General features: G+C 46.7%; 6 protein-coding genes across 15 annotated transcripts in view; 4 read left to right on the forward strand and 2 right to left on the reverse strand.

The window, feature by feature from the left end:
- Window positions 1–17,261: 17,261 nt before the first annotated feature.
- Window positions 17,262–75,115, forward strand: STAG3 (STAG3 cohesin complex component). Of its 9 annotated transcripts, none has more exons than XM_081946225.1 (30): window positions 17,262–17,718; window positions 17,843–17,939; window positions 18,036–18,112; window positions 18,247–18,451; window positions 18,541–18,692; window positions 29,585–29,658; window positions 29,741–29,864; window positions 31,565–31,663; window positions 36,437–36,516; window positions 36,698–36,805; window positions 36,956–37,058; window positions 37,155–37,266; window positions 45,099–45,221; window positions 45,596–45,699; window positions 45,780–45,872; window positions 46,223–46,312; window positions 46,476–46,676; window positions 55,997–56,067; window positions 56,243–56,330; window positions 56,472–56,555; window positions 56,628–56,720; window positions 64,530–64,698; window positions 64,817–64,950; window positions 67,286–67,387; window positions 67,473–67,618; window positions 67,736–67,864; window positions 67,940–68,097; window positions 68,215–68,368; window positions 70,427–70,469; window positions 74,996–75,115. In XM_081946225.1, exons 1-30 carry the CDS (start codon window positions 17,326–17,328, stop codon window positions 75,044–75,046), a joined length of 3,657 nt encoding a protein of 1,218 aa, XP_081802351.1. In that variant the 5' UTR covers window positions 17,262–17,325; the 3' UTR covers window positions 75,047–75,115. The 9 variants fall into 9 exon arrangements, with proteins under 9 accessions (XP_081802351.1, XP_081802352.1, XP_081802353.1 ...); XM_081946226.1 differs by lacking the exon at window positions 74,996–75,115 and adding an exon at window positions 73,035–73,115; XM_081946227.1 differs by lacking the exon at window positions 74,996–75,115 and adding an exon at window positions 70,929–70,960.
- AP4M1 (adaptor related protein complex 4 subunit mu 1) lies at window positions 71,137–82,797 on the reverse strand. 2 transcript variants are annotated; one of them, XM_081946237.1, is made up of 15 exons: window positions 82,653–82,796; window positions 82,476–82,561; window positions 82,282–82,391; window positions 82,117–82,213; window positions 81,912–82,022; window positions 75,094–75,174; window positions 74,438–74,500; window positions 74,273–74,339; window positions 73,627–73,680; window positions 73,133–73,239; window positions 72,038–72,129; window positions 71,900–71,944; window positions 71,767–71,817; window positions 71,542–71,659; window positions 71,137–71,380 (listed from the first exon to the last, which is right to left on the reverse strand). In XM_081946237.1, exons 1-15 carry the CDS (start codon window positions 82,708–82,710, stop codon window positions 71,180–71,182), a joined length of 1,341 nt encoding a protein of 446 aa, XP_081802363.1. In that variant the 5' UTR covers window positions 82,711–82,796; the 3' UTR covers window positions 71,137–71,179. The 2 variants fall into 2 exon arrangements, with proteins under 2 accessions (XP_081802363.1, XP_081802362.1); XM_081946236.1 differs by having other exon boundaries at window positions 82,282–82,561; window positions 82,653–82,797.
- Window positions 82,798–82,820: 23 nt separating this feature from the next.
- Window positions 82,821–89,745, forward strand: MCM7 (minichromosome maintenance complex component 7). The gene is made up of 15 exons (XM_081946235.1): window positions 82,821–82,932; window positions 83,033–83,106; window positions 83,200–83,364; window positions 83,459–83,586; window positions 83,709–83,889; window positions 83,976–84,113; window positions 84,394–84,543; window positions 84,625–84,739; window positions 85,768–85,899; window positions 86,082–86,165; window positions 86,512–86,905; window positions 86,992–87,075; window positions 87,213–87,381; window positions 89,239–89,348; window positions 89,442–89,745. Exons 1-15 carry the CDS (start codon window positions 82,896–82,898, stop codon window positions 89,647–89,649), a joined length of 2,169 nt encoding a protein of 722 aa, XP_081802361.1. The 5' UTR covers window positions 82,821–82,895; the 3' UTR covers window positions 89,650–89,745.
- A 2,228-nt stretch (window positions 89,746–91,973) lies between these two features.
- COPS6 (COP9 signalosome subunit 6) lies at window positions 91,974–94,358 on the reverse strand. The gene is made up of 10 exons (XM_081948941.1): window positions 94,198–94,358; window positions 93,970–94,095; window positions 93,747–93,878; window positions 93,585–93,673; window positions 93,420–93,482; window positions 93,272–93,319; window positions 92,950–93,064; window positions 92,640–92,732; window positions 92,444–92,544; window positions 91,974–92,152 (listed from the first exon to the last, which is right to left on the reverse strand). The coding sequence occupies exons 1-10, from the start codon at window positions 94,298–94,300 to the stop codon at window positions 92,012–92,014; spliced, it is 1,011 nt and encodes a 336-aa protein (XP_081805067.1). The 5' UTR covers window positions 94,301–94,358; the 3' UTR covers window positions 91,974–92,011.
- A 16,328-nt stretch (window positions 94,359–110,686) lies between these two features.
- On the forward strand, window positions 110,687–119,219 carry LOC309388589 (lysophosphatidic acid receptor 6-like). Its single transcript, XM_081945996.1, has 2 exons — window positions 110,687–110,745; window positions 117,133–119,219. Exons 1-2 carry the CDS (start codon window positions 110,731–110,733, stop codon window positions 118,186–118,188), a joined length of 1,071 nt encoding a protein of 356 aa, XP_081802122.1. The 5' UTR covers window positions 110,687–110,730; the 3' UTR covers window positions 118,189–119,219.
- Window positions 119,220–125,352: 6,133 nt separating this feature from the next.
- Window positions 125,353–141,655, forward strand: part of LOC309390120 (protein O-mannosyl-transferase 1-like) — a gene marked incomplete at its 5' end in the record, with an annotated part of 27,666 nt that continues 11,363 nt past the window's right edge. The window contains 8 exon segments of the mRNA XM_081949200.1: window positions 125,353–125,539; window positions 128,956–129,300; window positions 131,517–131,616; window positions 136,563–136,669; window positions 137,801–137,851; window positions 140,374–140,520; window positions 140,824–140,935; window positions 141,363–141,428. Of these exon segments, the coding sequence (XP_081805326.1) occupies window positions 125,353–125,539; window positions 128,956–129,300; window positions 131,517–131,616; window positions 136,563–136,669; window positions 137,801–137,851; window positions 140,374–140,520; window positions 140,824–140,935; window positions 141,363–141,428 (1,115 nt within the window).

Genomic DNA, 141,655 nt, shown 5'->3' on the forward strand with positions numbered 1-141,655 from the left:
CTTTTTCAAGAAGCAACGGGACTTCCTTGGTTTTTCTTTGAAGACATTTCATTTCTCATTCTAGAAGTTTCGTCAGCTCTGACTGGATGGAGAGGAAGGGAAGGATTCCACCCAGTCAGAGCTGAAGAAGATATCAATTGGAGGGTTTAAATCCAGGAAACACCCCCCCCCCCCCCGGATATCTGCACAGCAGTTTCATAAGACGAGATTTGATGTAAAGTTCCAATGGACAGAAAACTGGATCATCAAACAACCAAACTCTGGGGAAAATATGACTGACTCGAAACAAAAATTAGTGGGTTTTGATACCACCCAGCCATGCTGAAAACTTTGAATAGGATTCACACCTGTTAGATACTTGCTCTAACTACAGTGGTTTCCACCAAGGTCCTCTGTTCCAGCGGGAACAGAGGTTTAATCCTATTGGTCCCTATAAAAGGGCTGCTGTCAGACTCAACCTTCGCTGGATTGTTCTCACTTGTTGTACTTAATAAAGAGCTGTTGTTACCGTTAAGCCTGTGTGTGCCTATCCATTACCCGATCTAACAACACCTTTCACGGCTCTCTGAATAGATGGGGCAGAGGATCCTCCTTCCCCTCCAAAGGAGCATGTCTCACCCCCCACCCCAGGAGACACCAGATTACGTAGTGGCTGGCTGCTCCCTGAGAGTTTTTGCAGGAGGAAAAGCAGACGTTCCCCAGGTAACAAATGCACCGCTTGATTGGATAAGTGGCCTAGATATTAATGTTAGATCAGGCAATGGATAGGCAGACACAGGCTAACAGTAACAACAACTCTTTATTTAATGCAACAAGTGTGAACAATCCAGCAAAGACCTGAGTCTGACAGCAGCCCTTTTATAGGGAGGTGTCAGACACTTCGATCAATAGAATCAAACCTCTGTTCCCGCCGGAACAGAGGACCTTGGTAGAAACCATAGTTGCTATTGTAGATATCTAACATCCCTCCCCTCTTAGATGGAACAATCCTACTGGTGACATAGTCACGCAGGTAGGCGGGCTTTTGTGTAGCTCTGCCTGACCTGCGCAGTTCAGTAGGAGGGGTTTCCTTGGACAGGTCGGACGGACCTGTTTGCTCTGCTTGGTGGAAGCTCCTGGAACCTTCCACGGGCCGTGGCTGGAGCTTCTGGAGCTGGTTCGCTCGGAGCTTGCTGCGGGCCTGCAACACAACCAGGTAAGTACTCCGGTACCCTCGGGTTTGAGCTGACTGTAGGAGGAGTGAGCGTTTACTCCATTTGGGTAGCTCTTTGGCTAATGCGTGCAGGAGTTACCTCGCTTCGTCCGGCGATTTTCAGAGTGAGGTTTGACCTTGTCAGCAACCTCCTCTGTAAACTAATGTCCCGTACGCCGCATATTATGCGGTCCAGAATCAGCTCATCCAGGTCTTTGAACTCACAGTATGCCGCAGCCTTACGGAGTGCCGCAACATACTCGTTTATCATTTCGTCCTCTCTCTGGTCTCTGATATTGAATTCATGCCGGCAAACGTGCTTGGACGGCTTCGGCACATAGTGGGTTTTCAGCGTCTGCTGGAGCACGGACCAGGCGACCAATTGCAGCGGTATCGGCTCCGAAAGGTTCTTTGCCGTCTCGAACACTTCCTGGCCATAGTACCCGAGGAACATGTTCTTTTTTTGGCCATCAGGCAGGCCCATGAGGTCGTTCGCCTCTAGGAAACAGTCAAATCAAAGCATGTACGATTCCCAGTGCTCGGTGACTGGGTCACACGGAGTTGGTGGGGCGTGCATAGCCATTTTACGTATAGAGGGCGATTCAAGTTTGCCGCTCAAAAATGGCTGCTTGAAGCTGCGCTGAGCTCCGGGCTGGATATACTTGCTGGATTTCTGTGCTCTTTTTGGTTCGCCTAGTTGCCTTCCAATCCCATCTTCGTCGACAGTGTTAGATCGGGCAATGGATAGGCAGACACAGGCTAACAGTACAACAGCTCTTTATTCAATGCAACAAGTCTGAACAATCCAGCAAAGACCTGAGTCTGACAGCAGCCCTTTAATAGGGAGCTGTCAGACCCTTCGACCAATAGAATCAAACCACTGTTCCCGCTGGAACAGAGGACCTTGGTGGAAACCATAGTTGCTATTGTAGATATCTAACATGTAACATAACTTATTTTATTTTCATGAACCAACCTATTTAACATATAGTAGAACTTCTTGAATATCTTATACCTGACAAAATTTACCACAGATCTCCATTGTCTGTGTATCCTATCACTCTGTGTTCTTCCTATATATCTTCACTGTTGTTATCCATATATTTCCTGCCATATGCTAAATAAATAAATACACCGTGACTTGGAGGTTCATGGGTACGTACACACACATGCGCACTTGCACATGGACAGACCTTCCTGGGCACTTGAAGGCTCAGGAGCACCTGCATTTTGTCCCCCCCCTCCCCGAATCATGCCTGGGATGAGTATTTTAGGGAGCTTTATACAGATCCTGACTATGTAACCAAGGAGAGCCAAGCTAGTCTGGACCAAACTCCTTACTGGCCCCCCTGTTACACCAGAAGAGATATCCCGGTTGATCGGAGCCCTAAAGGCTAATAAGGCACCTGGGGCTGATAATGACCTGCCAGAAATAATCAAAAAGAACGCCAGTTGGTGGGCTCCACTTTTAGCATCACTGTTTATATTTATAGATAAAACAGGCCATATGCCTAGAGATTGGGGAGTAGCAATTATCATACCAATTTATAAAAAAGGTAATAGAAATGACCCAGGCAATTATAGACCCATTAATCTTCTAAGCGTTATTAGTAAACTGTATGCCAAACACCTAAATTATAAACTTCAATATAGGCTAATTTCAAGGGGGATAATCAAAGACGAACAAGCCAGCTTTAGAGAAGGAAGATCTACGGTGGATCATATCTTGGTACTCCACCATTTAGTACAAAAATACATACATACATACATACATACATACATACATACATACATACATATATATATATGTTCGAATTCCAGTAAGGGTATGGCTAGCTGATGAGAGCTAAATAGCTTGAAATAGATCTATACTTAGTCTCCCTTTATTTATTTATCAGCACAAATACAACACAAACACATACACACACACACACACACACACACACACATAAATCCTCTCTTTTTGTGGCCTTCCTTGATTTTAAGCAGGCCTTTGATTCAATATCCAGGATCACACTCTGGGAGAAATTAAAATGCACCACTATCGATAAATGCCTCCTCTTCCTCTTACAAAAATTGTATGCCAATTCCACCTTGAAAGTGAGGTGCAATCCCCAAAGGAGTTTAACCGGCTCAGTAAGGGTACAAAAAGAGGTATGGTAGAGTTGCTTCCTGTCCCCCCCCTCTTTAACTTCTGTATTAATCCCCTGATTGATCTCTTACAGAACCATGATTTCCATCCTCCTAACCTAGCACAACGCAAAGTGCCAATTCTCTTATATGCTGATGGTGCCGCTATCATTTCACAAACCCCTGTAGGACTGAAGAGAGCAATTAGGGCAACACTCGGCTATTGCAGGCAAAACAAGCTGGTCCTTAACTTTGATAAATCAAAAATTTTAGTTTTTGCTAAAAGACCAAGCCAATACTCCTGGAAAATAGAAGGACATAGTTTGGAACAGGTTAGAACATTTAGATACCTTGGGGTGGTTTTCCACTCGCAAGGGACATGGAAGGCACACCTGGATCACACATTGCAAGTAGCCAATAGGTCCTCAAATGCAATTAAACATTTCTTTTATTCAGGTGGAGGTCAGTTAGTACCTGCTGCCTTAAAACTTTTTGAGGCCAAAACATTGGCACAAATTCTATATGGGGCACAAACAGGAATCCTTGCAAAGAAAGACTTGCTAGAAACCATACAAACCAAATTCCTGTGAGTCATCTTAGCTGCACCCAATGGAACTCTAAATGCCCAGTTAAGAATTGAGACAGGCATGCCTCAAATTCAGGTTAGAGCCTGGAAGATGATGATCATTCATTGGCTTAAAATGCATTTCTTTCCAGAGGGACTGTCCCCACTAGTGTTGACTGACAACTTCCCCTCCCCCTGGAAACAGGCAATTGATCACAAACTGGGCTCTTATGGGCTCTCACCGTTATTCTTAATGTCCCTAGGCTTTGATCAAGCAAAGCAAGTAGTAATTAACAGAATGAAGGACATGGAGTTCCAAAAAGAACTAAATAGGTTGCCTCTCCGCAGTAGGGACAGAATCAAACGGGGTGTGTGGGAATCGGCAAGATATCTAAATGACCTGATCTTCCCAAAACAAAGAATAGCTTTCTTCAGAGCCAGATTTAACATTCTTCCTTCAGCACTCCTCCAGGGCAGGTATAAGAGAACACCTATAGAAGAATGGGTTTGTATATGTGGTAAAGGAGAAGTGGAAGATAATTCATATGTTCTATTACACCACGAGCTATACAGAGCTTGTAGGTCTGCACATATTCTCCCCTTATTAGAGAGATTTCCAGGGAGGGCAGACAATTTTTATCTAGGCTTTCTCCTCCAGGACACTAACCTGGCTACCACATATGCAGTGGCAAAGTTCTGGGCTGCTGCAATGTCCACAAGAAAAAAATTGGCTACAGAAGTATAGTTGTCATCTTGCACCAATTATCTGGACGTATCTCTTAACAATCTTTGGACCATTGTATTTACTCCTATACTTAACAGCGTTGCACCCAGGTAAACCAGGGAGTGACCCGAACAATCTGAGAACAGGTATGTTATTTTCCACTTTTAACGTCAATACTTTTTAATTATATTTAATGTCAGTACTTTTTAACATATTGTAAAAACTAATGTGTATTGCTGGTCTTTGACCGTAATAAATATTTACTTACTTACCTCGACAGGTGGGGAGTGTGTGCCTCGGATTCAACAAGGAAGGGGGCTTGGGGGGGGGGGCTCTGGTGGGGAGTCTCTGCCTTCTGCTCCAGGGAAGCTCTTTGCCAGCACACCTTGAGCGTTCTGTGCTGGGAGACGCTGGCGACAGGTAGACTCCCTTCTCCGGAAGCAGTGAGAAGCTGGCATGCCAGGGCTGGCTGCCCTCCATCCCATCGAGCTGCAAGATTTGCTAGCATTCTATGTTGCGGTGGATCAGGCTGGGGCCACCTCCCTCCTGTGCTGGCAGCCTGATCCCCAGAGCTCTCGTCTTACTTCAGAGTGGCTTCTTTTGTGGCAGCAGTGGGCAGGGGAGTCCAGGGCGTCTCCTTCAGGGATGGCCTTGGAGCTTCGCTGCTGTTGGCTCTGCTGCCATCCAGGGTCGGGCTATCTGTCCCTGGTCTTTCCCCCTGGGGCTCCTCTATGGGGCTTTCCAGAACTGCTGCTGAGTGCTGGGAACCAAGCGGCATTTGGGCCACCGTTAAAGGCCCACGCATGTCACAGGGCTCCCTAGGAGATCACATGCAGGCAGCGCAAACGGCTGGATGGAGCAGAGCGAACCCTGCATGGGGAAGAGAGCAAAGTCACAATCACGGGTCACTGACTGTCCAGGGGAATTCAGGGGCTGCCTCTCTGAGCCTCGACAAGCATTGGCCAATGCCTCTGGACAGGAGGGGATGGTGGCATTTGTCTCAAAGGAGGCAATGGTGCATCCCTTTCTCAAGTCCATCAGGACTGAATAATTTTATCCATTCTCCAGCCTTCCTCTTCTAGGGAAGACTGATGGGTGGGGGGAGGCAGGAACCAGCTTCAACTCAGTTCTAGCAAGACAAGAGGGGCTCTGGGTTTTTGCACTCCCCCCCTCCCCGAGCCAGGATAGTTGACATCTTTGACTCTGAATAGGGAACCTTAGAACTATCTGGAGGTCCTCGAGACTTGCGACTTCTTCTGGAAGAGCAGGTGGCACCTGTGCCCACAAATTCCTCTTGCACCCATGCCTGGACCAGGAGGCCTTAGGGTAACTCAGTCTCCTCCTGTTTGGACTTCTGCCATGGGACTTCCTGAAAGGCCCCCTGGAAGCTGCAGGGGGCACCTGTGCCATTCCCTGAGTTGTACCGCGACTGTGTGAGCTGCCCTGGTGGTTCTTAGAGTGGCTTAGAATCGCTCCGTGAGGCAGGCAGCCACAAGAGCTCTGTAAAGAAGCACATAATCTATCTGTGGGGTGGGCAAAGTCAACCCTCACAGTAGTACCTGAGCAGGAACTTACTTTAGCTCCTGTGTCCAATACCGCATTGCCAAGCACCTTCCCTGAGAACTGGCACGGATAACCCCTCTTGCCCTTTTGTGGCTTCTGTGCCTCCGTGGCCGTTTCTGCAGGGAACGTTTCCTTAGGGTCGCGTGGTCACCTGTTGCGAAAGGTTTGTTTTCTGGCCGCTCTGTTGAAATTGCCCAATGGACACACAAGCGTTGCTCTCTGTCAGAAACCGATGTTGTTAACACATGCTTACATCTCCTGGTTCGAATCTAGGGACCCAGCCTAAGCTTTCATCCAGAGACCTTGTTTCTAGGCAAGCCCCTGTATCCCAGCCACACACGTTCAATTTGCTTTGGCACAATCAGTTTGTTCAGACCGGAACACCCGTCACATCATCTGGGCCCCTCCAATTTTCAGGAATAAGCCTGAGGGAAAGGGGGAGAAAACGGTACCAGAAAGCCAGAAGGCAATACGAGAACCTGAATTGTCACCTGCAGCTCCCACCTCCAATCCCTGCAGGGACACCATTCAGAAGTGGCCTCAGGCCCTCGGTCAGGAGCCCATCTCAGCCCATGCAGAGCTGATACAGGAAGAGACCCATGCCCAAGAGCTGATCTGCCTTTGCCACCTTTGCTCTGGCAACCTGAACAACCGCATGTTTCCTCCTCATTCCCGATGGGCAGGTTGTCATCAGCTGTCAGCCCCATCTCTCTTTGCTTGGGTGTACAAGCCCAGAAGCAGCAAGTGTAAATTATACAAGATTACTATGGAAAAATTGAATGAACAAGAGAATATAGAAGAGGAGCGAAACAATATTTGCAGATAGTGAATTTATCCCAGATACCTAAAGAAACTGAAATGATGCTAGAAGGCAATATAACGATGATGGAGTTAATTGAAGCACTTAAAAAACAAAACAATGGAAAGGCTCCAGGTCTGGATGGACTGCCAGTGGAATTTTACAAGACATTGCAGCAACCGTTGTGTCTTCCATTACTTGAAGTTATGAATGTTATGTCAAAGATGAGGATACCCAGTTTGTGGTCAGAAGCATATATTACACTTGTGCTAAAAGAGAAGGCTGATCCACTTCAAATTGAGAATTATAGACCTATTTCCCTGCTAAACTCAGATTATAAATTATTTGATTCAATACTGGCAGAATGACTAAAAAAATATTTAAATAACTTTATTCACCCTGATCAAAATGGCTTCCTACCAAAGAGGCAAATTAAAGGCAATCTGATAATAATTCTGGACACTTTTGAATATTATGAGGCACATCCTGAAAAACAAATGGCTTTGATGTTTTTAGATGCACAGAAAGCCTTTGACAATGTGAACTGGCAATTTATGTTGTTACAGTTGGAACAGATGGGCTTTGGCAAGAAATTCACTCAAGCCATACAAACCATATACCACAAACAAATAGCAAAGATAATGATAAACGGAGAACTAACAGACTCCATTGAAATAAGGAAAGAGACAAGACAAGGTTGTTCACTATCACCTCTGTTGTTCGTCTTAACACTAGAAGTTCTAAATAGAAACATTAGAGAAGAAAAAGACATAAGAGGAATGAACATTAAAAAGGAAGAATATAAATTGCAAGCATTTGCAGATGACCTAGTCTTCATCCTAGAGGATCCACTAGAAACTGCACTTAAATTGATAGAAAAAATAGAGGAATATGGAAAAGTAGCAGGTCTGAAAATAAATAAAGACAAAACAAAGATTTTGACAAAGAATATGTTACTGAGACAAAAGGAAGAATTGGAGGAAGCTTTGAAGATTCAAGTTATGATCAAGGTCAAATATTTGGGGATATATTTGACTGCAAGATGTAGTACATTTAAAGAGAACAATTACCATAAACTTAAACAACAGATCGTGACAGATTTGGCAAAATGGACAAATTTACAATTATCAATAATAAGGAGAATATCAACAATCAAGATGAATATACTACCCAGGATTTTATATTTGTTCCAGATAATTCCAATTAGACTAGGGAAAGATTATTTTGACGATTTAAACAAAATAGTGTTGAAGTATATTTGGCAGGGAAAGAAAGCGAGAATAAAATTAAAATTGCTACAAGATGCTAGAACAAGAGGAGGATTTGCCTACCTAACTGGGAGTTATACTACAGGCAACAAGCTTGATGTGGGCTAAGGAGTGGATAACATTAAGAAATTCTAGATTATTGACTGTAGAAGGACATGTTTTGTTGTTGGGATGGCACACTTTCCTATGGTACAAGGGAACTAAAACGCAGTGGTATTTTAGAAGACATTACATACATGAGGCTTTGCTATTAAATTGGGAGAATTAAAAGGCAACATTATTTAAAAATTCCAGTCTGGTTATGAACTATTGAAGCATTTTCATATCCAATAACATACAAAAAGGAACAAGCAGTTAGATATGGTGAAATATTGAATGCAAAAGGTGAACTTAAATCTATGCAAGAACTGCAACAGCAAGGTATAAAGATGAACTGGTTTTCATATGCGCAAATACATTCTAGATACGATAAATATCTTAAAATGGAAGGTTTCCATGATAAAATGATTGAGTTAGATAAAATTTTGATAGGTACTGATGAAAAAGTAATTTAAAAACTATATGGATACTTATTAGGGGTTAAGCTAGAAGAAGTACAAGTTAAAGGATCTATGATTGTTTGGGGGAAAAACTTTGGATGTGGGATCGAATTAGAGAATTGGCAGAAATTGTGGTCTCAAAATTATAAAATGACAACGTCAACAGCATATAAAGAAAATTTGTATAAGATGTTTTACAGGTGGCACCTATCCCCTACGAGAATAGCAAGAATGTTCAAGAGTAAATTGGAAAAGTGTTGGGAATGTCATCAGATACCGAGTTCATGTTACTATATGTGGTGAACTTGTATAGAAGCAAAGAGATATTGGATTAAAATCCACACCTGGTTGGAAAAAATGATACAAAAACATATAGACTTTAAACCAGAGATCTTTTTATTGGGAATTATATTGGAAACGTACAATAGAGAAATGAAATATTTGATTGTAAATGTGTTAACGGCAGCTAGAATCGTATTTGCTAAAAATTGGAAAAATAAGAAAATACCAACGCAGGAGGAAGTTATTCACAAAATAATGGAATGTGCTGAAATGAGTAAATTGACATTTGAAATTAGAGAACAAGAAGATAAACAATTTTATAAGATATGGGATTTACTTTATCAGTGGTTAGATAAAGAAACATGGAAAACATGGAGAATGTTATCAATACAGGAATAATAGAATGATGCAGAATGTAACATAAAGATATATTATTACTGGATAGATTTAAGATGATGTAATGAATTGTTATAATATAAATGAACCCAATATCTAGTATATCTCGTTTAAAATGAAGGAATAATAGTGATACTCAAACAAATGAGGTATAATGATAATAATGTAAACAAACAAATTCGATTTGATAATATGTGATTTCATATAAATTGCAAGTGATGACTATGGAAAGGATGCACAAAAACCTTGTAACCAATCGACACACTGTATGTCATGGAAGATGGTTTTATGCTTTATGTCTTGTTTGCCTATGTCTGTCTAAAAATAAAAATAAAAAAACTTTATATATATATATATATGTGTGTGTGTGTGTGTGTGTGTGTGTGTGTGTGTATAGCAGCAGCAGCAAGTGTGCAACCCCTCAAGAGAAATGGGGGACCCAAAAGGTGTTCAGGAACATTCCCTATTCAGCCACAGGTGTGGACTTGAAAGCTAGAAGGCCAGCCGCTGTGCCAATATTTAATTAATGATTCTGATCTGGGATGATTTCTTCTACTCCTCCCTTCACCTTTTAGTTCTTTGCCCCTTTACAGCTTGACGTTGATACCTGGAAAATCCTAGAGAATTTGGTAAAGGAATAGCTTTGCCAGCCTTAGAAAAGCGTAAGGGGTTTACTGGGAACCAACCTGGAATGCGGTATGACAGAGAGGACATGCAACAAATTGCTTTCTTTGACACAATGAGATGATTGGTGGACCAAGGGAATGGGGGTGGAAGTAGGTTCTTTATTCTTCAATAATAGTAGTCCTTGCTTAATGATCACATCTGGGGACAGCAACTCTGTTTCTAAGCAGCATAGTTGCTAAACGAAACAGAAAATGACTGTGGCTTGTGATTTTACTTGTGCATTTTCCATGAACTCTGCTTGCCGGAAGTCAGTTGTGAAACTATCTATGGTGACCATGTGACCCTGGGACTGTGCATCGGTTGCAAATGCAGGAATTGGTCACAAAGCTTTTTTTCACACTGCCGTATCTTTGAATGGTCACTAAACAAGGTAGTTGGTCAATGAGGATTACCTGCAAGGCACTTGATAAAATAGATACACTCCCCTTCTTGATAAACTGGAGGCGTGTGAAATGGGTGGCCTCATTTCTTGATGGATTTGCCATGGCTGAAGAAGGGTAGCCACCGCCTAAACCTGGAAGGGTCTTCTGTCCCCCTCTGCCTGGAGGGAGCCCCGCGGTGGGGTTCCCCACAGTCCTGGCCTGAGCTCACTACCCTTCAGCATCTTCATACAGGACTTAGATGAGGGAATGGGAGGCACGCTTACAAAATCTGTGAGTGATACAAAGATGGGAGGAACTGCTAGTACCTCAGAAGATAGGCTCAAGGTTCAAAATAATCTTGAGAGACTGGGTCTTATCCACCAAATTCTGTTCGTTGTTGCACTTAATGGGGGGAAAAGCAAGCGCACTAAGTACAAGATAGCAATGCCTGGCTTAGCGGGCAGCACTTGTGAGAAGGATCTGGATAGGCCATAAATTAAGCATGAGCCAGCAATAAGCTGCCACTGCCAAAAGGCCAGTGTCGCCTTGGGTTGTATCAAGAGATGTTATAATGACAAGATTGAAGGGTGTGATTGTTTTGCTCTCCGCTGCTGAAATATGGCGTCCAGGTCTAGTCTCCCCAATCCGGAAAGGGGGCCAAGAACCAGAGAGAGCACAGAGAAGAGGATGGGGAGGGGTCGGAGTTTTAATCCCACGAAGGACAGGAACGTGGTGTCATGATTCCGAGTAATGATCCCAATCAATTCAGGACTCCAAGACTGTAGCTTTCCTCAAAGAGCTTATTTATTGGGTACATCATATCGGCACGTTCAAATGTGAAACCAACTCTGAATAATTTCCACACTCTAGTATGATTAAAGGAACAGATACTACCCAACCCACCCACCCCTCGTGTCACAGGTCATGTTAACCAACCAGGCAGGTGACGAGCCTCGGGGCACTCTCTCTGGCCGTTGGGAACGTGTTGTGACCCAGCAGGATCCGTTCGAGTTGCCACCAGACTCTGACAGTGAGGGTCCCTCTGAGTCAGCTCAAGAGGATGTGGAGGACCCTGGACAGGGTTCCGATTCTGAGCAGGGCACAGAGGGGCTGGTTGACCACCAGAGGCGCCTGAGCCTTGGGCCAGTGGGGAGGAGACAAGGGAGTGTTCTCCTGACATCATGCATTGGAGCAGTGGGGAGAAAACAAGGGAGTGGTTTCTGGATGCTAGGCAACGGAGAGCTGATAGACGTAGAAACCAACTACGCACTTATTTCAAGAGATAATTGGATGCAGGTGATCATAATCAGGCTCCTCTCCAGACTATAAAGGGACTGCTTGTGGACACACCCTTTGCAGAAATCAACTGATCATTGGAGTTGGAGAAGCTCTCCGATCTGTGTTGTACTTTGGCAAGCTGGATTGCTGCCAAAGGGTTTACCTGGATTGCTGCCGATCTGTTCCCTGGACCTTGGCAGGCAGGAGTGCTGCTAAGGTGGTTATCTGGGGCTTGGAAGCTGGATTGCTGCCCAGAGTGCTATCTTGACCTTGGCAGGCTGGATTGCTGCCAAGGTTGAAACTGTATGTAATAAAAACATTATGTGGAGACTTTGTTTCGGAGTGCCTTGTTTTACAAGAGGAGGGGGGGGGTCAGAACAGATTGATTCCTGCCCCAAACGAAGCTCCATTAAGTTGCAATTGACATGGGCACTGTCCTAGGATGTGACACCCCCCCCCCCCCCGGTTAGTGACCTTTTGAGCTGGCTATGGACAAATGAAGTCACTGGGGGAAGCCAGAGTCCCTTAATGCCAGCATGATTCACTAACCAACTGCAGGGATTTGCTTAATTACTGTGGCAAAAATGATTGTAAATTCGGGGGAAATTCACCTTAACAACTGCTTCAATGGAGCCACGGTAGTCATAACTAGCCATGTGAGCTTGAGGGTCATACAGTGGCATCAGCAGGACAGGGCACCATTTAAACATTGCCTTCATCGCGATTGAAAATACATTGGCTTCATTCCTTTGGTGTTATTGTATCTTCTATTTACTTCTGGTTTGTTAATTTTTATTGCAGCTGGACCTGATGGGAGGCACCTCATGAATAAGATGCCGGCATTTTGATTTGCTCCATGGTTGACCAGATCTTGTCATCGCTGTGACCCTTGCCGGCCATGCCGCTTCCCTGGCCATGCTTCCCAGAGCACGTTACACGCTGCTGCCATCTTTCAGGAAGGCTTTGGCTTCCCATCTGGGAGGGAGAGAAAGAGAGGGAGACAGTGTGTGTGGTGTGTCTGTGTGTGTGTGAGAGAGACAGATAGACAGACGGGGTGGGTGGGTGGGAGACAGACAGACCCCGGGTCACCCAGCCAGTTTCTGTTCCAGGGTGACAGATCTTCTAGCTCAGCACCTTTAACTATTAACCCGGAGCTGCCTCTTTCTTAGTGCTCCCACCTTTTGGTAAATCTCCCACCTGAGGTGATGAACACGCCCCCCCCTTCCCCTTCCTTGGAGTTATTAATATTGGTGAAAAAAGGCCATCCCTTCATTGCCTCTCCTCCTTGTGGCCGAGTGTGTGAGCCCCCCCCTCCCCTTTCTCCTCCATGAGTGGCTTCCCCTCGCCTGTTGCAAGACCTCCGGTGAGGAAAGCGGTCAGCCAGTGAGGACATGCCCCTCCTCAGCCGCCTGTCCCTGCCTTGCTTCTCTTCCCTCTCCCAGGGCCGCAGAGCGCCGGCTGTACCCCTGCCAAGTGGCTGCCAGATGCTCCTGCAGCTGCTTGTGGCTTCCTGACGGGTTGTGCAAGGAGGCCAGGTCCTTTCCCCCTCCTTCAGCAGCTCAGAAGACTTCTGGGAAGAAGGGGCCTCTCTCTCAGCCTGGCCTTTCTGTGGAATGGAAAGAAAGAAAGAAAGAAAGAAAGAAAGAAAGAAAGAAAGAAGAAAGAAAGAAAGAAAGAAAGAAAGAAAGAAAGAAAGAAAGAAAGAAAGAAAGAAAGAAAGAAAGAAAGAGGGGATGTGCAGCCTTCCTTGACCATCAGCCCGAGGGCCCCTGCAGAAACACGTGGCTCAAGGGCTGCTCCAAGATGTACTCAAGGCTTTGAGGCAAAGCTGGGTGTGTGCGGCTGGGGATGATGGGAGTGGTTGTCACACACATGGAGGAAGACACTGTGTGGGAGCAATGACCTAGGCAGTTAGCCTGCTCTTCACTTGGGGGAATGCTGCCCGGGCCGCTCACCTGCCTTCTCTCCTGGCAGGCAGGTCACACAGTCCTCCAGCGTGTCCGGGACTGGCACCTGGAGGCCACGGGCGATGCAAGAGGCTGCACCATCACAGGCCAGGAGGGCAGGGTTAGCCAGGCGTGGAAGGGCAGCCAAGCCCACAGCAGGAGTGCTGCAGAACCAGGGTGCGTCTGTCTCATGCCCAGGAGAAGAGTCTGTGGGGAAGGGAGGCAGGCTGGACCAGAAGTGGCCGACCCTCTCCAGGTGGACATGGGGAGCGGCTGCCTCCCACCTGCAGGATGGGTTGCCCCAAAAAGAGTTTGGGGGGCTTGCTAGGATTTTGAGATTCCTTCCTTGATTAAATGCCATCAGTTAAAATCCACCTATAATATATGTGAATCTTGAATTATTTTTTGTGTGCCGGTACGCATCTCTTTGCATTTAATGTAAGTCCTCCAGTTGCCTCCTCAGCCAATTGGGGAGCCCCTGAAGGAGCTCTTGCAGGGGGGCCAAGCTCTGCAGGGGGGCGCCTGGCCCCTCCATCCCCTTCAGAGCTCCTCTCTGCAGGTGACATGCTAAGCGTCTCTCCAGCTGAAAAACCACCTTTGCTCCCCTCTGTGTCATGGTTCCGGGAGCACCAGCCTCCTCTTTATCCTTTGGGGACCGAGTGGGCTCGCGTGCCTTTGTGGAGGGTGTTGGAGGAGCACCCCAGCCTGCTGCAGCGGGTCCCACCTATCCCTGTCCTATCACCAGGCTGCCAGAACCAGTGCACGAAAGGCTCCCTGGTGGGCTGGGATGCATTCTGGTTGAAGGGATGGAAGCCCCGGGGTTCTTAGGAGGCTCTCCTGGACTTGGAAAGATGGCAGAGAGATCAGAAGGGGTCACCCCGACAACAGGCTGAATTTCAGGCGGGCCTCCTTCACCGTGCCTCCGGTTGTCTGAGCCTGCCAGCCTCCTCCTCCCTTCTCCGTCAAGAGGCGAGGAATCCTTCTGGGCTGGCCATGCTGAGCCAGCCACCTCCGGGTGGGAGGCATTACCCTCACTCCCACTCCCGCTCGGTGGAGCGGTGGAGCCGCACAGGCCAGCAGGCTCAGGCTGCAGATGGAGAGGGAGGGTGTGTGTGTGCCAGGTGCCGCTTAAGCCGAGCTGACTCTGAGTAGGGCTGCATTGCGGTGGGGGAGGCAAAGGCATCCGGGGCCCTCCAGGGCTGCTGCTGGCTGGAATGCTGCCCAGTGATTGTGGCCGGTGGCCTCAGGCCACTCACCTGGCTTCTCTCCTGGCAGGCACGTCACACTCTTGCAGCTTGTCCAGGACTGGCACCTGGAGGCCACGGGCCTTAGGCAGACGGCCTCCCCAGATCTTTGCAGAGCCGACGCTCCACTGCCTGCGCTGGCAAAATTACCTGTAGGTCTTGGGTCAAGACAACCGGGGCACAAATGAATGCACGCCTTGCAAGAGGCGGGAGGGTCCCTTCCAGGTAGTGGCAACCATGTCAAAAACACCCCAGGCAAGACGTTTGCAAGGAGGCTGACTGTCCCATGCCTCAGAGCCACACAAGTCATCATTAGCGAGAAGAATACGAAGGAAATGCTGTTTCACCTGAATTTCTTGAAGGCAAAGTCTTGTATTACAGCAGCCAAAAGGTTTTGCCAGCACCAGGGATTTCCTCTCTTTCCCAAGGACTTCTCAAAAGTGACCAGACCGGTGTGGTTACAGCTCTGCTCTGTCTGGCTCAACACAGCCACCTAACATCGGGGGTGGGGTGCCTCCGCCTGGCGGCCCCCCTGCAGCAAGCTCCTTCCAGAGCTCTTCTGATGCCCGAGACTAAGGATGTTGTTTAGTCAAATCCCTCCTTGTGTTTGTTCAAGTTGTCCTGCTTTGCTCGCAGGGCCCGTGTTCCCACTGGCATTTTGGCAGCCTTCCCTGAAGTGTCAACTGTACCGAACATTTAGCTGCTTATAAACCAATCCCGGCTGTGCCAGGGAAAGAGCCGGCAAGGCCCTGTGAAGAGAAGGGGCGGCTGTTCGGGAGAGGTCCCACCTCCTCCGCGCACTCCCTGCACCCTGGAGACTCACCCTCTACCCATTCAACAAGACCGGGCATGGACAGAAGGCTAATGGGTTAGGCACCTCACTTTAGGTTATGGATTTCTGAAAGATGGGCATGCTCCCGCAATAGAAAGCCAAGGTTCTTGGTGGCTGCGGCAGAGACCCTGTGGACAGAGAGGCGGGGAGCTGACTTGTGAGTAACCAACAGCAAACCCCGGACTCTCCAAAGATGTGGAAAACCTCCTTTCCCTGTCCATTGAGCATCCAGGGCAGAGAGTGTTGATGACCAAGAGGGACTTCTTGGTGCTTCAGCAGTCCAAACCAAGAACTCAGTCCAGAGATAGCTGGACCTGGGGGCGGCAGCGGGAGGCTCGTCCTCCTGCCCTCCCACAAAGCCTCCTAAAGCCTCAGCTGTGGGCACGTGCTCTGCCTCTGCCCTCCTCCTCCTCCTCCTGTGCATAAGGCTTCCCAGGGTGAGGAGCCATTCCTCTTCTCTGCCAGGGCAGTGAGCTTACTCCTACAGGAGGGTGGGTGGGTGAGTTTGGGGGGGGGGGTTCTTGGCAAGGCCCTCTTCCCTCCAGCCCCTCCTCCAGCCCCCACCCCTGTCCATCTTCAGAGCAGCCCTTATGCTGCTTAGTAAGCGCTGAGTCTGCAGGCGCTAATCCTCCAGCTCTTACTCACAAGAAGTGGTGCTCTTTCCCCTTCAAACCAGTGGCACATACAGAACAATCAAAACACATCATTCCCAGGGGAGAAAGAGTCAAAGATGACCACAACCAGTGTGTGATCCAGTGTGTTGTGCAAATCCAGTCCTCAGCCTGGAACCTGGAGTTTCCACAACCCAAGATGAGGACTAAAGATTTTTTTGCATTTGCAACTCACAGACAGATTTAAAGCTGATAAGTATGACTTCAATCATGATAAAACCTTTGATCGCCACATTAGATCTTGAGTCTCTGGAAAAAGTGCAGAGAAGAGCAACCAAGATGATGAGGGGACTGGAGGCTAAAACACACCAAGAACGGCTGCTAGAACGGGGCATGTCTAGTTTAGTGAAGAGAAGGACCAGGGGAGACGCCATAGCTACCTTCCAGTATTTGAGGGGCTGCCACAAAGAAGGCGGGGGTGGGCATGAGGTCAGGACAGGAAGCAATGGATAGAAACTAATCAAGGAGAAAAGCAACCTAGAAATAAGGTGAAATTTCCCGACAGTGAGAACAATTAATCAGTGGAACAGAAGTTGCCTCCAGAAACTGAGACCCCGCTCAAGATGCCCCCCCCCCCCGAAACCCCCTCTGGAGATTCCGGTGACCTCCCCCTCGCCTTTGGAGGGGCCTTTGCCCAGCCCTCTGCGAGGGTCGACGGAGCCGCCCCTTACACCCCCCCCCCGCCCTTTGGCAGAAGGGAAGCGCCGCTGGAGGAGAGCCCCGCCCCGCCAGCGCATGCGCAGGTCGGGAGGGCCCGCATGCCCGGCAGGTGTCGGCCTCGCCCTCGCGCGCCGGAGTCACGTGACGCGGCCGTTGAGTTGGCGTTCCCCTCAGGCCGTTTCCCGCCATGTCCCCGCCGTCGATGGCGCTCAGGCGCCGGCCCGCCCGGTCTCGCTCTCCGGCCGCCTCCTCCTCCTCCTCCGCTGAGAGCGCGGCGGCGGAGTCGGGCGAGCTGTGGCGAAGCGCGGGCTGGGACTCGGGCAGCGACGTCGAGGCGGAGGGGGCGGTCGGACGGCGCGCTAAGCGGCCGGTCCGGCGCCGCGGCTCCCCGGTAGGCAGGCGGGTGGCAGGGCGAGGGCGGTGGCGACGAACACAACCCGGGGTGACTGACGGCGGCTCTGCCTCCTCCCGCCCGGCGCAGGTGCCGAAGCGGGCGAGGCCGCGAGCGTCAGGCGAGGCCGGATCCGCCGGCGGCTTGGGCCTCTTCGAGGCGCTGAAGGCGGGCAGGAGCGCCCTGGAGGTGAGACGTGGCCGCGCCCGCCCTCCTCTCCCTTCCCTCTCGGGGGGCGGCGGCGGCGGTCCGAGCGGCCTCCCCCGCCCTCCGTCTCGAGCCTTGTCCTCCCGTCGCCGCTTCCCCCACGCAGCCCGTGGTGGACGAATGGCTGGAGGGCTACCAGGAGGACCGGGCCCGGGGCTTCGTGGAGCTGGTGAACTTCGTGGTGCGCTCCTGCGGTTGCAGAGGTGAGGAGGAGCCGGTCCTGGGGCTGGGTGGGGGGGCTGCCTATGGGTGGTGGAGGATGAATCTGCCTTTCCCCCCTTTTTATTTTGACTGGGCAGGCGCCGTGACTCTGGAGATGCTCGGCCGCCTGCAGAACTCGGAGATCATCAAAGGCCTGACCGAAACCTTTGAGGAGGTGAGAGAGAGCCCCAGACTCAGGGTTGGAAGTGGCCGAGAGGCTCCCGGTGGAGGGAATGGGTGGCAGACACACACACCCCATTGACTCTGATAGATCTTCCTCTCCTCCCCCCCCCACGCCCCCAATGCCAGGATTCAGCCGAGTACCCGTTGTTGCTGAACACTCCCACATGGCGACGTTTCCGTGCAGGATTCTGTGAGTTCATAGCGGTGCTTGTGCACCGTACCCAGCATAACGTTGTTTATGATGAATACTTGATGGACAGTCTCATTGCCTTCCTGACTGGCCTGTCTGATTCTCAAGTGCGTGCGTTCCGTCATACCAGCACCCTGGCAGGTAGGACAGCAATTGGGGCAAAAGAGGCCACTGTGGCTTTCCTGGTGCTTGCGAATTCCTGTGCTGTGTGGTCCTTTCTTCCATTCCAGCTATGAAGCTGATGACGGCCTTGGTGCACGTGGCATTGAGTGTAAGCTTGCAGAAAGACAATGCTCAGCGACAATATGAGACTGAGCGGGCCAAAGGACTCGGCTGCTGGGCCCCGGGGAAGCTGGAAGGGCTGTTGGAGAAACATAAGGAGGTGAGTATCTGACTGGGAACCTGATAAGAAAGCAACTTTTTAGCTGTACCTTGTTCAGTCACAGACTCATAAAGTTAAGGGGTGCCTCAAAGACCATCCAGTACAGCATCCACTATAGCATTTCTGATAAATAAACATATAACAATGCCTATATTTGATGATTTTTGCCAAAGGAAGAACGCTGTCATGTGGCAGTCTGCTCAACTTTTTTACATTTTGTATAATAAAATAGTTGTACCTAATGTTTAATTTGGAATTTTTAATTCACCGGTTTTAGTCCCATCCTCTCAGGAAAAAGTGTGTGCGTTTCTTTTGAATTTCAACTTTTCAGGTATTTGAAGAGTGCTCTTACATTTTCTTTTATGTGAGGTAAAATACCCAGTTCCTTTAACAATTTATTAAAGAACTTCTTTGGCTGCATCTTGTTGCTTAGCGTCAAAAGACCTCTGCGGTCATTAATCCCTAATTATTGTGCAAGATCCACTAAATCATTTCAGATAGACGACCATCCAGCCTCTCATTGCTGCTTGCGGCAGCCTGTTCCATTGACTTGACAGCTCTTACCCTGAGGAACTACCTTCTGATATCTAACAATTTTTTTCTTCATATAGTGTTAACTCATTGGCCCTGGTCCTGCCTTCCAGGGCAATAAAGAACATGTCAGTTCTGTCATCTCTCTGAAACTTTTCAGGTGTTGGAAGACTGCTATCAGATGGTTCTCTTCAATAGGCTATGTATACCCTCAAAAGACTTGGCTCCTGGTTCATTCACAATCTTGGTAGCCCGGAACTGGACACAGGCTTGCAAACAGGGTGTGACCATTTGGGGCAAGATAGAGTAGAACAGTTCTTCCCATTGTCTCAGCTTTGTGTACCTATTAATGCGTCCCAAGGTAGATTTACCTGTTTAGAAGTTACACTGCCATCTCACGTTTGATATGCAGTAGACAAGGACGCTAAATCCCTTTCCCATGTCCTACTACCAAGCCAGGTTTTTCCCCCCATTAAATAACTACAGTGTTTAGTGCTGTTGCTCAAGTCTGTGGAGCTTTTTTTCAATCTTCCATCTAAATTATTAGCCATATTTCCCAACTTTGTGTTGGCTACAGACTTCATAAATTAGCTTCCTCCAACAAGTTACTAATAATTAGTATTCAATGCCACAGAGCCAAGAAGAGAGGTTCTCCAAAGATGATCTCCTTCATGCATCAAAGGGGCATTAAGAAGATTATTAGAGAGTTTTAATAAATTTTACAAATATATCCCCTCCACCCCGATCCCACCCTGCCTCCAACCCTCCCTCCCCCCAACCTCCCAGAGCAAAATACAGGGTATAAACATTTAACAATCATACGCTAACATAAGCTAACTAACTTTAACATCTTCCTCCTCTTGTACTTTAACTCTTCTTTTGTTAAGCTAACTTTAGATAAATTATACAAATCCTTGTTCTTATACCAATCCTTGTTCTTTCACTCATAAGCTAATTGGAATTTCTTAGTCCGATATTTATTTTGAATATATTCAATCCATCTTCTCGTTTCCAACTTGCATTTCTCATCTGAATGGTCCTTGAGATACGCTGAGATTTTGCCCATCTCTGCTAAGTTTACCACTTTTAACGTCCATTCTTGAATAGTAGGCAACTCTTCCTTCTTCCAGTACTGCGCCACCAGCAATCTTGATGCCGTTGTTAAATTCAGAATCAAATTAGTCTCTATAACTGTACAGTCTGTAATTATCCCTAACAAGAACAGCTGGGGAGTGAACTTTATCCTCTTTTTAAGAATATTTTGAGTAATCCACCATATTTTTATCCAAAATGCTTTAACTTTTTTGCAAGTCCACCATATATGGTAATACGTAGCATCAGCACAGTCACATCTCCAACATTTAGGTTGTAAATTTGGATACATAAGATGATCTTATCGACACCATCACAAAAAGACCAAAACGCCTCACTAGCGATCAACACCTAGATGAACAGAGATTAACACCAAGGTTAACTCCAAAATCAAAAAGCAAACAATACTCCAAGCCAGTGAACAGTAAACGTCCCAACCCAGGAACCACTATGACCACTCCCAGCCCCACTGACAGAGCAAGCCACCGGGATATAAATTGAGAGTAAACGGCACTCTACTAACACTGATGATGTTATGTAGTTCGGTAATGAAACATCTGCAAAGAGATCACCAAGCTTGGAGAGCATCAAGGACCTCTCTTCAACCCTGAGCTACAGGTATTCTCCATTGGTGCTACATATTGACGTCAGATGCTCCAGAATTTACGCAGATAGGAGAAATGTGCACGTAGGCATTCTTTCACGAAGGAGCAACTATTCTTGCTGCATGAATACCTACAGCAGCATGCTCTACCCACCAGTGTCAGACACAAACCTCCAATAAACTGCGCAGCTGGGTGGAAAATAGCCCAAGAAAGAGGGTGAAAAATGATGCGACTTATGATTGCAGATGCAAACCTTAGATTAAACAAATATCAGCATACCATGGCAAATCTGAAGGATAGCTGGAGCAGACCGTCACACCAGGGCACATAGAAAGGCTGGCCACCACCACCAAGACTTTTTCTCAGAGGTATGATGGAAAACGGAAAATCAAACTACAAACCAAACTACTCAAATCTCAGAATCAAAGAGGCAGCAGAGCCCGAATGGGTGGTCAAAATGTCCAGATGACCATTATCCACTGCAGTACACAATATCCTACAGAGAACCTCAAGTATAACACAGATAATGCTATTCAGCCAGAATTCTTCGCATCCTCAGAAGAAACATTTAGAACCACAGGACTTCCCACAGAGACGCAAGAAAGCATCTGACAAACTATCATGCCACAGGCCAGATGTAGAACAAAAGCAGCAGAGGCAGAGCAGCCCTCAAAAACCTAAGAAAGGACCAGAGTATCATCATCCTACCAGCAGGCAAAAGTCAAATTATGGTTATCGTGGACAGATCACAATATATACAAAAATGAAAGAATGACCAGAAGACAAACTTATATCCCAGAGAACACCAATCTAATACAGAAACATGACAACCAAATCAAGAGAACTCTCAGTGACCTCACCTTGAAAGGTTACATTATCAAAGAGGAACAGAGACAGAGGAAAAGCAGTGGACCCTCCCATCCTTTTGTGGATGCCCCAAAACACAAACTGGGCAAAGCTCTCTTTTCAATTGTATCATTAATGGGGATCCCAACAATATCACAAAAGAACAAAAAATGGGGGGCACTTCACAGGGGGAAGCGAATACTCCGTCAGCTTCCCACTCAATGTCTCAAAAGAATCAAAGATGAGGCAGTAGTTGAGAATGAAGTCGTGGTCTCATTTGATGTCACAGCCCTTTTCACATCCATCGACCCACAATTAGCCACAGAATCCATGAAAGTCCTGCTCCACAGCAACTCCAGCCCAACCAAATGCACCAAGATTGAAACAACCATAATCATGAATATTACCAACCTCTTGCTCAACCATTCATACTTTCGATGGGTAAATATATCATCAAGTAAAAGGAATTTCTGTGGGATCCCCATTTTCAGGATTCGTAGTGGAGACTGTAATGCAACATCTGGAATCGATAGCACTCTTGCATGCACAACCCAAACTGGATCTGGTTTGTGGATTTATTTATTTAGGGAATTTATATTGCCGCCTATTCGCACATGGCGACACAAAGTGGCTTACAGAATATAAAACCCCATATAAAAACAATAAAATTAATAAAAGAAGTCATATAAATTAATATACTGAAATCAGCCCCCGCCCCGGCGACAGCACCTCACACGAACCATTTAATGGGCTCCATCCCATTCTGGGTTCCCCAGGCCCGCTAGCAGAACCAGGTCTTCAGTGCCTTCCGGAAGAGTGCTAAAGTGGAGCCATTCTAATCCCTCGGGATGATGTTCAAGAGAGAGGGGGCCACCATAGAGAAGGCCCTTCTGGGTCCCACCAGGTGTATCTCCTTAGAGGATGGGACTTGCAACATTCCCTGCCTCCGTGCTCTGATGGTTCGGGTTGGGTATGACCGGCAAGAGATGGTCCCTCAGAAAAACCTGGTCCCAAGCTATGAACGGCTTTAAAGGTGAGAAACGACATCTTGAATTGCACCCGGAAGCAAATCAGCTGCTGTTACAGCTCCTGCAGGAGAGGTGATACATGTGCACACCGGGGTCTGCACAAAACCATGATGACTCCTTTGTCATAATTAAAAGAGACACTAGAGAACATACATAAAACCATCAACATCTTTAAAGGAATAAAATTCACAACAGAAGAAAACAACATGCTCCTTTTCCTGGATATCCTCATCAGCAGAGACAGCGATGCCAAATGAGGAACACAAGTTTATCGCAAAACCACCCACACCAACTGAGTGTTCCATTACCAGAGCAACAAACCACCCACCCACAAGAGAAGCTGTGTCAGAACGCTACAGATAATCCTTGAATTATGACTGCAATTGAGCCCGAAATTTCCATTGCTAAACAACACAGTTGTTAAGTGAATCACTGCAGTGGTTAAGTTAGCAACATGGTTGTTAAGTGAATTTAGCTTCCCCATTGCCTTCGCTTATTAGAAGGCTGCAAAAGGATCACATGACCCCAGGGCACTGCAACCGTTAAAAATACTTGCCAGTTGCAAAGCGTCCAAATTTTGATCATGTCAGCATGGGGCTACTGCAATAACCGTACGTGTTAAAAAAATGGTCATAAGTTACTTCAATGCTCTGTAACTTTGAATGGTCACTAAACAAATGGTTATAAATCAGGGTCTACCTCCAGTTGGATGAGCAGAAAAACACTAGCAATCTTGAACATCAGAAAAAAAACATCTATACAACATCTTACAAAATGGATATCCATGCAAGTTGATGAAAAAGTGCCGGACCACTCAACCCAGTATAGCACAATCAATATAAGCCATGAAAAGGACATGCATTATGTGGACATTAAGAAGATAAGAGTTCATCTTATCAAGATCATCAAAAAAGACCAAAAGCTCCTCACCAGCAATCAACATCCAGACGAATAGCAATTAACTCCCAAGATTAATATTAGATCAAGAAGTAAACAGCACCCTAATCCTGCTAATAGTAAACAGCCCAACCAAGGAACCACCGATGGAGCAAGCCACCAGCATATAAAAGAAGGGCAAACCTCACTTCTTACTAGCACTGGTGATGTGGTAGTGAAACTGCAAGAAAAGAAGCTTGGCACCAAGGACCTCTCATTTCAACCCTGAGCTACAAATATTCTCCACCAGAGTTCATCTTGCACAATTTGTGAGAATCCATGCTGACTGCTTTTAATTGTGGCATGGCTCTCCAAGCATTTCATCACCTGTTTTGAGAGCTTTGCTAAATATACACATCATGATGACAGGATCTGTAGCTTCCTGGGCGCTCCTCCCTATTTTGGTTTTATAAAAGGTTGGACCAATTCATGGAAATCACGAGGATCCGTTCTAGTCTTGGTAGCAGCAGGACTGGCTCTGAAGCCCATCTGCTGGGAGATTAGTAGGCTTTCTTGTGTGGTTGGTTGGCCACTTTGAGAACGGACTGCCAGACTAGGAGGTCCGGGGTTCCAATCCTGAAGGGTATAGCTTATATTCTTAAGGGAATGGTTTTGTTCTGCTCTGATCTGATCTGGGACCTCTCTGGTCCTTTAGGAATTTTTGATAATTACTGAGAATAGTTTTGTGATCACCACTGCTGGTTCCTTCTGTGCATTGGGAGGCAATCCATCTTATCCTGAAGCATAAATTGAGTGGAATTAACTAAGCCATTCCTTTTTTATATTAAATGTTTTAAATAGGTTTTACAATTATCACCCCCCTTACCCTTCCCTCTTCCCACCCTCCCTCCCCCTGACCTCCCAAAGCAAAATACAGGATATAAACATTTAACAACCATACGCTAACATAAGCTAACTAATTTTAACATGTTACTACTCTGGTGCTTTAACTGCCCCTTTATTAAACTAGCTTTGAATAAATTGTAGCATTCCTTATGCCTTCATTCATAAGCTAACAAAAATTTTTTAGTCCGCTATTTGTTTTGAATATAATAAATCCATCTTCTCCGGTCCAGCTTGTACTTCTCATCTGAGTGGTCCTTCAGATATGCTGAAATTTTGGCCATCTCTGCTAAGTTTACTACTTTTAACGTCCATTTTTGGATAGTGGGCAACTCTTCCTTCTTCCAATATTGCGCCACCAACAATCTTGCTGTCGTCGTTAGGTTCAAAATCAAATTAGTCTCTATAACAGTACAATCTGAAACTATACCTAACAAAAACAACTGGGGTGTGAACTTTATCCTCTTTTTCAGAATATTTTGAATAACCCACCATATTTTTATCCAAAATGCTTTAACTTTTTTACAAGTCCACCAAATATGGTAGTACGTGGCACCAACACAGTCACATCTCCAACATTTAGATTGTAGATTCGGATACATACAGGCTAGTCTTTTTGGATCTAAATGCCATCTGTACAACATCTTGTAAAAATTCTCTCTCAAGTTCTGAGCTTATGGAAATTTTACATTTCTTACCCAAATCTCTTCCCATGTTTCCATCATTATTGGTTCTTCAAAGTTTTGTGCCCATTTTATCATACAATCTTTTAACTAATTCTGTTTCTGAGTCTATTTCTATCAATACATTATACAACCTTTTTATGTGCATTTGACCCTGGTCCCTAATTTGTTTTATCAAGTTATCCTCATTTTGGATAATACCAGATTTCTGGTTTTTTTCCATCTAGCCTGTAACTGACCATACTGAAATCAGGTTTGAATTACCCTTTCGTCTCTTAATGCATTCAAAGATTTTAACTGTAGTACACCTCTATCCATACTAAGAAGTTCTGCATATGTAGTTAAATCTTGTTTTTGTTCTATACTTATGTTCTCGATAGCGTGTCTGGGCACCCCCCAAAGCCATTCCTATCCTTTTCTGGTCTATCCTAGGAGGAGTCTGGTAGCACATTTACAAATTAACTTGGTTAACCATGCAGGTCATTAAGTGAGGATTTCACATGACCGTGAATTCTGACTTACTGCCAGCTTCCTCATTGACTCTGCTTTGAGGAAGTTGGCAGGGAGTCTTGGAAGTCAGGACCCTGTGATTGTGGCTCATAACAACTTTGTAATTGTGAACTAACCCCAAGAACCTGGATCGCAGCCATGCGATTGCAGGGGCACTATGATAGCCAGAACTCCAAGGACCCATCACGACTTCATATTTTTCAGTGCCATCACAAGTTTGAATCGTCTCTGAAGCGTTGTAGCCTGAAGACCGCCTGTAGCCTCGGTGGAGAAGCAGTTAATGAGACTGATTAGGAGCAGGAGCAGCTCCTGCTATGCAGTGGCCGCTTGGGATCAGGACTCAGTTATGGCAACCACTTGGCTCCCTCAAATGGAGATGCAAAGTGGTGGCCTGGTGCCTGTGACCAGCCCTGACCTAGGTCTGCTCTCCAGATGCACAGGGTAGGGATCTTCCGCGGTGAAAGTGCTTGGATGTGTTTTTCCTAACTCTTCCTCAAATTACGGATTCTACTCTTGGAACCCCCATCCAGCTGCCGAGCAGCATCGCTAGGGTCCTCTGCTAGGGTCCTCTGGGCAATTACCGTATTTTTCGGAGTATAAAACACCAAGATTTTGAAGAGGTAAATTAAAAAAAAAAGTGCAGATCTCCCAAACCCTCTGCACACCTCATTTTTTGTGAAAAACAGGGCATGCAGAGAGTTTGAGAGGCCTGCAAAGTGCTCCTGGGGGCTGGGGGGGGGGGCGACAAAAACTCACGAAAATGGGCCCGGTTTTTGCCCAAAAGGCATGCGTAGCCTGTTTTTCGCTTGTTTTTGCCCTCCCTAGCCCCCAGGAGCAATTTGCAGGCCTCCCAAATCTTCTGCACGTCCATTTTTGTGAAGTGGGCGGGGTTTCTGGAGGCCAAAAATGCTGTATTCACTGTATAAAATGCATCCAGATTTTCACCCTCTTTTGGGGGAAAAAGGTGTGTCTTATACTCTGAAAAATACAGTAGTAGTGTGCCTTTGGGATGCGGTCCGTTACTCTATGCGATATCAGATTGTGGTGATAGAGAAATAACTGTAAATAAGCATATAAATGATCAGATTCCAGATGGATAACCAAAGACTAATCTGGATGGTATTGGAACAGATTACTCAGCAATAGGTTTGCAAGCACGTAGAAAAGAATATATATTACTTGACAGGAACTTGTGTAAGTGCAAAAGATTTCCTCTTTTTTTGGAGAGAGAGAGAGAATGACCATTTTATTTGAAGTGAATGAGTTCAACACTGTATCAGGAGTTTAGCAAAGCATTCAATAAAAGTTTTCCCTCAGATCCAAATAGAAGATTTAGCTTGGGAAAAATAGTTGTAATCTCTTTAGTGACAATTATGCGGCTGGGAGCATAAGCCTTCAACTTTTATTATATAATAAATATTTTTAAAGGGAAGATTAAAAAAATACAATAATATAAAATGAGGAGAAAAAGAATAGAATAGAATTCAATTCTTTAATGGCCAAGTGTGATTGGACATACAAGGAATTTGTCTTTGGTGCATATGTTCTCAGTGTACATAAAAAGACAAGATACATTCATCAAGAATCTTAAGGTACAACACTCAATGATAGTCATAGGGTACAAATAAGCAATCAGGAAACCATATCAATATAAATTGTAAGGATTCAAGCAACAAAGTTACAGTCCTGCAGTCATAAGTGGGAGGAGAATGGGTGATAGGAACGATGAGAATAGTAATAGTAATGCAGACTTAGTGAATGGATTTGACAGTGGTGAGGGAATTATTTGTTTAGCAGAGTGATAGTGTTCGGGAAAAGGCTGTTCTTGTGTCTAGTTGTCTTGGTGTGCAGTGCTCTATAGTGTCGTTTTGAGGGTAGAAGTTGAAACAACTTATGTCCAAGTGGTGTGTAAATATTTTCATGGCCTTCTTTTTGACTCGTGCAGTGTACAGGTCCTCACTGGAAGGCAGGTTGGTAGCAGTTGTTTTTTTCTGCAGTTCTAATTGTCCTCTGACGTCTGTGTCTGTCTTGTTGGGTTGCAGAACCAAACCAGATAGTTACAGAGGTGCAGAGGACAGACTTAATAATTCCTCTGTAGGAATCAGCAGCTCCTTGGGCAGTTTGAGCTTCCTGAATTGGCGCAGAAAGAACATTCTTTGTTGTGCTTTTTTGATGACGTTTTTGATGTTAAGTATCCATTTTAGGTCTTGAGATATTATAGAACCTAGAAATTTGAAGGTCTCTACTGTTGTTACTGTGTTGTCTAGTATTGTAAGAGGTGATAGTATGGGAGGGTTTCTCCTAAAGTCTACCACAATTTCTACGGGTTTGAGTGTGTTCAGTTCCAGATTGTTCCAGTCGCACCACAAGGCTAGTTGTTCAACCTCCCGTCTGTAGGCGGTCTCATCACTGTTGTATCATCCGCAAACCAGTAGTTTAAAAGATGGATCGTTTAAGATGCAGTCATTAGTATAGAGAGAAGAGAAGTGGAGAGCGCACAGCCCTGGGGGGCTCCTGTGCTAATTGTACAGGTATTTGATGTGATTTTGCCTAGGTTCACCTGCTGCTTCCTATCTGTTAGGAATCTTGTGATCCACTTACAAGTGTGTTCAGGTACCACGAAGAGAAATTTAAGATAAAAGTGCAAGAAAGGAAAAAAAGTAAAAGTAAACAAAAAGAAACAAAGAAGTAGCTTCTAATATTCTTTACAGTAGCTTTTAAGTACAATTCTAAATTTACTTCTTTCCCTAAAGTTACGTGATTCCCTTTCGCTAAACTATTTTGTCTAATCATCAAAAATATAAATCATGAATTCATGATTCTTCATGATTCATGAATTTTTTCTGTTTCGTGCAAAAAGCTCATAAAGGGTGTCCAGAGAACAACAAATACAGATACTGCCTTTTCTCGATCAAAAAAAAAGTGAATTTATCTATCTAGCAAATTATTTAGCAAATTCCATAATTTTCACCAACCATTGTGGGTTATGCCATATCTTTCCATACAATAATCTCATTGCAGTTACATACAGAAACAGTTCCATGACTTTTTTTCCAAGTGTTTGTCCAATCTCCAAATAAAAACCTCTGGTCTCAATTGTATATACATCTTTAACATCTTATAAATCAGTATCTGTATTCGCAACCAAAATTTTCTAGTTTTTTTATACATCCAGCAAACATGACAAAATGTCCCTTCACATTTCCAACCTAAATTTGAAGTGCCTTTATTCATTCTAGATAATGTATCTGGTGACATATATCAATACATCATTTTATAAAAAATATTTTTAAGATTATAGTGTAAATTTCAATTGAGCGCTGTGCTGGCCTTGTGAGGAAGAATGTATTGAGAGTTCAATCCTAGGTAGTGGCAGATGTTTCTCTCTCCTAGGGCTCAGAAAAAAAAATATCTGCCAACTCCACATAGGCTTCAGGAAGGGCATCTGACCAGTAAATGCTCAGTTCCATCCAGTTGCCCTGACTCTACCCTGAATTAAAGGATTATAGGGTCATAAAAAGGGAGTTTTTAGTGTAAATTTCAATTCTTTTAGCCACATAGTTCCCATTGTTTCATCTGTATATTAAGCAAAATGTTCAGCCCATTTTATCCTACATTTTTTCACTTGTTCCTTTTCTCTTTCAAATCCCAATATGTTTATATGTTTTAGCAATTGTATGTTCAGCATTGATACCCAATTTTCTTTTGAACTCAGTCTTACAGCATTCAAAACCATACATCTAAATCTTTCTAATAATTATAAACAAGGCAACCATTGATGGCTATTATCTCTCTGCCAGCAGTTCATCTGTTTTTAGTTCCAGGAGAAGCAAGAAGAGCTGGAGACCTTGATGAATGCTCTTTTCAAAGGAGTTTTTGTTCACCGCTATCGGTGAGTGATATCAGGGCACGGCTGAAAGGAGCAGGCTTAGGATCTGGACACTGATTGCTGTCCCGGTTCTTTGCTTTCCAAGGGACCTCATACCTGAAATCCGTGCTATTTGCATTGGAGAGATGGGTCAGTGGATACAGCATTACACCACTTCCTTCCTAACTGATGGTTACCTCAAGTACATTGGCTGGACTCTGCATGACAAGGTGGGTCTCCAGGGCATTTGCAGAAAATGCATTTGAAGGGCATTCAGGAATTAAAAGTTTATGCAAGATATTTAAGGCACCCTTGTTAACTTACTTCATGTTTCCAGGATCATGAGCCCATCTGCTTATTTGAACAGAGCTATGCAAAACATTTGAACAAGATGCTTTGTAACATACTAGAGAAGTGTCCATAGCAGTTGTTTTTAAAGTGCTAAAGCAGCCACAACTTCTTTCAACACATGCACTTCTTCAAAATATGCTCCCAGCTATCTCTGCTTTGCCAAAGACATGGCTGCCTTAATGATTTGAAAGGGTGTTTTACATGTGCTCTTTGCATATTGTGAAGGATCTTTTTCAGATGGTCTGCACAGCTACATGGTCGCCATCCTCTAAGATTGTTGGTGCTAATTCAATACAGTTGGATGTTTCGTAGTGGCATTGATGCCCACTCCTTTTTACACTGACAAGAAGAAATTCTTGGGGTTGGCAGCGATAGTTAATTCTTCCTTGTCCATTTTCCCAGACACCTGTTCAGCCCTTCAACATGAGCAGTTATGCCTTTTGCATATGGAGAGAAGTGATGTTGCCAGCTATCCTAGTTGTATTAATAACTGATGCAGGAAGGATGAGTTAGCACTGTTGTGGTCTTTAATGTGGTCTTTAATGACCATAAGTGGGAGATCTGAGATGGTGGTCACTGAGCGAAGTGATCACATGGCATCTCACTTTAACAACCACTTTGCTCTACAGGGAGCACTACCTGTACAGCATGATTTGGTTCTGTTTCTCATTCTAAAGCTGTTCATGGCTTGGTCCTGGTGGCCTTAAAGCTATCTTCCTCATCTTTGAGTCAGCAAGGAATGTTCTGTATCCCATTCCCCTCATCTGGAAGTGGAAGGGTTAGAGTCTTAGAAGTATACCTCTTGCAGTCACATTCTTAAGGAACGGTGTATCCTATTAGAGTAAGGGTGACCTCCTTCCTATTCATACTTAGAAGAAAACACAATTATATTTACCAGGATTATGGATCTTAATGTTTATTGGGTGTGTTTAGGAAAAGGCCATGTATTCATTTGTCTGAAAGGCTTTAATTTGAATTTCTGTACTAAGTAGAGGACCAGGCTTAATGGCCTATATAGGTGGTTCCAGTTTTATGGGCCTTTTTACTGTATATTAATTTATATATCGGGCTTGTTACACAACACACCCATTCTATGTATTGATTGTGATGATTAAGAATGAAGTTGAAACAGATGAGGACTTTTCCTAACATTGAAATCCCTTCAGGATTGAATGTAGAGATAAAAAATTTCATTGCCCCTGGTGGAGAGCTGTCTATCACCTTCTACCCATTATTCTCCCTTTTCCTGGTCTTGCAGTAACAGGGCTGTTACTCTGTGTAGTGCATTCTCTGGTAGTAAAGAACAACATTCCCATTTAGGTTGTTATGTTCTCTCAATCTTTGCTTCTTAAGGGTCAAATGTCTCTCGATTGGACAGTTTCCAATTTCTGACCATTTTTGTTGCCCTTGCCATTTTCTGAACCTGATGCTGGCTGGGTTACTTGTCAGAGCTGACAAATGCAAATTCAGTACAAAAGGAAAGACTTGGTGTTATTCATCATTCTTTGCGGTTTTTAGACATTATTTGATTGTGGGCTTTAAGAAATCAAATAGCCTGACAATGGGCTTTGTCTTGCAGCAGGGGGAGGTCCGACTTGGTTGCCTACTTGCACTGCAGGGCTTGTATTGCAGCCCAGAGACTGCCTCGCAGATGGAGCTTTTCACCAGTCGCTTTAAGGTAAACAGCCGTAATATGTCCCATTAGCTGTGACGAGCAGACCCAGCTTGAAAAGGTGGCAGGAGTTTTATTAATGGGATAGGTCCCTCTGTCCTTAGTTTCTCTTTGTATACTCTGGAAACATCTACTTTTCTCCTTGCTGCTCACTCATCCCAGGTTCATGAGCGAGAATCCTCTAAAAGCTGTTGGGAGTTGGGCAATATATAAATTAAGTAACTAACTAACAAAAGCTTTCAGAAATAAACCAGACAACCTGTAACCTCTTGGGTCACGCTTTCAGACATATTTCCGTACCTGAACAGGGAATCAGAATGGCCACAGGTGGGAGTGAGGAACTACTTTTGACCTTCCTTCCAGCTTCCCCATTAAGTTTCCTTATGGGAAGCTGGCATAGAACTTCACAAATCTTCCTTTCTTTCCTTCCCCCTCCCTCCTTTCTTCTTTGCCTTCTTCCTTCTCTCCCTCCATCATTCTGTCATTATTTATCCTCCCACCCTCATCTTTCTTTTCCTCCTCACCTTCCCTTTCCTTCGCTCCCTCAAATTGCTGCCGACATCCCTATTTACTTTGCTAGTGGGAAGCTTGCAGGGAGGGTCAGTGGGAAAGCCAGCAGAAAGTCCCAAGGCCAACAGGCAGGTAAGTGGCTGCAGCTGGGTGGGAGGGGGAGTGAAGGGGGTGCCATGGCTCAAGTCAGGAAAGATATCTGTGGATGCACAAGGGATGCCATATGGGGGAAGAATGCCTGGGGAGGTGCGAGAGATGCTATGTAGGACAGGTCGGGGGAACAGCTGGGGGGGGCAGCATAGGGCAAGAAGAATGCACGGGGGATGCGGAGGGGATGCGTGAATCCAGTCCCCGGAATGGGCTGCTTAGTAGTGTGTAAGAGGTGCCATGCAGGTCGGGGATGGTATGGGTTGGGAAGTGTGTGTCTGTACGCACTCCAAAGGTGCTGAATGGGTTGGGAAAGGTGCACAGATTGGGGACGGTGTGGGGTAGTGCGCAAGAGATGGATTGGGGAAGGCGTGCAGGGGGAGAAGACGTGGGGGAGCAGCACAGATGAGAGTGCGGGGGGGATTGGCAGGGGTCAGGAATGGTATGGGTTTTTTTTCTCCACTCCCTTCCCCCCCCCCCCCCCCCCCCTTCTAGTAGACAGGTAAGTGACTATTGCTGGGTGGGAGAGAGCAAGAAAGTTGTAATTGGGTTGGAGCCAACCTAATCGTGAATAAAACAGTTCTGTGATAGGAATATTTGTTATCTACAACCCAGGAATAAAGAGTGGATCAGGCTGTAAAAACTGTAAAATAAACATATACAATCACAGATGCAGTTTAAGCATAGCACTTGGGCCAGTAAGGCATTTGACAAAGCAGACTGCAACTTACTTCTTGGTAAGTTAGAAAAATGTGGGATAGATAGCATCAACTACCAGATGGATTTGTAACTGGCTGACCAGCCACACTCAACACGTGGGAGACGGATTAAGGCATACAGAAAACAATTACTTAAATGTATGGCTGCTAAAGGCGGTTCATAAGGTGAATCACCTCATGAATCATAAGGTGTACTTAGTTTTTCACACATGGCTTCTCGACATGGTATAATACGTCATATGTTGTTCATCCGAGATTGTATTTGCCTATTTTTAAGAACAAGTAAGAACCAGTTGATTTTTGCTATGTCCTGGATACATAGAACCATAGAACTCAAAGCCTGCTGTCAGGGTTCCAAATAGCATCCTCAATAAAATAAGAATTCAAGGCAAGAGATTCCTCAAAACAATTTATTAAAAGAGCCACGATGGCACATCTGGGAAAACCTGAATCTGAAAACTTGCAGGTTTTCCCCTCCAAGTTGAAAGTTCAAGATCCTGCCCAACACCCACAGGTCCATCCCATGGTCCAATCAGTCATTGCCCCGAAAGAAGATTCCTCCCATCCACATCCATCTAGGGGCAGGGACTGGGCAACCTTGACTTTCTGAGAAAGAATGTTACATTGGCTACACATCTCCCAAGCTCCATACCATTCCCCCCCTCCCCATACCATTGTTTGAAATGTGGCAGACTTGAGGCCCTATACCATGATGGCTTCCAAGCCTGACAACTGCAACATGCTCTCCATGGGGCTGCCTTGAAGACCATCCAGAAGCTGCAGCTGCTCCAGAATAAAATTCACCCTAGTTATTGTACAGTGCTACCTGAGCTGAACTGGTTGCCAGGTGTTTGTAGGTGCAGCTCTTTAAAGCCCTGTAGGAGGGTATAGGACCAATCCTCCCTGGGGACATCTGCCCACCCCCCATTAGATCACATGGGTCCCTTCCCTGAAATGTTAGTAACCTGATAGGATCTTGCAGATGTTCCTCTCAGTGACTCCTACCCCATTCCCTCCATGCCATTCCTTTGGAATCACCTGAGGGATCTCCTACCTTTTAGCTTTGTGGAAGGCTGTGAAGGCTCAGCTGTTCCCCCAAGCATTGGGCCGGATTGGGGGGGGGGGATGAGCTGAGGGACTGGACTGGCACCTAAGGTATTCTTCATCTTGGCTTTTATTGATCATTGGGTAACTCTCCTGGAATCACTATAGAAGGCAGGCAGCCACGCACTTTGGTAAAGAAAAACATGACTGTGTATAGTGTAATCTATCCTTCATGTGCTTATTTTATTACAACTAAGCATTCCATATAAATAGTTAGAACAATTAATCAGTGGAACAGCTTGCCTCCAGAAGTTGTGAATGCCCCAACACTGGAAGTCTTTAAGAAGATGTTGGATTGCCATTTGTCTGAAATCGTATAGGGTTTCCTGTCGAGGCAGGGGGTTGGACTAGAAGACCTCCAAGGTCCCTTCCAACTCTGCTATTGTATTAATACCTTTACTTGTAGGTGTATTTTTTAAAATAATACAGATACGCTCAAATCAACTGCATCATCATTTCAAAGCAGTCTGCTGTTGGTCAGCATGTTAGCACTTAGAACCATGTTTCTTAAGGTTTTTGAAAAAGTTGTAATTGGAGATAAGATTTATGATCACAATTGGAAATGAAATTTCCATTGTATGTTGGTACGGTCATAAAACAACTCATCATGTGACAATCCAATTTTACCATCATTTTTACTGTAGTAATTAAGCAAATCAGCACGATTGATCGCTCAGCTTGTCCAATTGTGATTTGTTGTCTGAAACCACCTGGGAAGGTCACAAATGATCCTGTGACCGCTGGAGGTTTTAATTGGTTGTAAAAGTGAGCAAGTTGCCAAATGCCCAAATTGCCATCATGATTGCATGGTTGCTATGATGATTGTAAGTGCAAAGACAGGTTGTAAATTTTTTTTGAGGCCGTCATAACTTTGAGCCATTGTTAAACAAACGAGCTGACGACTGCCTGTATCTTGGAGATGTCTGTAACAATGGCATAGAGGAGGAGTGTCAAACCTGCGGACCAGATGCATCATGCGCTGGCCACGCCCACCCCCAGTTTGGCAAAGGGGGAAAAAGTTGCGATACGTCATGTGACGACAACATGATGCCAGGAGTTTGTCACTTGTAGTGTAGAGCATAGCATGTACAACAGGTAATAGTAATAGAGTAGTATAGAGTACAGGTAATCCTTGACTTATTACAGGTCGTTTAGTGACTGTTCAAAGTTACAACAGCACTGAAAAAGTGATTTATGACCGTTTTTCACAGTTACAACTGTTGCAACATCCCCACAAACAAGATCAAAATTCAGACCCTTGGCAACTGGGTCATATTGATGACGGTCGCAGTGTCCAGGGTCGTGTCATTCTCTTTTGCAACCTCCTGAGAAGCAGAGTCAATGGCGAAGACAAATTCAGTTAACCAGGTTTCTTAACTAATCAACTGCAGTGATTCACTTAGCAACTGTGGCAAGAAAGATTGTAAAATGGGGCAAAGCTCAACAAATGTCTCACGTCACAACAGAAATGCTGGGCTCAGTAGTGTTTCTAAATCAAGGACTACCTGTATAGTATAAACATTGTAGTAATAGTAACTGAATAGTACTATTATGGTAGTAACTGTATAGGGATTGCAAGGGAGGGGAATGTAAGAAGCTCCCACCACTTTCATGGGTTGGTTTTTACAGCACACAACTTCTCTCCTGACTCTTACAGGGGTCTCTCTCGGGTCGGTCTTATTTGGGTGCAGTTTTAGGCGAGAAGCCTCATCTCGGCTCTCTGTCTTGGTCAGAAATTGGAATTGTTGGGGTGATGGGTCACATCTGCTGAACTTTTGTGACCCTTACTTGGAAGTTTTCTAAGTTTCCCCTTTTTCTTTTCATTGCACAAGTGTAACTTAGCAACTTTAATTTTTGTAACTTGCATATTGTGATAACCAAACCATCACACTGTTACTGCATGCTAGGGCAATATAGAGTTAGTCGGGTTGCCTTTGAAGACAACTGGCACAGAGCATTGTGGCTAAATTATTTGTGGGGAAATCCATTCTTGTAGTATAATTATTTTGAAGTTGGTATAGTGGCTTCAGAAGACTTTCAGAAATGCTCAGGACAGCCCTGTTTTTGAGATGTCAAAATGAAGTACACTCTACACTCTCAGATAGACAACTTCGCATCTTAGCTGTGTCCCAAAAGGGACAATTTTGTTGTGGGGCAAATGGCCGCTTAACTAAAGAGCCAAAACTATTGGAGATAGAAGATGCAACACATTCTTTTATATTAACCATTCCTAAAAAGTGGGTGGTATTCTAGTTGGTATCCTCCCCCCACTCCTCCAGTACCTGTTTTTTTTCTGCAGGAACGGATTGTGTCCATGGTTCTGGATAAAGAGCCCCAAGTGGCAACGGAAGCTGTGAGGCTGCTTACTCTCATCCTGCAGTAAGTGATGCCAAGGGTAATCCGAAAACCCTGTTAGCATTCAAATTGCTCCTCAAATCCAATATTCTCTGCATAGACTGGCAGAGGGTCTTTTGTGTTTTGAGTCTGCCCTTTCTACCCTGACTTGGAAGTATTGAGGATTGGCGTATTTTATGTGCACTTAAGATTGGTCCCTGTGCAGGAATATGGACGGCGCACTCACTGATGCTGACTGTGAAAGGGTTTTCCCACTGGTTTATGCTTCCAGTCGCCCTGTAGCTGCTGCTGCAGGTGGATTTTTATACAGAAAGTGAGTATAGTTCTGTCCCCACCACCCACCCAATGCATCTCAGCATCCTGAGCAAGCACTCTGTTGTGCAAACGAATGCAATTTCCTGTTTCTTCTCAAAGATTTCTGACTTGGGCTCTGTTTCCTTATGAATGGTGGCTTGGCTTGTAGGTCCTTGGCACCCAAGGTGGACACCAGGGCAAAATCAGGGGACCACCAAGAGGGCACTCGTGTCTTCCTTCAATTGCTTTTGGTGTTCTTTATTGAAAGCGAGGTGAGTGAAACGTTTGAGCCACAAGGAGAAGGTGAAGAATCCCGGCAGCCCTTAGCCAGGCTGGTTTTAGTGCAGTGCTTTGTTCTCCACCCCCAGTTCCATGACCACGCCACCTACTTGGTCGATAGCCTGTGGGACTGTGCATCTGCCCTGCTGAAGGACTGGCCGGTGCTGACAGGCCTCCTGCTGGAGGAATGCTCCATAGAAGGTGAGCAGAGGTGGGTAGGTTTTGGCTCATATCAGCTGTTGGCTGCTAAATGAATGGGAAAAATGCGCCCTGTGACTACTTTAAAACCCACCCGGAATTCCGGGGATCACTCCCTGAGGATATCTGCCCGTAGACATATCCGGAAGTCAGCTGTGAAGTGCACAAGTGGCTGTTCTGTGACCGTGGGATGCTGTGACGATTATAAACAACCAAATTTTGGTGACATTATTGTAGGGATACTGCGACAGGTGTGTGTGTGAGGACTGGTTGTAAAGTGCTGTTGTAATTTGAACAGTCGCTAAACAGGGCAGTCATTAAGCAAGGACTACCTGTAATACCTCTCAAGATATTATTGGCCTTCCCTTGTAGGGATACTGCGACAGGTGTGTGTGTGAGGACTGGTTGTAAAGTGCTGTTGTAATTTGAACAGTCGCTAAAAGGGCAGTCATTAAGCAAGGACTACCTGTAATACTTCTCAAGATATTATTGGCCTTCCTATCAACAACATCACACTGGATCCATGTTGAATGTGATTGACCGGGATACCCTGATCTTCCCATGTTATTTGCCAAGAACATTCCTCATGAAAGTAATCGCAAGACTACTTAAAGCAGACCCGCCGTCCTCTTCTCATATTCCTTCTGTACTTTCCAGTTGAATCTGCTCTATGGTGGGGGTGGGGGCTCAAGGGATTTTTCTTAGAAAGATGACCAGCTAGAGGTCCCTTTCCCTTCTGAGAGAGGACCAACACAAGGAAGTTAAAACAGTGTTTCTTCTTGTACCATTACCAGTTGACTGCTCTCTTTGGGCTGCATCTACACATGGCTTTCTGTTCATTTCTCACTTCCCAAAGAAATCCTACTTCAGCGTAAGAGACTTCCTATAGCTCAGGATTGAACTGTGGAGTCCTTGGTGCTTTCAGAACTTGGTTGTTTGCTTGCAGAGGTTACATCACAACCAACTAACATCGGTGCTGGTGAGTGTGGGGTTTGCTCCAGTTAAAGCCCTCCAAAACACTGTAACTAAACCAATGGTCCCAGTAGTCCTGCAACATACAGTGTAAGGACTGTAGCAGCCGCTATATAGACAGACAGGCAGAAAACAGGCAAATCATATCCATGAGCAAAAGCCAGCATTTGGAAGACATGATTAAAATTTCTTAATCCTAGCATGCATATGGACAGCAGCCACATTATCACCCAGGAGGGAAAGCAGCCTAGACCAAACCAAATCCAAAAGTGCCAGGGAATTCCTGGAAACTTGGCATTTAGACAAATCAGTCATCAATAGATAACATAGAGATAAACCATATTTATACATCAGAGACAATAGAAAACTGTTCTGACCCCCCCCCCCTCTTCCCACACCAACACACACTCCGAGCCACAGATAAGTTACCAGATTTATTTACAGACAGACAGGTCCTTGGCAGCAATCCAACACAAATAACCCTCATAACAACTCGGCACTGATAAGCATTGGCAGCAATCCAGCCTGCCACGCTCACAAGACTGTACTCCCACATTAGTTCATGCGTTGACTTCTGCAAAAGGGCATGTGCACAAGCAGTCCTTTTATAGTCTGGAGAGGAGTCTAATTATCATCAGCTGAGTGCAATTATGTCCTGTAACTGCGCAATTGCTCCTGACGCCTATTAGCACGCCAGTAACGAGCATCCAACAACTCACTGCTGACGTCTAACTCACTATTCCTTGTCTCCTCCCACTGCTCCAAGGCATGACATCCCTTTGGCTTTCACCACTGCTCCATGTCTCAGGCGCCTCCTGGTGGTCAACCAGCCTCTCTGTTCCCTGCTTGGAGTCAGAACCCTGTCCAGGGTCCTCCACATCCTCCAGAGCCGACTCATAGGGACCCTCGCTGTCGGAGTCTGGTGGCAGCTCCAATGGCTCCTGCTGGGCCACAACAGAAAACCTAAGAAAGAAAGAAAGGCCAGAACACATGCTTTGCGGCAGCCAGCATCCCACAAACAAGGATTAACACCAGACAAACAAGCTGAAAACAGTAATCAAGGAATCACCCAGGAGAAAGCTACATCCCCGCCAACACTGGCAGGGCGAGCTACTGTATGATGGTAGTACCTCTGGGTGATGAAATGTCTGGAAGCAAACCACTAGGCTCAGAGTACCAAGGACTCTGATGATTTTTACTTCTTATGCAAGTTCTCATTCATTCTCAGCTTTAGCTTTTCTGACATGATTGCTATAGTTACTGGAAGTACTTTATGTTCTTTAGTTACGTTCCTCTTCATGCTGGGAAGAAATTGTGCATACTGCATTTTTGCTCTTTGGGTCATTGAGAAACATGATTGTAAGTGTTTGTAATTTCTATGTTTGTAATTTTAGCAATATACAGTAGAGGTTACAAATTGATTTAAGGAATTAGATCTGATAGAGTGCCTGAAAAACTATGGACAGAGTTCACAGCATTGTACAAGAGGTAGCAACTAAAACCACCCCAAAGAAAAAGAAATGCAAGAAAGCAAAATGTCTGTCTGAGGAAGCTTTGCAAATAGCTGAGGAAAGAAAGGAAGCAAAAGGCAAGGGAGAAAGAGAAAGATACACCTAATTGAATGCAGAATTCCAGAGAATAGCTAGAAGAGAGAAGAATGCCTTCTTAAATGAACAGTGCAAAGAAATAAAAGAAAACAATAGAATAGAAAGGACCAGAGATCTCTTCCAGAAAATTGGAGATATGAAAAGAATTTCTCCTATGATCGTGGAGACAGCAGCCAGACTGGGTTGCTCTGTCCAGTAACCAATTGGACTGAGTCTACACTGATGTCATCGAGCCCTGGTGACTCCTCCCAGTTTAGACTCAGTCCAACCTGGACTAGGAGTGAGAATTAATCTCTCCTCCAAATTTGGGCTTTTTTGTACTAATTGGCAATTTTTTCCAAATTCTTTTCTACTTGAAATGTTTCCCCCCATTTTTTCTTCTGCTATTTTGAGCGGGAGATTTGAATCTGCTTTCGAGGCTTCCTTCTCAGCCGTCTGATTGCCTGTGACCACGAGAACGCTACGGGACACCCTGCAATCTCAGTGAGACCTCCGGCCCCACGAGTTATGGCTCCGGGGCTCTTTAAAGAGGCGCTCCACACTTTTGGGCATTCGGATTCATCAGATAGCTGCGCAACCAACCCTTTTGCGCATTGCAGTGTCAGATCGAAGCGGCGGCCACTCTGTGGCCATAAAGCACAGCAGCGGCCATCTTGCGGCTTACTGAAGCCCACGAAGATGTCAGCAGCCATTTGGCGGCTTGGAAAAGCCCACAAAGACAACGGCGACCTTCTTGCAACTTGGAAAAGCGCGTGAAGAGCGGCGACTGCCATTTAAGTGACCAGCGTCTGGAGGTGATTGCGGAGCTGAGGAGCTCCTGGCTGCAAGACGGGTGAAATAGTTGCCAACTTATCACCTGGTTTGGGGGCTGGCATCTGGCAGCATGGCTGAGCAACCTATGGTGATAACTATACTGGAGAAAAGCCTAGAAGAGGGAGGGCCATCGGGAGTAAGGAGCAGCCAAAAAAGGGCAGCTAAGGAGGCTCCTGATTCAGGGAAAACTCCCAAAACTTCCAAATCCTCTACCAGGGATGAGGAAAGGAGACAAAGGCCCTAGAAAAAGAATCTCAGAGGGCCCAAAAACAACAGGTGAGCCAGAACACCCAGGCCTCTCCCTCCCATCCTTAGGGGGTGGATCAAGCTACCTCCCCCCCCCCCCCCAAGTTGCCACCCATGGGTCCTTGTACATCCTTGGGTGATTCAGATGGGGAGTTGCCCTCTTCAGCCTCTTCTTTCTCCATAGAAACTGATACCAGGGGCAATTTCTTTGATGTCCCTCTCAATAGGGATCACACCTTTGAACAGGCCAGCCCGCCTACAGCTCAGTACTCAGGCCTCGCTCTCCTCTGCTACAGAAATGGCAGTCATAATTTCAGAAGCCATAAAACAAGGCATTGCTGCTGGGCTCCAGCATCCTCCTCCTCCGGCACCATCTCACAGACACAGGCAGAGATCACCTGGTGATTCCCAGCAACACCTTCCTTCTGCTTCTGCCACTCAGGCTTCAATTTTCAGGGAGCAAGACACCCTCAGGGATTCTGACTTATTTGATGAGGAGGGAATCATACCCAATGCCGGATTGTTCAAAACTGATTGCTTTAAATCTCTCCTGTTCAAAGCAATCCGGTGGACGCGCCGGTTGCGGCCTTGTCTTCATCCACAGTGGTCTTTGGAGCACCTGAAGAAGTCCTCAAGCCTGAGGAGAAAAGATCAGATCAAACGTTAGTTAAAGATTATCAGGCTAGTGCCTGGGCAGTTCGGGCTTCCACTGCCACTTCCTTTTTCTCCAGGGCTGCGCTAGTCTGGATTGAGCAACTCCAGGAGCACATTGCATCCACTGATACCAGGTCACAGAGGGATCTGAACAAGATTAGGGCTGCTATTGAATATTCAGCTGATGCTTCCTTAAACGCTGCCAGGTTCACTTATAAAGCCATGGCCACTTTGGTCACCGCCAGGCGCCTGCTATGGCTCAAACTATGGCAGGCAGATGTTCGCACCAAGTGGCGCCTCACAGCTTCTCCTTTCAGTGGCACTCAACTCTTTGGTGCTCCCTTGGACCCCTACCTCACGGAATCTAAAGATAAATGCAAGGTCCTCTCCTCTGTATACAAAAACAGGACAGTTGTCCCTCCACTTTCTATAGAAGGTCGCCCATTCGGCCAACGGACAGGAAATCTTCTATCTCCTGTCCACACGTCAGTCCTTCACCCCCAGACAGGGATCCAATCAGGATAGGTCCAAATGAAATGCCCAACGTTTCCCCCCAAAGAAGTCTTACCGGGGAGGAGGTAACCGCCATTTCTCTAAGGGAAAGTGACTATCTGGACTCTCTTCCAATAGGGGGTTGCCTAGCGTTTTTCACTCACCGCTGGAAAGAGACCACAGCAATCAATTGTGTAATCAAACAGTCAAATTCAGCCTCCTGGAATTCCTCTCCACCCCCATCCCCCCGGAACACTTTGTGCCATGCCTGATATCCCACTGCCCTCGCAAGAGGCTACTAATGGATCAGGCCATAGAACATCTGCTAGAGATTCGGTCCATCCAACCGGTCCCTCCTCATCAGAGGGGTCAAGGTTTTTATTCCCGTCTCTTTGTGATACTGAGGCGGAAGGGGCAAAGCCACCAGATTCTAGAAGTAGCCACCCACATCAGTCTCCCATGGTTTTCATACGCCACTACAAACTAGACAAGTATGCGGCGGCTGATGCATCCTTTGGCTGCAGAGTACTGCAGCAAGTACATGTTCCTTAACGATCCTTTTTTTCTGTTGTTCCCACCCTGTGGACAGCCCATTCTATGTAAGTCCCAGTCTGGCTGCTATCTCCATGATCATAGGAGAATGGGCATTGGTCCTTACCTGATACGCTCATTCTCTGTGACATGGAGACAGCAGCCAGCCCCATCCTAATGTACATTATTTTGAGTTTAACCTTTTGTGCAGAGGAGAGAGAGAGTGTGCATGCACAGATATATTTTTGTTTCACTATTCTCACTTGAGTCTACAGTCTACTTCGTCTAAACTGGGAGGAGTCACCAGGGCTCGATGACATCACAAGTGTAGACTCAGTCCAATTGGTTACTAGACAGAGCAACCCAGTCTGGCTGCTGTCTCCACATCACAGAGAATGAGCGTATCAAGTAAGGACCAACGCCCAGTTTCATGCAAAGGGACCTAACAGAGGCAGAAGAGATTAAGAAGAGGTGGCGAAATTACACAGAAGAACTATACAAGAACAAGCTTAACATCCCTGATAAATACGATGGGGTGGTCACTGTCCTAGAGCCAAACATCCTAGAATGGGCTTTAGAAAATCTGACCAACAGCAAAGCTAGTGGAGGAGTAGTATTCCAACTGGGCTATTCAAAATCTTAAAAGACAATGCAGTAAAAGTGCTGCACTCAATTTGCCAGCAAATTTGGAAAACTCAACAGTGGCCACAGGATTGGAAAAGGTCAGTTTACATTCCAATTCCAAAGAAGGGCAATGCCAAAGAATGTTCAAACTACCACATCATTGCACTCATTTCACATGCTAGTAAAGTTATACTCAAAATCCTACAAGCCAGGCTCCAGCAGTATGCGAATCGAGAACTACCAGAGTACAGGCAGGATTTTGAAAAGGCAGAGGAACTAGAGATCAAATTGCCAACATACACTGGATCATGGAGAAAGCTAGGGAGTTCCAGAAAAACATCTTCTTCATTGATTATGCTAAAGCCTTTGATTGTGTGGATCACAACAAATTGTGGCAAGTTCTTAAAGAGATGGGAGTACCAGACCATCTTATTTGTTTCTTGAGAAACCTATATGCGAGTCAAGAAGCAATAGTGAGAACTGGACACAGAACCACTGATTGGTTCAAAATTGGGAAAGAAGTCCAGCAGAGCTGTATACTGTTGCCGTGCCTATTTAACTTATATGCAGAGCATATCATTAGAAATGCGGGGCTGGATGAATCAAAAATTGGAATTAAAATTGCTGGGAGAAATATCAACTACCTTATCAGAATATTCATGAACCGGCAGAGACATGGTAACAAGGCCAGCCAATGAATAGGCATAGCAACTAAATCAGCCAATGAGGGCTGTTTAGAAACTGAAACAGTATTTGCTGGAGACAGCTAGGTACCTGTGCGTGGCTTAGGCTTAGTTTAACTGCCCTGCATAGATGGGGTTCTCTTTGTTTATATTGAACTCTACTCTAAATTGAAACTGGAAACCAATCTTTTCTCTGCCTGTGTTTTGCTTGTAACTACTATCATGTTGGAGAATCCACTATTGGTATTGTACACGTATTCATGTATTATTATGTATATAAAGAAATTAATGAATCCTGCTGAATCAGTTATCTGTGTGTGCTTTCTGGATTTGATTTTTGCAACAAATTCTGACAAACCTCAGATGTGCAGATGATACCACATCATGGCATCCAGATCATGGCATCCAGCCCTCTCAATTCCTGGCAAATAGATGAGGAAGAAATGGGGATAGTGACAGATTTTATTTTCCTGGGCTCCAAGATCACCGCAGATGGGACTGCAGCCAAGAAATTAAAAGACGCTTGCTCCTGGGGAGGAAAGCTGTGGCAAATCTAGGCAGCATACTAAGAAGCAGAGACATCACCCTGCCAATAAAAGTGTGGCTATGGTTTTTTCAATTGCAATGGATGGCTATGAAAGTTGGACCATAAGAAAGGCTGAGTGCCAAAGAATGGAGGCCTTTGAACTATGGTACTGGAGAAGACTCCTGCAAGTACCTTGGACTGCAAGGCGATCCAACTGGTCAGTCCTAGAGGAGATCAACCCTGACTGCTCTTTAGATGGCCAGATCCTGAAGAAGAAACTCAAATACTTTGGTCACCTAATGAGAATGAAGGACTCACTGGAGAAGAGCCTAATGCTGGGAAAGATGGAGGGCAAAGGAAGGGAATGACAGAGAATGAGGTGGCTGGATGGAGTCACTGAAGCAGAGGATGATAGAGGACAGGAAGACCTGAAGGAACATTGTGCATGGGATCGTGATGGGTCAGACACAACTTCGCAACAACAACAACAATTTTAGCAGAAGCATATCATGAAAGTAAATAGGAAACTGAATTATGGAATGTTTGATATAAATGTGAAAATAGTAATAAATCATGCATGAGAATAAGCAGAGTGCTTGGCAAGTGGATCATCCCTGAAAGCAAGGATATTCAAGGTAAAGGTAAAGTTTCCCCTCGAACATATGTGCTACTTGTTCCCGACTCTAGTGGGTGGTGCTCATCTCCATTTCAAATCTGAAGAGCAAGTGCTGTCCGAAGAAGTCTCTGGTCATGTGGCTGGCATGATTAAACGCCGAAGGTGCACAGGACGCTGTTACTTTCCCACCAAAGGTGATTCCTATTTTTCTATTTGGATTTGTTCATGTTTTTGAATTGCTAGCTTGGCAGAAGCTGGGGCAGGTAATGGGAGCTCACTCCATTATGCGGCACTAGGGATTCGAACCACTGAACTGCTGACCCTTCTGATTGACAAGCTCAGTGCCTTAGCCCCTGCGCCACTCCGTCCCTCATACGCGAGGGATACATACATAAGGGATATGTAATGATCCTTTATTTGTTAAACGTATTTAACAGAAGTCTTTGAGGGAATTATCCAGGGCTTTTCAAGAAGGCTTGGCAGTTTATATTTTAAAAATCTGCTTATTGCATCCAATTAGAAATAAGTTAAATTGATGCTTAAATTAAAGTGCTGTGTTGCTCAGCAGGTTTGGGTGATCTAAAGGAGAGCAGCCTCATCTTGATCTTGGTGGCCAGCATGCGGCAAGCCACAGAAGGGCACCCACCAATCGGCAGGTTCTCTGGAAAGAAGGTAACTTTCTTGGTTCTTCCTCTCCTTTCACAAGGACTGTTTCCTGCCATTTCCTTCTCTTCTTCTTTCTGCTTTGTCAGGTGTTTTCTGCTCGGGAACGCAAAGTGCAGTCCGAAGAGCGTTTAAGGCTCACGCAGCATTTCGTCCCTCTACTGCCCCAGCTGTTAGCTAAGGTGAGTGCATTCATCTCTTACTAAATAGGAGGAAAAACCAAAGCATTGTGTTCTTGGGATGTGGCCCTGCCTGTTGGTTCTAGGTGGGCTGTTCCAAAGTTGCTTTTCAACTTTTTCCCCCCTTGGAAATGTTTTGCTTCAGTTTTTCTTCAGTTCTGACTGAATGGTGGGAAATGGAAGGATTTGTATTCTTTGCAGTCATCTGGTTGCTAGCACTCTTTGAAAGTCATGGAGGCCAGTTGGAGGTTTATCCTTCACCTCAAAGTCCTGGATGGTTGATCCACTTGGCTTTCCTTGCAAAGAGCAGCATGTTCTATTAGTACCCTCACTTCTCTGCTCTGTCCTGGCAGTTCTCTGCTGATGCCGAGAAAGTAGGACCTCTGCTGGAGGCATTGCGTTATTTTGACCTAACTCATTACAGCTCAGGACGCCTGGAGAAGGTAGGAGACCCTTGTCATTATTCTGCCTCTCTCCCCCTGTACCTGGTTTCTCCTAAGGAGGCTCTTCCTCCTGCTTCCCCCACAAGTCCCAAATACCCCCCCTACCCCCCACGGCTTGCCCATGGACGCTGCTGGGGTGACTCTCTCTGTCTCCTCCTCCCAGTACTTAGACTTGCTGCTGAGCCAGCTAAAGGAAGTGGTGGAAAAGCACACCAGCAGTGAAGTGCTGGAGCTGGCTTCTCAGACTCTCCAGCTGCTCTGCCGCACAGAATTTGCTTTCTACAGCCGTGTGGATTTTGCTCGTAGCTGCATTATGGACTATCTGGCGGATAAATTCCAACATGAGGCTACTGAACTCCTCCAGGTAGAAAAACTGCACCCCATGACAGGTGTTTAGGCACGAATGAATTTTCAAAGTGGGAGCAGTTGGATGGAGTACATGAAGAGCTGCTTTGAAATGTCGACCTAGGCAGAAGGATTCCGGTGCCTTCCAGAAGTTTTAAGCTCCCATTTATTAGTCACAATTGACATGATCGTAGTAAAGGAGCAATAGATCTTGGCCTACTTTGTCAAATGCCTTACTAAAGTCCCAAGTATTTCATTGGTCCCACTGATTTAGTCACTACATGGACTTGCATACTGGAACCTATTTAATAAAATGTAATTCATTGTCAAGAAAAACGTAGGTTCTCCTGTGTGCTGCTTGGGGAATCCAAGCATGGGTTAACTTTGTCCATTAGCCTAGAGACTGAGTTATGCAAATTGTTGACCACGCCTCCTCTGACTGGATGGGTCAGTTTTTTAACTCAGTCCAGCCTGAAGAGACGTATATCTGATTATCTCTAGACTAATTGATCCACCCCAGAACTGGAAAATATCCTCCAATTCCCCACTGTAGACACACCTATTGCAGCTCTAGCTTCTCCAGCCTTGATCCCATCGGAGATTTCTGAGGGGTTGAAAGCGGAAGACTGCAAGGCCGAGTTAGTCATTCGAAAAACTCACCAGGCTGCGGCCTGGGCCTTACGCGCTGCTACTGCGACGTCCTTTTTTAATAGGATATCTTTGGTCTGGCTCAGACAATTGCAAGGTAGGCTTGCCCCTGATGACATGCGCCTCCACCAGGATGTTAACAAGCTGATGGCGGCCCTGGAATTTTCAGCGGATGCTACACTTAACACAGCTAAATTTGCATCCCGAGCTGTAGTCTCCAACGTAGCTTTTCGCCGCCTGCTGTGGCCATTGGCAAGCGGACGTACGCTCCAAATGGCGTCTTGCTTCCACGCCATTCAAAGGAGGGGCCTTGTTTGGACCAGCTCTCGACCCAATCCTCATTGAGACAAGGGATAAGCGTAAGGTGCTTCCATCCATCAGCAGGCGCACTGACAGGAGGCAGCAGCCTTATAATAGACTCCAGCCATTTCGCGCGGGGGACTCGGGCTTCAACACCACCCCTTATGTCCCTCAGTATAACAGGAATTTCACTCAATCGCAAGACCGGAGCCAGGACCGCTTTGGGGCCAGGGATAGGGGTCGCCTGCAAAACCAGTCGCAATCCCAGACAAGGCGGCCATTTCGTGGCACCGGCAACCGGTCCTTTTGGAGGTACCAGTGACTCTCACGAGGAGGAGGCCATCGGCGGACGGCTTCTGGCCTTCACTCATCAATGGGCGGAGACCACATCCGACGCCTGGGCCCTTCAAATCGTGAGGCAGGGCCTCACTCTAGAGTTCCTCTCCATCCCCCCGAGTCGGTTGGTCAGGTGCCCTGTCCCCAGGTGCCAGGAGAAAAGGCGTCTCATGGATGCAGAGATACAACATCTCTTATCCATCGAAGCCATAGAAATGGTCCCAAAGGGACAGGAGGGGCTAGGATATAATTCCATCTTGTTCCTAGTGCCCAAAAGCTCGGGAGGATGGCGGGCCATCCTAGATCTGAAACGGCTCAATCTATTCATAAAGTACCAAAAGTTCAAGATGCAATCCCTCAAGAGCATCTTAGCATCTATCTGCCAGGGCGACTTGATGACTTCAGTCAATATCAAGGAGGCATACCTCCATGTGCCAATCCACCAGGCACATCAGAGGTTCCTACGCTTTCACTTCGCCGGCCGCCACTTCCAGTATCGGGCCTTGCCCTTCGGCCTATCATCGGCCCCTCAAACATTCACCAAACTCCTAGCGGTCGTGGCGGCCTCGCTTCGCTCAGTTCCCATCCGGGTCAACTGTTATCTGGACGATATTCTTCTTCTATCACCAACTCATGCCCAGGCGGTCCAGGATCTGCGGGTCACAATGGACACATTGCAAAGCCACGGGTTTATCCTGAACCTAACCAAGAGTCACCTGCAGCCGACCACCTCATTGCTTCATCTGGGAACTAACATTAACTCAGTGACATGCGAGGTGTCGCTATATCAAGAACGACGATGCAGCATACAAACCCTGGTGAGTCGCATACTATCACAGAGACTTGTACCGCTGGCTACCCTCTCCCAGTTACTCGGGAAGATGATATCCTGTATCGACATGGTTCTCTGGGCCCGGTTCCATGCTCGCCCGCTCCAATGGTTTCTGCTTCCCTTCCAGAGGGCCCACACCAGCCACTCCCAGGTCAAAGTTCATTTACCACCCAAGCCACTCAGATCTCTCCGGTGGTGGACTTCCTCCAAACGTCTCAGGGGGAGCCCATTCAAGGAACCGGACCGCATCCAAATCACAACGGATGCCAGCTTCTTTGGGTGGGGAGCCCATGCCCTGGACCGGGTCGCTCAGGGCCGTTGGTCGAACCAAGAGCTAAAGAACAGCATCAATTGGCTGGAGCTTTGGGCCATACGGCTAGCCCTCCTCGAGTTCAGGGACATAGTATCGAACTGCCACATACTGGTCTTAACCGACAATGTAGTCCCCAAGGCCCATATCAATCGCCAGGGAGGCACACGATCCAAATCTCTCATGTTGGAGGCAGAAAGACTGCACCACTGGGCGGAAGCCAGACTGTCGTCAATTCGAGCAGAGCACATCTCGGGGGCTTCCAACACACAAATGGATTGGCTGAGCAGAGCCACCGTGGATCAAACAGAGTGGCATCTTCACCCCGCCCTCTTCCAGGAACTCTCTCGCCGATTCGGCAAGCCCGAGGTGGACCTCTTTGCGCAACCCCACAATGCTCAGACACCACGATTTTACACCAGGTTTCGGACCCCAGGGGCGGAAGGCACGGATGCTCTCCGCAGCCCTTGGCCGGACGGTCTTCTTTACGCCTTCCCGCCGCTACCAATCCTTCCGTTAGTCATTCTAGCGGAACGGGCGGAAGTACTTCTCGTGGCTCCAATGTGGCCTCGACGACCCTGGTACGCCGATCTCGTACACCTGTCGATCGGCCGCCCCTGGAGGATCCCGGACAAGATTCAGCTCAACCAAGGGGCCCTCATCCACCCAAACCCCCAGCTACTGCAATTAGCTGTGTGGAACGTGAGCGGGCTATTCTAACCGGACTACACTTCTCCGGCAAGGTAATAGACACAATCCAAGCGGCACGTCGTCCATCCACGACTCGTATCTACGAGGCCACCTGGCAGGCCTTCTGCAGGTGGTGCCGCCGTAACACTGTAGACCCAGTCAAGGCATCTGTACCACAGGTGCTCGAATTCCTGCAAATGGGACTTGACAAGGGCTTGGCACTCAACACCCTTCGTCGCCAGGTCGCGACCCTGTCCACAGTGATTAGTGGCGGCCATGCCCGCCCACTGACTCAACACGCGTGAGTCAAGTCCTTCCTGAAGGGTGCAGCTAACATCAGGCCTCAAACTGTTCACTGCTACCCTACTTGGGACCTTCCTCTGGTGCTCAAAGCTCTCGCATCTACACCCTTTGAGCCTATCCACACCATCAGCCTCCGGTTACTAACTCTTAAGACTGCCTTTCTGGTAGCTATAACTTCAGCCAGGAGGGTGTCCGAGCTGGCAGCTCTGTCAATACGAGCTGATCTGTGCATATTTCATCCCAACAGAGTTGTTCTTCGTCTGGATCCGGCCTTCTTGCCAAAGGTCAACACCTGGTTTCACAGGGCGCAGAAGCTCGTTCTCCCGGACTTCTGCCCGCACCCCTCTCATCCGCAGGAGCGCCAATGGCATCACCTGGATGTCCGTAGAACTCTCCGACGCTACGTGAAGCGCACAGCTGCCTTCAGGAAGGCAGAGGCACTTTTCGTTTCGTTCCAACCCTCTTCCATGGGACAGAAGGTGTCATCTCACACCATTGGACGTTGGCTAAAGGCATGCATTGTGCTCGCTTATGACACCCAGTCCGACTGGTCCCCAGGCGCATCACTCGCCACTCCACCAGGAGTGCAGCCACAACAGCAGCCTGGGCTTCCCAAGCCTCAGTGGAGGACATTTGCAGGGCGGCTACCTGGTCGTCGCCATCACCATTCATTAGACATTACAAAGTCGACCCGTATGCCTCGGCCGAAGCATCCTTTGGGCGGCGAGTGTTACAGCAAGTGATCACTCCCTCAGCGGGCCCCGACCAGCCTAGCTCCCGCCCTTAGTCTTCATTGCTCTGGCATGTTCCATGCTTGGATTCCCCAAGCAGCGCACAGGAGAACGACCGTTGACTTACCTGAATGGTCCTTCTATGTGCGCTGCGAGGGGAATCCAAACCCACCCGCAGCTTCGGCTGGTCCGGGCGTTCTTCTGGACTCTGACTCATTGACTGACACTACTCTGGACATGACTTATTGATACGTTTTCTGACTAGGGTCATGACTGGCAATTGATAAACATCTTCATACGGCTGATCTTCATACAAAGCTGACCCATCCAGTCAGAGGAGACGTGGTCAACAATTTGCATAACTCAGTCTCTAGGCTAATGGACAAAGTTAACCCATGCTTGGATTCCCCTCGCAGCGCACATAGAAGGACCGTTCAGGTAAGTCAACGGTCGTTTTACACTTAGGCAACAAAACCTAAACTACACAAGTATAGAATGCAGTAAATGACACCTGGCTTGACAACAGTAACTATGAGAGGGATCTTGGAGACCTAGTGAACAACCACTTAAGAATGATCCAGCAGTGTGCTGCAGCTGCCAAAAAGGCCAGTGCAGTCCTAGGCTGCCTTATTAGAGGGACAGAATCAAGATCACGTGAAGTCTTAGTACCACTATATACCGCTTTAGCAAGACCACGCCTGGAGTACTGCATTCACTTGTGGTCACCACAATATAAAAAAGATGCAGAGCGTCTAGAAAGAGTACAAAGAAGAGGAAAAAGATGATTAAGGCACTAAGGGCTAAAACATGATGAAAGATTGCAAGAACTGGATATATCTAGCCTAATAAAGGGAAGGACTAGAGGTGACCTGGTAGCAGTTGGGATGGCTGACAAGGATTATGCAGAGCTCCGAGGGTATGTGGAAAGCTCTGTGGCAGGACAGAATGATCATGATGGAGCTGTGTTAGGAACATTTTAGAAATCCGAGACAGTCGGCTGTGCAGGCAGGAGGAGAAGCGCAGCTACAATCAACCAGCGGAGGAGAGGAGCAGTTGCTGCCCCTGCTCAATCAAAGATCATGTATAGCTGAGCAGAGAGAGGCGCAATGGAGATCGGTGAGGCTGGTTGTGAGGAAGCAGCCCTCCTCCTAATTAGGCACACCAATCAGTGCCTCTTTACTTTGGCGTTTGGAGCCTGGAGGTTGTTGGACACAATGCTACATAACCCGCCATCTGTGAATTGTCTGGACCGTTGCCTTGAAGTCATTGAGTTGAACACAACCATGTTCCCATCGTTGTATTTTGAACCCATTGATGCTTCCATTGTGCCCTGAATCTGCTGGTTTTGTGTGGTCGTTGTTGGGTCTTGAACCCTTTGAAGTCAATTTGCCTTCTGTCATGGCCTTGTTGGAGCCTGAGTTCGTGGAGGCGGATGAGCCGGAGCTGGACTGACGGAGGTCAAGGGTGCAGAGAGGAGCAGGACAAGGCAGCCCCAGGTCCCTCAGGCCTGGGACAGCTTGCCAGCAAGGAAGAACGGGGGCAGGGTGATCGAGAGAGGGGGGAAGAGGGGGCAGGCAGTGAAGAGGAGGAGCGATGGAGTTCAGGCAATGAACAAGGACTGCCCCCTCTTGATTCCCGAGCACAGAGAGTGGTGAGGAGGCGGAAGCAGCTGGCTGTGTTGCCTCCATGCCTTGCCCCTGGTCATCACACCTTCCTTGTGCCTTGAACTCATTGGAGACTGTGTTGCTTTCATTGTGCCTTGAACCCATTGATGCCAGGTTGCCACTGTCTGGAACCAGCTGGAGTTGTGTTGCCTCTGTTGCACCTTGAACCCGTGTTTGCCTTGGCTACACCTTGAACTCTGAGCGCCGTGAGGACAGTTGTTCCACCAGTGTTGTTCCCATGCCTTAGGCCCAAAAGAGACTCTGGCCTGGCTTCTTCCATTGCCTTTGCTACATCCAGGTTGTATAGAACGGACTTTAAAAATACTTCTCTCAGAGTTGGGACTGGGGAAGGACTACGGAGTTGGTTGTATGAAATAAACACACTTGCTCCACTTGTGCTGTGTGTGTGAGGACTGGGACAGGACAGCAGTCTTCCAGTATTTTTTGGGGGGGGGGGTTCTGTCACAAAGAAGGCAATCGATTCTCCAAAGCACCTGAGCACAGAACAAAAAGTGATGGAAGCTTACCAAAGACAGATCCAACCTAGAACTAAGGAGGAATTTCCCAACAGTGAAAACAATTAACCAGTGGAACTGCTTGCCTCCAGAAGTTGTTGGTGGTTTTTAAGAAGAGATTGGACAGCCATTTGACCGGAATGGTATAAGGACACCTGGCATGCACATGGGCTTGGACTAGAAGACCTTGAGGTTCCCTTCCAACTTTATTTTTCTGACTACACCTGTACGGGAATCCACGACACCAAGAATGAAAACCCTGTTGAAAGTGTTTAGATAAATATTAAGGGAAAAGAAGCAATCATGACGTGTCTGTAGGCATGTACTTTAGGCCAATTCAGTTCTCCTGTACTAGATGGGTCACACAAACATGCACACATCCAGTTAAATAGAACAGCTGAGCAAGGGACTGAACTCCTCATAGAGAAGCACAGAAGAGACAACCTTGCTCCCATATTCCAAGAAAGGGGGGGGGGGGAGAGAAGCAGGAAAGGAAGGCCAATCAGCTTAACAATCAGCACCCAGGAAAATCCTAGAAAATATAATGAAGCAGTTGGTTTCTAGGCATTTGGAAAGGGATGAGGTGATTTCTAGATCCGCCAGCACAGGTCATGCTGACAAATCTTGCTACTTTCTTTTAATTAATTTGCCGTATTTTTCGGAATATAAGACACACCTTTCCCCACCCCCCCAAAAGAGGGTGAAAATCTGGGTGCGTCTTATACACTGAATGTAACCCCACTCACCCACCAGCCCCCATCCTTTGGCCTCTGCATCTCAGCAATTTACCTCCTTGCAGCAAAGGGCAATAGCCTATGGCAACGATGGCAAACCTTTTTTTCCTCAGGTGCCAAAATCGTGTACGCGCACGCTGTCACATGCACTTGCGTGCCCACACCCATAATGCAATGCTCTTCCCACGCACCCCCTGCACATGCGCACGAGACATCCCTCTCCCAGCACTCACCCTGTGGATGCCTGCAACATCCCTCCCCCCCACTTTTGACCTCGCATCTTAAAACAGCTCTGAGAGGGGGGGGAGCCTCCCATCGAAAACAGCGCTGAGTGGGGTGGGGAATCCTCCCTTTCCTCCTCTCAGCCATCTTTTGAGAAGGGAGCCTTCTCAAAATGGGACGCCCCCATCTCTTTGCTCCCCTCAATCCGTCTCTCTCTCCCTCCCTCTGTCCTCCCCCAATGGCTCAGCGTGAAAAACTGGGGTGAACCGTGCAGAGGAAAAGGAGGAGGAAGGAAAGGGGGGAGAGAAATGGGGAGAGAGAGAGAGAGAAAGAGTGACACACAAAGGGGGGAAGTTGGGAGATGCTCCCTTTTCTCCCTCCGGAGAAAAATGACCCAATGTGCTCGGAAGTCTGTTCCGAACTTCCGGTTTGCGTGTTAGGTTGTTTTTTGCCCTCTGAAGGAAAGGGGGGGAAATGGCCAAAAATGAAGGCCAAAAATCAGCTGGCCAGCGCAGGCATGCGCAGTGGAGCTAACAGGGCAACGCCCCGCGTGCCCTAGGAAATGGCCCCGCATGCCACCTGTGGCACACGTGCCATAGGTTCGCCATCACGGGGCTATGGTAATCTCTGCAGCCTGAAACAGCTGATCATCGGGAGCCCCCTGCTTAAACTGAACTTGAAAGTGAAACTTGCTGTTTGCTGCAACGACAAATTGCTAGGAGGCAGAGGCAGACTTTTTTTTCTTCTAATCAGGCTAAACTGAAACAGGCTGTTTGCTGCAAGGAGGTAAGTCAATAACTATAAATGCCTATAGTATGTTCAAATTATTAGACTTATTTTTTAAAGGCTGCTTTATTGTGTACATCTCTACAAGTATAGTCTGAAATGTAACACCACAAACAGTTTATATCTTCTGCACTGTTTGCTGTTTGGGGCAAGGAGGCAAATTGCTGGGAGGCAGAGGCAGATTTTTTCCCCTCTTGTTTTCCTCCCCAAAAGCTAGGTGTGTCTTATACTTCAGAGCATCTTATACTCTGAAAAAATACGGTAAATGAAATTAACTTCTTTGACAATGTGACTTGATTGGTGGACTGATAAGGAAACGAAGCCCCGTGCTTAGACTTCATTGAGGCATTTGATAAAGTAGAGTCTCCCTGATAAACCGGAACAGCGACGGATGGACAGCTTCATTTCCAGTTGGATTTGCAGTTGACTGAATGACTGGGAACAACATTCAGACCTTAGTGGTCTACATGAAAAGAGGGATACGTAGCAGGGCACCTCAGGGTTCCTTTCTTGGACCCCACAGTGGCCTTCATCAAAGACTGAGATGAGGGGACTGAAGAGAAGTTGTGGGACACACAAAGCCGGGGGTGGGGGTGGGGGTGTTTGCTAGCGTTTGCAGAAGACTTTCTGGAGGTCCAAAAGGACCTCAAGGGGCTTCTAACTCTGGCCCTTAGGCAGCAACATGCTCATTGATGAGAAATGCAAAAATCAAGCACACAGACAGAAGATGGGGATCCTTGGCTCTACCCTAGTATTTGTGAGAAGAATCTGGGTGTTGTGGTAGATCTCAGACTAAGCCTGAGCCAGCAAGGTGCCACTGCTGCCAAAAGAGCCAATGCAATTTTGGGCTGTGTAACTGAAAAGAGTGCAAAGAGTGACGAGGATAGTAAAAGGCTTGGCGTCTAAATCCTACCAAGAGCAATTGAACTCGGCACGTTTAGTCTAAAGAAGGGAAAGCTGAGCAGAGACAGAATAGTAGTCTTCCAATACATGAAGGGGGAAGTCACAGGACGGACAGTGTGGATTTATTCCTTGTAATGCCTTGAGGGCAAGATGAGAACCAGCAGGTAGCAGCCTTCAACGGGAGATCCAGACTTGAAATAAGAAGGATTTACCTGCCTGGGAGACTATCAAGCAGTAGGACAGGCTGAAGTGATGGGTTCCTACTCTAAGCATGTACCTTCCACATCTATGATTCTCTGTCGCTAGATATTCCTCTTGGGTGGAGGAGAAGTGCTTTTCATCGTGTTTCTCTATTTCTTTGCAAGTCCTCATTTTCTGAGAAGGAGGAGCTGTACAGCATGGCTACCACTTTGAGACGCATTGCCTTCTTCCACAGGTGAGTGGAAATGATTCAGTCTGGCCATTTCCATGTAGTTTTGTCAAGATCCCTGCTCTTGAAGAAGGTCCCTGCCTTTAGACACCTTCCTCCTCTGCACCAGTCCTAAATAGAGGTGTCCCTGGATGAATGTCCAGGAACTGGCCCTTGCTCCTTGTGCCCTTTTCACCCGCAGTGCCCATGACCTGACTCCCTGGAGGTTCTTTGAGCCCTGCGTCCGTCTCCTGCGCCACCTGCTGAACACAGGCGAGGCCTGCGAGCAGGTACTGGGCCAACTGATCTGGGCCAGAAACAGTTGGGGACCTCTCTTCTCGGGCCACATTCTTGCTTAGCTGCTCTTCCGTGTTTTTCTTGCGCCCACGGGGGTCCCATGCCTGCCTGATCCCTCCATCTTCTCCTTCCAGGTGGTGATTCCTGCCATGACTTGCGCCCACTTCTCACTGCTCTGGGAACTGTCCCGCTGCTCAGCTGGGGCCCTCCCTGACCAGGTGAGTGGATTTGGGGGAACTTTTGCCATGGCCCTTCCTGCTAGGCCTTCATGATTGCTTTTTCATCCCCAGCAGCAGCTGCTCAGCCTCAAGGACAAAGTGGCTGCCTTTTGCTCCCTCTGCCAGAGCTGCCTTGTGGACGTGGAACCCTGTGTCCAGGAGCAGGTGAGGGATGTCTGAGCCGGGGGGGGGAGGGAATGAGAAGGGCTGCCCACTTGGCCAGAAGCAGGGGCTTGCTTTCACATTTCCCACCTGCCTCCACAGCGCAACGGGTCAAATGAATACAAGGTGGACAAAAGGGGCTTGTGAGCTGCAGTGTATCTCATCATAGGTCTTAAACTAACTTTTAAGAGGGGAGTGGGTGTCTGGTCCTAAAGTGATGACCTCTCATTCAAGGACAGTTCCAAATTACAGCAGCGTAGAGGAGGGGGGGGGCATAGAGAGAACCTATGAGTGATCCTCTCGAGTTGAGGCCATTGCACCGTCACCATCACCTACCCTGCCTGCTTCCACAAACAAAGTCAATGGGGAAGCTGGTAGGAGATCTCGGGTTGCTCGTACAGCCCTGCCGAGTTTTCTCCTGAGGGGCCACAGCAGCGTGGCTCTTGATGTCCTTTAGCGCCCGCCTACAGTGCCCCCCCCCCGTGCTTTGTAATGCCTGCTCTGTAGCCCCCTTGTGTGGCACTGGTCCTCCATGGCACCTGTGTGCCTGGGCCACGGTTTCAACGCTTCTTCCCACATTGGGGTCATGTGAGGTCCTTTTAGCAACCTGCGTGTTCCTCACTGAAAAATGGCAAGCTGGACTGCCGGGATTGTTGTCGCTAAGCAATGCAATCACATGATGTCACACTTTACAACCGCCTTGCTTAGTGATGGAAATTCCAGCCCCAATCGCCGTCGTAGCCCGAGGACTACCTGCTAGACTTGTAAGAATGAACTGTGAGAGAGACTGCAGAACACTAATGCAAAAGGACATTTATCAGCAGTAGTTAAATGAGATTAATTACGTTTTGAAATGAGCAGGTCTTTTTTGAGTGTACCCCTACAAAAGTGAATACTTAAAAATATTTAGGATGCCTCTAAGTGTACCTCTGCCCTGTTCAGTTCTTTTTGCTATAAAACTCAATGGTGATGGTGCTAAAATATCCTTTATCGTTTATTGAAATAATTTGTGTGGCTGTCAATCTCACAACAGTGACTGTGGGCAGTGTGCAGGTTGGCCCATAAGCTTAGTCTCTAATCCGCCTCCCTTTGCCTCCAAGTTGGGCATTTTTAAACATGTACTTCGTTTCCGAGCTCAGCAGCAACACCCCCTTTCCCTAGTCTGGAAGAATCTCTCTGTGGGGAAACTAAGCTTTTTCTTCCTCTCTGTTTTCTGCATAACCTCATGGAGCACCATCTCCTCTCAGTTGTTTGGTGGGTCCTGTCAGCCAGGGAATATCAGATGGCCGGGACTCGGAGACCTGCCCTCTCAGCAATAGCCCCTGTGGGACCTTCTCCCGCCAGAGATTAGGATGTGTCTGGCCCTCTTGCCCTTTCCTGAAGCCGCAAAGGCCTGATTATGTGCCCTGATTTGGGTCCTGGGTGTGTGAAGGGCCCTGGCCCTGTTTCTTGGTTATATTGATATCTATAATTATATTTTTTTTTCATAAATGTGTCTGTGCATGTATGATGTTTGTAGTTGGTTTGAACTGATTTTATGATTATGATTATTTGTTGCGCAGAGTTGCTTGTTTGAGAAGGGAGGGGAATAGAAATTGAATAAATAAAAATTAAATAAGTATTTTTGGGGGGCTGGCCTTCATGCCTCTGGCAGATTCACCAAGAGGTGGGGCTTCGGTCACAATCCCCTCACCCTAATTCCCCCCAAGGTAGCTGTTGTAAACAAATAAGACGTTATATGCAGATGGTTCGAATAAAGGTGCCCTTCCAACAATCGATTCGTAGAATCCTAGAAAAATGGTAATGTAGTAAAATGGGTGGCCAAGGTCTTCTGGAAAACCTCCAGCGATGGAGCAGCTGCAGGAGGCGAGCTCTTCCACTGATTCGACACCAACGGCAGGAAAAATTCATCAAGTTCAGACTTGGAAGGTGCTGTCTGTTTCTTCTTTTTTTTCCCATTCAAGGTTTTTTATTTTTTAATACAAATTATACGTATTATAGCATTGTCTTTTCTTTTACATCCTCTCAAATTACATAGCCCTTTTTACATCATTGTTTCTGTTTTCACTTTCTGCCAAATTATTCTCTTCCATTATTTTTCATCTTTATAGGATTTTTTTCTTAATACATAAACAATATCTTCAATTGCCCCTCAAAGTTACACCAAATTTTCATGTCTTATTTTCTACATTAGTACATTTGGCTATAAACAGCATACATCCTCTAATTCAATTTAAGCATAGAGAGCATTTCTTTCAGATTTTTTCTACCATTAACAATATACCATCACTTCTTTATTTCTTAATTAGTTACGTAACAATAACAATCTTACTATTCTCATTAGTCTACTAATGTAAGTCTTTTTCCCTTTCTTCCTCTTTCAACCATTTTCTCTTGGGCTCCCAAAAATCCCAGTTTTAATTCTTTTCCTTCTTCTCCCCCTTTCCCCTAACAACTTCTTTTTCTTTTCCCTATTTTTGTGGTTATTGTATCTTTTCTTTGGAGTATTTACTTTTATTATTCTAGTAACTTTCCCCAGGGTTTTCCATGTTCCCCTTTCCTTGCCATTTGTGGTTTCATTTTGGGGAGATCTCCCCCTTTGTCTGCTTTTCTCTTTGTGACTGTAAATCCCAACGGAACCTTCTATCTGCATTTTTTTTTCAATTCTTCTTTTTTCCACCTTATCTTCCTGTATCTCATTTGTGTCCACTTTTACTCCCTCTTCTCCTATTTCTTGTTCTGTATGTTCCCTTTAATTTCCTAGCTTTCCTTTTCCAATTAACGTTTCATGTGCGTTTTTCAACATCACAAACAATTCATCATACATACAAATCTCCATTATGCAAGTTTGACTATTTTAACAGATGTTTAAATTTTTGGGTTATACCACATTTAACCGCAAATTTAGGGTCTTCCAAATTCTGTTGCTCAATTTTAAAATTAGTCCAGTCCAGTCCAGGTTTTTTTAAACAGCTGTAGATGGTTGCAGTCAAAACAATGTTGCAAAGTCACCTACAACTCCCACTCCAAGGTCACACTGTGCTGCAACTCTCACTCCCCCCACTTTTCTTTCAAAGCACTTTAAGTCCACAAAAAATAAAATTAAAATAAGGAGGAGAACTTCCCTCTGTTGTTGTTGTTATTGTTGTTATTATTATTTACTAGCCATACATACATGGCTGTCTCCAAACTGCAATACAATCCCACAGCTGTCAATAACTGTCAAAAACACTTGTAATCCACAAAGAATAGAATCCGATAAAGAGAAAAGAGACTGGGCTCTTCCTTTTAGTTGTTAATTTTTCTTCATTTCCAAATTGCAGAAGACAAAATCCTTTTAGGCTTTGGTGCTTAACCTCCTCTGCTTCCTTTTTTCAATAACATTCCCTGAAAGCCAGTTAGACGCTAATTCCACTCGTGACCTTTTTTAAGATTAAGTTCAGCTTTTTCATTTTTTCTGTGAGTTGGTCAATCACTCACCCGGTTTCAACAGTCTGTTTCCAACACCACTCCTGCACAATAACCTAGTCCAGTGGTGGGCAACCTTTTTTTTCAACTGAGCCAAATCTCGCCAAAACCACGATTGAAATTTATTTTGAGAGCCACATTTTTAAAACCAAAAATACATAGGATGGTACACTGTTTTTAGTTTCAATAAGTTTTTATTGAGAATATTCTGCATGCAAGTATCCACATAGATCGGGAGGATACAAATAACACAACTAATAAAACCAAAACTTTAGAACGATATTATTTATTGATAACGTTAAATTTCGTAAAATTTGCCTTACAATGTAGAGAAAATTACATCCTGACAATGACTGACAAAGTCACAACCACTAATGTGAACATTGGCCTTGCATTTCCTTGGATAGTTTGAGTAAGTCAGGTTTGTATGTTGTTTTTAATTTCATCTCTCTCTCCCACTTTCTTTCTTTTTTTCTTTTTCTTTCTCTCTCTCTCTCTGGCTCTTTGTCTCTCTCTCCCTCCCTCCCTCTCTGTCTCCCTCTGTCATTTTCTCTGGGTGTCTATCTGTCTGTCTCTCTCTCTGTATCTCTGTCTCTCTCTCCTCCTTCCCCCATCTCTGTCACTCTGTGTGTCTGTCTGTCTGTCTCTCACTCACTCTGTGTGTGTGTGTGTCTGTCTCTGTCTCTCCCTCTGTCCTATGACTGCAGAATGCTGCAAAATACCATAAATGCAGGCCAGTTGTTGAGTGTTTCAAATGTGATTGGAACACTCAACAAGGTGACCACAGTGTGTCTGTGTGTGTGAGTGAGACAGACAGACAGACAGAGAGAGGGAGAGAGAGAGGGAATCAGAGAGAGACTGACAGAGTCTGACAGAATCAGAGAGGTACTTTTAACTACCTGGCAGCGGCGTTTTGCCTTGGGGGGGTCCTCAGAACATCCCAAGACTTCGGAGGGAAGCTTACAGCCCGTAGCAGGAGCAAAATCCCTTTCCCAACTGGCCCTTCCTCCCTCGGAACGCTTCGGAGGGAAGCTTCTGCAAAAGCCCGGGCGAGTGACAACAAGTTCCTGCCGTTACGAAGTCTCCGAGGCTGTAATTTTCTGAGCTGTGCGTGCGTGCCTGTTTTCCATGGCGTGGAGCAGCGGCGAGATTCTGCGCGGCGAGCGATGATTCTGGGGGCCATCCGGGAAGATCAGGAACGCGAGGGGGGACCCTGCCCCCCCACTGATGGCCTCCGGAATCATCACGCGCCGCTGCTCCACGCCATGGAAAACAGGCGCGCGCGCACAGCTCAGAAAATTACAGCCTCGGAGCCTTCGTAACAGCGGGAACTTGTTGTCACTCGCCTGGGCTTTTGCAGAAGCTTCCCTCCGAAGCGTTCCGAGGGAGGAAGGGCCAGTTGGGAAAGGGGCTTTGCTCCTGCTACAGGCTGTAATTGCGCCTATGTTTTCCACGGCGTGGAGCAGCGGCGCAATTACAGAGGCTAGCTGCAGAGTCCTGACTTTTGGGGTGGCCGCCCGAGAGGAGGGAGGGGAGCGGGCGCCCGGCACACAGAAGAGCCGCATTAAAGTGTGTAAAGAGCCGCATGTGGCTTGCGAGCCGCGGCTTGCTGACCACTGACCTAGTCCAATTGCCCCAGCTTTGTAGTAGTCATTCAGTTATGGCCGCCGCCCCCACTGCCGCTTTGAAGGGTTTTTCTGCCTGTTCCTCTAGGTCATCAGAGCCGTCCTTCCTTCTCCCCTGCCCCTCCAGGACAGGTTTTCAGTTTGAAGACCTCCCAACAGCGGTTTGTCTGGCTGGGTTTCTGCAAGGCTCAGCAGAGCCTGCTTTTTTCCCAGCCGGTCTCTCTGAGACGCTTCTGGCTTCCCCAAGTCTGTTTCTCCATATGTAAAGAACTGAACCAGGATATGTGGGAGATTTTCCTTGGTTAAATTCTCTGCCGCTCTTTAAAAAATACATTAGTTCAGTTAAGGCACCATTTTCTCAGATCAACTTTGTTTCCAAGGTTGCCTCTTGGAAAATCAAAAGGGCAGCTCTTTATTGGAAGATCCTGAAAGGATTAGGATGACACCCAATTCTGTATTTCCACGCTTGGCAATCCAAGCGATGCTGTGGTCACCCTCTTGCGGTGCCTGGGGCCTGGATAGGGATCCCTGGCAAGACGCGGAGCTCCAGGATCCGGAATTTTGTCATCTTTGATGCTGGATGGGGGGGATGGCCCTGCCTCAGAAAAGATCCCGTTGCCAACTTGGGGGTTCTCCTGGACTCCTGCTCAACAATCAGGTGGCAGTCATGGCTAGGAGAGCCTTTGCACAACTTCGTGTTGTACCCCAGTTGCAGCCTTTCCTGGATCAGAGTTCCCTATGCTCATTCAGTCCCTGGTCATCTTACAATCGACCGATTGTACTGAGCTCTACATGGGGCTTCCCTTGAAAAGCATCCAGAAGCTACAGCTGGTGCAGACTGAAGCAGTGCAGGCAGTTTTGGGGGGCACCTTGAATGGCCCCAGTAACACTGCTGTTCTGCGGGCTACATTGGTTGTCAGTCTGCTTCCAGGTGCAATTCAAGGTGTTGGTGATTCCCATTAAAGCTCTCCATGGCACGAGTCCAGATTACTTGCAAGACCATCTCACCCCACTTGGGTTTGGCCTATCCCAGTCTGTGGACCTTCCCCGTCATCCAGGTCATGGTTGTCCCAAAGGTGCTTATTTTTCAAGAGGCAACTGGACTTTCTGGTTTTTCTTTGAAGATGTTTTGCTTCTCATCCAAGAAACTTCTTCTGCTCTGACTGGATGGTGGGGAAGGATTTATGCTCCTTGCAGATAGCTCATCATTTGCATCCTTTTAGAGAGTGACCGAGGCCACTTAGAGGTTTATCTGTGTTGTCAGGGTCGCCTGTGCAAATGGGTGTGGAGCCTTCTTGGAACTGGTGAAAGGATTGTGTTGTAGACTGGAGATAGATAACATGGTATCCCTCCCCCCTTTTGTTGAGAGACAGGGCTGTTCAATTTTGACATAGATGGCCCTTTTAACCCCTCTTTCAATCAATGGTCCTCTCTGCCTGAAATGTGGACTTTGCTGTCTTCAAAGAGCGACCTTTGTCTTATAAATGCAGATGGACTGCTGAGTCCTGATGCATTTGTTCCCACTCATGCCGGCAGGGGAGGCCTGCTGCAGGTCCCTTCAACCCAATTATTCTGGCTGGCAGGGTCCCAGAGGAGGAGGGCCTTCTCTGCTGTAGTTCCTGCCCTCTGGAACATTCTTGCCCAACCCCCCAATGTGAGGTTGGCCCCAACCTTCCTATCTTAAAGACCTGGATCTGCCAGTTGGCCTGGGAACAGTACAGTGTGTGTGGGGGGTGTTGATCGAGTAACAACAGATCCCACCTGCCCCCACTTCGCTCCCCGCCCTCACCACATGTCCTTGATTTTAATCTTTGGTTTTAATTTATTCAGGTTTGAATGTAGATGTATTTTTATGCCTAAAAGCAGCCCAGAATTATCTTATGGTAAGATGGGCGGCCAATACATTTTATAAATAAATAATTCTAGTCAGGGCAGAGGCGAAGTCTTTACTGTGTGGTGCTGCAGGCTGTTTTCCCCCTTCCTGCCCAAACCTCCTGCGGGGTGTCATGCATCAGCCCCACTAAGCAGCTTAGTACCCGGCTGGGCTGGTAATGTGGTGAGACCATTGGGACAGGGTGGAGCACAGGTTTTAAGGAGCATCTTTCTCAACTTGCTTTTTGGAAAATGGGTATTTGGAAGAATTAGTTGCTTGGTTTTCATTTTGTGATTCTCCAAAGTGTGTACATGATGATGAAAATGTCTTAATTTCATAGTCTCAGGGCAGATTCAACCATTATTTCAACTGGGAAACAGTGACCTTCCTAGACCAAGCCAAGTCCAAAAATGCCAGATAATTCTTGGCACTGTGACAGATTGGCCATCATAAGACACATAGACAATATTTACATACCATTACCAAAACGCCTCAGCAGCGATCAACACCCAGATGAGCAGAGATTAACACCAAGGTTAAATTATACCAAAAGCAATAAGCAAACAATACGCCAAGTAAGCAAACAGTAAACGTCCCAACCCAGGAACCATCAAGGCCACTCCCACTTACACTGACAGAGCAAACCACCCAGATATAAATTGAGAGTAAGCCCCATTCTCTACTTGCACGGATGATGTTACGTAGTTCAGTAATGAAACCTCTGCAAGGAGGCCACCAATCTCAGAGAGCAGCAAGGACCCCGTACACCCTTCTCGTTATGTCCATGTGGGGAGGAATCATTGTCTTCAGTGTGTGATTCTCTCTTGTTCCCTTTCTTCTTTGCAGGCCTTTGTGCTGTTGAGTGATTTGCTCCTGATCTTCGGTCCACAGTTGACTGACGGAGGCCACCCCGTCCTGCAGGAATTGGTGTACCACCCAGAGTCTGCTCTGCAGTCGCAACTGGCTGGCTTTCTAATGGACCACGTCTTCAACCACAGCCAAGCCCAGGATGATGGTGGGCATTCTCCTTGAAGTTGGAATTTGAGAGGTTTGGAGTAGGAGTAGAGCTTTTGAGTGAGTGTGCAAGTGCACTGATACCCCCTCCCTTCTTTTCAATTGGCTGCTGAACTCAGATAGTGAAAACGGAGAGCTTCAGGTTGAACAGCTGCACCAGCGACGTAACTTGCTGTCTGGATTCTGCAAACTGGTTGTCTATGGAGTGCTGGAACTGAGTGCTGCTTCAGATGTCTTCAAGTATTACTCCAAGGTATACGAAGATGGCTGGGAAGGCACAGGGAATTTGCCTTGGACGTATTTGACACCGATTGTCATTCCAGTTTAGCTGTTCCCCTGCCTTGCCTCAAGAGTCGCTAGGCCCATTTTCTAGAGCTTTTAGTCCCGTGTCTCCAACGTCCAAAGACGAGCCGAAGGGAGGAAGTGCTTGTTTTCCATGGCTGCAGAGAATCCGAGTTTCCTGGATAGGAAGGGTAGAATTCCAGGAGCTGTCTGAAATTTTGGAGATATCCCGGAGCTTAAAGGAAGCAGCAGAAGATTGAAGAAGAGCTCATGTTGTTCCTAACTTTAAAGGAAAAACATGGACTTGGCAGGGGGATATCAGACAGCTTGATATTGGTCCCTCAGAAGTCCCAAGGGAAAAAATAAGCGGTGGGTTTGCAGGCACTTAGAAAGGAAGCTGGCATGCGATGTGCAGTATCCTGAATCCAAAAAACTTAAGTGTAGGCTACTTTCTGTTGACCCAGAAAACATGATGTCAATGTAAAAGTCAAACCTTTTAACTAAAATGTGGGTTAGACAGCATCACCACCAGATGGATTCGTGACTGCCTGACCATCGGCACTCAACACGTAGTCCTCAATGGAACTGCATCTACACATGGAGGGAAGTATGCAGTGGAGTACCCCAAGGCTCTGTTTTAGGCCCAGTACTCTTCAGCACCTTCATCAATGATTTGGATGAGGGGGATAGATGGGGAACTCATCAAATTTGCAGATGACACCAAGCTGGCAGGAATAGCCAAAACTCCAGAAGATAGGCTAAAGATACAGAAGGATCTTGACAAACTTGAACACTGGGCACTATCTAATAAAATGAAATTCAATGGTGAAAAGAGTAAGGTTCTACATTTAGGCAACAAAAATGGAATGCACAGGTACAGTATAGGTGATGCCTTGCTCAATAGTAGTAACTGAGATGGATCTTGGAGTCCTAGTGGACAACCATTTAAATAGGAGCCAGCCGTGTGCAGCAGCTGCCAAAAAAGCCAACACAGTTCTAGGCTGCATCAACAGAGGGATAGAATCAAGATCACGTGAAGTGTTAATACCACTTTATAATGCTTTGGTAAGGCCACACTTGGAATACCGCATTCAGTTTTGGTCGCCACGATGTAGAAAAGATGTGGAGACTCTAGAAAGAGTGCAGAGAAGAGCAACAAAGATGATTAGGGGACTGGAGACTAAAACATATGAAGAACGGTTGCAGGAACTGGGTCTAGTTAATAGAAAGAATGACTAGGGGAGACATGATAGCATTGTTCCAATATCTCAGGAGTTGCCACGAAGAAGAGGGAGTCAAGCTATTCTCCAAGGCACCTGAGTGTAGAACAAGAAGCAATGGGTGGAAACTAATCAAGGAGAGAAACAACTTAGAACTGAGGAGAAATTTCTTTATAGAACAATTAATCAGTGGAACAGAATTTGCCTCCAGAAGTTGTGAATGCCCCAACACTGGAAGTCTTTAAGAAGATGTTGGATAGCCATTTGTCTGAGGTGGTGTAAGATTTCCTGCCTAGGCAGGGGGTTGGACTAGAAGACCTCCAAGGTCCCTTCCAACTCTAATTGTAATTGCAAGAAAACTTACTTTTAAAGAATTTTAACTTCAAAGTCCATATTGAATGTATCTTTTGACAAAGTGATCGGATTACAGGTAGTTCTTAATTTGCAACCATTTGTTTAGCAACCGTTCAAAGCAGCACTGAAAAAATTGACTTATAACTGGTCCTCACAGTTACAACCGTCACAGTATCACTGGAATGATGTGATCAAGTACTTGGCAGCTGGCATGGGGAGACAGTGGTTGCCGTTTGCCATCTTCCCAGCCAGCCTCCTGCATCCACAGTGGGGGGGGGGGAGTCGGGAGCGGGGGAGGAAGATGCTGGGCTTGCGGAGTGATGGCATGATTCTCGTTGAACAATTGCAGAGATGTAAGAAAAGAACAGAGCCGGAAAAGAGTTTGGAGGTCTTCCAGCCCAGCCCTGCTCTGCACCATTTCAGACAATGTGCGTAATAACTGTGGCAAGAAAGGTCACAAAATCAGGCATGACTCCCTTAACGACTGCCTTGCTTAGCAACAGTCATTCCGATCCCAATTGGGGTCAAAAGCCGAGGACCACCTCTGATAGACCCGGGAAGGTTGTTGGTGTCTGGCTGTCCTGCATGAAAGGGACAGCTGTTGCTTAGAGGAAACACAGAGGGCAGCGCAAGCCACCCATTCGACTACACGGGAGAATCATTATTTTTGCTTTAATTAATTCTTAAAAGAGCTGTAAACAGAGGAATCCAGTGCTCTGTTTTTCCTACCAGTTCTACGATGACTATGGGGACATCATCAAAGAAACACTGAATCAGACCCGCCAAATTGACCGAATCGAGTGGGCTCACACGCTGCTACTCAGCCTGCAGCAGGTAAGGAGGGCATCGCGGCGGCGGCAGTGGTGGTAGGGCTGCTGGGGAACGGGCGTCTGCCCAGCCGGTCTCTCTTTGCTCCCAGTTGCTGACCCAGCTCTTCTTGGAAGAGGGACCCAGGGCCACAGACTCGGCTGCCTTCCTGGAGATCCGGGACTTGGCACGGCGGTTCTCTCTGCTGTTTGGGCTGCACCAGCTGCAGAACCGCGCAGCCCTGGTGGCTTTGCACAAGTGAGGACGCTCTGGAGGTGGCCAGGGAAAGCAGGGCTCGGGTCCAGTGGGAAGGCTGCTTGGGGTGGAGGGAGGAGCAGAGGTAGCTGGGCCATCCTCACAGCGTTTTCGTTCTAGGGATGGCATAAAGTTTGCCTTTGAGGAGCCGGCATCCCCCAACCCCAGTCTGGGTCTCATCAACCTGCCCTTCTTGGAGCTACTGAGCGAATTCTCCCCGAGGCTGTTGCCTCCCGATAAGGCTCTGCTGTGAGTAGGTGGCTGGGGAGCCCCCCGGGAAAGCCTCCCTCCCAGCTGAAACAGCCCTTTTTCTCCCGCCCACAGCCTTACCTACTTGGAGAAGAGGAGACAGACTCATTTCTCAGGGAGCAGAGATGAACCCCGCTGGCCCTCACTCCTGCTCTATCGGCACTCCCTGAGCCCTCAGCAGGAGGCCGAGGCCCTCCAACCACGCGCTGCCTCCAAGAGGAGACATTTGAGTGGTGGGTGTGGTGGGATCTGAGGTGATGAGCGGGAGATGCTCTGTAAGGAAGGGAACCCGTTGCGCCTCTGCAGAGCCAAGGGCAGAAACCAGTCAGTCTGTCATCCTGTTTTGCCAGGATCCTCCGAGCACAGCGGTGGCACCAGCCTCACCTCCGGTAGCCGCCTGCAGACCCCCCTGCTGACTTCCACCGCCCTGAGGGCCAAGCGCCAGCTGACGGGGCCTCCCCTGGGAGAGGAGAGCTTAGGCAGCGAAGCCGAGTTTGCCCAGAGGTGAGACGCCAGTGGCCGAGTGGGACTCCTGGGGCTCCACCTCAGGGCCTGAGCTGCCTCTTGGCCAGAAGTGGGGCTGGGTCTAGCAGCCCTGCGAGGTGGGGAGGCACCTGGGCACGTCGAGGGACTGTCTTGCACACAGGACCGTGTAAGCCAGAAGTGCCGTTTGGTGCAGAGCCACGTTTTGACCCTCGTGTAGTCCAGGGATTGGGATTTTTTTCCCCTTCCCTCCAAGGGGCAACCCCAGAGATAGACACCCCCCTCCCCTCCCCAGCCAAAATTCTAGTCAGGGCAGAGGCGGAGTCTTTGCTGTGTGGTGCTGCAGGCTGTTTTCCCCCCTTCCTGCCCAAACCTCCTGCGGGGTGTCATGCATCAGCCCCACTAAGCAGCTTAGTACCCGTCTGGGCTGGTAATGTGGTGAGACCATTGGGACAGGCTGAGCAAGAAGCAAGAGAGGCCGGTGGGTGGGTACGGGCAGGATTCCCAACACAGCATGTGTGGTTGTGGAGGGAGTTTGCTTTGTCGCACTGTCCTCCTGGACTCACAAAGGCTTGAACAGCAGCCTCTGTGCCTGGCGGACCAAGTGCAGTTCTCCCTGGAAGCTGTTCTCATAGCTCCTTGAGTGGCATCTTTCCCCCCACCCCCACGATTCTTCCCTCAGAGCTCTGGCCCACTGAACCCCCACTCCCGCGAGAGCAGAGGAAGTCTCCCGGTCCCTTCCTCTCTCTGCCCGAGGCCTTGCAGTTCTCCCCACCACCTCCTTCCTTCCGGGGGAAGGCCACATCATTCAGAGCCCATACCTTCTGCTAAGTGGTGGTGGTGGTGGGTCATGTACAGGGCACTCAGAAAGTATTCAGACCCCCTTCCCTTTTGTCAATGTTGTTACATTGCAGCTGCTGCCTGATTCTACAGTCGTTGAAATTCTCCCCCCCCCCCCCCTTAATCTGCACTCAGCACCCCATAATGACTAAGGGGAAACAGAATTAGAAATGCCTATAAATTTATTAAAAAGAAAAAACTGCTGCCCAGAGGTCAGAGAGGCGCCATCTTTTCCCACCTGTTGTTGAGATGGTTTTGGGGTCCCAGCTGCAGAGGAGCATGGATGATGAGGTGGATGAACTGGACCCTTTCAGGCTGGGAGGCAGAACCGAGGTGGCCCTGGTGACTCACGGATGACCTCTGGCGGGCTTGGGGTCTCCATCCTGGCGTCTTTCCATGCCCCTGAGCTATCTTGCTGGCCCAGGTGCAGGGATTGGGAGGTGCTGCTTTTCTCCCGTTTCCGTGGCCAGTACCAGCCAGTGCTGGGGGAGGAAGAAGTCTGACCTAGCTAGCCCCCCCACCCCCACCCAATTGTGCCCAATGGAGCTTGTAGATTGACCGCAAGATAACAGCCAGCGTGGGTGCGGCCCTGAGCAGATGAGCAGTTTGTACCAATAGAAGAGACTGTTTTGTAGAAGAAACAGTTTGTAGGTGAACCCACTGAGAGCGCAACATATCCCCCCTCCCTCCCCAACGTGGTAACCAAGGAATGCCTGGTTGACTTCAGAGCTCACTTTTGCCTTCTGGCTTGCTGAAACTTCAGGGAACATTTTAAAACTCTGCAAGTGTTGGAAGATGCTTGGGAGAGTTTTTTGTATGGGCTCTTGATGAAAGTGCATTTTCAACTACACACACACACACAATTTCCCATTCACACTTAGGAAGTGACATTGTGATCTGAGGCTCTAGGGATGGCTTTTCTCCCAGCAGTGCCCCCCCTTTTTTTTTTAACAACTACACCCCCCAAAACAAGGGAGGATGCCCTCGGGGGGAGTGCCTCTGCACAGCCCTAGCCCCTGAGAAAAGAGGAAGGTCAGGCCTCTGTGGTTATGAGAGAAATAAGGGCAGGGAGCTTGCGTGGGGAAGGGCCTGGCCGCAGCAGAGGCTGCAGCACCCAAAGCACTCAGTGGTAGGGGCAACAGCCACCGAGAGGGGCAAAATTTGGGCTGGGAGGGCCAGGTCCTACCCGGCCACTGGAGGCCTGGTCTGAAAGCCTGCCTTGGTTTTTTGTCTTTGCAGGCTGGACCTGATCGAAGAGCCAGAGAACAGCCAGGACGGGGAGGTAACAGGTTTGGTTTTTCTGTGGGAAAAGGTTGCAGTAGGCTTAGCACTCCTTGGGCTGAGTGAAAAAGCAGCTTGAAGATGCATAAGCAACATGCAGAGCAGCAGCTGTGAGGAAAGGATTTTCAAACTGGCAAAAAAGCCACATTCCTTCAAATGAGTCACCATTAACCTGTGGAACTTATCGCCTGCAGGATTTTGTGGTGGCCACCAGTGTGGGTGACCCTGCATAAATCTCTCTGAAAAGTGGGTAATGGGATCCTTTTCCAAGAGTAACTTTGCTAGAGGTCAAGGCAGCGCTTCTTATCCGTGCGCAGTAGAAGGCCGGAGAGGCTGCTCTCCAGCACTGGTGGTTAAGGGGGAGTTTGGGTGCTGCCGCCCAGAGCATTCCCGAGGCCTTCTCAGAGCCTCGAATTTAGTGGCAGATAAAGGCTCTTATTGTCTCCCTCTTTCCCTGCAGATTTCCTGAAGCTCTTCTTTCTCCTTTGGGGGGGGCTGTACATTCCCAGAGAAGAAAGTTTGGGGCAGATTCCCTGCCAAGTCTCATCTTCCATGCCTCGTTTTGCTCCTGCTGTATAGAATTTGCTTTCTTCCTTGGTTTCCTTGTTTAATGGGGGTCACACAGGATGCTCCCTGGTTTCGTGGCTTTGGCTGTTTATACTTGCCAGTTAAAAAATAAAGCTGTTTAATTTGGAATAACAAGGAGGCAGCCTATCCTACATTGAGTCGGATCACATAGGACTCGCTGTGAGTCACATACCTCACCCACCGGTGAGGAAGAGTAGGCTCTGGCCCTGTGAAGCGCAGGAAGCGGATCTGCAGCCCAGAGCAGGTGTGGGCTGGCATCTCAAAAGACAGGTTGACAGGGCCGAGCTCACGTAGTCCTGCCTGGGTGAGTCCTGGAACCTCCAGCTGCCGAAGGAGAGATCGGATAGTCTCAGGACAAGGAAGGGGTGCCCCCCCCCCCCAATCTTCCTACCAAGGAAGCCTCAAAATTGTGGCATGCGCCACCTCCCCCCCCCCCCCCCCCCCCCAGGGAAGGCTTGTGCTGCAGAAACCCGACTGCTCTGTACCTTAAACATGGCAGAAAGTTGGGAACCACCTTGCATTCGGGGGACAATCCACTCAATAGACTTGGTGGTGGGCTGCAAGATGGCCGTCTGTTCAGGACTGCTCAACTCCTGGGAAAAGCTGTAAAAGAAGACCAGAAGATCCAGCAGAGACCCTGGGCTGGGCAGCAGCGAGAGGCGGCCCCTCTCCCTCACCCTTGCAGAACGACAGGCCAATGGCTAACTCACCTCAGCGTAGTTTTGGGCACAGGCAGATGGATGTGAAGGTTGACCGCATGGCTATAAAATATTAGAAGGTTGAGCTGAGGGAAAGAGGCTTAAGCCTGCTCCCCCCCACTCAGGACAATAAAGGGCTTCTCACCTTTTGGGAAATAGGTCACAGCGAAGCTTGAGATAAATTTGCACCCTGCCAAGGGAAAAAAAATGGGTATGTGTGATGAGCCCACACTAGTGTGGCATTTTGAAAAGAAGCCGTGCAGACGAGCACGCTGCCACTCACCGGCCACAGGAGCCGTGCTTAATGGTGGGAAACAGGTGGAAGGGCAGGGCTGCGGGGATGTCATCGGCCAGCTGGTATTGCATCAGAGTCAGCTGCTCAAAAAATAATTTTGCAGATTTTAAGGACAAATCCACCTAAGGTCATTTAAACAGATCCCAAGGAATGAAAAAACAAACGGGACTATTGTCTGTGGAGCTTCTCCGTCATCCAAGTCATGGTTGCCCCAAAGGTGCTTTTCCTAGAGGCAACTGGACCTTTCTGGTATTTCTCTGAAGATGTTTTGCTTCTCATCCATTGGACCTCAGGAGCACAGGAAACCTCGGCCCAGTTGGACAACAGGACGGGTTTTTGTGAAATTTCACATTTTTGCAGGAGATGTTGACACAACCCCAGTAGATACGGAGCGCTAGCTATATAGTATGTATGGTTCTGAGCACCCCACTTCCAAACGCCCATTGCTGGATGGGGGACAGCTCAGAGGACAGCAAGGAAGACAAGCCTAGAGACTTGGAGGCTGCCTGAAGGTGCCTGGGACACGCAGTCTAGGGGAAAAGGCAGGTCAAGAACTACCTTCTAGAAATTAGGGCCAGAAAGACACTAAATGAGCCCTAGCTGCTTATATTCAAACGAAATATAGGAATCCGTACAGGAGTGAGAGAGTCTTGTCTATAGAGATTTCGTTGGTTTCCCTACACCAGGGGAGTCATTTGGACCCGTTTCCCACAGAAAACAAAACACCGGGAGCCACAAAACCTGGGTGGGCGTGGCCAACTCAACGTCACTCCCACCCAATCACATGACACACACACACACACCCGCCGTGCCTACCCAGGTTTTGTGGCTTCCAGTGTTTTCTGTGGGAAATGGCTCTCTCGTTGCTCTTTTTTTTCTCCTTTCTCATTTGTTACCTTTTCTTTTCCCTCTCTTCCTTTCTCTACCCCTTCTCTCTTTTGTTTCCCTCTTCCAACATTCACACTAATTTACATCACATAAAAAGGTATTTAAAGACCAGCGCTCTGACGGAGGAACATAATTCAAAGTGCATGTTTGCAACCAAATGGCTGAGCTTGGAGCTCAGACCCTCAGTCCAATTACCTCCCCTTGGCTGGGGCTGACACGGAGGACGCGGCTGCACTCAAATTCATCCAGTTTCACAGAACTGTGGAAGGAACACTCATCCACGCGGACCGCCGTGCCATAACCTGGGGACGAAAGAGCAATCAAGGAGGTGGCCGATCATCCAGCCATCCCGTCAGCTGGGAGAGGCACTGAGGAGCAGCAGCAGGGTTATGACTGGACTACCTAGCGGGAAAGCGGCAGGTAACCTGGCTGGGTGGGAGATGGGCAATGCCACCACCACAGCTGCAAGCGAGAGCAAGGGAGAATGGGCAACAGCTCCCAGGAGAAGAGCCTCCTTTTGCAGCCCATTGCAACGGTTCATTCCAAGGAGGTGCTGCTGCTGCTGCCACCTTGGGAAGGTTAGTTTCACCTAAAATAACCAGCACAATTCGGGGTTAAGATTCACCCTGATGCTGGTAAGAGAATAACTTGCGTCATTGCAATCTGGTGACAACAAAGGGGGTACACACCTCGAAGCTCCGTCTTTCCCACGCAGAACTCCTCCGGCAGGCCAATCCGCATCTCTGCAAAGGGAAACCGTGGCCCAATGAACTCTGCCAACCTTCGGGTTCCCTCCCTGTCCCAGGCCTTCCCCCAAGCCCCTCCTTGTCAGGTGGCATAACCTGGGCAAAGCGGGGAAGGGGCTGTGTGCTGGCTACTTGTGTTCCTCCCCCATCTTTCTCAAGAATTCCCCCAGCGATTAGGAAGGGGACCTAGGTCTCTGTGCCTGCATCCTGTGATCCGCCCCCCCCCCCCTTAAAATAAATATCTGGAAGACAGACAAGCTGGGGTTTTTTCTATTTACCCTCACAAGCTGCAAAGTAACAAACTCCCTTCTCTAAGCCCAATTTCTCTCTTTTCTCTTGATTCCATTATGGAAAGTACTGGATTTTCATTATTAAATTCAAAATGTAATTATCCTGGCATCATTTCTGTGTACGCCCTCTTCAATATCCGATCCACAAATTCTGAACCTGCTGCCAATGCCATGGAATCCGCTGCTTCCTTCCGCCCTGACTGATACACCACACGGGGGACCCAAAGCAACTTATGATTTCCTTGTTTTGCGATGGGCCTCCAGAAGGCAGCACATACATACGAGCGGCCTCCACCCACCAGAGCAACCGGGAAAGAAGCTTTTGAGTCGTATTTCTCCTTGGATGTCAGTTTTCATGGGAGTGCCCTAGAAAAGGAAAAGACGAGCACCTCTACTACTCTCTCCTGAATAGGACCTCCCAACTTTAAAGGAAACCAGGTACTCTCCAGCACTTTCTGACTCACGTTGGCAGCGATGATGACCGTGAGTCGTTCCACTACATCCAGGAAAACTTCAGGCTGTGAAACCTGGGGGCAGAGAAAGGCCCAACAATTGGGCAGCAACCCTCTTGCGTTTAGGGAGCCAAGGCCAGGCTGCCACCGCCACCATTTCCAGGGGACTCGTCGCTCTGCCCACATGAGGCAAACGATGAAGCTGCCATCGCCAAAATTGCTGCTCATGGATGCCTTGACCCAACAAGTGGGTGAATCAATTTCTGGGACCTCAGGCCAGATGATTTTGGGTGGTGGGCTCTAAACCGATTGCCTAGATCACGATCTCTCGTTAAGAGATTTGATGATGGAGCAGGAGGGAGTCATCCTTTTCTGAAGAGCTTTTGATTTTGTGAAGTGTTTATAGGGCGAGGGCCACATTCGGCACTGTTGAGACATCTGAGATGAGGCAAAGATGCCTCCGAATTAGTTTTAAAACAAGTACATTCATTGAACGCCTTTCCACCCTTTTTGTGGGCCTTTGGAGACTTGGGTTCAATTTGTCCTCTTCTACCCTAACCCATCACACAGATTGGCCAGGGCTTCCTCCAATCAACCCCTTTGGAGGCTTCACGGGGCTGACCACAGACTGGGAACTGAAAGATCAAGAAGAGTGGAGCAGATCTTACCTGCTCTCCCCGCAGCGACAGGATTGGACGAGCAGCTGCACAACTGGGTGCCACCCTGCTCTGTTGCGTATCTGCCCCAAACTGCGGCCAAATAAAACAATAGAAATATGTGGTCATGAGACATAAGAAATATTAAGAATGGGGGCAGTATACAAATAATATCTAAAATTAATAGGGCCAAGCATATCGAATTTACGATGGTACTTCCCTGGATTGTTATAAAATGAAAAACAAATCTGTTTCCTTAAATGGTACTATGAAGTGAACTGGAAAAACCATACCGTATACTGTATATACCTCAAAGCCCAGCTCGGAGCACCTCAGAGATGGGCTTTGAGAGAAAAAAGAATTACAGATAGTCCTCGACGTACAACAGTTCATTTAGTGAGTGGTCAAAGTTATAACTGCACTGAGAATAGTGACTTATGACCACAACGTTCTGGCATCCCCATCCCCACGGTCACATGATCAAAATTCAGAGGCTTGGCAACTGACTCATTTATGAAGGTTGCTGAATCGCAGGGGGTCACGTGATTACCTTTTGCAACCTTCTGACAGGCAAAGCTAGAGTCACTTAACAACCATGTAACTAACTTAACAACCACAGCGGTTCATTTAACACTGTGGCAAGAAAGGTGGTAAAATGGGGCAGAATTCACTTAACAACTTGTCTCATTTGACAACAAATTTTGGGCTCAATTGTGGTTATCAGTCGAAGACTGCCTGTAACAGGAAACCTGAGAAGGCAACTTAAGAGTCCAGTGCCTGCTTTTTCTTAAAAAAAAATATATATATTTTTAGACAAACACAAACAAACAAACATAAAGCAAAACCATCTTCTAGTTACATACAGTGTGTCGGTTGGTTACAAAACTTTTGTGCATCCTCTCCATAGTCCTCACTTACAATTTATATAAAATCTCATATTATCAATCTAGTATATATGTATACGTTATTATCATTGTTAATCATTTATTTGACTATAACTATTATTACTTCATTTTATGCGAGATAAATTTTGAGTTAATTTATATTATGGTATTTCATTACATCATCCTAAATCCACCCAATAGTAATACATCTTTATATTGTATTCTATATCATTGCATTACCCTTGTATTGTAAAGTTCTCTAATATTTCATTTCCATGTTTTTTAAACTAACCATTGATAAAATAAATCCCATATCTTATAAAATTGTTTATTTTCTTGTTCTCTAATTTCAAATGTCAATTTGCTCATTTCGGCACATTCCATTATTTTCTAAATAACTTCCTCCTGCGTTGGTATTTTCTCATTTTTCCAGTTTTTTGCAAATACAATTCTAGCCACTGTTAACACATTTACAATCAAATATTTCAGTTCTCTACTATATATTTCCAGTAAAATCCCCAATAAAATATCTCTGGTTTAAAGTCTCCTAATATTCCACTCTTATCTTTTTCAATCTCGCTCAATCTGCTGTCAATGTCTCCAATTTTCTTATCTCTTTGCTCATCTTTTTCTTCATTTTTTTGGAATCTGTCCTCATATTTCATCATCATTTGGTGGATATTCTCCATTTTTTCATCTGTTTTTTTTCTGTTCAATATTCTCTTTTCAATATTCTGTTCTTACTTGTATTTTTTGAATTGCATATTGATGTTGCATATTATTTTTTGCATAATCATCTGCAATGTCACTTCCTTTTCCTGCTGCAACATCGTCTGTTTTGAACTTTGGCCTCCAGATGGTGAAGAAATTGGCATCGAAGAGCCCATGGCCGTGGTCTTTTTACTCATTTCCAAACAATTAATATACTATGTGATAGCTGAAAAATACAAGGTCTTCTGGTTCTTTTATACCTTAATCCACTTAGATGGAGGGTAAATATAATCCCAAATAACCATAAAAAGAGAGAGAAAAACGAAGAAAACTTTCAGGCTCTTATATGCCTTAATCCAATTAAGTAAAATACTATGACAAGCTCCAGCAGAAAAAAAGGAAAGAAAGTATATATCTGTTGCGTCCAAAAAAAAAGAGAGAAAAGAAATACACTTTCTTTAAAAAAGAAAAGAAAAGAGAAGAGAAGAAAAAATAAACAAACCAGGCTGCTTCTCCAAAAAGCCTCAGTCCAGCTGGAAATAGCTAAGTGAGGGGGGGGGGGGGTTCTGTCAAAAGAGAGAGAGAGAGAGAGAGAGAGAGAGAGAAAGCACTGCCACTATAGAATCCAAGACTCTTGTTAAATTCAAAGCAAAATTAACAACTCTTTCCAAGGTTGCTACTATCTTCTTTCTTTCAACTCCAAGCTTTCAACTCCAGACTCCAACCACTGATAGTATCGCGGAGGAGCACCTGTATAAACAATCTTCCATGCTCATCCCACTATCATTGTCAATAAACAGGCTCAGGGTCCTTAAAATGTTAAAAACAAGAAAAAAATAAGGAAACAATTGGTCCATTGCTAGGAGAAAGTGGCAAGAAGGTGACAAGCAACAGGGAGAAAGCAGAACTATTTAACTCATGTTTTGCATCTGTCTTTACACAAAGGGATAAAACAGTCCAACCTGTCAAAAGCAGCACCACAAAAATAAGATTAGGAACACAAATTGAAATAGGGAAGAAAATGGTAAGTGAGCACCTGTCTACCCTAGACGAGTTCAAATCACCAGGACCGGATGGATTACACCCCAGGGTTCTGAAGGAACTGGCAGACGAGATCTCAGAACCACTGAATTATATCTTTCAGAGATCCTGGAACACCGGGGAACTACCAGAGGACTGGAAAAGAGCTGATGTGGTTCCCATCTTCAAAAAAGGGAAAAAAATAGATCCAGGAAACTACAGACCTATCAGCCTGACCTCAATACCAGGAAAGATTCTGGAAAAAATAATCAAGCAACGAATTTGCGAACACCTAGAAGCAAACAAAGTAATAGCCAAAAGTCAACATGGATTTGTCAAAAATAGATCATGCCAGACTAATCTTATTGCATTCTTTGATAATGTGACAAAATTAGTGGACCAGAGGAATGTCTTCGATATAGTTTACTTGGACTTCAGTAAGGCTTTTGATAAGGTAGACCATAACCTACTACTAGATAAAGTAGAGAATGTGGGTTAGACAGCATCACCACCAGATGGATTCGTAACTGGCTGACCAACCGCACTCAACGTGTAGTCCTCAATGGAACTGCATCTACACATGGAGGGAAGTATGCAGTGGAGTACCCCAAGGCTCTGTTTTAGGCCCAGGACTCTTCAACATCTTCATCAATGATTTGGATGAGGGAATAAATGGGGAACTCATCAAATTTGCAGATGACACCAAGCTGGCAGGAATAGCCAACACTCCAGAAGATAGGCTTAAGATACAGAAGGATCTTGACAAACCTGAACATTGGGCACTATCTAATAAAATGAAATTCAATGGTGAAAAGAGTAAGGTTCTACATTTAGGCAACAAAAACGGAATGCACAGGTACAGTATAGGTGATACCTTACTCAGTAGTAGTAACTGTGAAAGGGATCTTGGAGTCCTAGTGGACAACCATTTAAATATGAGCCAGCAGTGTGCAGCAGCTGCCAAAAAAGCCAACACAGTTCTAGGCTGCATCAACAGAGGGATAGAATCAAGATCACGTGAAGTGTTAATACCACTTTATAATGCCTTGGTAAGGCCACCCTTAGAATACTGCATTCAGTTCTGGTCGCCACGATGTAGAAAATATGTGGAGACTCTAGAAAGAGTGCAGAGAAGAGCAACAAAGATGATTAGGGGACTGGAGACTAAAACATATAAAGAACGGTTGCAGGAACTAGGTATGTCTAGCTTAAGAGAAAGAAGGACTAGGGGAGACATGATAGCAGTGTTCCAATATCTCAGGGGTTGCCACAAAGAAGAGGGAGTCAAGCTATTCTCCAAGGCACCTGAGGACAGAACAAGAAGCAATGGGTGGAAACTAATCAAGGAGAGAAGCAACTTAGAACTGAGGAGAAACTTCCTGACAGTGAGAACAATTAATCAGTGGAACAGCTTGCCTCCAGAAGTTGTGAATGCCCCAACACTGGAAGTCTTTAAGATGTTGGATAGCCATTTGTCTGGAACGGTATAGGGTTTCCTGCCTAGGCAGGGGGTTGGACTAGAAGACCTCCATGGTCCCTTCCAACTCTACTATTGTATTGTATTGTAAATGTAACACCAGTTCTTACTTTTCTCAAAGTTATCAAACTCTCAAACAAGAAAAAGAAAACAATATTTCCAAGCCTCTGGGTGGCAGTGTTACTTATTTTCCTCTACTTTCACTTCCCTCCTTATATTCAAAACAAAAGAAAAAAGAGAATTTAAAAAAATACAATAAGGCATTGAAAAAAGAAAAAAGTCTTAAACAATAAGAATGAATTATGTAAGTATTTGAAAAAGAAAAAAAGCAGTCCACTTAAAAAATCAAAATCATTTATACAAGTTCCAGCAATAAAAAAGGTTTAAAAAAAGCACTAAGTTTGACACAGTCTTAATCTCGCCGCTTGACCTCTTCTGTCTCCAAATTTAACTTCACTTTGATTTTTTAGGGTGTTCTCTCAAATAATACTGAATAAAAATTTTCCTCACCAAATAGACACACTCTCTCCTCTTTTTCTTCCATTCCGGAGCTGTCCCAACTTCAGCAGCTTTAATGGCTGCCTCTCAGTTGCTGGAAAAAAAGGGCTTCTCCTGGATCTACCAGGGACTTTGCGATGTCCCTGGGATCAGCAGGATGTGCCCTTCTCTACCACTGTCTCCACAGGACGGTTTAGGTCCAAAAGGACCATCCAGCAGCAGAGATAACGACAGCGATCTTGGAGCTTCAAGATCGCGTGTCATATTGCCCCGCCTCTCCAAGAGTCCAGTGCCTTCTGAAGCAGCCACACCTTTCTTCTACCCAAAGAGCTACCAACCTAAAACTATAAACCACTCACAATAGAAGGAGCGTAATTAATTTTAATACCTCAAATGGCTTGGCTGAATAATCTGCTGGCTTCCTTACTGAGAGCAGGAAAACATGACTCTACGTAATTACTAAGGAAGTACATTTCCACAGCTTAAGATCAATGTACCAGAGCACATGGTAAGACCAGGTCCAACCTCTGCTTTCCATGGGAAAGTATGAAAACAATGCAGGTGCCTTGACTGGCATATTTACTGACAGTCTGAAAGAACTCAAGAAGGTTGGCTGATGAGGTGGGACCCTTTTCACATCTAATCACCTGAAAAAGAAAGCACCCCCCCCCCCTTCTGAGTTCTATGGTTTTACATATTGGGACATAGTAAATGTTGTGTGATATAGCAGTTCTTAGAAGTAGGTAAATACAACCTCAAATAAAGAACACATATTACCACATATCATTATTTATTTTACAAAAAAGAAAGCCAAAATGCAGAAGCCCTATGTGGAAAAACTATGTGCCCCTTATGATCCAATAGTTTGTAGAACCACCTTTACCAGCAATAATTTAAAGTAATCGTATGTTTAAAGGTTTCTGTATGACTTTTATCAATCTCCCACATTGTCGTGGGAGAATTATGGCCCCATCTTTACAACATGGCTTTGGTTCATTGAGGTTTGTGGGCATTTGTTCATACACAGCTCTTTAGGTCCCGCCACAGCATTTCAATCGGGTTGGGGTCCGGACTTTGACTGGGTCATTGCCAACACCTCGATTCTTTTTCAGTCATTCTGTTGTAGATTTGCTGGTGTGCTTGGGATCTTGTCCTTTTGCACAACCCAATGTCAGCCAGGATTTAGCTGTCGGACAGATGGCCTCACATTTGACTCTACCCTACTCAATGACTGCAAGGTGCCCAGGTTTTGTGGATGCAAAACAAGGCCCAATCAGCAGCCCTCTGCCACTCTGCTTGACAGCATGAGATGTTTCTGCTGATATGCTATGTTTGGTTTTCGCCAAATGTGGCACTGTGCACTATGGCCAAATATCTCCACTTTGGCCTCGCCTGCGGAAGGAGTGTTCCAGAAGTCTTGTGATTTCTTCATATGCAACTTTGCAAATCTAAGCCATGCTGCCATGTTCTTTCCAAAAAAGAGGCTTTCTCCTGGCAATGCTTCCAAACAAGCCATACCTGTCCAGCCTTTTTCTAATTGTACTGTCACAAACTTCAACATTTAACATGCTAATTGCAGCCTGTAAAGTAACACTTAGATTTCTTGCCATTTCTGATTGCATGGTCTGACCAGGCCTTATAGCCCTTCCCAGATTGATGGGCAGCCAGAATTGTTTTTTTGAGATTATTGCTGATGTCTTTCCTGTTTTGCACTGTGTTAATGCTGGAAATCAGCAAACTCCTAAAACTTTGGTTTTTATAGAAGTAGTCACACTGGCTGATGATGAGTTGATCAAGGCGCTTGATTAGCAGCTACTTAGCCTCTTTAATATACCTAAGGAGGAAGTATGGCCGTACTTAGTTTTTCATACATGGCTTCTCCGTTTTGGCTTTTTTTTGGGGGGGGGGCAAAATAAATGATGACATGGTGTAATGTGTCATGTGTTGTTCATCCGAGGTTCTATTTGCCTAAGGACCATGTGATTTTTGCTATGTTTTGGATAGGTAAAATCATAGAACTCAAAGAAGGCGTGCTTTCTTTTTTCACATGACCGTACCTCCGAGGATTCATGTGCACAAACTGAGGAGGGTGGCTCCAAACAAAACAAGGTCACACCGGCCAGAAGCCAAGGCTGGACTTGCCTCCCAAACGATTTGCTTCCTCCAGGGGGAAAATCCCACGGTTCGAGTGGGAAGCCTCCCTGGAGTCCCAGGCGTCCCCCCCCCCAACTCCTACTCACCAAGCCCACCGTGCTGAGGTCAAAGAGGCTGAAGGGCTGGCTGAGCACCGGGTCCATTTGGATGAAGCTCTTCAGGACGTCAGGGGCGGTGGTCTGGATATAACCGTAATCCTAGAGGGGCAGAGGGGAAATTTCGACGGGAAGAGTCAGCCGCCGGGGGTCAACGCAGCGCCTCCCCCTCCCCCCCCACGCCCCGCCGACCCACCAGCAGCTCGTCCACCACTTCAGAGATGAGGGCGAAGTTGAGGCCGACAGTCTTCTCGTCCAGGCGTCCACAGTAGTCCCGCAGGAGCGCCACCAGCCTACAAGGGCAGCAGAGGGACTCAGCCTCCGCCCGCGACCCGCCCGCCCCCCCCCCCCGCCCGCCTACCTGGCGAGGAACTCTACGGCCACGAAGGGAGAGGCGTCGGGCCGGAGGGTGCCCACGAAGTAGAGCCCCGCGTGGCGCACGTGGGCGAAGTGGAGCCCCGGGCCGGCCTCCTGCGTGGCGAGACAGGGGCGGTGAGCGGGGAGGCGCGGGCGGGTGAGGGTGGCGGACGGTCCCCCGCCCGCCCCGCCACGTACCATGAAGACCGGCGCTTGGTCGGTGGGTAACGCCGCGATCCTCCGCGCAAAGGTCTCCACCAGGTCGGCGCTCCCGTCGCCGCGGACTGCAGGGAGACGGTTAAGGGCCACCCGGTGCAGCTGGCCCCGCCCCCCCTCCACGCTTCCCGCGACACCCCCACCCCCCCCGTCGGATACGGTCCTTGTAGAGGAGCCGGTCGCCCTTGGACGAGAGCACGAACAGCTGGCGCAGCATCTCCCCAGGACGGCCCCTCGGCACTGCGCACGCGCGCGCTCCGCGCCGCCCCACCCGCCCGACCGCCTGCCTGCGTCCGGGCACCAGGGAAGGGCGGGAGAAGCGATTGGCCGGGCGGGCTCGGGGGCGGGGCGAACCGCTTTCGCGCCATTTCTGAGGCGGCTGGAAGTCGAGCGGGAGGCGCGATGGCGGGCAAAGGCCGGGACTACGCGGAGGAGCGCGGTGAGGGAGGGAGGGAGGGAAGGCCGGACGGGGAGCGGGCGACGGGGACGGCCTCCCACCCTCCGCCGGCTTGGCTAACCGCTCTCCGCTTTCTCCGCAGAGAGGGCACAGGCGTTCCTGGAGGGCTTCCGGCGGCAGGGACCGGGCAAGGCTTTCCCTTACCGGGAGCAGCTGGTGAGCGGCTGGGGGGAGTGGAGGTGGGGCGCGCCGGGTGGGGTGGGGGGGATCCTCCCTCCCTCCCTCCCCTGACGGTCTGCGTCCCCGCAGGAGCGGCTGGCGCACCGCGAGCAGGCGGCCCTCTACGTGGAGCTGGACGACGTGGCCGAGGAGGACCCGGCGCTGCTGGACGCCGCCTGCGAGAACGCCAAGCGCTACGAGCGCCTCTTCGCCGACGCCGTCTGGGAGCTCCTGCCGCGCTTCCGCCGGCGCCAGGTCGGGAGGGGGGGCCATGGGGGGGCGGGTCCTGCCTCAATAACCCCCCCCACACACGCTAACCGGTGGCCCCTCCCCCCCCCCGCTTTCGCAGGTGGCTCCGCGGGACGCGCTGGACGTCTACCTGGAGCACCGGCTGCTGATGGAGGGGCGGGCGCGGGAGGAGCCCGGGCAGCCCCGCGACCCCCAGAACCGCTTCCCGGCGGAGCTCCTGCGCCGATTGTGAGTGGCCGATTGCCCCGTAGGGGGGACGGGGAGGGGAGGGCGCGCCTCCGTTGGACTCCGATTGTGCGGGGGGGGGGATGGAAGAAGAGGGTGCGAGACTCCCCTGCTTGGTCTGGCAGCGAGCTGTACTTCAAAGCACCGTCGAGCGCCAAGCCTCGGGTGATCCGGGAGGTGAAGGCGGAGGCCATCGGGAAGCTGGTGACGGTCCGAGGCATCGTCACCCGAGTCTCAGAAGTGAAGCCTCGCATGGTGGTGGCCACCTACAGCTGCGACCAGTGTGGTGCGGAGACCTACCAGCCGGTGAGTGGGAGACCCTTGTGGGATCCTCCGGGTTCCCTCTACCTGGCCCTCCTCCTCTACTTTGCTCTCCTCCCCTTCCCCCCCAGATCCAGTCCTCCAGCTTCATGCCTCTGCTGATGTGCCCCAGTCGGGACTGCCAGACCAACAGAGCTGGTGGCCGGCTCTATCTGCAGAGCAGAGGGTCCAAGTTCATCAGATACCAGGAGCTGAAAATACAGGAGCATGTGAGTTTTGGTTGCGTGGTTTTTCTGGGTTGCTCCTTTCTTTGCTTTTCATTTGCCACCATGGCAATGGAATAGGAAACCGACATTGATGGGAGATGTCCTAATATTTCTTCCTAACATTTGTCTCACTTGGTTGCGAGTTTTTGCACCGTGTTCGCTGCAATTTGTGCATCAAAGCTGCTAGTGCCCGATACAGCGGAAGGGTTGTCCGCGAACCAGCCTGTTGCAAAGCCTTATGCCGATTAAGCCTTACGGGTTTTGTTGCCTTTATTGCTTGCAGAGTGACCAGGTGCCAGTGGGGAACTTGCCACGCTCCATCAGTGTCAGTGTGCAAGGCGAGAACACGCGTCTCGTGCAGCCAGGTGACCACGTTAGTGTGACCGGCATCTTTCTCCCTGTGCGGCAGACCGGCTTCCGGCAGCTCTTGCAGGTGGGTGTTCGGGTGGAGGTGTGGCAGGGCAGGAGAGGGGTCCAGACTTCTGAGCTGAGTGTGTCACTTGCTGTGCCCCAGGGCCTTCTCTCCGACACATACTTGGAGGCCCACCACATCATTTGCATGAGCAAGAGTGAGCAGGAGGAGTTGGGAGAGGCAGAACTCACTGAAGAAGAATTGCGGCTGATTACAGGTACGATTGTTTTCTTTTTTTCTTCCTCCCCCTGAGAAGAAAAAGAAAAGAAAAACCCTTTTTTCTCCCTAAGAAAAAAGTTGTTTGGCTCTCACTTCTTCTGTTGCTCAAACCGAACATAGTGGTTGGATGATGTTTTTTATACTTACTTGTGAGTTGTATGTTCTTCCTTTCAGGAAGAACACATTTCAGTAGCACACATACAATTTTCTGCCGCAATAACAACTAACCGTGTGAGGTTGGTGGGACTGAGAGAGTCCCGCTAGCTTCTGTGGCTGACAATGGACTTCCCGAGTCTCCCTGGTCATAGCCTAACATCTTGGCTAGCACAGCCCAATATCTAGCTGTACCGCATAGCGCCTGAGGGAACCTTGTTTCTGCTTCTGATCCTGATTGAATCGCCTGTTTAAGTATATGTACATTTTGTCTCCTGGATTCTTCTTTGTCTGCTTGGCCATACAGGTAGTCCTTGACTTATGGCCACAATTGAGCCCCAAATTTATGTTGCTAAGTGACACAGCTTTAAGTGAGTTTACAACCTTTCTTGCCACAGTTGTTAAATGAATCTGGCTTCCCCGTTGACTTTGCTGGTCAGAAGGTGGCAAGGGGGGATCACGTGACTGCAGGGATGCTGCAACGCTCCTGTGAAAAACGGTCATAAGTCCCTTTTTGCAGTGGGGCTGTCACTGTTTGATGGTCCCTGAAAGAATGGTTGTAAACCGAGCACTACCTGCACTGTGAAAGCCAGACTTCAAAAGTCGCTCAAAGGACAGGCCTGTGGCCGGCCTATTGCACTGCTAGGAATAGTCTTAGTCGCATCCTGAAGATTTCCAGCCCCTCCTGAGGGACTAGGAGTTGTGTGAGCACTTGGGACATTTGCCTTCCCTGGAGTCTGGAGGTCGGGCCCTCATTGCCCCGGCATCTGCTGAGCTTCTTTGCAAGGCCAGTCTTCTGGAAGAGGAATAAGCTGCCCGTCTCCTCCTTGTGTCAGTAGCCATGTGCCACACACAGTATTCTGCTTCTTACAGAGGAGGATTTTTACGACAAGCTGGCAGGCTCCATTGCTCCCGAGATCTATGGCCATGAGGATGTGAAAAAGGCCCTGCTGCTTCTGCTGGTGGGCGGTGTGGACCAGAGTCCACGGGGCATGAAGATCCGGGGTAAGTTCTGTGACTAGGAAGCTCACCCGGCTTCACCGCCCTCAGGCACCACCATTCCTGTCTTTCCCACCCTTGGTGACCTTTAGCTTTGTCATCCGTGTTAGCATTCCCCAAAAGTGATGGGAGGGGGAAGGCCTTCCATGGCTTGGGTCCAACAGCCTGGCCCCCTGTGCTTTACCTAGGGAACATCAACATTTGCCTCATGGGAGATCCTGGCGTGGCCAAGTCTCAGCTGCTGTCTTATATCACCCGCCTAGCACCACGCAGTGAGTCTGTAGTGAGGAGGGGGTCTGCCGGCTGATTGCCAGAGTTGACAGAGCTGATCAGCTGGCGGCTGCAGCCTCTGGATGGTTATCAGGAGCTGCTTAGCTAAGTCTGTCAGGGAGGAAGGGCTACTCTTGGGGACCAGGGAAATTTTGGAGGAAAATGAACCTGGGTCATCAAGTGCACAGGGGTGTCTAGGATCTAGATGCCTCGAGTGGCCAGCCAGGACCCTTTGGAAATCGGGGGGGGGGGGGGAGGGGGCTCAGGATCATTGCAGGAGAGGGGGGAATTGAGAGGTTCCCCTCCCTGGGCGGGGCTGTTGTGGGAATCTCTGCCTCATCCCTGCAGGTCAATATACAACAGGCCGAGGGTCCTCCGGGGTGGGACTGACCGCTGCAGTTCTGCGTGACCCGCTGACAGGGGAGCTGACCTTGGAAGGCGGAGCCTTGGTGTTGGCCGACCAGGGGGTCTGCTGCATTGATGAGTTTGATAAGATGCTGGAGTCAGACCGCACAGCTATCCACGAAGTGATGGAGCAGCAAACCCTCTCCATCGCTAAGGCAGGCATCCTGACTACGCTGAATGCCCGCTGTGCCATCTTGGCAGCTGCTAACCCTGCCTACGGGCGGTATAACCCCAAACGCAGCTTGGAGCAGAATATCCAGCTGCCTGCAGCGCTGCTCTCCCGCTTCGACTTACTTTGGCTGATCCAGGATAGGCCTGACCGGGACAACGACCTCCGGTAAGAGAAAGGAGGGAGTTGCTAGCCGCTGTGCCAACCCTCCCCTCCTCCCTCTGCTTTGCTAAGAAGGTCTGTATCTCCCACAGTCTGGCCCAGCACATCACTTACGTACACCAGCACAGCCGTCAGCCGCCTTGCCAATTCCAGCCACTTGACATGGGCCTGATGAGGTGAGCAGGGGAAGCCTTCCTTGCTTTCCAGATGTTCTTGTGGCCATATGGCTTTGGGGCTGGGGGCCGTAATGGTGAACTGTCTGCCTGGCATTTCCCCAGGCAGGTCAGGTTCGTTCCCCTTGGTCCCTCCACAGGCGATACATCGCCACCTGCAAGCGAAAGCAGCCGGCGGTGCCCGAAGCCCTGGCCGATTATATCACAGCAGCCTATGTAGAGATGCGGAAGGAGGCCCGTGCCAACAAAGATACCACGTACACCTCAGCCCGCACCTTACTGGGGATCCTCCGCCTGGCCACCGCCCTGGTGAGCAACGTGGGAGGGAGGGGGGCTCCCTGTTTCAGAAAAGAGCTTGGTGTGTGTGTGTATGGGGGTGGAAGTGATGTGGACAGACTGGGTCTCAAAGAGCACCCATAGTTGGCTAAAACGGTGGGGAGCTGCAAAATTGCTCTGCTGGGAAAAACAGCGATCCCAAGAATCTGGTGCATTAATATTGAACTGCTTTGTCAGTTTGCTTACAGATGAGGTAGTAATTGTGGGTTCCTAACCATGTTCCAGGATTGTTTGCTTTATTTTACCTATTTTAATCAACTTTAGATACTACCCATCTACCCCCTCAGAGTGGTTCTAGGTGGCTTACAAATAAAAGCCTAAAAATACAAAAACATGATATGCCCCCAGTAAAATGAGCCAAGCAAAAACAAGTGAAATGAATAAACAATTAAAAGGCAGCAAGAGCCCCTTCAGGGTGCTAGCCGCTTCCAGGACTGCCTGCTTCTCCCAGCCCCACGTGAGTTGGCAGAGCCATGTCTTCCTACTCTTCCCAAAGGCCTCACCTCAACTCTAGGGCAAAGGCTGTTTCATAGGGTGGGGGCAATGACAGAGCAGAATCTCCCCCCTGGACCCTGCCAGTTTGAAGATGGGTCCATGTGATGGGAGTAAGATGGTTCTTCAGGTAGCTTGGCTACCTGTCATGTAGGACATAACACCTTCATTTGGACCCTGGAAGGTGCAGCTGACATAGCAAAAGTGTTAGACGGGTGCCATTCTTAGGACACCCAAAATTCTTCACCACCCACAGTTCACGGGTGCCCTTCAAGGGTAGTGCCCTTCATTGCAGTAATTCATGCGTGAGTCAACGGGGGCTTCTTGATCCAGGAAGGGGTGTTGAGCCAAGGCCCTCTTACCCACAGCTGTCGTCTGCTGCTCCAGGAGGATCCTCAGATTATTCACTCTGGCAGTGCAGGGCATCCTTGCACAGCACAGTGAAATTTAGCACGCTTCACAACGTGGGAGACTGGGTCCCCTCCTCCTCCTGGAGCCCATTATGACACGGAGCCACAATGTGACCCTGCCCCATTTGCCCCTGAAAATTGGCCGCACCGCAAGGTGAGCCAGCGTCTGAGGACAGAGAGCAGGTCATGCATCCAGCACCAACAAAGGCCAAAAGTGCTGGGCAGTGAAAGAGGCAGGCAGAGAGACAGAGAGATTCAGATCCATCTGCTCCCCCCTCTCTGCCTTTGCCCAGTTTTGCAAGGATTCTGGGGGATGGCGGGGGGGTTCATCCCGTACTTTGCCTGCCAAGCATCTCCCTGGTGCTGGGGGAGTGTATTTTCTGGCCACTTTGGACCAAGTTGCATGGTGTGTATGTGTGCCTGTGTGAGTGTGCTGCTGCTTGGGATGATGCTTCTCTGAAATGCGTGCAGCAATCTAAGGTGGCAACCTCATGGCACTGTGATGTAACAGCCTGACAGCCACGCAAGGTTTATTTTTGTATCTTTCCAGAGTCAGGAAACGTGGCCGAAGTTCCTTACAATTATTCCCTGGATGTGTAGGTTGGGAAGTGGGGGAGAGAGAGAAAGAAAAAGAGAGGGGTGAACAACACACCGGAGGCCAAGAGGTGGCGGGGAGGGGTGAGGCAGGGCAAATAATTTAACCGGTTCTCTGCCCTATGACCAGCTGGGTAGGTGTGGTTGGGGGGGTGTCATGTGACAGGGGGAGAGACATTGAGTTGGCCACACCCACCCAGGTTTTGTGGCTCCTGGTGTCTTCTGTGGGAAATGGGTCTAAATGGATCTTTTGAGTGTTTTAAGGTTGCAGAGCCCTGGTCTTGGTGAAACTGGATTCTGATCGAACAGTGTTCAAATTCCTTCCCTCGTCTAGGCCCGGCTGAGGCGTGTGGACATGGTTGAGAAGGAAGATGTCAACGAAGCAATGCGCCTGATGGAGATGTCTAAAGATTCCCTGGTGGTGGACAGGGGTCAACCCAATCGGTGAGGATGGGGCTTTGCTCTCTAAAAATCCTGGTCATCTGCTGCTTGGAGAGGAGGGGAACTCAAGAGCACCTTTTTCTTTCGCTCCCACAGGATGCAACGGCCCTCCGAATTGATTTTTGCAGCCATCCGAGAACTGGTCCCTCCTGGAGGGGCTCACTCTGTCCAGCTGACGGAGGCTGAACAGCACTGTGTGTCCAAGGGTTTTACCCCCGTCCAGTTCCAGGCTGCTCTCAGCGAATACGAGGAACTCAACATCTGGCAGGTGAACCAGAAAAAGACCCGTCTCACTTTTATTTGATCAGTGGTGGTGATGGCTGTGGTTCTTCTTATATGGATCTCAATAAACACTTTATTGAATATTGCTGTTTTCAATAAATCAACTGTATTTTGGGAAGTATCTTTTTTTTTTGGTGGCGGACTAGGGAAGATAGCTGTTGCATACGCTTGGAGTGACAAGTGATAATCCGGTAACTGCACCGTGTTGTAAGTACTGTGAAGGCTGATGTTGGGAACCTGGGGAAAAAACCCTGGGGGTGGGGGAGAACAAAAAGCAAAGCAAAAGCTTTCAGACAAATGGTTATTCAATCTCTTCTTTAAAAGTTCCAGTGTTGGAGCATTCACAACCTCTAGAGGCAAGTTCCACTGATTGTTTTGTCAAGAATTAACCGTCCTGGCCTGTTAATTTTAATTTTAACTTATTTTAAATGTATTGTTTTTTTTTAAATTCGGTTTGTTTTTTGGGATATGGATTTAATCTTTTTTAACTTTTGGGATGTGTGTTTTTTAATGTTGTACGCCGCCCTGAGTCCTTTTGGAGAAGGGCGGCATATAAATCCAAATAAACCAAACCAAACCAAACCAAGAAATTTCTCCTTAGTTCTAGGTTGCTTCTCTCCTTCATTACTTTCTACCCATTGCTTCTTGTCTTGCCCTCAGGTGCTTTGGAGAATAGTTTGACTCCCTCTTCTTTGCAGCAACCCCTGAGATAGTGGAACACTGCTATCATGTCTCTCCTGGTCATTCTTTTCATCAAATGAGACATACCCAATTCCAGCAACCATTCTTGTTTTAGCCTCCAGTCCCCTTATCCTCTTTGTTGCCCTTCTCTGTACTTTTTCCAGAGTCTCCACATCTTTTTTATATCACAGCGACCAAAACTGGATGCAGTATTCCAAGTGTGGCCTTATCAAAGGCCTTATAAAGTGGTATTAACACTTCACATGATCTTGATTCTATCCCTCTGTTGATGCAGCCTAGAACTGTGCTGGCCTTTTTGGCAGCTGCTGCACACGGTTGGCTCCTATTTAAATGATTGTCCACTAGGACTCCAAGATCCCTCTCAAGTTATTACTATTGAGCAAGGTACCAGATATACTGTACCTGGGCGTTTTGTTATTTTTGCCTAAATGTAGACCCTTACTTTTTTCACCATTGAATTTCATTTTGTTAGATAGTGCCCAATGTTCAAGTCTGCCGAGATCCTTCGTTATCCTAATCCTATCTTCTGGAGTGTTGGCTATTCCTGCTAGGCTTAGTATTGCTACAAAAGAGACTGCTGGGCCTTGATAGTACATCACATCGGGTTTGCGGTGCAAATATAGTAGACCAGGGGTGTCAAACTGGCAGCCTGCTGGCCAGATGCATAGTAGACTCAAGGATGGCGCAGTGGTTAGAATGCAGTATTGCAGGCTAATTCTGCCCACTACCCGGAGTTCGACCTAGATTGTTGGGGAGGAGGCAAGATGCTTAGAGAGGGCTGTAAAGTGCTTTGAAGCGGTATGTAAGTCCAATTGCTATTACTATAGAAGTAGGTTTGGTGTCTAGGCATGCAGAGTTTATACTTTTTATATGATCTTTATAGATTAAAATCATTTTTTGCAAGATGAGTTTCCCTCCCCCAATCTTTCTGAAGGGAGAATATGCTTTCAAGTTAAATACAATTAAATTATCAAATTTGGAAAGGATTCAGAGTCAACCTTGCCTCAGCACAAATTACGCTTGCCAGATAGTTGTGTAGACTCCATTGAGTGCATCCAACGAAGGGAAGGAACACACACATATACACTCTTACTTTAGCAAGTAGGTCCACTCCTGCACACAAGATTTTCCTAATATTTAATTGGAATCTGCCACAAAGAGCACAGCTTCAGCCTTCAAACAAGGGCCAGTTTTTAATCGATTGCTTGTCGCTTCCTCTGAAGCCCTTCCAGCTTCTGATTCTTGCTATTTAAAGTATCCAGAACTAAGGTGGCCCAGCAGACTATAACAATTATATCCTGCGATTTGGAAGTCATTAGATTTTATGCAAACTAAACTTCTTTGCCTTCTTTACAAACCTTTCAATACTGCTGTCTTATTCATCTTGTGGATGAATTATCCAAAGTTCTCCCCCCCCCCCCCTAAGTAGCACATCCAGAATACGTTCTCTCATCTGGCTGTGTATTTGGTTTCTTCCTTGCTGGTAAACTGCACTGGACGCGTGCACTGAATACAAAAATCGCAAGTCAGAGCATTCTGCTCAAATCTATCCCCGATTATGCTTCAGGGGGGAACACTAGACTCGATGAGCCTTTAATGGGAAGATATAACACTTATAATTTTGTGAGCACTCCTAGGCACATCTCATTCAGCACAATCACTTTATTAGGGAGCACCCAATCTTAGAAGAAAAGTCCTCGCATGCGGCGCCCAATGCTCTGGCGGTCATAGAGGATGTTGAACTTGTTCACAAACTGGTTCATGGTGTTGCAGGTCTTGGTGATAGTGCCCAGATAGGTCATGAGGCCCACATCGTTGCATTGCTAGACAGAAGATAAAATAGGCATCAGAAAGCGGGGAGCGGTCAGGGCCTGTGCTGCCCACAGTCCTGAAACCGCTGTGGGAAATTGTGGTGCCATCTGCTTTAAGAAAACTTGGGAGTCCTTTCTGCCTCCCTCTTTTTCACTTGGGTGGCTGCCCCATGAATCATGTGTGCCTGCGCTGAGCATGGCAGCTTTTCTACGTAGACAACAGTCCCCTTTCCTCCCCTGCAACGACTTAATTCTGCATTTATTTGGCTGCAAGCTACAGCTCTTCCCCTCCTGAGAACTCACATCGTAAAAATCTGTCTTGAATTTGTCAGTGCTCAGCACAGGTAAGCAGTGGCAAAGGGCATAGGCTTCTCGCAGAATCTCATGGTTGAATGGTACCTCACCTGCATGGGAAGGAAATGCATTGGGAGATTAACACTACCCATGTGAGAGCTGGGGCATCAGGCTTCTCTGTTGCATTTCTACAGCTCCATCTCACCTGCTTCGGAAGCTTTAACATATTCCAAAATAAGTTTGACCCGACTGTGAAGCATCTTTATGGCACTGTGCTGTGCGATGAGGTGCTCAGCAACTGTCAAGGAGAAACAAGGAGAAAAGGTCAGAGCTCTGCTCCTAACAGGGCAGTCTGAAGTGTCCACAGAGCTTAAATGCAGTAAAGAAGGACAACTCATGTCCACCCCACCATACTGGTGGTAAGTTACACCCTTCCCTCCCAGCCAAACTATCCATATTCAGCAACAGCTACATGAAGCTCATCCCGCACACCAATCCTCAATGCCCTACCTCACCTGTGGAGTTTTCCCCGCTGCCTGTTGCTGTCATCCGTGCCACGTGATCGACTCCGATGCGCTCGGCCTCCTCTGTGGCCAGCGTGTATGTCAGCTCAGCAAATAACATAGTGGCCTTGAAACAAAGAGAGAGGAGAAGTGAGAAGGGTTTCCAGACAATGACACAAAAGCCGACTTACAGTACAGTCAGGCTGCGCAAGAATGCCCTCGGGATCTCCCATCTTGAAAGCAGCTCATGGAACAGAATGTGTGAACTGAGGTTTCCCAGAACTTCCCAGGAACACCGAAAGGGACAGGCAGTAGAAGTTGCAGCAAGTATTACCTCTCCGTTGATGATGTCAATCACAGATTCAAAGACACTGACAGGCAGCTAAGGAAAGAGAGAGTGCACACAGCTCACCATCGGGATCAGCACGGAGAAGCAGCTGCTGAAGGGTTCCGATGGGCAGGACAGAGGAGTAAGTACTCACGTCCGTGTGCTTGGTCATGGGGTTCAGCTTGAGGAACAGGGGGCTTTCAATGATCTCACAAACCTGGGTAGAGAACAGCATGCCTGAGAATCCTGCGCGCACAGAGGACCATCTCTCCTCAGTCACATCCCCACCGACCCCGCCGCCTCCCTCAGACCAACTCGCCTGTTTGTGCACGTGGATGTCAGATTGGTCTGGGGGGCCGCCGGTGGTGTACCAGCCCAGGAACTCCAGATCCTTGAACACTTGCTTAACTGCAGGGGAGGGAAAGGCAGCTCAGACCGGCCTTCAAAACCTCCCCATCCCTCGCCCAGCCGCCCGGCTTACACTGCTCCTCCTTGGTGTAGTAGTACTCCTTGTCGATCACTACGTTCTCCTCCACGGAGTGGGACAGCAGCTCGAAGGAGTTCATCACCTCGATGTTGCGGCCCTCCTGGCAGCCGATCAGCGCCCCGATCACTGGCGAAAGCGGGGGGGGGCGTCAGGGGGACTCCGCCCGCCCGGTTTCCTTCTCCCCTCCCCCTTACGCCCCCCTCCCAGCCCCGCTCACCTTGGACGGGGCGGCCCTCCTGCGAGCGCATCCGGATCCAGTGGTCGCTGATGTTGAGGATGACCAGCGGGTGCAGCGCCACCGACACGCTGCCCGTCACGCCCGAGGCCATCACCGCCGGAGTCGCTGCGGGGGGGGGGGGGAGGGGGGAGGGGGAGAGGGCGCGCGGTCAAAGGGGGTAGTTGCCGCGGCAGCCCCCCCCCCAGCAGGAGCCCGGCCCTTCCTTACACGCCGCGTCCACCTCCATGCCAGCCCCGTTGCTGCCGCCGCCTGTCCCGGCCAAAGAGGAGCCTCCGCCGCCGGGAGTCATAGAAGCAGCCGGCGCCGCCATCTTGGCCGCGGAGGTCCCGCCGAGGCTCCGTAGAGGCGCGCGGGGGGGGGGGGAGGGACCCAGCGGAAGCGGAAGGGGCGGGGTCGGCGACCGAGGGAAATTTGGGCCCTCCGGCGGGCGGGGAGCACGAGGCGAGCGTCGATTTTCCAGGCTTCCTCAAGGGCGAGTGGCCGCAGGGGGGTGCTGCAGCGGCCGTACCTTTGGGGCTCCCTTTTGCAGGGGTCTACCATAACTTCTTTCCAGTCGTAAGTCAAGGTCTACCTTTAGTTTGGCGAGAGCCGTAAAGGAAGCTGTTCAGAAGCGTCTCGGCACGTGCCTCACGAGACCCGGGAAGGATGGGGTTGGCCAGCAACTCGCTTGGCTTCTCCGAAGAGCTTTACAGGAATCCCAAGCATAAACTCCCAAGACAACGAGTCAAACAATGAGGAGAAGGAAGGGGAACTCAGACATAAAACAGGAGAGGTAGTGTAGGAAGTTAGCACCCACCCCTCTCCTAGGGAAATGAAATATTTTAGGAAATATTAAAAGGGCAGAATATTTCCCGTAAAAGGGAGGCAGAAACTTACCCACCCACCCCGCCACCTGTGTCAATGGGCCATTCAGGCAGAGCCATAGTAGGAGTTGCCCAAAGCCCTTTCATGACATCACTCAGCAAGGCAACCAAGCCTGGGACTCAAAAGACAACTTACAAAGTTGCCCCTGCATGGCCCCATGGGAGTCTGACAGCCAATCAGAACACAAGCTCAAAATTCAAAGCCCAACAGAGGGCTTAAAACCCAGATACTCTCCGCATCTCTTCTCTTTTTTGTCCAGGAACTCAAGCCATGTGATCCTGTTCATCAATAAACCTTCTTCCCAAGCAACTTCCATGAATCCAGTGTCTTTTTCCCCACTTGTAACTGAACCTAGAAGGACATTCTTCCAATAGTAGGAAGCAAACAGTCATAAAGGTCTGAGATGCCTGTACACACATTCAAAGTATGAGGAAGAAACTGGGCGAACCTGAAGTCTCAGTAAGTGAGGGCAAGTAGGACATTACTGAATTATTGGACTTAATTCTTACTAACAGATGAAAAGATGGGGGAGAGGGTAGAATTTGTGGAAATGTTGGGGGAAAGTGATCATGTCATATTCAACATAATGCAGACACAGGTAGTTCAACAAAATCAAACTAGTGTCTTAGACGAGCTGATTTCTAACAAACTAGTAAGAGTTTAGGAAGGATTCCATGGATGAAAATCCTAAAGGGGGGAGGGGGACAACTGAAGATGCTTGGGAACCTGCAAAATCAGGCTCTAAAAGCCCAGATTTAACACAGTACCACAGAGGGGGGAAAAGGCCCCCATTTATAAATCGAGAGACAAAAAGGATAAGTATAAAAAATGGAAAGTGGGACAAAACTAACACCAGCAATTAGCCTGAATCAGAAAGGATGGAGTCAGGAATGCTAAGGATCAGAATGACCTTGCAACAAATGCCAGGAATAACAACAGAATTACAGAATTGGAGATCGTCTGGTGACGTCTAGTCCAATCCCCTGCTCAAGGAGGAGATACCATTATATCGTTTCAGACAAATTGCTGTCCAATCTCTTCTCAAAAACTTCCAGGGTTGGAGCATTTACCATTTCTGGAGGCAAGCCGGTCCACTGATTGTCCTAACTGTCAGGAAGTTTCTCCTTAGTTCTAGGTTGCTTCTCTCCTTGATTAGTTTCCATGCGCTGCTTCTTGTCCTCCCTTCTGGTGCTTTGGAGGAGAGATTGACCCCATCTTATTTATATTTCACACTTCTTAACCACTCATCTCCCACAGAGAGGGCCTCTTCTTTTTGGTAGCCCCATAGATATTGGAAGACTGCTATCATGTCACCCCAGTCCTTCTATTCACTAGGCTAGACATAGCCAATTCCTGCAACCATTCTTCATATACAGTATTTTAGCCCCTCCTAATTATCTTCGTTGTTTTTCTCTGCACTCTGCACCCATTGCATCCAGTTTTGATCACCCCAATATTAAATCGATCTTAAGACTTTAGAAGTCCCAACATCTTTTCTATTGTGGTGACCTACACTGGATGCAATATTCCAAGTGCGGTCTTACCCAGGCATTCTAAAGTGATACTAAGTCTTCATGTGATCCCTCTGTTAATACAGCCTAGAACTGCATCAACTGTTTTGGCTGCAGTGGCACATGGCTGACTTGTATTTAAGTGATTGTCCACTAAGAGTCCAAGGTCCCTCTCGCAGTTACTGCTATTGAGTCACGTTTCACCTCAGCTGTACCTTGTACATTTGGTTTCTCTTGGCAAGTGTAAAGCCTTACTTTTCTCCCCATTGAATTTCATTTTGTTAGATAGGGCCCAGTGTTCAAGTCTGTTGAGATCCTTCTGGATCCTGAGTTTGTCTTCTGGGATGTTGGCTATTCCTGCCAACTGGGTATCATCTGCAAATTTGATGAGTTCCCCTTCTATTCCCTCATCTATGTCATTTATGAAGATATTGAAGAGTACTGGGCCTAAAACGGAATTTTGTGGCACTCCTCCATGTGGATGTAGTACTATTAAGGACAACTCATTGAGTCCGGTTGGTCAGCCAGTGACGAATCTATATGGTAGTGATGCTGTAACTCACATGTTTCTATTTTACCAAGAAATAGGCTGCAGTATGTTTTATTAAATGCTTCACTGAAGTCCTAGTACACTAGATCCATAGCATTTTGCTGATTCACTAATTTAGTTAGTTTGTTAAAAAAAAATAACATTTGTCTGGCATGATCTGTTTTTGACAAACCCAAGTTGGCTTCTGGGTATCACTTTGGTTGCCTTCCAACAGAGTTGGAAGACTCGTGGCTTGATTGTCGCTTCCAGGATCTTCCCAGGTATTTATGGCTCTGTAGTTACCTGGATCCATTCTCACCTCCGCCCCCACTTTTTGAAGATGGGAACCACGTCAACTCTTCCCCTGTCTTCTGACGGTTCCCTGGTGCTCCAGGATCTTTGAAAGATACATTTCAGTGGTTCCAAGCTCTGTGGTGGCTCAGGGGTTCTTCCAGCTCCTTCAGAACCCTTGGGTGCAATCCATCTGGAGCTGGAGATTTGAACTCATGCCAAGTCAATAGGCGATCTCTTACCATTTTCTTGCCTATTTTGACTTTAATTCCTAATCTGTCCTTTTATGGCAGGGATCTCCAACCCCCAGCCTGTGGCCCGTTGGGGACCAGGTTGCACATGCGGTGGGTGAGCGCGCAAAGCTGCATTTGCACAAGCAGTGGGTGCGCACCAAGGGTGGGTTCCGACAGTTTCTACTGCTGGTTTGCTCATGGCTGCGCGTGAATGCTTGATGCGCGCTGTGCAATAAAAACTGCTCTTTGCATGCGCAGAAGCAAAAAACAAGATGGCGATGCCTGCCCGGAGAGCCGGTTTGGGGCCGTGGCAGGCCTGGGTCACTGCCGGTTACAGTGACCCAGGCCGTCAAACCACTACCGGCCGTCAAACCACTGCCGGTTACAGTGACCCAGGCAGTCAAACCACTGCCGGTTACAGTGACCCAGGCCGTCAAACCACTACTGATTCAAACCACTACCAGTTACAGTGACCCAGGCCGTCAAACCACTACCCACCACTGGTGCGCACGCAAAATCATCCCTTGCAGCTGCCGGTCCATGGACCGGGAAAGTTTGGGAACCATGGTTTTATAGTATTGTTTTTGATAGGTTGGATTGTTTTTTTTTCTCTTTGGTGCAAAGAATGGGTTAAGCAGTTCTGCTTCCTCCCTGTTGCTTGCCACCTTCTTCCCATTTTCTCCCATTAATATTGACCAATTAATGATCGGTCAGTCATTTCCTTTCCTTTTTTTCTTGTTTTCTATAAGTTGAAAGAAGCTTTTAAAATTATTTTAGATGTTTGTTGCAAGTCTTATATCATTCTGAGCCTTAGCTTTCCTGGCTTAATTTTTGCAGGTTCAGGATAGTTGCTGATATTCTGCCTTAGTTATGTGCCTCTCTTTCCACATTTTGGACTTGTCCTTTTTGTCCCAGTGAACCACCTAGGCTGCATCAGAAGAGGGGTAGCATAAAGTGTTAATACCACTTTAGCCATGGTGGTGCAGTTGCCTCAATGCAGTATTGCAGGCTGATTCTGCCACTACCAGGAGGTCAATCCTGACCAGCTCAGGGTCGACTCAGCCTTCCATCTTTCTGAGGTGGGTAAAAGGAGAAGACCCAGACTGTTGGGGGCAAGATGCTGATTCTGTAAACATCTTAGAGCTGTAAAGCGGTATATGAGTCTAAGGGTATTGCTGTTTATACTGCACCAGTAAGTCTATGGGGACTTTCAAAGCTCTCAGTTTCAAGCCCATTTCTTCCACCACTTCTGGGCTAACAATGCAACGTGTGCATCCCGAATCTAAAAGGGCCAGCATTTTTGCTTGGGCGCCAGTAGAGGGCACTTTAAGTTCTACTGGGATGGTCATGAGGCCCGATTGGGAACTTACCAGATGGTCATCATCGGATTCGGTTTTACTTTCCCTCGATGAGGAGGACGGTTCTTCTTCTCTTGGAGTGGAAGGGAATTGCGCAACAGGTTCCACCTCTTTTGTGTCCCTTCTCTTCCCAGGTTGTTTATCTGGCTTCCTCTCCCCCCTGGCAGAGGACTTTGGGCCAATCTTGGAGCGGCAATTTGCTGCCCGATGCCTCTCCTTTCTGCAACGGAAGCAGGTGGTAGACCGGGGCTTGCTTGTAGACCAACTTTTTCTTTCGGAGTTCCTTTGAGGGGGTTGGGAGGGGTAGCTTTCTCTTTCTCACTGTCTTTGTGGTACTTGTCTCTGGCTAGATTGATCTCCATGTCTGCTGCCAATTCGTACCAGTGTTGCAAATTGCCCAGGTGGGGGGGCTGTTTACACAGTTTTGGTATATATCTTTGTTTAAGCCATCCATAAAACTGTGCATTAAAGCTTCTTCTGACCAGTCCCGCATTTAAACGGGCAATTCGCGAAACTCTTGTAATCAGCCACTGGGTTCTTCCCCTGGGTAAGGGTTTTCATTCTGCTTCTGGCCTTCCACTCGGCCTTTGATGAGCAGGTCATCAAAGCGTTTCCTCAGGGCGGCCATAAACCTATTATAGTCTCTCAGCAGGGGGGAGTCATCGTTATGCAGGGCAACCACCTATGCCGCTGCCTTGTTCTCCAGCACCATGGTAACAACTCTTACCTTGGCTTCTTCTGTGGGGAGATCCTCTCCGAACTGTTGCATGAAATTCCAGACTTGGACCAGGAAAAATCCTAGTTCCTTTGGATCACCTCCAAATTTCACACCAAGCGGAGGAACTTTTGCCATCCAGCATCTGCAGGGGGGCCCTCCTTCTCTTGAAAGGGCTCTCACGGCTGCTGCTGCTTCTGCCAGGGCTTCCCCATCCTGATGAGCTCCACTGTCTTCCCCCAGGGCCCCTTTGGGCAGAACAGGGCTTCTGCAGTTCTCTCTTCTAGGTCTGGGAGATCAGCTTCTCTTTCGGGACCGCTCTTGCGTAAACGTCACCTCTCCCAAGCCTCTTGAAAGAGTTTCATAGCCTGGGACATCATAGGATTCTCCTCGTCGGCATCCTGCCAAGCAGCTGCCAGCTGCCGATGTTGCCTTGTGGTAACTCCAACCGGAATTTCCTCAGGGTCATACTTCTGTCCCACTCCCACCTGGGGCAGACGGATCGTTCCTCCAAATTCAGATCCACCATCTGCTCCATCTCCAAGGGACACGAGGATGCAGCCACCCCCATGTCCTCCTGGTCGCTGCCTGGGTAAGACATTCCTTTGAAGGTTTGGGTTTTATTTACATTCCCCTCGGAAGGTATTAGCTCCGGGATGAGTGCGAAAGTGAGATCTTGCTTAATGTCAAGCTGGCCTCCCTCATAAACCAAGAAAGAAACCACTTAACTCCATTTTGCAGAATTGAAAGTACTTTTACTGGTTATGAAAAGATAGCAGCTAAGCAAAGCAAGATCTGAGGCAAAATCATACATATCAATATGTGACCAAACCCCCTCCCCCTGATAACCCTCATCCCAGTGTCCAAGCTGCAAATCCCTTAAGTGTCATGTGAGTTCCATCTTCAAGGAACATCATCAGGTTGGTATGCAGGACGGTTGGCCTTGACTGACACCAAGCACTAATCTCCAGCATGTGCAGTAGACGGTGAGACCAAAATTCCCTTTTTACAATCTCTCCTGTACTTAAACTTCTCCTGTTGGATGACAGAATGGGAAAGATACAGGAAACAATAGCTAAAAATGAGCAGAAGATAAAAATGATAGAAGCTAGGACAGAACAAACTGAAAAGAAATTGGAAGAAACAGAAGAAAGACTGACAGTAGCTAACAGAGAGCTCGGGGAGGCAATAGTCCATTTAGAATTAGAACGATCCTCTTTCTATTTAAGATTTTAAAACATAGTAGAGACAAAAGATGAGGATCTACCAAAACTCATGAGTGATCTTCTAGCTGACCAACTGCAAATGGACAAAAGTGAACTGAGGAACAATATTGATGAAATCTATAGAGTGCATACTAATTATGCACAAAGATATAAGTTTTCCCGTGAAATACGCATAAGATTTGCAAAAAAAGCTGTCCGAGACGAAATTTATAAAAGAACAAGGGATGAACAGCTTGTCCATAAAGGAAAAGAAGTAATAACCCTTAAACAAATGCCAAAGAGAATCAGAGAGCAAAGAAGGAACTACCAATTCCTCTGTACACAACTGATAAAACATAAAATAATGTTTCGCTGGTTGATACCAGAAGGCATGTTAATATCTTGGCAAGATAAGAAAATAAGGATTGACATCGTAGAGAAAGCCCGGGAATTCTATGAATACTACATAGAGGGAGAATCAGACAGCAGAGAGGAGTTGGAAACCCAAAGCCAAGAGGAGCAGCTGATGGAGGAAAAAGGACTAGACCAAGATGTGAGAAAGAAGACCGATACAGCAGCCCAGGAAAGAGAAGGAGTGAGGACAAGAAACCAAAGGGAAACAAAACTAAGTAGAGGAACGAAGGCGATAAACTAGTAACAGGATGGAGGAGGAAGTGAAATTAATATCAGTCAATATAAATGGATTAAATTCACCTATAAAAAGAAGACAAACAATTTCTAAGCTCCAAAAACAAAACATGGATATCACATGTCTACAGGAAGTTCATATTAAAAAAGGAAATGGTAGTATTCTGGAATCTCCAAAATTAGGAAAATTACATCTGCCCCTGGCTGATACAAAGAAAAGAGGAATTGCGGTATATATAAAGGACTGGTTAAAACCTAAACAGGTATATAATGAAGAGAGAAGAACATTATTAATCAAAGTATCAATAAAACAAAGAAGAGTATTAATTGCAATCATATATGCACCAAACACAAACCAGAAAGAATACTATAGTAAACTACATAAACGGATTGGAGAACTGGAACTGGATAACGTATGTCTACTAGGGGACTTCAATGCAGTGGTAGATCCAAAGAAAGACTATAAAACGGATAAGAAAAAAACTATGAAAGGAGATCTTTCCCAAATACATTATTTGAAATGGCCCAAGAACTAAAGCTAAAAGATGTTTGGAAAGAAATCAATCCACAGAAGAGTCAATACACATTCTTTTCAAACCCCCATAATTCATGGTCCAGGATCGATATGGTGTGGATGGATCCAGAAATGGAGAAAGATGTAGAAGAGGTAGAAATAACACCGAACATGTGGGCAGACCATAACCCATTAACAATCAAATGGAAAGGAGAAGCAAAAAGGAAAAAGAGATGGACCATGAATCAGAGGGTTGTAAAAGAAAATAATTATGTACAGTATGTGGAAAAAGAATTAGCATTTTTCTTAAAAGAAAACTGGATTGAACAGACAACCATCCAAAACCTATGGGATACAATTAAAGCTTATGTGCGAGGCATTACAATAGCATATACAATAAGAAAAAACAAAGATAAAAAGAAATGATATACAGAGCTTCAGGAGAAACTGGGCAAATTAGAATATAAACTCCAGAAAGAACCTCAAAACAAAAAAACCAAAGAAGAAAAAAATAATTAAACATAGATTAAATTTAATTACACAAGAAGTGGCCCAGAAAATTAGATCAAGTAGGCAAAATTATTTCGAAAATGGCAATAGACCGGGGAGATGGCTAGCCTATAAACTAAAAAAAGAGAAAGAAAAGAAATTAATACAGCAATTAGAGGATGAAAAAGGGGTGATACACCACCAAAAGGAAGAAAAAAAATGTATAGCACTAAGATACTTCCAAGCATTGTACTGCCGAGAGGAAATAGAAGAGGAGGATATTAAAAGATATCTCCAGAGGAAGAATCTTCCAACCCTACCGGAAACAATAAAAGAAACATTGAATGAGAAAATAACAAGGCTAGAATTAAAAAGGGCAATCAAAAACCAAAAAAATAATAAAACTCCAGGCCCAGATGGAATTCCAGCAGAATTTTATAAAGAATTGCAAAAATCATTAGAGAACATATTATTAGAAATGTATAATGAAGTATTAGAACGAGCTAAGACACCAAAATCCTGGATGGAGGCACATAAAACTAATTCCCAAAGACAACGCTGAAAAACAAAAGATGCAAAATTATAGCCCAATCTCACTGCTAAATGCTGATTATAAAATATTTATGACAATAATGGCGGAAAGAATTAAAAATATATTAAACGGAATCATACACCCAGACCAAAACGGATCTTTACCCAACAGACACATAAAAAACAGTATATGAACAATAATGGACATATTAGAATACTACGAGATACATCCAGGAAAACAAGCAGCATTGATATTTATTGATGCTCAAAAAGCATTTGATAACCTGAATTGGGATTTTCTTATAAATCAATTAGCAGTAATGAACTTCGGAGAGAAATTCGTCAGGATGATCAGAGCAATATATTCAAGTCAGAGGGCAAAAATAATACTAAACGGGGAAGCAACAGAAGACTTCAGCATAACCAAAGGGGTAAGACAGGGATGCCCGCTATCCCCCCTGTTATTTATCCTCTCATTAGATATCACAAATCAGGCAAAATAAGGACATAAAGGGACTGAAAATTAGAACACAGGAATATAAAGTGCAGGCCTTTGCAGACGATCTTGCATTTATCATAGAGGAATCCCTAGAAACTGTATTAAAACTATTACAGGATATAAACCAATTCGGTAAAGTGGCAGGGCTTAAAATAAATAAAGAGAAAACTAAAATATGAACTAAGAATTTAACCAAAAGACAAAATGAAGAACTGGAGGAGAAACTTGGAATTTTGAGGGCCAAAAAAATTATATATTTGGGAATATGGCTATCGGCAAAATGTATTACAATAAAAGAAGATAATTACAACAAACTGCTACAACAGATACAAAAAGATTTGGACAATTGGACTAAACTACAGATATCACTAATTGGCAGAATCTCAAACAATCAAAATGAATATACTACCCAAATTACTCTATCTTTTTCAAACAATACCGATTAAATTAGATAAAAAAATTTCGAACAACTAAATAAAATGATATCCAAATTTATTCGGTCAGGGAAAAAAACGCGTATTAAATGCAAACTTCTACAAGATAGTAGAAACAGAGGCGGCTTTGGACTCCCAGATTGGGAGCTATATTACCAGGTGGCAGCCCTAACATGGTTAAAAGACTGGATCCAATTAAAAAATAAAAGAATCCTTATGCTAGAAGGACATGATCTCTAACTAGGCTGGCACGGCTTCCTCTGGGAGGGAAAGACTAAATCCCATTCCTACTTTCAGAGACATATAGTAAGGGATGCTCTGTTTAGGGTCTGGGGAAAAATAAAAAAAAACTACTACCTGAAAATCCCAAGCTGGTTATCAACCATGGAGGCAATGACATATCCATAAATTGTAGACCTTAGTAAAATGGTAAGATATGCAGACCTCTTAGATGAAAAAGGAGAACTAAAATCAGTACAATATCTTAAAGCACAGGGAATAAATATGGAATGGTGGCCCTACCTACAAATTAAACAAGATCGGGAACAATACAGAAAATATGAGACACAAGTGGAATTTGATAAAATATTACTAGGAACGGAAGGAAAAATGATCACTAAATTATATAACTTTCTTTTAAAATATAAAATGGAGGAAGAGATGGTAAAGGAGACAATGATTAGCTGGGGAAGAAATTTTGGCCATAATATAGAGTTAGAAAAATGGGATAAACTGTGGGAAAGAAATTATAAATTTACGACGGCAGTAGCTTATAAAGAAAATCTCTATAAAATGTTTTATAGATGGCATTTGCCTCCAGCGAGATTGGCTAAAATGTACCCAAATTTATCCCCTAATTGTTGGAGATGCAACCACAAGCCTGGAACATTCTATCACATGTGGTGGACGTGCCCCATCACAAGGAAGTACTGATGCAAAATTCGAAAGTGGTTAGAAGAAATTACTGAACGAAAAATAGAACTCAAACCAGAAGCATTCTTATTAGGACTGCTGGATCAAAAAATGGACAAACAATCTCAATACACAATCATACACATACTCACTGCAGCCAGGATTGCCTTCGCACAAAACTGGAAAAAAATCAATACACCCTCAGATGAAACTACAATCAGGAAAATACTCGAATGCGCAGAAATGGATAAAATTACAATAGAACTAAAAAAAAAAGAGAAGAATCGTACTTCTATAAAGTATGGAATAAAATGTACAAGTGGCTAAAAAACAGAAGCCAAGACAGAAAATAGAGAATACAAATATATGGATATAAATAATGAATACTATTATAAGTGTTAATACTATGTTTGTTAAATCATAGGACAAGGTTGGGAGGGCTAGGAAGGGTTGGGATTCCGGGGGAGACATTAAGCCATTCCATTGGGGGGTTCACCACCTCTACTGTTTGTGGGAGAGGCAGATATGGTGGGGGCCGAGGGCCAAATGATGTTCGGAGGACGCGGGTTTGATGTTTAAGAGCGATCGCGCGTTCTGACCCTCATCGCCCTTCTCGCACCCCCGGGTGCTCGGGATTACAGGACCCTGGTCTCTGGCTGGTGTCGCTTAACACCAGGTCCGTGGTACATAAGGCTCCCCTCATTTACGACCTCATACAAGAGGGTAGAGCAGACCTGGCATGCATTACGGAGACCTGGTTGGGCCATGAGGGGTGTGTGCCCCTTAGCGAACTATGCCCACCAGGCTTCAGGGCGTTTCACCAGCTGAGAGCCCAGGGCAGGGGCGGGGGGTGGTGGCGGTGGTTATTAAGGAAAGTCTCAGACCTCAGGAGGTCACTGTGCCTCAGATAGGCGGGTGTGAGTCCCTCTTTGTGAAGTGGGGCCTTGGAGCTCAGATGGGCCTTTTTGTTATGTACCTGTCACCCTGCTATGTTTTACCGGCCCTGCCGGAGCTGCTGGATGTGTTAGCTGGATTAGCGGTTGATTTCCCCAGGCTCATGGTCCTGGGGGATTTCAATCTGCCTTCCATTGGCGAGACATCCGAGTCAGCTCGGGAGTTCATGGCTTCCATGACAGCTATGGACCTAACTCAGTTAATTCAAGACACCACCCATAATGGGGGACACACGCTTGACCTGATTTTTGTCTCTGGGCAGTGGATGAATGATCTAGATTTAGGGGATATTTCTATTCAACCCTTGTCATGGTCCGATCATTTCCTCATCAGGCTTGACTTCCATACCGCTAACCCTCACCGCAAGGAGGCGGAACCGACTAGATGGACCCTGAAAGGTTCCTGATGGAGCGGAACCGACTAGATGGACCCTGAAAGGTTCCTGATGGAGCTTGGGACTTTTCCTGAATCCCTTGCTCACAACTCAACCAAAGCCCTAGTGGAAGCCTGGGATAGGGCGGCCGCTGGGGCCTTGGATCGCGTTGTGCCTTTGCGGCCTCTGAGCCGGTGTCGATCCCGAGTGGCTCCCTGGTTTACCGAGGAGCTCCGGGAGATGAAACGCTGGAAAAGATGCCTAGAGAGTGGCTGGAGGGGCAGCCGGTCCGAATCTGATAGGAAACTAGTAAGAATTCATATTAAATCCTACTTAGTGGCGATAGAAGCGGCAAAGCGGCAACATTTTTCCACTCTTATTGCATCCGCAGATAACCGCCCAGCCACCCTGTTTAGGGTGACCCGCTCCTTACTTAACCAAGGAACTGGGGAAGACCCCTTGCAGGGTAAGGCTGAAGAATTTGTTCAGTATCTGCAGGATAAAATCGCTCAGATCCGGACAGGCTTGGACTCTGACTGGGTAGATTCGGGCGAGCCGACGGGGATGAATCTTGAGGAGACAATCTGGGATGAGTTTGACCCTGTGACCCCCAAAGGCATGGACAGGATTATGGGGAGACTCAGTGCTACCACTTGTGTGCTGGACCCGTGTCCCTCTTGGTTAGTTTCGGCTTCCCGGGAGGTGACATGAGGCTGGCCCCAGGCGATTACCAACGCTTCGTTGAGAGAGGGGTTCTTTCCCACCGCCATGAAGGAGGCGGTGGTGAGGCCCCTCCTTAAGAAGCCTTCCCTGGACCCAGCTTCTTTAGCCAACTATCGTCCGGTCTCCAACCTTCGCTTTGTAGCAAAGGTTGTCGAGAGTGTGGTAGCACGTCAGCTTCCCCAGTACCTGGATGAAGCTGTCTACCTGGATCCGTTCCAGTGGGTTTCAGGCCCGGGTACAGCACGGAGATGGCATTGGTCGTGTTGGTCGATGATCTCTGGCGGGCCCGAAACAGGGGCTGCTCCTCTGTCCTGGTCCTATTAGACCTCTTGGCGGCGTTCGATACCATCGACCATTGTATCCTACTGTGACGACATGGGGGGTTGGGAGTGGGGGGCATCATTTTACGGTGGTTCTCCTCCTACCTGTCGGATCGGTCACAGTTTGTGTTGACTGGAGGGCAGAGATCGACCCCCCAGGCGTGTCACTTGTGGGGTGCCCCAGGGGTCGGTTCTCTCACCTCTCCTGTTCAACATATACATGAAACTGCTGGGCAAGATCATCCGTGGTTTTGGGGTACGGTATCATCAATATGCTGATGATACCCAACTTTTCATCTCTACCCCAAACCACCCAAACGATGCCCTCGACGTGATGTCCTGATGCCTGGAGGCTGTGCGGATCTGGATGGGGAGGAACAGGCTCAAGCTCAATCCCTCCAAGACTGAGTGGCTGTGATTTCCGTCATCCCGATTGTACACCTTGTTCCATCTTTGGTGATAGGGGGAGAAATTTTAGCCCCCTCAGAGAAGGCTCACAATCTGGGAGTCCTCCTGGATACGCGGCTTAGTTTAGAAGAACACCTGGTGGCCAGGGGGGCCTTTTACCAGGTTTGCCTGGTATGTCAGTTGCGCCCCTTCCTGGATCTGGATGCTCTGTGCACAGTCACTCATGACCTCGTCCTTTCTCGCCTGGACTACTGCAATGCTCTCTACATGGGGCTGCCCTTGAAGAGCACCCGGAGGCTTCAGCTAGTCCAGAATGCGGCCGCGTGGGTTGTCATAGGTGTACCTAGGTGCTCCCATGTTTCACCCCTTTTAGGCGGCCTGCACTGGTTGCCGGTTGTTTTCCGGGTGCTATTCAGGGTATTAATTATGACCTTTAAAGCACTCCATGGCTCAGGCCCAGGGTACCTGCGAGACCACCTACTGCCACCTGTAGCCTCCCACCGTCCAGTATGATCCCACAGAGTTGGCCTCCTCAGGGTGCCGTCGGCTAGACAGTGTCGGCTGGTGACCCCCAGGGGGAGAGCCTTCTCTGTGGGAGCACCTTCCCTCTGGAATGAGCTGCCCCCGGAGCTTCGCATAATCCCTGACCTCCGGTCCTTCCGACACGCCCTAAAAAGTTGGGTTTTCCAGCAAGCCGGCCTGGCCTGTTAATTTTAACTCATTTTTTAAATGTATTGTTCCATAACTTCGATTTGTTTTTTTGGATATATATTTAATGTCTTTTTAACTTTTGGGATGCGTGTTTTTTAATGTTGTATGCTGCCCTCAGTCCTTTGGGAGAAGGGTGGCATAAAAATCCAACAAAAACAAACAAACAAAAACAAGGTGATAGTGAGAGGAAGGCAATGCAGAAGGGAAGGCGCCCAAAACTGCTCCTCCTGCTGCATCCTGCACCAGCTGCAGGTTCTGTATACTCTTCAAGGGCAGCCACATTGCAGCAATCTATACAAGAGATGACCTGGGCATGAGTGAGGAAAGAAGAGCCTCTCAATCCAGAAAGGGGCATAACTGACACACAAAATGAAGTTGAGCAAAGGCCATCCTAGCCACATCTGCCACCTGCTCCTCAAGCGGGAGTTGGGAGTGCAGGAAGTCTCCTAGTTTAATCTGGGGCAGTGCAGTCCCATCTAGAACCTGAGATGGTGAACCTCCAGAAACAGAAGAGTTCCCTGCCCACATCCCCTTCATTTTAGCAGGAGACCTGTCCCGCATCCAGCTCCCAGAGCCTCCAAACACATCACTTGGTTCGACGGAGACAGGGATGTACAACTGGGCATCATCTACATCCTGATGATACATCGTCCCAGCGTGATGGATGATCTCACCCAGAGGTTTAATGAAGCTGTTCAAAAGGACTGGAGAGACAGTGAGCCCTTCAGCACCCAGAAGAGCATGGGCCGTGGGCAGGACCTCCGGCTCCTCTCCAATTGAGACCAACCACAGAGGAAGAAAGTGAACCACTACAGAACTGTGGTGCCTACCCCCAGCTCCCAAAGCCCCCCTCAAGAAACCCCCCAAACCAGGGTCGATTGTATTTTAAGGCTGACAACAAGGCAAGGAAAAGGACCAGGATGCATATGCTACTACTCCCACCCATCTCCACAAGGATCTGTACTTTGCTTGGTCTCCAACTGTGAATGGATCTGAGCAATTTCACCTGGGAAAAATGGCCTCTTTTGTCAGCTTCTTCCATCTTCTGGGGTGTGTTTGTTGAGGGTCTGGGGCCTTGAAAGCACCTGCCTTAACAAGAAGACCCTAGCCCACATCTTTACTCAGCTGCACACTCCCTTTATGTGTTCCTTCCTTCCATGCTCCTGAAATCATTATTTATCCACAGAGACAAAGCTGCATCTGAGGTCTCCTGGTTTCTCCTGGTCACTTACTCAGATTTTGCCATCTAAAATCAGCAATCGGCCTATCGCCTCCATTGACATTTTCTTGCTATTGACATATTTGAAGGAATTTGTCTTCCTAAATTTTGCTTCTCTTGCCAACCTTTGCTCATGTTCTACCTTTCCCTTCCTGGCCTCATCCAGACTTTTCTGGACAGAGGTTTGGAGAGATCTCTGTTCGTAGGGCCCTCTCCCATTTTCCGTAAGCATCTTTTCTCAGTTTCGGTTTCCTTCTTATGAGCTACTTGTCCAACCATGTCAGCTTCTTTAGACAATTTTCTTCTTTGCTGATGTGATACCATCCTTAATTCCCTTTTCAAAATATCCCAACTGTCTGCAAACCTTTGCACTTAAGGTTTTCTTCCCAGAATACCTTATTTCCGGTTTCTCTTGGTTTATTAAAATTTGCCTTCCTAAAATCCATAGTTTTGAGTGTGACCATTTTCTACCCAGTTTTGTTTTTTAAAAAAACCAGGAGATTGTACACATGAGAAGGGGAGGCGAAGGAACACAAAGGAGTGGGGTAATGGTGGTGGTGGTGGTAGGTGGGGAGGAGAAAGGCCGGGGATGCTGATATTGCTGATGTGTCTTCTTTCCTTCCTCCCTGCTGCTGGTTCTGGACTTCCCTCTTTTAGCCCAAAAAGAAAACTTGTGAATGCACACAGACCTCTTGCGCAATTCTGGGCATTTCTGACTTGCCAAAGAGAACAGGGTGGGGATGTCTGGGGAGAGTGAATGAGAAAGGGGAGCTGTTACTGAGTTGGTCTCCCCCCCCCCCCCCGCCCCAGACAGAAGTCTTTTGGTGGGAGAATCTGAAGGATCCGGCAACCAAGCTCACTTTTTGCCCTCCCCCTGACAGCAGCCAGATAAGGAACTCCCCCCCCCCCCCCGCCCCAGACAGAAGTCTTTTGGTGGGAGAATCTGAAGGATCCGGCAACCAAGCTCACTTTTTGCCCTCCCCCTGACAGCAGCCAGATAAGGAACTCCCCCCCCCCCGCCCCAGACAGAAGTCTTTTGGTGGGAGAATCTGAAGGATCGGCAACCAAGCTCACTTTTTGCCCTCCCCCTGACAGCAGCCAGATAAGGAACAGGGAAGGGACTAGCCGAGGAGCTCTTTGGGCTTTCCCCTTGCTGGAGCTGGAAGGGGGCAGGTCCCAAACGAGTCTTCCTGGAATGTGCTGGGGGTGTGTGAGCAGGGGGGAGGTTACAGCAGGCAGGGGAGCAGCAGGCAGTTGACCATCCTGGCACTGCCACCCGCAACAGAAGCAGTCGCCTCCATGGACCACCCAGAGGTATGGGCAAGTTGGAAGGAGGGTGGCAATGATGGGGGTCGCCTGCCAGGGCCCCACACTTTTTGGAGAAGAAGAGAGGGTGGAATGGGGGAGGGTTCTGGCTAGGCTGTGAGTCTGCCAACCACTTTTGATGCCAACCCCGCTCCCCCCTCTTTCTTCAGACTGGAAAATTTTATTTATTTATTTATTCTTCGCATTTCTAGACCGCCCCCTCTCCCAAAAAAGGACTCGGGGCGGTGGGAAGCACTCTGGACAGCTGGGAAGAAAAGTGGCTGCCTCGCCCCCCACTTTGCCCTCTTAGAGAAAAAGGAAGACAGTTGGAAGACCAACTGTCCTCCCTCCATGACGCTCCCCCCCTCCTCAGCCTTGTGCTGTTGTCAAGCCCTATAACATAAGCCTCCCCTCCCCTGCATCCCGTGGCTTAGCCTTTAATGGGGAAAGGAGGACTGGCAGCTGTTCACTGGGCTCTGGGACTTCATTTGAAAGGTTCGTGGCTGTTGCCATGTTGCAGCTGCCAGACAAGCTTAAGGATTCCTGCTATTCTGTACCTGGGGGTGGGGGCGTGGGTGAGGTGAACCCTCAGCAGCCATGGTTTCCTCAGGGAGGTCTCATGTTTAGGAGAAGCTTCAAAATTAGGACCACTACAGACCTCCGCTCCTTCCGTGTTAAGCTCAAGACCCACCTTTTTCAAATATCTGGCCTGGCCCAACCATAACTTCGTTACGCTCCTGAGGGGTTTTTAATTCAGCAATTTTATTTAGGGGATTTTAAACTGTGTTTTAACTGTGTTTTTAGCTGTGTTTATTGTCTTTCACTTGCAGGTCTACTCTCCTCCATGCACAAATGTAATTGTCCTTGTTTTTTCGTATGTATGTGTGTCCTATGTGTATTTTATCTTTTTGACTGTACGCCGCCCCGAGTCCTTCGGGAGAGGGTTGCGGCTAATCAAATAAATTTGATTTGATTTTGATTTGAAAAGTTTAATATTGCTTATCATTTTCCTGGTGGTGGCTGGCTGGCCCTTTGGTCAGGTGAAGCTCAAAGCATTCGTGTTTTCCCCCCAAACATCCAGACTTCATCAAAGCCTTGCAAAGTCTTGGCACCGTTGCTAAGTCCACTGATTTAATTCGCATGCTGCACAACGGTGTCATGTTTACCGTAGAACAATCTTGTGCCTTCCTTATAGAAGACGCACCCTGAGTTCAGAGGCTGTCCATCACCTCCTTCCTGCTCCGATTCATCCAGGCTGCTCTGATTACAAAGCCTGTGTGTTGCCAAACAACTGCATTTTGTGGTAACGGAGAGAGAAGGAGGCTTTTTTAATTTCCTTTTTCCGGAATTTCTTTGCCAAAGGTTGCGTAGGCACACAGTGGAGGCAGCGTGGCAGCTGGCAGGGCAAAGACCTTTCAATTCCTTTCAATTACCATAGTTGGATCTGAACCAGTTGAGACCTACCTTTTGCAAGCATCTTCCTTCTAGCCTGAGTAAAACAAAGTGAGGCATTGATCAGAGCGATAATAATGGTAATAATTCTCCAGTTGCTTAAAAACATTCCACAATAGACGAGAGCACAGATGGGCAAGGATAGGAGGAGGAGGAGGGCTGATTCCTATCGTGAATGGTTGAGAGATCTGTGTGTGTGGACAGATGGCCCTGAGCCGGTCCAGGATGAGAAACACTGCAAGGAGAAAAGGAACCAAAGGGGCTCCTGGGCATTGGAGCAGAGGTCCTTCAAGATTCTTGAGTCATTCCTGAGGCTGAAATTCATTTATGGGAGCTATGTGCCCCTTGAAGGAATTTGTGCGACACCTGAGAAAAGTGCTCAGATTCACTCTTGGTTAGAGACCAAGCATCAAATAAAACCATTAGAGATAATACAATAATAATACAATAGTAGAGTTGGAAGGGACCTTGGAGGTCTTCTAGTCCAACCCCCTGCCTAGGCAGGAAACCCTATACCGTTTCAGACAAATGGCTATCCAACATCTTCTTAAAGACTTCCAGTGTTGGGGCATTCACAACTTCTGGAGGCAACTTCTGTTCCACTGATTAATTGTTCTCACTGTCAGGAAGTTTCTCCTCAGTTCTAAGTTGCTTCTCTCCTTGATTAGTTTCCACCCATTGCTTCTTGTTCTGCCCTCAGGTGCTTTGGAGAATAGTTTGACTCCCTCTTCTTTGTGGCAACCTCTGAGATATTGGAACAATGCTATCATGTCTCCCCTAGTCCTTCTTTCTCTTAAGTTAAACATACCCAGTTCCTGCAACCGTTCTTCATATGTTTTAGTCTCCAGTCCCCTAATCATCTTTGTTGCTCTTCTCTGCACTCTTTCTATGCCGGGGAACAGAGTTGCACTTTTATCTGGGAGCAGCGTGGTCCTGTTGGACCTGAGGAAGTGTCAGAGCAGCTTTCTTGATTGTTAGACTCCTGTCCCTCCTGGTTAGTTGAAGCTTGCAGGAGGGAAGCAGCAGAGCTGGAAGGCGGGACTAAATGTATTGTCAGTTTGGAGTTATTGTCTGGCCACAAGAGACCCAGGTCCAGCCCCTCCCCTGAAATTCCATTGTCCGTATCTTGTGCCAGTTTAGCTTTGTCCATCGGTTGACTAGATTCTTTTGTATGGGTAGCAGTATAAACTCTTCTATGCTTTGAACTCAACAAATGCTCTCAGTTATCTGCTTCCAGGACGGTGACTTCTGGATGGGTGCAGGCAGTGATTAACGTAGTAATGTGATTAATGTAACACATCAGAAGGAGTTGGTGGTGGAAGCCACCATTAGACCCTCACTCTGCAGGACAACTTTTGCCCAGTTTTGTCCAAAGAGTGGTTGCATGACAATGTTCTGACCTACAACAGACAGCTCCAGAAGATTGTGGATGAAACAGATTACCTGGACACCTTCCAGTGAGGCTGCAGGCCTGGTGAGAGTAGGATGGGATAATGGATCCATCCTCGCTCTCCTTGACCTTCTCGGTGGCTTTCGATACCCTCAACCATTTTGGGCTGGCTGCAGGTACTGGGCAGTGCAGTGTTGCACAGGTTCGATTCCTTTCTCGGTGGCTAGTTCCAGTTGGTGTTGATAGGGGGCGAGAGGTCCAGCCCAAAGCCGTTGCTTTGTGGGGCACCCAGGGGAGGGGGGCGCTCTGTGGCTTTTGGTCATGAAACCACTGGCTGAGATCACGCGACACCAGAGGGTGAGATTTCACCAATAGGCTGCTAATGCTCAGCGCTACGTCTCCACTCCTGGTGACCCAAGTGATGCTGTAGCTGCCCTTCATGGTGCCTGGAGGCTGTGGGGGTCTGGATGGGGGACAGCGGGCTTCGGCTGAACCCCGGTGGAACAGCTGTGAATACGTGGCCTTCTAGAACCTTATTCTATGTTATATTCTAATTTGGGCTTTCTCCTGGACTCCAGCCAGTGGTGGGTTCAGCCGACAGAAAGCCATAGCAGGAGGACAACAGAGCCGTGGGTTACCGATACCTACTGCTTCGTCCTGCCTATGCTGCAACCCCCCCTTGCCGCAACAGCACCATTACCTCGTTCCAACCAGTGAGGGCTACACTACTCCTTGCACATTTCACCATCGTTAAAAAGTTGCAAGTTTCACGTACCTCCCTCTGTGGTGGAGATTTCCAGCCTCACCACGAGCTGCCTGGCTGGTCCCATATTTCAGAGCTCTAGTCGTAGGACTGGCCCATTGGTCATCCCGGAGCAGCTCCTCCACCCGAGTGCGCTGCAGACCACCAAAAGTTTCTCACAGACCACAGGTTGGTGACCTCTGGTCTAGGAGAAGACCCTTTTCTGCCCCACCCCTCCCCCTCCCGCATTTTTTGGAACTTCTTGCCCCATCTGGCTCTGCGGGTTGGCCTTGGACCCTAATAGAGAAGCCGTAGGCTGGAGGTGATTGGTGTAGTGATAGAGAAGGCATTTCCCCTACTCCGCCCTAAACTCGTCCTTTACTCTGCATTTAATCTTTTGTAACCTTAATTGATAGTGGTTTCTATATTTCTATTTTGTATTGTATTGTAAGCTGTATAGATCCTAAATTCTATCTTTGATTTTCTTTTACTACAGGAAGTGGAAGTAAAAGTTACTTCTAGCTTTCCTTGCAATCTTTAATTTTCCTAACTGCAGATATTAGGGACTATTTGCTTGTATACCTTCTTGGAAATTGCACCACTTCCTGTTAATCTTTTCTTTGAACTTTTAAGCAACTTGTAACTTCCTCTTGGCTTATAACTTAATCAAGCCCTCCTTATGCATCCAGAACGTGTCTCTAGCCTGAGTCCTGTCTTTGTCCTCGCTGGAAAGACATCTGATTGATTGCACTTTTATTCCCTTACGCTTGAGAAATTGCCATCTCTCCTGATTTTTTTGTCCATGAGGTCACATCCAGGACTTCTATAAGCTTACTGAAACCGGCTGCCCTGAAGCCCAGTGCATACCTATGCTTCTATGTCCCTTTCTTGGTCCACTTCTTCAGGCTTCCTTCTACTTTTCCCACTCCTGGTAGCAGGATCACAGCTAGGACTTCCAGTACACACACACACACACACACACACACGTTCCTTCTTCAGCCTTCTGGAGAGTTTCCAAGGGAAACCTGGCCATCTTGGCTGAGCTAGTTGTCCAGCAAGGGTCCCAACAACTGAACTTTCCCATTTGGGCTAAGTCACTCCTCTCTGGAAGTTTTGTAATCATGTCCTGTAGCCCCTCGCCACAATAACACATTTGTTTCTTGCCTCCTCTCTGTTCTGCCTTGAATGTTCTTGTGTTCAGATTCACAGATGTCAATATATAAGTGGACTTCCTCTCTAGTCTGGCTTGTTCTGTAATACTCTTAATTCCTTGCTTTCCACTGCTGGATTTCATCTCAGAGGTTCCACAAAAACCTACAAAGTCACATTTGCCTACTGCATATCTTTATCAAAGAGGCTTTTGCATCACACTTACCAGAAACAGGATGTGAAGACCCGGGCTGGGCACGGAAGCAACACAGCAGGAACGAAGGCTTAACTGCTCTTTATTACCCCAATTTTCCCCCAAAAGTCTCACCAGTAACTGCAAGTCCAGGAGCCATTCTCTAAACACGCACCTCCAGTAGTTCCTAGCAGTACAGTTCTGAGAGCAGCCACAGTTCAGAGAATTTGGTTCCAGGGAGTCCTCGTCACAGCAAGAGTTCACTGGGACAGCAACACAACCCAGAGTAAGAACTGTGTCACTGCGAACTCAGACACAGCCAGGCTAGGCAAGCAGGAAAAGGCACAGCAGATTATCCAGACGTTGGTAACAGCATGTGAGACTGGAGAAAGGCTATGCTTGTTCCCAACAATTGCCCCTCCCAACAGCGTCTCTTTAAATCTCATTCCCTGGGTGAGCCTTGTGAAGAGGGGCGGGGCACCCTCCTCCCGAGTTGGGTTGCTCTGCGCTTATCTCGCCTCTTCTCCATTCTCCGCACTCGGGGATCAGGCGGTGGGGGGGAGTTAATTGCTCTGGAGCTCACTGGAGCTCCATCGCTCCTTTGCCCTCTCCTCTGCTTCCTGCCCTCTCCTCCCCTACCACTTGGTCGTCTCGCGCCCTCTCTCCTTTGCTGGCGACCTTTCTCAGGCCTGAGGGACCCAGGACTGCTTTGTCCTGCTTCTCCGGTCGTTCCTCTGTCACCCCTAGCTCCATCTCGATCTCCTCCTCTGACCTAGTCTGCGACGGGGCCTTGACACAGAAGATATAAACTGGATTATCAGCCCTCATCAAGCCGTTGCCACTTACAGGATACCCCTTGGACAACAGGGATGTACTAGACTGTTTTATCCATTTGGGTTACAATGCCACAAGGGCAATCCAAGTTGTGGGGTGTTACTTCCTAGGAGGAGAACAAAATAGATTGCTTTTGTTGTAAACCCAATCAATAGTAATATTAATTATGTAAAATTATTTATCTGGTTATTTCTTTGTTGATTGAATCTTACTTATGTATGGTAGGATTGTAGGGTAGGGTCATTTGTCCAGAGTGCTATAAGGTCTCCTGCTTGAACGGGGCAGTTGGACTAGACCTCCAAGGTCCTTTCCAACTTTTTATTTTGTATAAACCTCTGGGTGTCATCTCTCAGCATGAGTTTAAGTACTTCTGGTATGCTGATGGTACTCAGTTACAGACCTCATTGCTTGCTGCCCAAATTAAGGCAGGTGGTCATGGGAATATGGGAAATAAACAAATATTAGCCATCGCTCCATGCCTCTGAGTTGCTTGAGGCATCGGAGGTTCGGCTTCTGTGGTCAGCCAGACCTTCAAACCTACCATAAAGACATAGAAGCCTGGGAAAAGGTGCTGAGTCAGAGCAAATAAACATTAAATGTACACTAAATGTTACAATGCTTTTCTTTCTGTCCCAGTCGCCGCCATGGAACCACTCTGGACTGCCTTCCAATAACATATCTTCCTGCTCCGAGAGTGCAGACTTCCAGTACATCCTGTTCCCCATGGTGTACAGTTTGGTCTTCCTCCTCGGCCTAGGGGGTAATCTCTTTGTGTTGGGCTACTTCCTCCGGACCAAGTCGGCCACTGCCCCAGCCAATGTCTTCCTGGTGAACCTGGCCACCCTTGACCTGCTCTTTGTGCTCACCTTGCCCTTCCGCATCACTTACCACGCCCGTCATAACGACTGGACCTTTGGCGAAGCTCTCTGCAAAATCACCGGCTGCCTCTTCTTTGCCAACCTCTATGGCAGCTCCCTCTTCCTGGCCTGCATCTGCCTCGAGCGCTATGTAGCTGTGGTCCATCCGCTGAAGCACCTCCAGTTCCGGCAGCTGCGCTACCGCCTGGTGGCTGCTCTGGGGGTGTGGCTGGTTCTTATTGTGGCCATCCTGTTCCTAGCCCTCCGTGGGTCCCTGACCAGCCCCTTCGCCGATGGTCGCACCGCCTGCCTTGAAAACTTCTCTTCCAGTTCCTGGAAGGGGCGCATCTCGGGCATCAGTATCTTTGCTGCCGTGGTTGGCTTCCTGCTGCCTCTTCTTTTGATTGGTGTCTGCTACCCGCTGATTGCCTGGCGCCTCCTGGCTTCCCCTGGATTGCAGGCAAGCTCCCGAGCAGGGAGACGCAAAGCCCTGCGGACGGTGCTGGTGGTCCTTGGGGTTTTCCTGGTCTGTTTTGCACCTTATCACATTGTGCAGCTGGTTCACACCTTGGGCCGGGTGGGTGTCCTGGGTAACTGCACCCTTGTCCGCACTACCTACGTGGCTCGTCGCATCACTATGGCGCTGACCAGCCTCAATGCCTGCCTGGACCCACTGGTTTATTACTTTGTTGCTGAGCGATTTGCTCAGCAACCCGGCTGGTGGAAGTGTGGCTGTTGTCGACCAGAGAGCCCCCAACGGCCTTTGGGGCTCCCCAGGTTGATTGCCAGCAAGGCCTCTTCTCCTGGAGAAGCCACAAGGGGTGGCACAGAGTAGTGAGCAGAGAAAATCTGTTCCTCGACAGCCTGCTCTGTTCACACTGCGTGAGAGGAACAGAGACACATCACAGTTTCACAGGTGTGAAGTTAGTGCTTGTGCCAGGAACGGACTGGAAATGGGCAAGCAAAGAACACTCAAGATGGTGCTAATCTGCCTTCAGCTTCTTCCAGGAAGGGCCCTCCCCAAGGACACAATGGGTCTCCACCTCTTTCCCCCCTGCCTTCTCATGGGAATTGCTTTGCTGAGTCTGCTGGGAATGATTTGGGTAGGGATAGATACTGTTCAAATTATTTTTCTCATTCAAACCCCTTTTAAGTAGAGGAGGGCAGAATAGGTATATGAGGTTTGATTCTGGAGCCATTTGGAGGCCTCACCTTGCAGCCCACCCCAGACTCTCATTTGATGGGAGGAAAAAATGGTCCTTGGATGAAGCAGAATGACTGAAAACCAACCCCTGCTCTTACTCTTTTTGGCTGCCTTCTAAAATAAATATTTTACTTTTGTGAGAAAATGTGCATAAGGTAAGGGCAAAAAAATCAGAAGGAATATTATGAGTTGCAATTTGCTGATTAACCTGGAAAACGTTACATATAATGTAGCTACAATTTATGTGGTGACAATCAACGTGATGAGATTTGGGCAAAAGCGCTGAAAAAAGGGGTTGTGAAGGCTAGAGTTACAGTTATGGGTTAGTGCTGTGGTTTGAGTTGGGTTTAAGGGTTAGAAATAGGGTTTTGGTTAAGGGACAGGATTAGGGTAGGTGTTAAGTAATTAAGCTCCCCGTTAGAAGAGCAAGTATGCAGGGAAGCGTAATGAGAGTGATATGGAATAACACGCACAAACCAGCATACAGAGACACTGAATAGTATAAAATATAGTAGTTTACTATGTAGAAATATAGAAGTATTCAGAGTCCAGTTAACAGTCCAAGTCATACACAGTTCAGTCATTCAGTTATCAATATTCTCAGTTTAACACACAAAGTAGCTAACAGTAGCAAGACTCAGTAACTCACGAGCAGTATCAACAGTATCCACGATCAGCATCTAACAAAACAGAGAGCTAACAGCCATTCTGGCTCCCTCTTATAGCTGCTTGAGGTAACAAACCAATTCCATCTCTTAAGCATTTAAAGTAACAGTAAAATAATTATAGCTTATACACATTGCCAAGCCAAGCCTAGGGTTACATCCCTAACATTCTCCCCTCTTGGGTTGTTAATGTATTTACACACAACTTCACATTCTAAATCCATAAACGTCACAGCATTGTTTATGTTTTTTCTTTAACACACAATACAGTACATAATATAGGTTCAAGATACAATTGCATAATGCATCCCTTATCACACATAGAACCTTTTATATCAAAATCGTCTAACTCATCGGGGTTTACATAATTTCCATCCATAATGGTTTACATAATTCCCATTCACTCCCGTTTTACGCTTATATACCAGTTTGTGTCCCCTTGCATATTTACTTGAAGGTAAATCAGTCTTGTCAAGGACTCCCAGATCCTGCAATGACTTAAACTCACTGTTTATTTCAGCTTTCCCTACTTTTTTATCCTCAGTTGGATACGTAGTCAGTTCATTGTATGCAGCAGGTACCTTATCCACCTTACATGCAATAGATGCGTGATACCTATCAGGTGGCCGCGTTACACGGGTTGACCTTCTGGGTAACTCAGGGCTTATTGGTGGACTATCCTGAATGTCCTCCTGCTTTATCACTTCCTCCTCCTGAGTAGACTCCTTCCCTTCATCACACGTTTCTGGTATTCCTGATACATTATTTTGATCTACTCGGGTTTCAATCATTACCTCATCATTAGTTTCTAGATTGTTCCAACCAACATGCTCCAGAAACTTTGCATCAGCACTGTGATAGATCTTAATTGTCCCACGTTCCCAGAACCTACAAGATCTATGATTTGAGTCACAACCTACAAATATTAACTGCCTTGCACGAGTTTGTCCCTTTAACCTAATCTGTGCTGGAATATGTACCCATGCAGGAACTCCAAACGTGTGCAAGTAGCTCAAATCAGGTTTCCTACCATGCCAACGAGTAAATGGTACCTCTTCAGTAGAAGCATTTACAACATTGTTCAGTAAATGATTAGCACACATCATGGCTTCACCCCATAATGTTTCAGGTAATCCTGAATCGGCCAACATGGTTCTAGTCATAGCTTGTAACGTTTGCCCCCTTTGTTCTACAAACGAATTATGTTGAGGTCTATAAGGAGCAGAACGTTTATGCTCAATAGTGGCTGTTTTTAACATAGTTTGGAACTTATTGTTTGTTTGTTTGTTTGTTTGTTTGTTTGGATTTATGTGCCACCCTTCTCCAAAAGGACTCAGGGCGGCGTACAACATTAAAAAAACACACATCCCAAAAGTTTAAAAAAATTAAATACATATCCAAAAACCAAACTGAATTTAAAAGCCAATACATTTAAAATAAGTTAAAATTAACAGACCAGGTCGGCTTGCTGGAAAAGCCAGCTTTTTAGGGTGCGTCGGAAGGACCGGAGGTCAGGGATTATGCGAAGCTCCGGGGGCAGCTCATTCCAGAGGGAAGGCGCTCCCACAGAGAAGGCTCTCCCCCTGGCGGTCACCAGCTGACACTGTCTGGCCGACGGCACCCTGAAGAGGCCCACTCTGTGGGATCGTACTGGACGGTGGGAGGCTACAGGTGGCAGTAGGTGGTCTCGCAGGTACCCCGGGCCTAAGCCATGGAGCACTTTAAAGGTCATAATTAATACCTTGAATCGCACCCGGAAAACAATGGGCAACCAGTGCAGGCTGCCTAAAAGGGGTATAACATGGGAGCAATGACGTGCGGTGAGGTTTATGGCTGGTGAGGCTGGTGACGTCATCAGGAAGGCGGGAAATGGGACCACGTGTGCTAGAGGCTGAGGCTGCAGTAGGATACAATGGTCGATGGTATCGAAAGCCGCCGAGAGGTCTAATAGGACCAGGACAGAGGAGCAGCCCCTGTCCCGGGCCCGCCAGAGATCATCGACCAATGCGACCAATGCCGTCTCCGTGCTGTACCCGGGCCTGAAACCCAACTGGAATGGATCCAGGTAGACAGCTTCATCTAGGTACTGGAGAAGCTGACGTGCTACCACACTCTCGACAACCTTTGCTACAAAGCGAAGGTTGGAGACCGGACGATAGTTGGCTAAAGAAGCTGGGTCCAGGGAAGGCTTCTTAAGGAGGGGCCTCACCACCGCCTTGAAGGCGGTGGGAAAGAACCCCTCTCTCAATAACTTATAATTTGTAAACTCCGTCCCATTATCAGTAACTACAGTAATAACCTTGGCTTTTATCTTCCTTTCTGCAAATCTCAGCCAATTAAAAAATTGTTGAAATGTTTCCATCTTGTCTTTCATTAAGTAGCAGAAACCATATCTTGAGTAATGATCCATGATACTCAAAACATAACAGGCACCTCCCAAACTGGGTTTTATAGGTCCAATTAGATCAGCAAAAACAACTTCTAAAAGTTCCTTCGTTTTAAACCCATTATATCTGTTTGCTGGAGTAACCCTGCTCTTTTCCTTACTACGTACATTATAATTTAAATACTTACTGCAAGGTTTTAATTTCACTCCCTCTGACAACTTTACAATTTGTTGCAGCATTTTGAAATTAATGTACCAAATAGGCCTATGTAGCTGATATATGCATTCATCATGTGGCTTCACAGTATCATACACTGAATCATACACTGAATTTGCAGTATGGTCATCAGTTGAATGCACGCCAAAGACAGGACATGAAACCATGAAGGTGCAAGAGAAGACAGGTTTATTGATGCATCTGAGTTCAGCGTGTTCATACACCAAATTCTGAACTGTCCTTTCTTTGTTCAGGACAGGAGTTTTATACCCTCCTAGAGAGGGGGCGTTCAAACAGATATTTGTTCATCAAAAGAAAGGAGTATACATTGCATATTTGTCCTGAACAAATTAGACAAAACATACGTTTTACAGAAGATACAGAAATTGTATTTTGCAAGGTTACAAGGAAGTTACAGGAAAGGGAATGAAAAACTGATATATCAGCAGCAGCAGGGATGTATCAGCAACTAGACATGGTATTATCTATTAATATGTTTTTTCTGGTGCAATGTATCTTACACAGACATTAGTTTCCTGTGTCCTTCCACAGAAGCGGATTGCAACATCTTCCAGTAAAATTTGCAATAAGCCTGAAGTAAAAGATATCATTAGTCCTTTAATATGCTGGCTACAAGTAATATGCCAACTTGCCTGTCTGATTATTCTTCAGGTGAAAGCAGGGGCTTACTATACTTAAAGGTTGACTGGCTAACATAGGTACGGACTCTTACTGCTGCCTCAATAATATATAAACCATTTGTTAATTTTGCAGTAATCCTATTACCTTCTTTTTCTATGATACATTTATCTCCCCTAAAGGTTATTACATAGCCAATCTTAACTAGAGCTCTTACTGATAACAAATTAAATTTCAGTTTAGGTATATACAACATGGATAAATGCTCATTTACAAATGAACACCTTGCCATACCTTCACCAGATGCTTTCACCCTCCATCCATTTGCCAAAGATACATGTTGCTTGCTGGCAGACATTTTTATAAAACAATTCTTATTTCTAGTAATGCACTGTGATGCTCCACTATCAACAACCCATGAATCATGGCTTATTGCTGCATTTCTAGAGATAGTCAAAGTAGACATACCTAAGTTGACATTATCATTTTTCGTGCAGTTATGTCAGTCAATGTTACTTCATTTCGGGTTAGGACCTCGAGGGATGATACAAAATCATCATAACTCTCATCCAGTGATGACAGAATGATGTACATTTGATGTAACTCTGAGAAAATAAGTTCTTTTTCATGTAGCTCTTGGAAAACTCCTTTTATAAAGTTTAAATGAGCTAACATATCTCCTCCCTTCAGAAGACGTGCCCTAAACAGTTTGTGGGTAAGATGTATATGTGCACCTACAGTGTCACATGCATATATCTTCTTCAAATTCTCCCAACATCTTGCTGCAGAATTCTCCCCACGAATATGAACTAACTGTTGGTCAGTCAGTGTTAGACCAATTATACACAATGCTCATTCATTGCATCTTTGAAATGCTGCTATCTTCTTGGCATCATCCTCGTCCTCTGGATCCCAAGAAGTCACGTCTGGTGGATTCTGTACAGCATCCCACGATCCTTCAGTACGCAGAAGTAAGCTGCACTTAATTGACCAGGAAAAATAGTTTGTTCCATCCAACCGGGTTATCAGTGATAAATTTGCTAATGGTGCGTGTGCCATCTTCTCCATAATAGTAAACACTTATAAACTAAACAGCTATCTGTATACGGTATTGCATATCAACACCAACTCTCTCTTTAGCTACGTCTGGAACACTCTGGGCCCATAACCAGTGTTAAGTAATTAAGCTCCCCGTTAGAAGAACGAATATGCAGAGAAGCGTAATGAGAGTGATATGGAATAACACGCACAAACCAACATACAGAGGCACTGAATAGTATAAAATATAGTAGTTTACTATGTAGAAATATAGAAGTATTCAGAGTCCAGTTAACAGTCCAAGTCATCCACAGTTCAGTCATTCATTTATCAATATTCTCAGTTTAACACACAAAGTAGCTAACAGTAGCAAGACTCAGTAACTCACGAGCAGTATCAACAATATCCACGATCAGCATCTAACAAAACAAAGAGCTAACATCCATTCTGGCTCCCTCTTATAGCTGCTTGAGGTAACAAACCAATTCCATCTTTTAAGCATTTAAAGTAACAGTAAAGTAATCATAGCTTATGTACATTGCCAAGCCAAGCCTAGGGTTACATCCCTAACAGTAGGGATTATCATTAAGGACTAGAGGTTAGAGTTAGGGCCCCAGCTGCTGCCATCTTCTCCCCCCTGTTTCTTGGGAGGGTCTCCTTGTGAGAAAGTGGATCCCAAGGGAGCGTGAGTGAGAACAGCTGGAGAGAAGCCTGAGGGTCCCAGCAGCAAATCTCTATTTTCCACAGCCACCCTGCTCCTGGCTGGCCCTTCCCGGGCTGGGAAGAGGCACCGGCGAGATCGAGGAGGGCCTCAGATGGCATGGCCAACTTAGCCGGGAGGGACACTGCCTTGGGAAAGACCGGCTCTGGCTGGGAGGCCGATTTGCCTGCATGGAGACTGAGGCCGGGCCATTTGGTTCTCCTGCTTCTTTTAAATAGGCGCCTCAAGGCGGGGAACTGGTCCTGCCTTCTGTTTTCCTCACAACAACAACCCTGTGAGGTGGGCTGGGCTGAGAAAGGAGGATTGGTCTCCAGCCACTGTTGATGCTGAAGCCCTTCTGGTTTTTAGACCAGCACCTTTAACCAGCACCCCAAATATCCTGAGCCCTTGGAATGGCCGTGCTTGCAAGTCCTTCCCTGCCTCAGTCCTACGGCCAGAGGAGAAGATCAGGAAATTCACCTTGAAATAAATCCACCTGTCAGGATCCCTTTCATACCTCCATCTGAAATACTGGATGTCACGTATGTATGTGGCTGCCTTCCCTGTCAATCAGTCAGTGATTGGGCCAATGGAGTTTAGTTAAAGGCGGGCAAGTTTTGAAGAATTCTATTGGTTGTGGCTCTGACAGCTTGGGGTATAAAAAAGCTATCAGAGCGATCGTTGGTGCTCGCGTCCGTTAGCTTCTGAAATAAACGGTTGTAAAAGCATAGAGCCTCACATTTGTCTCAAGCGCCTGAGATAAAATACTTGGTGACGAGGATGGGATCTTGAGGCAACTAAGCACTCAAAATCGACGTTAGAAGATTAATTCGTCCTCATCTGAATTGGCAGCCGTAACCATGGCAAATCTTTCTCCGTTCGCTGCTTACTTGCCTGAAAGGGAATCGTGGGAGTCCTTTATTGAGAGGTTTGAATGTTTCCTTTTTGCTAATGATTTAAAAGATGTGTCAGATGAAAGGCGGAGGGGATACTTTCTCAATTCCTGCGGTCCTGAGATGTTCGCCACTGCACGAGCCCTAGTCGCGCCAGCCCAAGTATTTAATATACCTTGGGAGACATTAATTAATAAGCTTAAGGGTCACTATGCCCCAAAACCTATGTATGTAGAGCTACCCAACCGTCTGCTGACATGGCGACCAGGCCACACAATCGCACAAGCAGCCGACCTACCATTCAAAGACCATTCAGAGGGACGGACAACTGTTATGCTGTGGACCCGGAGGAGGATGAAGAAGTGGAGAATATCAACACAGCATTGGCGACTACAGGCAAACGTAAGAAGAAATACATAACTGTGCTCATCGAAGGAGCCCCTTGTGAGATGGAAATAAACACGGGATCCTCAAAATCCATCATATCGTGGGACACTCTTAAAAGACTGGTGCCAGGGTTTTCAAAAAACCAGCTAGAAAAGTGCAAGTGCATTCTAAAAGACTATCAGAACAATCCAATCCCTCTTACAGGGAGCGGAAGGGTTTTAGTAGAACATGGTCAGTTCAAAGGAAAACTTCCTATGGTCGTAGTAACAAAACCCTTAGCTACTTTATTAGGATTGGACTGGTTTGAAGCCTTAGGTTTAGAAATAACAGGAATCCATAATACCAAAGACACAAATGAATTTGAAGAACTCCCCAAAGAGTTCTCAGAGGTATTCAATGACTCATTAGGCACATTTAAGGTATCTCCTATATCCTTTAATTTAGATCCTCAAATAACCCCAATCAGACTTAAGGCTAGAAGAGTTCCTTTTGCTTTGCAAACTAAGGTAGACCAGGAAATAGACAAATTATTGCAGCAAGGGATATTAGAGCCCGTTGATTATTTGAGGTGGGAAACACCTATAGTTATACCAATGAAGGCAGATGGTTCAATTAGATCAGTGGTTCCCAAACGTTTTCAGTCCACCGCCCCCTTGGTGCTACAAACTGATCCTCAGTGCCCCCCACCCAGTGGTGGAATTCAATTTTTTTTACGACCGGTCCTGTGGGCGTGGCTTGATGGGCGTGGCTGTGGGAGTCATGTGACTGGGCGGTTTGCATGAAGGAATAAAGATAGTAACAGTAAAATTCAAAACTGGAACAATTAATTGCACATTTATTCAAAATCCAATTTAAAAACCTTTGTAGTTAGTTAATTCAACAAAATTGTTGAACATGATCCAGTGATACCAGGTTTTCAAAGTCTGATAGTCATTTATCAAGAACCTTAGTAACTAGTAACTTAGTAAACTTAGCAAAATTTAGTAACTACTTCACTGTTCAGTAAATTCTTAATGTGATGGATGGGCTCGATGAAGTGATACCAGTTTCCCAATGTCTGGTTTTAAGTCACTTAGCAGGAGTCTTAAATCACCACATTCAGTAATCTGGAGTCATTTTCTTTGCTTGGAGACCACACTGAAGCCATGTTCCACCAAATATGACGTTGGAAATGCAACAAGGAGCTTCTTAACCACTGTCCATAGTGCAGGATAGCGATCAGAAATTTCTTTCTGTAACTAAAACTCTTGGTACAATTTCTTGAACTTTGGCTTCAGCTCAATGTCACCAACATTTGCTTGAATTATTTGATGAGATTATTGCATGGTACCTAGGGATTCCCAATATGGAAAGCGAGAATGGGAACATTTTAACAGATCTATATGTTCTTCGGTTATAATTTTCACTAAAGAACCATGGGGATGGAAAGGGAAATATAGACAATGGAATCCAATCCCCCTCCTCAACAGTTTGGAAGAATAACTCTAGCAAAATGTAGCCTTTTACCTCTTTGGGGAATCATTTATTAATAATAATAATAATAATAATAATAATAATAATAATAATAATAATAATAATAATAATAATAATAATAATTATTTTCCCCATACAACTTATGCAAAGGGTCATCCACAACTACATTACATTTTCCACACTCATATTTGTGATTGCTTAGAACTTCTTTAAAGTAAACATTTTTAGTACAAATCAACGCATTGACATATATATCACTAATGCAGTTTCCTATCTCTTCTATTGACATAATTAACACCTTATGTATTGAATACAAGTATATCAAGTATAGGTTAAACATGAATTGAATAACATCTAATTCAAATGTATATCTGAAAATTTATTATGTAATCACAGGCAAACATTGCACTTATGCCTAAGTCCTCTACCCACGCACATTAAAAGACAGATAAAACTATTTTAGCTGGCTGTTTTAAATATTACTCTGCTAATTCAACAAGAAATGCTACTGCATGAATTCTTAATGCAGAACACAACTAAAAGTGATTTTAGCAATTTTCTTTCCAAGTTAATTCAAAATGTATATCCAAATGTTTCTCTTATTTTTTCCCCAAGCACTAGGGAGGATTATATTCAAAACCAGACACTTTTGCTGTGTGTGTGTGTGTGTGTGTGTGTGTTTGCTTGCTTCTGGTCTCCAGAGTCAGAAGGGCCGGTTGGGACCCCCAGAGGTCATCTAGTCCCACCCCAGAAAGCGCCTCCCCGCCCCACATTCCCCAGCCCCACCTCCTCTGGAAAGGCTCTGGTGGGGGGGGAATGCAGAGCCCCTGCAGAGAGCCCCTGCTGCTCTCCCTCACCCTTCACTCTTACTCCCTCCCTCTCTTTGCAGACCGAGTGGTGTGGCGATCCCATGGGGACCCACTAGCAGTGGCGACCTGAGGGAATTTTGGCCCGGTTCGAGGCTGCCTCTCATACCGGGGGCGAGACACATGAAAAGAAGGCTCTGACACCGTTCGGGATGAAATCGTCACCCCGAGCATTCTCGGGGAGCTGTTTTTATTAGGGTAAAAAGGGCAGGGTTCCGCAAATCGTACACAATAGTTTCCTGTGTAGGTGCAGCAAGGTATGGAAACATCACAGTTCATGGTTATGTGGTTGGAACAGGATATACAGAAATATACACAGTGCAGCTACATTTTCTGCTTGCTATTTTCCTCATTGCAAGCTGTTACTTTGCAAACACAGCTTTCTAAATGGGGTCCTCCCAGTGGGCATCCAGCTCAACCCGTGTTCATTACTCAATTTATTTCAGTCCCAAATTCCATATATGTGTTCCAATCAGGAAAACTGATCTGCACATATACCATGGAGACCTGTTCCCACACAGTGGCCGCAGCGTTACTGGGACGGTGATCATGGATGTGCTGTCGCCCCAGGGAGGGGAGGTCTGGCCACCAGCAAAGGGCTTCCGCCAAGGCACCCCATGCAGGCAAAATAGCGAGTGAGCGAAGGAGGATCAGGCAGGGCACCGAGGCCCCTTCGCCTCCCACTTTGTCTTGATGAGGTCGCTGCAACTTCCGGGCGCGGACGGACGGAGGTAGGCAGAGCGGCCCGGGCGGGCGAGCGGGCGAGCAATGGAGGTTCAGGCAGCTCTCTTGCTCGCTTGCTCGCCCGCCCCCCCGGGCTTCCCCACCACTCTGGCTACCTCCATCCATCCGCGCCTGTTAGCACAACACCATGTCCTATCTCTGGAAAAAATCCAGCTGAACTCCTTATGGGCCGTAGGTTGCGCACAATTTTAGACCGCCTTCACCCTACATACCAATCTGACAATCCTGTACTACATAATGCCACTCGCACATTCCAACAAGGGGAAAGGGTATTTGTGAGAAACTGTGTAGGGGATCCCAAGTGGGTTCCAGGTGAGATTATACAGGTAACAGGACCATGTTCTTATAGGGTCCGGTTGGACAACGGGCGGTTGTGGTGACGCCATGTAGACCAACTTCAGAGGCGCGGATCAGACCAGAGACAGACCACCCTGAAGGCAACTACAACAGACACAGATACTGACTGTCCGGATGAACTGGAGCCTGGCCCAACTACAACAAGTTCTCCAAGCACGACCGCCTCATTCCCGGCAGATGACTTACCTGAGGAGGATGACGGAATGAGGCGTGCGACGTCGTCTATAGGTAGCAGCAACTTCAGTACATCCCGAGACTTGGTGCAGGGGCAGAACCTGAATGAAGTTGCGGCAGGCCCCAGGCATTCCGGAAGGGCCCATATTAAACCTGCTTACCTAAAAGACTATGTATGTTCTAACTGGACGGAAGGAGTGTCACGTATGTATGTGGCCGCCTTCCCTGTCAATCAGTCAGCGATTGGGCCAATGGAGTTTAGTTAAAGGCAGGCAAGTTTTGAAGAATTCTATTGGTTGTGGCTCTGACAGCTCGGGGTATAAAAGAGCTGTCAGAGCGATCATTGGTGCTCGCATCCGTTAGGTTCTGAAATAAACGTTTGTAAAAGCATAGAGCCTCACATTTGCCTCAAGCGCCTGAGATAAAATACTGGAAGTCCTCGACTTACAACCATTCATTTAACGTCTTAACATTAGAAATGGTGCAGAATATTTGTAGCTCAGATGGTAGATGTTGGTGGTGGTTTGTTCTTTTTTTAAAAAAAATATTTTACTTTTTATTTTCAAAACAAACGCAACACATCCTTCTTTACATACTGTAGAAAGTGTATCAGTTGGTTACAAAAATGCTTTTGTGCATCTCTTCCACAGTCAACAAACATAATTTATATTAACTCAAGTATTTTAACTCAGATATTTATACATGTTATCATCATCATACCTCCATTTTCCTTTGACTATAATTGTTTAAACGTCTATCATAAAATATACAAATATTTAATACATAACCACATACTGGCATTTCATTTACTATTTCTAAAATCCTCCAATAACACTGAATCCTTATATCCTATTCTAGCTAAACATCCATAATATTTAATAACAAAATTTTCTAATCCTTCTTTTCAAATCACTGTTTACAATTTACATCCAGTTTCCTTATGTTGTACCCATACCTGTATATATGTTGTTATCATTATCCCTCCTTTATTTAACTATATCCTGCATTATAATATTTTTCCCCTAATAATCAAGACTTAACTGTATTTAACTTACTTCTTTTTTTATTAACCTTTATATATAATCCAAAAGGATTTCTCATCTTCCTTTCATGGGTACCATTCAATATTCATATCCAATTATTACTTTTCATAACACTACACATTGTATACATTATTATCATTATCAATTATTTATTTAACTATATCCATTGTCACTAAATTTCACTAAGTTTAACTAGTTTTAAATTATACTATTCCATCTATCAACCTGTATCTTTCCAGTAGCAAAACAGTTTCATATCTTCTGCCATTTGTGGTATCATTCCTTTAAGAATCTTTGGCCTGCCACCTCTAATCATCCCCTTAATCACCTCTGTATGGACTCCTCTTAGCAACTCCTTGCTTATAAAATCTCTCATGTAATTTTGATGCCCTTCTTCTGTTTCCTTAATCAGCTTATCTTTGATTGTTGGTAGTGTTATCGATGATATTGCTAATAAAATTTCTCTCTTTAAATCCATTAATTCTTTTCTTTTTTCTTCTTCTGTATCTTGCCATCTGAGGTAGATTTCCCCTCCATTTAATTCCTCTTTCAGTATTCCACTCTTTCCCTTTTCAGAGACAAACCAATCACCATAAATATCAGCAATTTTAATTTCTTTATATTCATTTTCCTCTTCGATTTTTAGGATTTTAACCACCATGTTTTCCATTTGATAAGCATCTCCAACTTATTCATCATATTTTACTGTTAGATACTCCATGTCTTCCAACTTCTTCTCTATCCTCTCATATGTGTTTGATAATTTCTGTATTTCTGAGAATATCTTTTGCAGACTTAAATTTTCTTTCTGCTGTTGAAATTGTGCCATTATCTCCAGGTAACAAACACTGCTGCTCTAGCTTGGAAGGTTTTAATAAGATTAAACATAGATTAATGTTACCACCTTTCTCTGGTTAAAGATATACTTCAAAGGGACATCTGTATGCTTTTCTTCTTATCATTCTCTATAAACAAGCAGTGAGACCTTGGAGTGCCAAGTCAAGATAATCAGTGAGAAAAGTAAGAGTGTTTCGTTTCCAATACGCAAACCATCAGCCTCTGAGTAGCAGTGTTATTGTTGCAATCTTCTTTGTTTCTTTTTGTATCTTTTTTGTATTTCAAGTTTTTAAAAAATCCTATTCTTGAATGAGTTAGAAGAACTCATGGTGGTTTGTTCTTGTAAACAACAATTTCAGAGGACCAACCACCACCAACATCTTAGCATCTCTGTCAAGAAAGGTTGTAAAATTGGGAAGAACACATGCCTTGCTTAGCAATGGAAATGTTGGACTCCATTGTCGTAAGCCGAGGACTAGCTGCAGGGCTCCTTCCTCCCAACTGATCCCTCTTCCCCCTTGCAAGCTCTTCTCTTTTCAGTTTCACCTCTGGATGAAAGGGAGGGGGAGTTTCCTTGGCTGGTGCCCAAATACCAGCTGTCTGTGCTGCAGGATTTCACACCAGCCCAGAAAGGCAGTTTGTAGGGAAGGGTCTTGGGAGGAAGGCTTCTCCTGGCCCAGAGATGATTTGCTGCATTCCATGGAGAGTGGGGGGAGCAGAGCCTGGCCTTGCCCCTAAGAGAGGGGTGGTGGTGAGGGGTTCATGCCCCTCTCCGGTCTCTTTGCTCAGGAGAGAGAAGCAACCAAAGCTTTCCATCCTTGGCATGTGCTGCATAGTGCAGCTTGAGGGCTTTGGAATGCTGCTTTGGGCTACCTCTGCCAGGCCAGACCCACCCCAGATATCCTATGGGTGCAACAGATGTCCAGTGGCCTGGCAATTGAGAGCTGGTTTGCCAGTGATCTTGGCCCCTAGGCACAGTTGCTTCGGAATAGTATATTTGTTTGGGTGGCTCCTTGGGCTGGTTGTCCATTTACTTTGCTTGCTCAGGCTATATACATCTGATAGGATAAACCCACTGCCTCTATGTATCCGTGTACATGAGCCTTTTGCCAAGCGTCCAGATAAACGGTTCTTTTAGACTCCAAAGTCAATGAACAGAGCAGTGAGTAAGATTTCAAGGTTTTTCAAGCTTAAGCAGGTAAATTAATAATAATAATAATAATAATAATAATAATAATAATAATAATAATAATAATAATAATAATAATAATAATAATAATAATAATAATTAATGCTTCTAGACCTCCCCCTCTCCCGCAAGGGACTCGGGGCGGTGTACAGTTCATACAAAATATAACAGGATACAATAAAATTAAATTAAATATGTACAGTTGACAATTGACATGGAGGAGGTTAAAATGTAGTTAAAAGAACTGTACAAAGCAGATATAAAATAAATTCAAACCCCTAAAAACAAATACAGTAAATTAAAAAACCCTAAAATAACCAGATATAATACATTTGCCAGGAGGGATAGTTGAATTATGCCAATTAAATACAAGAAAGCATAAGTTACCAAGAAATCAAATCAAATCAATATTTAATATTTAACTCTTAGATTTGTTGGAAAAAATGAAAACACTATCATCTAATCACACAGTATTTTCTGTGGAAAATTCAAAATTTCTTCATTTCTATACATGCAGGATGAGATCCCATAGAAGAGAATCTCTGTAGCTCAAGGTTGAAACATGGAGTCCTTGCTGTTCTCTGAGCTCGGTTCTTTGCTTTCAGGTGTTTCATTACCCCTAAATGATTGATCATTTACATCATCAGTGCCAGAGCATGCAGTTTTGCTCCCTATTTACGTACAATACGGGTAGCTCTTGACTTACAACCATTCATTTAGTGACCATTTGAAGTTACAAGGACACTAGAAAAACTTACATATGAGCAGTCCTCTCACTTACAACAGTTGCAGTGTCCCATTCATTGCTGGTTTGTCTGAATGCCAGAAATTCCCCAGCATTCCTAGATTCAGCTTGGTCTAGGAGTGCGGTATTTCCCGGGTCTCCTCCGGGGTTGGCCGCATCAAGGTGGGACCACTCAGGGGAATGAAGACAAACACCCAGTTTTTCCTCGGGGCAAGTGGGCCCAGAATGTATTCTGAACCCCCCTTTTATTAAGAGCATATGCGGAAACAAAAGCATCCTGAATTATCATTGGTTACATACAATACAATGCCTAATATGGTCATGTTAGCTTCCTCTAGCTCAAGCGGTGCTTTTGGTGTTAGTATCTTATCAGCTTGGACTATGTGTTCCTTAGGCTGCTTTAGCCTGGAAAGTCTCCGTTATGCATTGTTCTGCAAGCTGTTATTTTGCAGACACAGCTTTCTAGATGGGGCCCTCCCAGTGGGCATCCAGCTCAACCCGCGTTCAATACTCAATTTATTCCAGTCCCAAGTTCCGTATATGTGTTCCAATCAGGAAGACTGATCTGCACATATACCATGGCGACCTCATTCCCACATAGGAGGGTCACAGTTTTCCTGTTGAGACTGTGGTTGAGTATGTCTATGAGATTTAGGAGTTTTCATTGTGTCACGTTTGCTAGTGGGTATTGTTAATGGATGAGTGAGCCTGCCTGTCCTACACAGCAGCTGTTACTCCACCTGTTGTAGGTGACTTCTGATTTTTCTCCTTGGGCTACTTAGTTAGTTTCTGTATTATTGCGATGCAGCATAAAGAACTTCAAGAGTTAGGGTTAGGTACCTTACAGAGCTACATTAATGTTAGCTACATTACAGAACGCAGCCACTGAGGCATAAGGTCATGGATAAGCTAGCTACAATCCACCCTCGAGTCCCACTGCCGAGGCTCAACAGCAAAGTACTATCAAATATTTGCACGCTAGAAGATGCCAAAAGGGTCATCTCCACAATCCTTGCTATCACGATACAGAACTACAATTTGACCTAAAGTTAAACCCTTCAGGTGGGCATCGCCATTGGGAAACCACGAGGTACAGAGCTATGGAAAATTACTTGCATATGAGAACTAATTTTGCCTTTTCAAGGGCTGAAGAAGGTGAGGGCTGTATCTGCTTCAGTTTTTGGCAAGCAATAGCAAGATGGGGCAAGTAGTCGAAGGATGCGGCCTTTTGCCTGCCCACCTTTGTTCAAAGCGAGTTGAGGTTAAGAAGGCCAGGAGATGCCTTCCCTTGCTGTCCAGAGTGCCAGAAGCCATCTGCCCACCGCCCAGACACAAGAATAAAAAGCTACTGTCAACAGGAGGCTCCAGTCTTTGCAGGGCCAAGCTTGCAGTTTGCTAATTTCCCTCAGTCACAGCTTAATTCACTCCTCACTAGGGTGGACCAAGTCCTAGGAAGACCCGCTGGCTGAGAGCTTGAACTTTTTGACCAAAACACTGAAGAATGGAGGTTGAGCTCCCTGGAGTGGTGCTCTGCTCTGCTGGCTGTTATTGAAGGAAGACACAGAAAGAGATAAGTTGTCCTTAGCCACTTTTTTCTTATGCTTTCACTGAGGTTTACTTTTTTTTTTAATTTTAGGAAGATATGGAGGGAAATGGAACATGGTAGGGAGCCAAAGCGAAAGCAACGGCAGATAGTCAGGGGACAAAGTGGGAAGTTGCAGTTCACCCAGCGCACAGGAAAAAGTTGGGTTGGGTGGATGGACGATAGGCTTCCTCTCTCGAAAGATTGCAGTCTTGGTGGGAGATAGCAGGACAGGCCCTTTAAGTCTCTTCCCAGAACTTCCTGGTCTGCAGAAAGGGGCTTTTCTGGTGTGGCTCCAGGGCTGTGCAGCAGAATCTTCGGGTGGTGCTCATGCCCTCTCCCCCATTTTTCAGGAATTTAGGAATAAAGTATGAACCCATGTCTTGCAGACACCATGGGGAGTATGAATACTAAGTCACTCGGGGGTTGTTTCTACAAAGATGTGCTTATCGCTGATGGGACGAATGGAAGTTAAAAACTTTGGAACAACTGTTTGAAGAAGGAATTACTTTAAACTGGTTACATTATATACAGCTACAGAAGAGATGGGAAGAAGATCGTAGGGTCGGTTTTATGGATAAAGAAGTGGAACTGATCAAGCAGATAAAAGAGACTGGCCCAAAACAAGTTAAAAGAATATATAATGTACTGTTAGAAAGAGATTCAGAAAGTGAACTGGTTAAGGATTGTATGATTAAATGGGCTCAGAATTTTGGTGAAGCGGTTATGTTGGACACGTGGGAAAAAATATGGGTTCAGAATGTTAAATTTACACAGTCACAGAATTTAAGGGAGAACTTTTATAAAATGTTTTACAGATGGTATTTAGATCCTAAAAAATTATCATGCATGTACCCAAACGTTCAACCAAAATGTTGGAGATGCGGGTGCCTAGATGCTACTTTTTTCCATGTATGGTGGACTTGCAACAAGGTTAAAGCTTTTTGGATAAAAATATGGTGGGTTATGCAAAATGTATTTAAGAAAAGAATACAATTTACTCCGCAAATGTTTTTATTGGGTATAACTAAAGACTTTACTAAAGGGGAAACAAAATTGGTTTTGTATATGGTCACAGCAGCTAGGTTGTTGATTGCGCAACATTGGAAAAAAGATTTTTTACCGACAATTGATCAATGGATTCAGAAGGTGGTGGGGTTCGCCGAAATGGCAAAAATTTCAGCTTTCCTAAAAGCTCAGAAGCAGGAGAATTATACACAGGAATGGGTAAAATGGATTGATTACATACAGAATAAATACCAGACTAGGAAGTACTATGTAGCCTTTGGGTAAGAATGTCTAGACTGATAGATGATCAGAGTAAATAATACATGGGATGCTCGGAATTGTTAGAGTGGTGTATAGCGGAAGTCAGGGGTTTGAGTGGGAGGAGGGGGAGGGTTAGGGTGGAGGGTGGGGTAATATATAAGCATAATTAACCTAGAAGATGGGATTAATGAAATATTGTTACTTTAAGAGAAATTTATATCATGATTTATATATGTTTAATTAACTTAGAAGATGGGATTAATGGGCTATTGCTACTTTAAGAGAAATTTAGAAAGTAAGAGAAATTTAAAAAGTAGCTATTGCTACTTTAAGAGAAATTTATATTTGATTGTTGGGAGGTGAGGGGGTACAATATGTGAATGAGTAATCTACCTTAAGACGGGGGGAGGGGAGGGGGTAAAGTATTTGGTACAATATTTGAATGAGAAATTTTTTTAAGTTGGGGGGAGGGGAGGGGGCATAGTATTTGTATGTGATTTACATTATATGGTGGGGGGGTAAAAAGGGGGAAAATTTGTTTGTATAAAACTTTTTCAATTAAAAAAAAAAAAGAACCCATGTCTTTTGCCGAGCTTTTGATTGGTGAACAACATACTCAATTGTGGCCGTACGTCAATAACTCTCTGTAACTACAATGCTTCTTGTTTTCGAATTGAAATCCGGTGAGTTTTCTCTGTTGGGGTGACACATCCAATTATTTGAAGGGTTTGATGAGAAATATATCTCTCTTTTTAAAAATTTTATTTTATTGCATTATTTTATTTTATTGCATTATTCCAGTTTTGATGAAGTTTACTACGGCCAGTTCCTCTCCTTGTACAGGAAGCGGATATTTTTCATAGATGATAGCGGACCGCCATTCGGCCACATGCTTTTCGCTCTCGGAGGTATGTAAATTTTCAAAGAATTCATCCTGCAATAACAAATAAAGGCACTTCTCCCTACTCTCTACTGTCGGGAATTGGAGTAATATTAGGCCACCTACAACCTACGCCCGGCCATTTTGGCAAAGGGGGCTGGGTTTCAGGAGGCCAAAAATGCTGTATTCGGTGTGTATAAGACACACCCGTATTTTCAGCCTCTTTTTTTTTTTTTAAGAATTTTATTAGTTCTTACAAACATTTATGGGAAGGGGTAAATAGGTATACAAAATTTTTTGACAGTTACATCGTGCGAAAGGTAGAAATCCCCCCAAATCTCACAACTTTTACAGAAGAAAAAGCAAAAAGTAAGAGATAAACATTGGCAGCATTTTGTTTTACATTGTATCAACCATATATTCAATCATCTCATATGTCACTTCCAACAATTACATTATATCAACAATTGCAATAATGTTTCAAATATACTTATTTTTGTGACCTGAGTCTTTTCAATATTGCTTCCTCCCCGCTGTCTTCTGGCAGAGCCACGGCCCGTCCCTCCTTCATATTTTGTGTACTGTCCCCTGTCAGATTTTCAGCCTCTTTTTTGAGGGAGAAAGGTGCGTCTTATATTCCGAAAAATACGGCAGTCAAAACTTGAGCCCCGAGGCCATGACATTCCTGCCCCGATTAAGGGTTTTATATAATGGAACTCCCGTTCTTTCCTTCGGGGATATCTTCCTCTTCCCCTTTTTTGATAGTCATAATACCTGAATTTCATAATTTATGCATCAAGCTTTGTTCCTGGGCAGGAGTTTAATGTATTCTAATATTTTAGGACCCTTGGTTCAAACATTTTTATTATGAAGTGTTTGTGCGGTTTTACGTATTATCTATTTTCTACGTATTTTTATTTTTGTTGTGCGCCACCCAAAATCCACGGCAGTGGAACATCGGGGCTATATGTCAATTCAAATAATAAAATATTTGAACCGATGACTGCGTTTGTCAAAGTTTACAAGATGTGTGTAGTATCTAGATGGAGAAGGGGGAGGGGGCGGGAATCGATGTATCGCTGAAAAAAAATACGGATGCAGTCAGATCTTTAATTTAAGTTTTGACCATGGAAAATTTATTTTTCTCTTTCTTTTTCAGGTTATTTAGGGGGATTTGATGGAAATTTTCTGAGGAACAGGATAGGAGCAGGTAAAGCGGTTTATGATTCACCCTCCAGCTAAACTGTTTTCAAAATAGAGGGGGGGAAATAAAGGAAACTATAATGCTAGGGACCCGGTGGCTCAGCGGCATAGATGCTGAACTCGTTGATCATAAATGTTGGCAGTTTGGCGGTTCAAATCCCTAGTGCCACGTAACAGAGTGAGCTCCCGTGACTTGTCCCTGCTCCCAGCTTCTGCCAACCTAGCAGTTTGAAAGCACGTGAAGAAATGCAAGTAGAAAAATAGGAATCACCTTTGGTGGGAAGGTTCCATGCGCCTTTGGTGTTGAGTCATGCCGGCCACATGACCACAGAGACGTCTTCGGACAGCGCCGGCTCTTTGGCTTTGGAACGGAGATAAGCATCGCCTCCTAGAGGTGGGAACAACTAGCACATATACGTGAGGGGAATCTTTACCTTTATAATGCTAAAGGCGAAACGGTCAGAGCGCGGTACTGCAGGCTACTTCTGCTGGCTGTCATCTGCCTGCAATTTGGCAGATCGAATTGGCTCAAGGTTGACTCTTATTTATTTATTTATTTATTTATTTATTTATTTAATTAACCTTATTAGTCGCCCCCTCTCCCCACAGGGACTCGGGGCGACGTACACAAGCAACAGTCAACACAGTGTCATACAGAGGAGGTAAAAAATAAATAAATAATTACAATACTGAAAAAGGTTAAAACCTCAATAACATTAATAGTTTAAAAACTAAAATTAACAATTAAAAATGACCTAGGGGTGGATAAGTTGTCGAGTTATGCCAGGCTGGCTAGCCGAAACAGGTGGGTCTTCAGTTTACTGCGGAAGGAGCGGAGATCGGTTGTTGTTCTAATGTCTGGGGGGAGGTCGTTCCAAAGGGTAGGGCCCGCCACAGAGAAGGACCTACTCCTGGGCACCGCCCTCTGACAATCTCTAGAGGATGGCACCCGGAGGAGACCCTCTCTGTGTGAGCGAATGGGCCGCAGGGATGTATGGGGCAGGACACGATCCCGCAGGTAACTAGGCCCTATGCCATGGAGCGCTTTGAAGATGGTAACTAACACCTTGAAGCGCACCCGGTAGGCCACAGGAAGCCAGTGCAGCTCGCGCAGGAGCGGTGTTATATGGGAGAACCTCAATCTCCCCATAATTACCCGCGCGGCTGCATTCTGGACCAACTGCAGCCTCCGGGTGCACCTCAAGGGGAGCCCCATGTAGAGAGCATTACAGTAGTCCAGGCAAGACGTCACCAGCGCGTGAGTGACTGTGCGCAAGGCCTCCCGGTCCAAAAGGGGTCGCAATTGGCGCACCAGGCGAACCTGGTGGAACGTCCCCCTCACCACGGCTGCCACACGATTTTCCATAGCCAGCCGGGCATCAAGGAGGACGCCCAAATTGCGTGCCCGTTCCACCGGGGCTAATAGTTCATCCCCGATGGCCAGCGATGGAATGTGCTGGTTGTACCGGGGTGCCGGAAGCCACAGCCACTCTGTCTTGGAGGGGTTGAGCCTAGGCCTGTTGTCACCCATCCAGACCCGCACGGCTTCCAGACAACGGGACATCACTTCAACAGCCTCGTTGGGGTGGTTTGGGGTGGAAATATACAGCTGAGTGTCATCAGCGTACAGATGATATCTCACCCCAAAACCACAGATGATCTCGCCCAGCGGTTTCATATATGTGTTGAACAGGAGAGGCGAGAGGATCGACCCCTGTGGGACCCCACAAGTAAGGGGCCTCGGGGTCGACCTCTGCTCCCCTGTCAACACACATTGCGTCCGGCCAGAGAGGTAGGAGCGGAACCACCGCAATACGGTGCCCCCGATCCCCAACCCCTCCAGACGGCGCAATAGGATACCATGGTCGATGGTATCGAAAGCTGCCGAGAGGTCTAATAGGACAAGGATGGAGGAACAACCCCCATCCTTTGTCCTCCAGAGATCATCCACCAATGCGACCAAGGCCGTCTCCATGCTGTGACCGGGCCGGAAGCCGGACTGGCACGGGTCTAGATAATCATCTTCCTCCAGGTGACGCGGGAACTGCTGAGCCACCACACTCTCAACAACCTTCGCTAAAAAAGGAAGGTTGGAGACAGGACGATAATTTGCTAGCTCCATTGGGTCCAGAGAAGGCTTCTTGAGCAGGGGTCTCACCACCGCCTCTTTCAAGGCGGTTGGTAAAAGGCCCTCACCCAACGAAGCGTTCACCAGTCCCAGTAGCCAGCCTCGTGAACCCTCCCAGGAAGCCAGTACCAACCAGGAGGGACACAGGTCCAATAAACATGTGGTGGCTCGCAGTCGCCCGCGCAACCTGTCCAAATCTTCGGTGACAACAAGGTCAAACTCCTGCCTTCCATCCTTCCAAAGGTCGGTAAAACGAGGACCCAGATCGTTGGGGGCAAAAGGCTGACTCTGTAAACTGGTTAGAGAGGGTTGTTAAGCACCGTGAAGCGGTATATAAGGCTAAGTGCTATTGCTACACCTGCATTTTTGGTTGGTACTGATTTTCCGCGATTCTATCCTAGAATACAGCTCCAATGTGCCCATCTGGGCTTTGCGGCTGCTACCAGCCACAGCTGGTGGCTCATGCATCCCCTTGGCGTACCAAAACCTGGTCGAGTTGCATTTTACCCATTTCGTTGCCCTGGGTGCTGCAGTCCTGATTTTACTTGGTAAATAAGATCTCGTTCCTTTCAATCCTTTGTTGATGCCATCCTTGTCATCGTTGTCGGACCTTGCAACAACCGGTTGGACAAACTGGCTAAATCCCACTCCTGTCCTTATCTTTATATTTCTTGCTGTAACTGGGGTCCCCCAACCTTGGCCACTTTATGACTTGTGGACTTCAGTTCTTAGAATTGTGGGAGTTGAAATCCATAAGTCGGAAGTTGGAGACCCCTCCTGTAAAAAGCTCATAGAAGGATCGGTATGGGGAAAGGGAGCAATTTCTTATTTTTCCTTTTGTGTTTCCACAGAAAATTCACTAATAACTCAATCCAGGTCGATGCTGCTGGAGTCCATTTTAATATTTTTCATCCTGCTGGCAGTTTTATCTTATCTGAAGTTTCATAACAGTCAGAAACAGAGGTAAGAAGAAATGACTTTAATGTTCCACTATTGTTTGCATTTAACCATGAAGTTATCCAAATCAGGCCAAGCAATAAAGTGTCTTTTGCATTTACACTAAGGGGACGTATGCCCCAGACTAACATGGTTTATAAATGGTGTTTTAAGGCTCAGCCAAACCCAGATGGGGATGAATTATGCAACACAACCGGGCTGAAAACTTTTCTGTGGGTTATTTTTTTTTTTTTTGGTAGTACATAACATACAGGTTATTCCTCAGCTTACAGCCACAATTGAGCCTGACATTTCTGTCTTTAAGGAAGACAGTTATTAAGTGCGTTTTGCCCATAACCTTTCTTGTCACAAATCTTAATTGAATGCCTGCAGTTGTCTGGAATGTCATAAGGCTGACCTGTGAGTAAATATGTTTTTCTTTTTTTTTGTTAAGCCCTTTTTCTACCAGATGGTGGATTTGGCTGTTACTAACTGGCGTCTCCTGTTCCTGTGCAGTTGGGTAAGCTTATCTCTTGATGGTGTGTTAAGATATTTAATAACTGCTTTGTTCATAAGCCTCTTAGCCGCTTCTAGAGGTGAGTTTAACACTCGTGGACTTCAACTCCCAGAATTCCCCATGCTGGCTGGGGAATTCTGGGAGTTGAAGTCCACAAGTCTTAAAGTTGCTTAAACGTTAGATACCTGTCTTAGATCTTCTGGCTGTCTCCACTTCCCTTAGATCTTCTG

The sequence above is a fragment of the Natrix helvetica genome (assembly GCF_964273705.1).
Source record: "Natrix helvetica genome assembly, chromosome: 3".
Lineage (NCBI taxonomy): Eukaryota > Metazoa > Chordata > Lepidosauria > Squamata > Natricidae > Natrix > Natrix helvetica.

What these genes read in the sequence shown, in the direction of transcription:
- STAG3 (XM_081946223.1), top strand. Translation starts at nt 17,326, where the DNA reads ATGTCCCCGCCGTCGATGGCGCTCAGGCGCCGGCCCGCCCGGTCTCGC. An exon ending in TGACCGAAACCTTTGAGGAG is followed by an intron (nt 18,113 to 18,246) that starts GTGAGAGAGAGC and finishes CCCCAATGCCAG; the next exon opens with GATTCAGCCGAGTACCCGTT. An exon ending in CGCATTGCCTTCTTCCACAG is followed by an intron (nt 56,068 to 56,242) that starts GTGAGTGGAAAT and finishes TTTCACCCGCAG; the next exon opens with TGCCCATGACCTGACTCCCT.
- MCM7 (XM_081946235.1), top strand. Translation starts at nt 82,896, where the DNA reads ATGGCGGGCAAAGGCCGGGACTACGCGGAGGAGCGCG. An exon ending in GTGCGGAGACCTACCAGCCG is followed by an intron (nt 83,890 to 83,975) that starts GTGAGTGGGAGA and finishes CTTCCCCCCCAG; the next exon opens with ATCCAGTCCTCCAGCTTCAT. An exon ending in CTTGACATGGGCCTGATGAG is followed by an intron (nt 87,076 to 87,212) that starts GTGAGCAGGGGA and finishes GTCCCTCCACAG; the next exon opens with GCGATACATCGCCACCTGCA.
- AP4M1 (XM_081946236.1), bottom strand. Translation starts at nt 82,710, where the DNA reads ATGCTGCGCCAGCTGTTCGTGCTCTCGTCCAAGGGCGACCGGCTCCTC. An exon ending in CCGGCTCCTCTACAAGGACC is followed by an intron (nt 82,562 to 82,652) that starts GTATCCGACGGG and finishes GTCTCCCTGCAG; the next exon opens with TCCGCGGCGACGGGAGCGCC. An exon ending in GGGAAAGACGGAGCTTCGAG is followed by an intron (nt 73,240 to 73,626) that starts GTGTGTACCCCC and finishes TTTCGTCCCCAG; the next exon opens with GTTATGGCACGGCGGTCCGC.
- COPS6 (XM_081948941.1), bottom strand. Translation starts at nt 94,300, where the DNA reads ATGGCGGCGCCGGCTGCTTCTATGACTCCCGGCGGCGGAGGCTCCTCT. An exon ending in CAGCGGGGAAAACTCCACAG is followed by an intron (nt 92,733 to 92,949) that starts GTGAGGTAGGGC and finishes TCTCCTTGACAG; the next exon opens with TTGCTGAGCACCTCATCGCA. An exon ending in TGTTAAAGCTTCCGAAGCAG is followed by an intron (nt 92,545 to 92,639) that starts GTGAGATGGAGC and finishes CTTCCCATGCAG; the next exon opens with GTGAGGTACCATTCAACCAT.